Raw genomic sequence first — 144,179 nt, 5'->3', positions numbered from 1 at the left:
TCATTGATTTCTCTCAGGGATGCAGCAGAAATATAAAAGAAAGAAATGTCTTAACCATGAGTAAACACCGGTGGCAATATATGCAACCCCAAAATTGATTTCGACCGACACATTAATATTCAAACTGCTCCAGATAATCATAACAAGGTGTACGTGATTTTTTTCATTGATTAAGTGACATTGCTCCAGCGTCTCTCGGCATGGTTATTAATATAGTTTGCATTGATATTATTCCTGCGTTAACAACAATTTCAACTAAGTGCGGTAGATTACTGGGCTGATTCAAAAGAGTAGCATCTCTGTGGCATGTGGCTTTAATCAGAAACGCTTCTGATGTAAAATCTTTACAACTTTAATCAATCTATGGATGCGCTTTTCAAACTGTATGCAAGTTTGAATAGCATAGTTTTAAAGAGGCTGTGCCCTGCTGTCAGATACCTGATATGTTTTGCAAATTACAAATCCTTCTAGGAATATGAATTAGGCTGTGCGAACTGAGTCCTGCTTCCATTTGTGGTGCGCACAGTTCAGATTTCACATGGTTTACATGAATTCTAGGAGATAACATAATCAGGCCAGTAATGCAGTAGGATTTTTTTTTATTGTTAATGCACTTCTTTTGTCAAATTGGCCCATGAACAGAAATAGCTAAACAAAATAAATAAATAGATAAACAGTGGGTTGTCATTATAGCCTTTATGCAGTGAGATTTCTGAGCCAAGAACATTTCTGAAGTTAACAGTATTTATGTTCCGGTAGCGTTGGTCACAGTCTGTCATACATTATTTGCATCTGCATGTCCGATTAGCAAATGTGACATATTCCTGAGATCAGGCTCCTAGCACTCTAACCACCCACCATGGCAATTAACTGTCTACTAAGCTAACAAGCGTAACACACATGCCTGATGCAAGCCAGTAGAATATCAAGCTACTCTCCTAGATGCATGCCTGTTTACCCTGTAGAACCACTGCGAACACACTGTACACATCCATTTTCTACATGCACCGGCTAATTTCAGATGTTGATTAACCTGCGGCGCTGGACTGAGCGGCTCTCACCATCGTCGATATGGGTTTATGCTGGGTTGCAGCTGGCGTTGGAAATCCACGAGGGACTAGCGAGAAGTTGTCGGGGAGGAAAGGTGCTCTTTGAGCTTTCATCTTCATCATGAGCACTTTAGCTGTGAGCCGAATGAAATTATCAACTGTGATACCGGCCTTTCTTGTCTTCAACCCTCATGCTTAAATCACATTGCCCTTGACATTTTGAGTGTTGTTATAACTGCTTTGAAAGAGTACGGCATGAAAAAAATGCCTGAATACATACGAATAACTCAAAGAACAGTGTCAAAGAAAGACAGCGCATTATACGCTGAATCGTTCTTATTGTGTGTCAGGTTGGAGGGCAACTGATTTACAAGAGTACAAGCGGCCATTTATGACAGTGCATGCTGTAGGTCATCATCGGGAAAAGAAGTAATTTAAGTACCAATCCACTGATGCATTTATTCTTCGAATGGGGCCTAAGCATTATCAGCACTGCTGTAAATAGATTGACAATGTCGTTTCACTATGTGTTGGAGACTTTTATCTAGTGTAACATCTGAATGTAAAAGAAAGCGCGCACATGTGTGTGTGTGGTTTTTATACATATACATATATGTATATATATATATATATATATATATATATATATATATATATATATATATATATATATATATATATATATGTATATGACAACAAATGGCACCAAACGAAACTATCTGTTCTAAAAAAGCATTGACCGTCAGGGCATAGCCAATATGGAGGTTAATCCATTCTAGTGTCTATACTATGGGATGCTTGTGGAGCCATATTTGCTTAGGGCAGCCATGCAAATTATTACTTACTGCCCTGTAAGCTGATAACACAAATTAGATACCCATTAAAGTTGAACAATGTATATAGAATGAGAAAAGATTGCAAGTGATACCTGAAGGGATGCTTAAGTCATATGGCACTAAAATATGCCTCATGCTTGCAAACTTCAAAAGTGGAGAGATGTTTATCCGTGGGATTGGAAGATGCATAATAGTAATCTCATATGCACAGAGGCAGCTGCCAGGTGGAGGATAGCACACTGCATGTTTATGAATAGAAATCATTACAGGGACTGGGGAGCATACCGGCATGGACCAGTGACACAGAACTTTTTTTATCGTCTACCCAGTGCACAGTGCAGCACTTAAAAGTTCATGTTCCGAAATATTTAGTACAGTACCGCGTCACTTTATTTGTGGTCATTTGGAGCAGTGCTTGATTAGTGTTTTTAACTGAATGCTAATTACTTGAAGCCTTGACCTGAGTATGAGTCGTTCGTGCCATGCCGACACCTGAGGGGCCAGCTTTACCAGCAGTGCCACTGCTTCGCTCTTCCGCTCTACCTCTCAGCCTGTGCCTCTTATCAGATGAGCTACTTCAATTCATGTGTCAAACACCTCTTTGAGTGCAAATACAAATGTTCAGCAGCTTTTAAGAGGCAGAAGTGCTGTTTGTGGCTGTGTTTGACAAGGGAGGAAGTGTTTCTGGCCTGTTTGGGAACCCTAGCTAATTCTACCTTTGACTTGCCCGTTGTTGTCTTTGAGCCCCTTTCGCTCTCTGCTCCTCTGGCTGGCTGAGAGTTAGGGATTCATCTTAAAACCTCCCCTTTGTCTGACAGACCGTGGAGTCAGCAGTTATTCTTCAACTGGCGACTTTCAGTGCTTGGTGGTGAAAGAGATGAAGCTGAAACACAAAGGCAAATTAAGGGTACAAAAACACTCGCTATTGTTCCATTGTTGAGGGTCACAAATCGTCAAGTAAAAGCAACACAGCGTGGTTGAAATGTATTCGCCTTCATCCCTTTCCCCCCCTCCCTCCCATCTCCTCTCTTTATATTCATTAGATTCATTATAGGCCACAAAGGACTGCCAACAAAACAGCTTGTGATTTTAGTTGAATTCATCCCCCTCTGAGGCCTGCAGGGAAATTAAAGTAGGTGACTATCACTAGAGGGGGAGCAGGCTTGACACATCTGAAGCTTTCAGTGATGCTAATAGCCAAGCGTATCCAAAATACACAGGAGCTGACCTCAAACAGATTGTGGGGGTTTAAAATCATTAGTTTGCAAATGAAGCAAAAGTACATTGGATCTATGGAAGAATCAGCCCACTCTGAACCTTTGATTAGTGTTTGTCAACTCCCCTTTCTCTTCATACTCCCCCGCCCACTTGCAATCCAGAAATTAATAAAGGAGACATAGCGACACTTTGGAGAGAAGCGCTTGCATCTCCAGCACCTGTTAAACAAATGCACTTAAGGCAGGAATCAAATTCCAGGCAGGTTTAAATTGGTGTAAAATCTTCATTTAGATTATGTCCCCAGGGCCTGCTTATTACTTGAGATTTATATAGCATTAGTTCTGCCTCGCAAATGTGGTGCACCATTCCACCTCAGTGAAATATGAAGAGGTTTGATAAAAAGCTACAACAGCTTCTCTCATTAAAAAAACCTAAACCCTTTAAAGATTCATTAATTTAACTTGTGGCACGCAGCTCTGACATGCAGAGTTCTGTGCTTGTGCCCTTGAGCGCAGAATGTTATACAGTGTGCGAGATGCTGCTGTGGCTCATCGGCGTAGGTCTTTAAGAACAGGGCGCGCTGATAAAGTAGGCTACCTGCAACACGAAATACACCTCGCTGCATTTCAGCGGTTCATTTTGAACCGTGTTCCGTTGCTGGAAGAAAGCTAAATCTAAAGAATTCCTGTAAGATTCTTTGCACCTGTTGTCTTTTGGAAATCTGCAGTTGGTTCCGCTTGGTATCATGTCATGTTGCTGAGAGTGGCACACATCGTAGTGAAGGCTGGAACCTGGAAGGAAGCGACGACAAAGGCATTTCATTTGGAGCAGTACCCCTATTGAGTATGTCTGTTTCATTCAGCAATCTGTTTTGTTCTCCATCTCTTTCAATTTGTTTACATTTGGCCCCTACTGGAGAGGGACAGTCTATTGATTTATTGTCCCTGTTTCCTGAGAGTGGCGTTAAGAGTGCACAAGGCCCCCCGTCCTCAGGCCCTGCTCTCGCATTGTGTCGCCTCGTTGCTGGCTTCTGTTACCGAGACAGGCCAGCGAAAGGCCCTACCCAAGCATCACAAGGACCTCACAAGGAAAAAAAAAGCCTCAGCCGCACGAAGGCCTGAGAGACAGCGCTGCACAATGTAGCTTCGTCTGAATAGCAAGCGCTGTGGGGATGTTTGCCACCCACAGAGGGCTTTTTGTCATCCTCGGTTTTCACTTTTTAGGTGAGATCTCTTTTAAATATTTTTATATTTACACAATTTTATTAGCATGCAATTATTTTATGTATATATATATATATGAAGGAGAGATATAAATGGCACTTTCCCCCCATTTTTTTCTTCTATCAGTGTGCTTCGCAATCATGTCCTGTGACATCTCTCTTTTTTGTGCGCGGATGCTTTTCCATGAAAAGCACCTGTCTGAAATTCTACAGAACAATTTATACGAGTGAAAAGAATCATTCCAGATGAAAGTTGAAAACGCTTTTGTAAAAATGGCCTTTCACCGGTCTCGCTTGAAGATAAACAATTTCCCATGAATATATGGCTGGGCCCGCTATCTATCACAAAAATCAGACTGTGTCCCATACTGAGCCTATTGTAGTCTATTAAAAGGAATCCTTCCCTGTGGCAACCATTTTGCAGGTTTCAAGTAGATAAATGCCTTCCAAGAGGGATAAGAATGCATTTCTACAAAACTGCATTAAAGAGTAATGTTTGTCAACTACTCCGATAAAAACTTCACAGTCACAATTCTTTTTAGAGGCTGCAAATGCATTGGGAATGTGTAAAGCTGATTGGTCTGGGGAGGCTGCCTACAGGTTAGCAGGCCTCATTTCCAATCTCTGACAGCAATATGTGTCGCCGTGCGCTTCATCCCGATTGCTCATGTTGAACACAAACCATGGTCACTCTATATATGGAAATCTCTGTCTTCAGGGCGAAAAAAAATTAAAAAGGTGAGATTGGCACTTTAACCTCCATGCCCCCCTGAAAATATGTTTTAGTCTGATACATTATACTACTGCGAATTATTTATCAAGAAGATACAAGCTTGATATTTCAAAAAAAATAATGAGATGTTGAGGTGGCAGCTGGAATGTTCTGGTCCAGCGAGCAGCATCTATGAATCGGGGGAAATGAAGTAAATATGGCAGGCTGGGACACACCATGTGCTGAATGCGAAAGAGTGGAATGCGGTGTTTAGGTGGCAATGGCCCAAAACTTGAAATCTACCCTTTGTGGCTGCCTTCTCCAAGGAATAGTCATAGTTAATATTACGAATTCAGTGTTTTAAAAGAAATGCTCATATGAGGAATCGCCCATTAAAGCTCACTTCTCACCAAAATCAGATGTGTTAAGAAACGAAATTTTAATATCTGTTTCGTGAAGGTTTTTTTCCTTTTTGTGTTTATCAGACAGCTCGAAAGACGACGAGTCTAGAACCTATCAGGCAAGAAAAAAAAAGAAGCAAGTGTCGTGCTAAGTTGAATTGAAAGAGCTCACCTGTCGAAACGCTGCGTTCAGAGAACAAGTCATCCGATTATTGCAGTTCATAAAGCGCGATTCAAGGGAGGGGGGATCCATTCATTCACTTTGAATACAGTTGAAGTGTGTTTCTCCGCAGATGAATGTCATTTGACAGGACAAAACAGAGAAAGTCTGTGTGTGTTACTGTGAATCCTGACAGCCCCTTGTGCTTTGATGAACGCTGCAATCAAGGTGAACCATGACTTGACGGATTCTTTTAAGGCTCAGCAACATGTTTTTCTCGATAAGCTATTCGAGCCCAAACAATGACGTTTAAAGCTCAGGTATGAGTTTAGAGAGAGCATTTTGCTCAAAAATCATTTATAAAATCATTCTCCGTGATCTCCGTGGTGTAAGATTGTTAATAAAATGTGAACTAGCTGAATATTAAGATAAGATTTGAGTCACAGTCAAGACACACGTCACACTTGTAACGAGTGTTTGAACTTGCTAACTAAATCAAATCAAATCAAATCACAAGAAAGAAAGTGTTTTATTTCAGCGCTCTCCCCCATCTCTTCTGCTCCCCGCCCCAAACTCTTGTCTTTGTTTTGAATTATTTCATCCTCTCAGAACATCCCGTTGCTTTTCAGGGCCCCTTTTGTTCTTGGTGAAGGGGTCTTTTATTTGGGAGAAATCTCCCATCTCAGACCAGCGCTTTGCCTTGATGCAGATCTTCATTAATCTCCAGGGCCACTGCGGGCTCTACAGCAGCCAGCCGTTTTGATGGGAATTGAATTTGATACCGTATTGTGGCTTGTATGGAAGCTAACAATGGGCTGTGTTCCTTCCTGTGTCTGTGCACAATCAGAGAGACCCAATTAAATAATTTGGTACAATAAAAGGGGAACAAAAGGATACCCAGGCATAAAGTGAGGGCTCCAACATTTGCATTCTACCTATTTCTGTATCATGTTAATTAATTCGCTTTGAAACCACGAAGGGAGGCACAATGGAAAAACAGTGCTACAACAGTTATATTCAGGTGACATGCTAAATCAACATTGTACAATAGGAAAATTCACTTCTTTCTTATTCATTTATTTTCACAAAAAGGTTCTAGATTTGATCACTTGTGATATTTTGATATCGGAAATTTATTTTTTCACATGGCACTGCACATGTATATTTAATTTCCTACAATATACAATAAATTAGAAAAGGCTCTCCTCCGACTCAGATAAAAAACACAACTTTTGTTTAAATAGGATTATTTTGCATCTAAAATGCTCTTACCTGCTCTTAATTAACAACGTGTGAATTGTGCGATATATAACTGCTTTTGTTGATGGTAATATATCATATTCAATGAAGGGTAAATGAATTATCCACGAGTGGCCCCGTGATAAGGGGTGATGGGACCCATATGGAGCTGTCAGTGGACTGCTGGTGGGCTCTCCTAGCCCAGCCACTGTAATTGAAAGAAATGAGCCATGGAGCTGACACATTAGCAGTCTCCCCAGAGATGGACCACACAGTCCACGCACACACATGCACACACAAATGGACACACATACACTGGCTTACTTTTTATATATCATCTACACAGACTCTCCCTCCCTGGAAGTGTAACCCAGACAATGTCAGCCTAGTTGGCGCAGGGCAGTTGCCCTACTGTAACTGAGACAGGGTGTAAGATTGGGTAGGTCTCCGTCTGGGTTAAGGGGATAATGAGAAACTGCCCTGCAGTGAGTTAATCAGCTCATCGCTCTCCCAGCACTGCCATTTATTTGCTGTTTATTCCCCAGCACAGGGCCCCCAGGGGGAGGCCTGTCTGTGAGGCAGCACCTGCAGCTTCCCCGACGCTTGATTTAGTGCTGTAAATGCTGCTTGTGGGCCAGATTACGCTGGACAGTGATCAAACCCTATTTGCACTCTGATTAGACAAACTGCTCCCTGCACTGACCAGGCTGAAGCAATTCTCCTTTAGCAATTTTATATTGCTGCCCTGTGTAAAAATGATTAACACTGCCTGAATGAATGTGGCAGCACATTCACCACAGCCGTATTACTGCCCAGCCCTGATTCTGAACCGAGCATCTGCATTACTGCTAACCATCAGCCGACTGCTACAACAACATATCTGATATTTATCTGCTTAACCACACAAGTTTCACTGTTTTTGTATGATTAGGTGGGACTGGATTATTACCATCTCCTAATAGCTCTCAGATAATTACGGTATATATACATACATATCACATACTATTATAATTGTTATTAAATAGCAAACTGAGCGTGTATAATAAAATGACAGCTTTGTGAAATATACTTTATGTTTATGTTTTTATGGCTAATAAGAGAACAACAATGGAATTCTGAGGACATCAGCACACGCAAACACAGTATGCTTTGTAAGTGGTAATGATCATCACATGTTATTAGTGTTTTATTGTTGATAAATGATTTATTACTGCTCTCTGAGCCTGTCTTCTTTCATAGGCTGTCAAATTCTGCTCTTTCTTCGAAGTCGTCAGCATCTGAGAGACCTGCACAAGGTGTCCTTTAGTGTTATGGTGCAATGATGTGACCTGTCTCTCTCCCAGCTAGTTACATATCAACGTGTCATCAGGAACCTTTGGCTTCACGTTTTAAAGCACTTCCTAAACCTAAAAAAGACATTTTTGTGCCCAATTTTTTGAGTGCGTTAGGACACAGATTGCACCCCCTACCTGCCTACTAAGATCCTCTTTAGAATAAGTATTACATGCAGTTTCAGCTTTGCAAGAAAAAACAGTCAGATATTGCTCACAGTTGATTTCAAAACCAATTATCAATGAAGGCATATTAATAATTATAATTCCATTGTTTAACTACAAAATAGCTAATGACTAAAGTTTAGTTAACTATAAATTTAGCATCTGTTATCACTCATTTTAAACTGGTAATAAACTAAAATACCAGCCTAAGCCTAGAAAAAGCAGCATGTTCTGCTTTGGGTTATAAATAAACTTTGAAAAAAATTTAAATACAACTAATTAAAAAGAAGAGAAGTTGCTGTGAACCAATTGAGGCTATGCTCGTGTTGGTCAAGTTATATGAGTCATTATTTATGATATTTTTTATCATTCTTCCTACCCTCAATGTGTACATATGAGCACACATATGAACACATTCACATATGTGTGCACTTACTTCTAAGAACAGACAATACATCCTGTAACCTTCAAAGGTATTGTATAGAGAGAAGGTCTCCTATTCCTATTAGAATGGAAGGCACTCCACCTTGGTCATTGTACAGCATATTTTCATGCTTTAGTGCTGGACAAAGCCTGCTCTTTCCACCAAATGATCAGACCATCTTAAATGTTTACACAATGCACCTGAGACTGAATGGGAACCTGTGTAGTGCACTGGCAAGGTCTCATTCATTTCATTCTGTGCAGATGTCATTTTCTGATCTGCTCTTTTTACCCTGATCCTCCCTCAGACTTTTTCCTCGTCGTCTTTCGTATTTATTGTATTACCATAACCCAACGCAAGACCCATTTAGGACTGTGCTTGAGCGAGTGGCAAGCGCACTGAGGCAAAGGGGTATTATTGTGAAGGAAATGTACAGTATAAACAGCTGAAAAGAATAGATTGCAATGCTCATAATGGAATCTGAAAGCTTTCATTTTTCCCCTCATTGTCTCTCCTTCCTTCTCTAAACAACCTTCCTCTTTCCAGCTATCGGAGCAAAGTTCTCCTCGAGAAAATGAAGTGCATTCATGCATCGTGAAAGAGGCTTTTAAGGTTGAGTACAGCTCAAACAAAAAGGAAGGTGAGCTACGGCTGGCCCGGGTATGACTCAATCTTTGTAACCTTGCTGTGCATAATTTAAGAATCGTGATGAAATGAATGGAGCTGGCTATGAAGCGCATCCATCCCACAATGCTGGGAGTCTTATTGGTATTCATTAGCACTTTTTGTCTGGGTTGCTTAAGTGACACAAGATGTTGTACGTTTTGTGGAAATTTTCTACATAATTAAACTCGAGCATTCAAAGCTGCTGATAGATTTCAACTGGCGAACAAACCGAGGTAGAACCAACGCTGTGTATGTTTTATTTCTTTTTTCCAAAGACATCTTTCTTGAAAATAATCTCATTGTGCTTTTATTGATTTGGAATGCCAAACTGATATACATCTTAAAGATTAATGTATGCTTACGATAAGATACAAAGAGCATTTTTTCCCTTAGCTGTCAAGCTCCCTCCCATTGCTCCTGGGCCCTTTCTCTCTTCATTTTGCTAACTGGTGCTCAAAGCTTCTCCTCCGCTGACCAAGCATCAGCTTCCCCACGCTGATAAATGGGCTTCTTTGAATTGATGGCAGGCTGGAGGAAAAAGAGATAATCCTAGATAATGTGGACACAGTTTTCATTTCTTGTCACCCAATTAAACTGCAATTATCCCACTCGCAGGAGAGGAGAAAAGTGGAAAGAATGGCTAAAGAATGGGTAAGCGAGGCTCCCTGGGACACTTTCTACCAGACACATTAGCCCAGATTTGCTCCATTCTGATAAAAGAAACCCATTTCTTGCACTTGGCAGTGCGCAGTGAGTGGCAAACCAGCTGCAACCTGGGGTTTAGAAAAGAATGCCTGTATAATGTTTGTGCCATGCCTCAAAGTGGTTGAGAAGAAACAGATCAGAACATATACAGGTTGTTGCCACATTAAAGCAGCGTGGCGTTTGTGTGGCGCTACATGTGTCTTTAGCTGCAGACACCAAGGTTTTATCCCTCAACAGCCCATATGGAGTTTATATATTGTTATTATGCTAATGTACGAGACACATTGTCAAAAGGGACAAAAGTGTGCATTTCGTGAAACCTTTGTCATGGCTGACCAATGCAAGAACCCTGGAGTTGACTACACAGGGGTTCAAAAACCTTCAAACAGTCTTTCAACATATCCAAAAGTGCTTTAACCGAGAGCTTGTGTGCACCCACTGTTCCTGCAAGAATCGACCGCTGCTTTTAAAAAAGGGACGCTTCTTCTGTGAATTGTTTGCCTCCAGATGAATCGAGGCTGGGTGAAACTCTCCCCTGGCACAAAATCTAAGAAGTAAATGAATGTCTTTTGTAATTACTGTTCCTCTTAGTAATTATCACACAGGACAATTTATGGATTAACATATTGATTTCACTTGACCCTTGGCAAGGCTTAATTTGAGCAGAGAGGTTACTTTCGGCTTGTGCTGCCAAACGCAAACACCCCTGAGGGCCCCTGGTGGAGCTTTGCTCTTTAGGCATGTCACATCATCTTTAGCAAACATCCCAAAGGGACGATGATCTGACTCTCGCAGGGTCCCACTCTTTGGTTCTGGTATCTCACTTTATTTATTTTAGCCAAACATTTAAAAAGAAAAAAGAAAAAGGAAAAAAAGCACAAGTGAAAAACTAAGAGGAGCATTGGTAAGAGTAATTCATTAATCTTCATGCAGGCGATTAGCTGCTTTGAAGTCTTTGATTTTGAAAAGCCACGTTCCTTGCTTTACTATCCCTCCCTCACAGGCTGTTTAGATAAACATTGGAAATAAACAGATTAGTTAAAATCATTAGGCAAACATCTTAACACGCTAACACAGGCTGTCTGCTTTGGATTGCTGATAAGTGGAAGCCCTTCTGCAGTGGCATCGAATGATGCTGTCGCGTGCGCTGCGTGCGCTGGATCGGCGCTGTGGCGGCGGTGCGTTGCTGATTATGGAGAGGGGAGAATACTCTGTCAAAATATGATCAATATTTCCTATAAGTGCCTCCGCTGCTCTGCATGAGTAATGGCCTGATTAAGCGTGCAGCACGAGAGAGGCTAGTGTGAATGCAGCCTCTCCACTGCTGTGTCCATCAAATAATGAGATCACCTGAGACAGCCACTGTCACACACACACACACACACACTGAACAGAACATGCTGACGGGACACTTACCCTCTCATTGATCATACTGTCATTCAAGCCAGTGCTTAGGAAGAACACGTGCACACAGATGACTTTTGCACACACAGACACACGCACAAACATATTTGGAAACAAACAAACAAACAAAAAAACTGCGCAGGTATCGCTAATCTTTCCATGTGTTTTGTGTCTGGAACAAACGGGTCTTACTGCAGTTGCTCGAATGGCCACATGACAACACCTCTACAAAGTGCTCACCGAGAGAGAAAGAGATGCGATGTTCAGCCGCAACACTGAGCCATCTGCAGGAAGTTGGTTTCACTCTCGTGAAAAGTGGGACTCCTTTTTCTCTCTCAGTGACACGGTTATTATCTTGGTCACTTAATCTCCTCAAATAAGATTGATTTCTCCTTTCAAGCTGTGTTAGAGTGCCTCTGTCAGAAGGCGCTCGAGCCATGGGAACCATAGAGTTCCAGTGCATCCTCACAATATTCCCATTTGATGGAGGTCACAGTCACCCTGCCTGTTTCTTTGACGTAACGATGAGTCGACGCACAAAGGCTCTTTCTTTGTTACAAGTGATGGAGAAAGGCACGGCTATGTGCACAATACGCGACAGGAAAGGATGCAGCGCTTTGAGCGTGTCATACAAATGCAAACAGGCACTCTGAAACTGACAGCTAATTATATACAAAGATAATAATCACCAAACTGTCAGTAATGTGATCACAAAAGAAGGAAAAGAAAAACTTTTGCTACGTATTTCTCTCACATTAATGGGTAGTTTAGGGGTAATTAAGGTGTAGATCCAAAATGGAAGTAACATCAAGAATTTAGTTAGTGCTACAAATGTTTGGGTGATTGAGAATCCTCAAAAATTCTTATACATATATAATATATTTAACTCTTACATTCGCCAGAATATATATTCATTCACAGCACTGTTTGGTCTCTGTCAAGGTCAGTCTTCTGCTCAAGCTTAGTTAAGTCATCTGCTTTTGTTTTTTTCTCTCTTTGGGTTATTTTTACTTATTCTACCTTTCATAAATGACTTTTAGTGGGAATTTTCGAGTATAATGACGTATAGAAAAGGGTAAAAAAAATAAATCACAGAAGGTCATTTTTAATAGGCAACCTGTGAATACTTTGAACAGTTTCGCAGTTTGATGTGATCACATTTAACTTTCGCTTTTCTTCTTTACAGACCCGCGTGTAAAAAAGCATTTAAAAGTATACATAAATCTTGACCTTTGACTTTTCACAGTTTTTACCTTTTGTTTATTCAGTTCAGATGAGCACAAATCAATAGATTCATTCTTTGCATCCCATTCAGAACATCAAGCAAGGTGGTTCATCAAGTCAAAGGTAATTAATAAGCTGGACTCAATAAGCTGCCAACTTTTACGCGAGTGTCTTTGACACTGTGTGCGGTGTTAAAGATGAACGAGTCACCTTTTGGAATTTTTTTTTCTTTTCCTCCCTCTGAAGGACGATGGGGCACTAGAAAAGCCCAAATAGCATGATACTGCGCTGCCACGGGTTCAAGGAGATTGGATCTCTTATTGTTTGCGGAGTGGCCTCAATTCAGCTCGGACATAAAGAGCGAGAGACTAGGAGAGGACTGAGAGAGCGCAGTCTTTGTGGGGCTGAAGGAAAAGGGTGGATAAAAAATTGCCTTGGTGCATCAGTTTTCTCTGATCCCAATTGGAACTATACGTGTATCTGAGAGATGAGCTATCTGTGGTGGGCTGTGCCACAAGCAGGCCTTTTCTTCCCTCTGTCTCTATGATGAGTTAGCAGGACCTGGAGTGATAAAGCTGATAGAAGGGCTGCTATCAGGTGGCAGTCTGGGTAATTACAACTCTCTATTTGGGGCTTTGCAGCGATGCTGTGGCGATAAGGGGAATATAATAAGGAAGAAAGGCCAGTGATAATGTATCCGCTAAATGGTTCAAAATAGTCTATCATTGGAAAAGTCATCTCATAGCCCCGAGGTAAGCAAGTATCTTTGGATATGAACCACGGGGCTCTGCCATAGAGAATACGTGGCAGGTTTAAGCTAAACATATACCCTGCGGGTGGGTGGCAGCAATCGCAGTTCAAAAATCTGACTTTTCACAAACGGTTGGATCGGCCGTTTTCTTTTTAATGATCCAGGAAGTCATTTGATTGCCGCTGCTATTTTGTTTGCCCCTCGGGGTGTGGAGATATTCTGCAGTGTGAGATTACATATAATACTTTGACAAGCGGCGGTTTAAAGATGAAGGTCTTATCAGCCTGGCGGACTCCACATGCTTCTGTGTAGCCATTCTCCTTCCATAATGTGCTTTCAAAGTTTGTTGTAACTGTCAGTTGAGGTCCTCGAAGATTGAACTGACAATCACTCCCCGTTTTTCTTCCCTCTTTACCATCATTCAAGCTTTCACACACACACACACACACTCTTGCGCACACACTCTCGCTCAGTCCTCAGGGCCATTTTGCCTGTTCAAGTCCCCAGTCTTTAATTTGTGTTCTATCTTGTATGGCTTTTTTATTGTGAATCACAGATTCCCTCACCAGGGATCATGACCACTATCAATAGTATTTTCACTAATGTGATTAAGTTAATACTGTGCTCTATGAGGGGATTATTTCTCAATTCCTCTTGATATGCGTAATATTTAGGTTGTGGTTGAGTAAATATTTTGGTTCTTCACCAAAATAATTCCCACTGAGACAAAGACACAAAATTCTGCCCTAAGGAGCAATAAAGACTGTATAATTAGAATGATTAAAGAACTGCACAACTAATTTGGCACTTATTGAATATATTTTGAGAACACAACCTTCAAAATAGGTCACATTTTCAAACCACAAAAAAATATTAACTTTATATTCACATTAATTATGCATTTATTCAGACATTCTGCGTGTGACTCATTTGAGGTGATGCTGAAGTCGGCATTGTCTCTTTACCAATCCTGTCATTATGTTGCCTTGCACTTAAGCATGTTTTCTACGTATTGTAAACGCTGTAAAGGAACCTCATTAGACAAAATGACTTCTAATCTAAACGCAATCACCTTTAAATAGTAATCAATGGGATCACTTTCAGCACTAAACTGTTTGTCATTAACACTTTATCAAAGGCTCACTTGAGATAAGACTCTGCGGCTAATGGCGTGCGATAGTGACAAATTGACTTTCAATGCTCTCCACATCACGGGGAAAACACTTTTGTCCTTCGCTGTATGTCACATTTATGCCTTAAAATTTGGGATTTTGTTGTCCTGTTTTCTTTTAGCGAGTGATTAGCAAAAAATGTGCAAAAATTATGAAGCGAGTTAACTGAAAATATCCAGTAATTATGTGTGTAACAGAATTATATTTCTCCATCCTTAAAGCGCCGCTTTTATGATAGCTATCGCGCTTTTAAATAGGTTTTAGCTAAATTAATGAAATATTTGGATCCTGATTTGTGCTCTTTATCTGCACACTTAAATCCTTAATCTGAAAATCATCTGTAAAAAAAACCCCCAAAAGTGGAGCAGTTGTCATGAGCGTGTAGGGGTAAATAAAGATCATCTCAGCACAGTCGAAATGACTACCTTTCGCTGTGGAGGTGTACGCTTCTCTCTTGGCTCGGTCTGCATGAAGCAGCCACGGCGGCAAAAAAAGGAAGGGGAAGATCCAGGCAGAGCTGTGATCAGACAAGCAGAAAGAAACCACATCAGGTACACAATCAGGAACCCTCCCTCTCCCTTTCTACAAACCTCCCCGATAATGAGCAAACTTTCATGTGACAGTAAATACTCCCCACTCTGGGGTTTGAAGTGGCAAACAGAAGATATTGTTGTTTACCCTCGCTTTTTCTCCCCCCAGTCAAAGGAAAGCCATCAGATAGCAAGAGGTCAACTTGTGTTCCCTTGAAATCAATTTATTTTAAAGACCCGATTCCCCCTCCTTCCAGCTCCAATGGGAGAATAACAGTAAACACTTTGAAAAGTGGGAGGAGGTGAAGTGCACATCCTACAATATTCTTTATAGATGAGGGCTTTTTATGCAAACTGGGATTATCCAGGGATCCTCATCAAGTCTCTCCCCACAATTTGTTGTGCTTTCTCACAGACTTAGTGGAGTGTTGAGCAGAATAAACTGTTTGTCGCTATCGTGGAGATTCTTGCACCTCCAGGGGGTCCTATTTCAGAGTGATGGCTTTAGCACTTTAGAGTGAACTGTGCGCGATCTCCCAGGGTAGGAAAATGTCCCCATGGGCTTGTTGTTGCTGCTGTCTGCCTTCTATTTGCATGATATTTTTCTATTCACTCTTATCATCAATGTGCTGTGAGGTGGGAGTGCTGGCTCCGTCTCAGAGGCTGGACCCAGGCTTTATCGGCAGGTAATTCTCCCACTCTCACTAACTCATGTTGAATTATTTAAGTGTTCCTTCTAGGACCCAAGCAGAGGTTAAAAAAAAGAAGAAGAAGCAGGGGGGGAACACAGACTGGAGTGTTTACTGTTGTTGTTATATTATTATTATTATTATTATTTTAGATATGAATTCCATTACAAATTGAATAAATTAATGTTGTATCAGTCTACAATATAATAAGCTCTTCTTTCAAACAGATAAAACAAATCCTGACATTTTTTTCTGAGCACACAACCTCCTTGGTGGCTGTACCTGCCCCGTTAAAGCAGGCCTCAAATCCGCAATATACATCATTAAAACAGAGGCCATAATTTATATATTTCCATGCAGTCAAATAACCCTAACAATAAAAGAGAACAGCAATGAGAAATTCATATAAATAAGTAAATAAGAAATCTCGAGGGGCCCAGTGACAGCAAGCATGTGTGCACATACTTACCTCTGCACGTCTAGAACTCCCAGCGAGAACTTTCCACTCGGGCTTCTACGTACAGTTTATAGAAATGTTTGCACTTTGGTGTCACGAGAGGTTTACGCTCCTGTGGAGTGAGCGCGTGCAGCGCTTCGTTGCGGGAACGTTATCGAGGTGAATGACACGCGAACAAAAAAAAGGGGCGCGCGGTGCTGAGAGATGCTGCCAGCCAGCTTATAAGCAGCAGGTTTGTCTCTCATCTGGTCCCCGTTTCCGGCGCGGATCATCTTCACCTTGTCAGGTTTCGTACCTGAAACAAAAGAGCGATGCCTCAGTGAGCGTCTTCTCTCCGCGGTAATAAAACAACGCTAATCCTTGTAAAAAGAAATGTGAATAAGAAAAAAAAAATCCTCATCTTCACTTTGGGTCTTTACTGATAACTTTCAATAATTTCCCGACATAATAATAATAATAATAATAATAATAATAATAATAATAATAATAATAATAATAATAATAATAATAAAATAATAATAATTCCACATTCTATATTGTGTAACTGGAGATTAAGCTGAACCGTTAAAAAAGGACAACACTAAGGTGAATTGAATTAAACTTCCGTTTATATCCTCATTTAAACGCTCGACCTACAGCCTAATTCCTCATTTATAATATTGTTCGATGCCGCTCTTCTATTTCCTTTTTTTGTACACACACATACATATGTATATAATTATGTGCAACAGAGAAGGTGCCAGAACAAGCCACTTAAACCTACAATTTGCTCAACAGGTCCTGCAGATAGCTGTAATTGCTTAGTTGAATATTCGACAACCTAATTTCAGTTGTTGATTCGCTGCCCTTGGGAAAGTCCTTTGAAGTGAAAGTGAAAAGGGGGATTTCAGGAAAGTAATTAATTTTCACCAAGCGCGATTAGAAACACTTCAGACCTCCTCAACATTTGCTTATTTACCACAAATACCGCAATATCAGAAAATTAAAGAAGACATTCTTTAGCTCTCGTGTCGTCTTGTGCTCGCGCTACTTTTTTTTGTTTTGTTTGAATGGCATTGCCACCCAAGGGGAAAGAGGGAAGGGAAAAGGGACAGCAGACGGAGTCACCGGTGAGGACGAAAGGTGAGAAAGTGGAGTGAGCTGGTTTGATTTGTCAAACGCACACATGAAACTGAGAGGAAGTGTCTACTGATACCTTTTAAATCAGTGAAAGCACGCGAGTTGTTGTTTTTTTAACTATCTGATTTCAGAAATTCAATACAAAGTGAGAGTAAACGTCAACGAACATCTGTCTGCAGTCGCTTTCCACCCTAAACCTGACAGCATTATTAATTTTCACATGTGCTGCCGTCCTCAGGTATTTCAGGTACATCTCTTAAGTAGCCTACTTTTTCTTTAAAAAACTAAACACAAAGTTCTCATTAGAATAAAGCTGTTGGGATGAAAAGATGAAACTACTGACCTTTAACACCGAGGACACACAGTTCTCATATAATACATAAAGATGTAAATACGAGATGCGTATAACCTTTAAAATCAGGGTAGAATAAAAAAAAAGAAAAGAAAAAAAAAAACTGTCCAGCAGTCGTCTGCGTGATCGCTGCAAGTGCGCATGCGCTAGCAGCACTTTCACTACCTGCCGCACAACCCCTGTATTTCACATGGGGCAGGCGGGAGTTACCATTCACTTGCGTGTATGCTGCTGCTGAGTGCTGGTTGACAGTCTCAGGCGACAAGAGGAAAGCAAGGCACAGTTTTTCTTTTGCTTCATCTTCTTCATCTTTACCAACGCCGTACCACTGCTGGATGGAACCATGAAGCAGGAAACACTGGAGCACTCTTAAGGACGCTGCCGTTTGTACTTTTCGCATGATAATCACCGGGGAGATGAAGAACTGAAGTGTTAAGTAAGTAAGCAAACGTACGAGCTGCAGTCTAAGTGAATCTTCATTTTAATGTCGTCCTGCTGACGCTGTCTGAATAAGCTGCTCTTTATAAAGTGCGTTTTGTTTTTTCTGTACTTAACTTGGAAGTTATCTATACTTTGTTTGATTTTTGTGCAATATTTTGCTTTCAGAGACAGTTTGTGCCAACATGTCTAAACCGATGGATCACGTTAAACGTCCGATGAATGCTTTCATGGTTTGGTCCAGAGCCCAGCGCAGAAAAATGGCTCAGGAGAACCCTAAAATGCACAACTCCGAGATCAGCAAGAGACTGGGAGCGGAGTGGAAACTTCTCACCGAGTCTGAGAAAAGGCCATTCATCGACGAAGCCAAACGGCTGAGAGCGATGCACATGAAGGAACACCCAGACTATAAATACAGACCGAGGCGGAAGCCCAAGACTCTGATGAAAAAAGACAAGTTTTCTTTCCCCATGCCCTATAATCTCGGGGAGCACGACGCACTCAAAGTTAACGGGCTTTCCACTGGAGCACTTTCCGAGTCTATCATTGGGAACCCCGATAAGGCAGCAGCAGCTGCTGCGGCTGCGGCGGCCAGGGTATTCTTCAACCCCTCCATGTCCACGAACCCCTACTCATTTTTCGACCTGGGATCCAAGATGACCGAGCTTTCCCCACCTTCGTTTCCGTACGCTTCTCCTTTGGGTTACCCGCCGGGAGGCGCTACGGCTTTCACCGGGACTGGCAGTGTAGGTGGCGGGACGCACGCCCACACTCACTCACATCCGTCCCCGGGAAACCCAGGCTACATGATCCCGTGTAACTGTACGGCCTGGCCCTCAGCAGGACTCCAACCACCCTTAGCATACATTCTGCTCCCCGGGATGGGAAAATCTCAACTTGAACCGTACCCTGCATATGCTGCGGCATTATGATAGGCCCACTTTGGACATCTGAGAAAATGAAATGTGAAATCAAAACAAACAGAAAAAAAGCTATTCACGCAAGAGTTTTATTGTGCATGCACAAACCTGTACATGTGATGAAGTGCTCGTCGTCTCAGATATCACATGTGTATGTATATTGATTAATGCCTTTATCTAAGGTAATGCTTATTTAGAGAACTCTCTAATCTATTATTACCAAGCCATCACTTCACACAGCCACAAGGAAAAGGACTAAAAAGATGGCACACATGCACACAGTTGAGAGAGAGGTATAAAAGCAGTTTCCCCTTGTGAAAACTCATTTTTAAGGGTGTCCTGATCGATTTCTATCTTTTGCACCTGCCTGACTAACCAGTTTGGAATCAAGGGCAGCATATACAATGACCATGTTAAGGATCAAGGCATTTCCTCGCAAATAAGTTGCCGGAGGTTATAATTCACGGGTTAAGGGGAGTTGTTACAGCACTGTAAATGTGTACAGATAAAAATGACTTTAGTTTATTTGCCGTTATAGGCTTAGTGTTTGAGATAGGGCCAGGAAGCTACGTATTTCACTAGAAACCCGGTGTATATTTTGAGTTTTTAAACCGTTTTATAGATGTCTGTACTATTTATTGTTTAGTGGAATCTATGGTGAACCAGACGATTTTTTTTTAAAAAAAAAGTGAATGAGGCTAGTTCTGTATTATTTGCACATGAAACGTAGAGGATGTAATTTATTTTGAAGGTGATATTCAGTTTTAATGCTTTATAACTTTCGGGGTTTGATTCACCAAACCCCATTTTCTTTCTCTTGAAAAAAAAGTTCAGATTTGAAGATGCAGAAGAAGATTAAAAAAAGTTGCAGATGGAAGTTTATTTAGTGGGTTTATAATTTCCTGGATTCACCATTCTCCCACTCCTCGTATCATGTGCAGAAAAAAAAGACGTTTTTAACTAACTCTTATGGAATTTGTATGTTTTGTGTTTTCTTTAACCTCCGTTATGTACTTCAAACTATTGCTACTGTTCACTTGTTCAGCAAAGGACTACAATAAAGCGTATTCGGATTAAACGGAAGGGAATCGCGGCTGTAGTTCTTGATGAGATGAACAAGATTGTTATCTTTTCTTTTTCCTGCTCTTGCTCCTCAGTCCAGGTGAAGTGTAAGGTATCCTCCAAAGGCCGCTTTTGTCCGCGCATTGAATGGCATTACTAGGGGGGGGAATCTAAATCAGCCCATTGTTATCAAGAGCCAAAACCTTATTTATCACAATTTTAATCGTGAATAGGAAGGAAGATAAAACTGTGTGGTACTCTGAGCTTTCTTTTTCCCAAGGAGAAAGAAAGAAAAAAAGGAGAGAGCTGCTTTAAGGCTGCAGAACAAACACGTCTTTTATGCTCTAAATCAGCCTGAGCTGCGCGCTCTAAGGTAAAAAAAAAAAAAAAACTCCAAACAGCAATAGCAATTAATACAAATTAAAAGAACAATAACTTAAATTTTAAAGACAAATAAATGCTTATCACCCGATTTAAGGAGTGTGCAGTCACGTGTGCGCGTACACCTGCGTGCGTAAAACAGGTGTGTATGTGCGTTACCGCGCACGTAGTTTTTTTTTTTTTTTTTAAAGTAAAATGCGTAATTTAAGCAAAGCGCTTCTACCAGACTACACTAAGAGATTAATTCATAAGGATCAGAGCGATTATGCAAAACTAATTTGGACAGTCCAGGGATAATTATCTCTGTCACGGTTAATTAAACCCTTTCACCGCTATGTTCTCCATTGTAACACCTCGATCTCTCCTTTTTACGGAACTTCCTTCTTGGCCTCGAAAACAGCGCGTTGTGTTTAGTTCACAGTAGAAAAGCGCAGAGCGGAAAAAAAATGTGTACTTTTTGACACCGGAATTTGAAGCTTTCCTCCAGGTTAGGCCTCTTTTTTTAAAGAAAAAAAAAAACTCCCCGTTCTTTTTCATTTTGTAATGAGATATTTCTGAATGACGTGTCACGAACGACAAAGCGTATTTTTTGGAGGTGTCATAAAAGGGCAAAACTGTCGGATCAAAACAGAGATCGTCCCGGAGGCTGTGAAAGAATCCGCATTGCGAGTTCAGCGACCATTTCTTTCTCTTTCTTTGACCCTTTTTTATTATATTTTTTTTTCTTGAGCAAAAGAGGAAGAAAGCTGAAAGAACTTTTTTCCAACTCTGGGAGCGTTTAGACGGTCGAGGAGGTTTTGTCTGGGAACAAAACGTGGGTTGGGAGGTTTTGTGAGAGTGTTGTTTGTTGAAGTGGAGCTCAGCAAAAGCGGCTGCTTTCCCTCATTGTGATGAAAGCAATCAGTGGTATTTGGAAAACTGTTAGCATTGTGCACTTCTTCTGTGTCCATTGTGGAGGATTTCTTTTCACAAGGTTTTTTTTCAGTCGATCCAGCTGGCCGGAGTGAATAGCAGTGCAATGTGTACACGCTTTGTCCCTCCAAGCCCTTCAAGTAGCCCACATTGAATAGAGTGAGTTGACACTGCATGACAGTGAAACAACATAATAAAAAATACATGAGCGCATGAATAGAAGCAGGCGCATAAATAAATAAAATGGGTGGCCAAAACTGGATAAACTGAATGACAAAACGGTGAAAGGGGAACAAAAAGATATTTAACACGCTAGATTAGCATTAGAATGCAATCTACAAGCCAGAACAATTGATGAATAGGTTTACCGGCCAAGAAAGAAATGGACTAAATGCCTTTTGAATAGATAGCCTATGTTTTTTCTGACTAAGAGGGGAACTCAATGGGAAAGGTGGAGATATAACTATGGAACAAAAGTGGGAGAAAACTTTTTTTTCTCCCCCTATAAAATGTTGATTTTCTTGCAGGAAAACCAGGAGAAATAAAATCAGATTCTGGCGACATAATATATAGTTGGAATATTTTGGGGATGATTAAAAGTCTAAATACTTGGATATATAACCAAGCTAAACTGACAGACTTATTAGGGGTAATTCTTCCAGGTTCTCCTGACTTTTGATCCTTATCCTTAGTTTTGCAATTGCAATTAAGAGAGATCCTTTTTTTCAGTAGGTGAACTTTTCTCATTACACTTTTTCTCTGTCTGAAAAAAGTTAAATCTGGCCACAGAAAGAGCTGCATGATAAGCATATGATGTAATCAAAATGTAAAAAAATAAAAAAATTTGAAGGTGCTAATCATTGTGAGCAACTGTTAAAAAACACTGGGGGAATTCAAAGGGTTGTTCAGATTAAATAAAGATTAAATAACTCTTTTATCTAAACCGAAAGTAGTGCAAGTAGCAGCCCTCCGTCAGGTACAGTGCCTTTTGTTGGCATCAAGGGAGGGAGGCATAGAAAGCATTTATGTCTATTTGATATATCTGAAGTGTGTACATGAGATAAGGACTTCTCTTTCTAAAGAGCAGGTTGTAAATTAATTTTTGACTTCATTGATGTCTGTTAAACTCTGAGCAAAACTGGCAGCGGGGATCTGACATGACAAGTGCTTTTAGCTAAAGTGTTATTCATAGAAATTAATAGTCTAATATTCAGAGAACACTCAAAAAATTAATAAAATATTTTAAATTCAACCAAATTAAATAGACTTCTTTTTTTATTTAAACTGTAACTAGTTAAAGAATATTTTTTAATAGGAAAAAAATGGCAAAAACTGAAATTAATGTTTTCATTGAAAAAGAATATCCAGACAATACATGCCTTGGTATTTTACTCTAGCTATTGACAGTCAATACAAAGGTTTCTACATAAGATTTAAAGCCATGGCTGCCTTGTGTTTTCATAAGCCCCCGCCTGATGCCCTGATATCATTATGTCTTAGTGTTAAACCCTTTATGTGCCTGTAAGACATTTGTAGAAGTGAGATTAGGCAAATTAACATACATATGTATCACCAGTTCAGCCATGTTGACCTTAGAGGGATCTACAATGGTTTCCTCATCTCTAATTCGCCAAGGGCTGCCCCACAAGCAAGTGGATTATCACCTGGCTTCAATGGCCTGAGATGGATCATTTTAGTATTTCTTCTGACATGAATAATACATCAATATCATCTGTTTGAGGATATTTTCTCAATTTGTTTGCAGGAGTGTGCTTCTTGCTCACCTGGTTGTCATAGCATGTGTGTAATGCTGGGAGATATACAGCCAGTGCTGGCTTCTCCGCGAGGAACCTCAAAGAGTCTGATCACTGAGTTCTCCATCTCATTTTAGGCAAATCAAAGTGTGAAAAGTCTCTCCTGAAGCAATATCTCCATCATCAGGCTGGGTCAAGAATGTTTATGGAGGCTGTGTGCCATATTACCTGTAATCTCCAGAGTATGAACTGCTGTATTTCTTACTTCTCTATGCTCCCAGGAGGGGGAAAAAATGCCAAAATTATCTTGCATTGCACCTTTTCCGCAACACTTCAACATGGCAAATCAAAGCCTCAAAACCATACATGTTACTGTGCCCAAGGTCACTAAGAGAAATGAGAAATCTCTGTGTACTGTACAGTCCATCCCTATAAACATGGCACACAGCCTCTGAAGTCTGACTCTGCCTTTAAGAAGTCCAAGTTTGTTTAATAGTACATAATGCAATAAGTAGATGGACCCGTGCTGGAGTTCAGAGAGGGGATGCTTGAATTAGGTTGGGGGCAAATGGGTGCATGCAGGAGGGGTGCTGGTTGAGGTGATTGTGAGTTTTGCAGGTGAGATGAGTAACCTGCACTTACAGTCTGTACAGTCTTTAGCAGCAAAATCGTAACCCCACTTTATTTATTTCGGTTTGTTGGCATACATTTTAGTGCATCTTTTACATCGGTAAATTTTTATAATTGGAGAATCTTGAAAATAAATCTTGAACGCTTTTCTGTATGAAAACATTTCCGCCTCATATTGACAGGAAAAAATAAAAAAATGTGATCCTGCAGATTATTTAACTGTAATATTTCGAGGCTTTGTAACAGCTCAAACAAATTCATTTGCTTAATGCACAAATTTTATATTTGAAGAATTTATTTCAGGAAATAAAAAGTTAGTTGTATTCAGGGTCCTCAAATAACTCAAATAGTATTGTTTATTGTAAAGGGTTTCCATATGTTCCGTATCGGCTCTCCTTTTGCACCACTACTCTTCTCAAACCTTAAATGGGTGTAAACGTAAAAATAGTCCGTGTTATATTTTAATCTTGATTGTATAAGGAGTCTGCCACTGAGGCAAGCATGAGAATATAATATATGAATTAGATTAGTAAGTAGATGACTATAGAGGAGCACACCTTTAACAATAAATTCTCAAAACTGTACAAAATTAAAGAAATATTTTAGATGTATTATATCACACAAAGGTAAAAATGTTGCATTGACATTTATTTCTTCATGGCCCAAACAACATGTGAATTATTTTACATTTTTTTGTGCAAAACATATGCTTTAACACCAATTCTTATTCTGCTGCCTTCATGAAATATGCAGTTTGTGGTACAAGGAAAGGAAACATATATAAGGGAAAATTAGATTTTGTCATTTTTTTGAAATATAAAATAAAATATAAAGGATACAGCATAAAAAAAACCAAAACAACATCAGCTAAACACAAAGAATACCATTTCTTTTCAGACTGTAAATATAAGAATAAAATAAATGCACAATGAATAGATATTTCCCTCATCCCCTCTACTCCCACCCAGCTACCCAAATCCCTTAATAATTATTAGGTGAAACCTTCATTTTCAAATAGTCTGTAGACAGAGAACTGTGTTGTGCACGAGCTTGTAAAGGCAAACAAGAGTGTTCAGTTTATCCGGGGTAATTCCAAAACAGAGAGAAACATTCAAAGCGAAACAGACCCTCCTCTTAGCATTTTGTCTGACTCTAAAGCTCCCACTGCTGACTAAAGGAACTCATTGCACTAATGACTTTTTAACCATGCTGAGCATGAGGAGGAACATTATTTCAGAAATCATGTTCAGGCGTTACATAGGGTGGTATGCAAACATAAAATCTGAGAATACTGTACACAGGTATAACATTGAGAGAGAGAAAAAAAGAATTGCATATGTTTTCGTCGATAAAGTCGCAATTTCGAGAAGATTTAACTTTATATAAAGATCGTATAGCTTCAAGGTAGTCACTGAAATCATTAAGTTAATAGCCCAAAACATGAGGCATAGGATTATTCTATGAATCCATCAATAAATTAGAATAATGTCAGCGAGCAGCCTTAACAAATGTTCTTTAAACTGACATGACATTTTTTGTTCCATTTCCAAATGACCGCTGGCTGAGATTGCTGGGTCTCGTATTAATTCTCAGGTTTTCAAGGAAAAATATATCTATCTTAAGTAGAAATAATGAAGTTGAAGAGCTGATGCCCCGAGGAGCAGTCACAAAGAATTATATCTTTCTATAACACAGGACACAGGCAAAAGATAAGTACCTGTCAGTTGGCATACTCTCTTCTACATGTGCCTATCAATAAAAGAGATTATTTTTCCCAGTTATTACAACAAAGATCTGGGGGGCTCGAAGATTGCACCTTTAATGAGAAGGAATGATTTCCTCCTGCACACTCACAACCACACTTGAAGTGAGTGAGCTGTAATGCCATCACCCCCCCCCCCCCCTCGATTTTACAAGAACTTATTAAAATGAAATATTGCCAACATTAATGCACAGGGATTATTTATTACATTTTAACAGGATTATGGTGTGCAAAGCTTGATTTGGGATTCATACCCTGCATTGTGATATCATGGTTTAGCAGTCAAATTGTGCAGACTTGTTGTAATTAACAGTGGCAAAATAGATCATTGCCAAATGATATGTCGCTCCATGAACTAATCTTTGTGTACTGAAATGTCGGGAACCTGAAGAATGCATGCGCTGGATGAGAACTGGGATTTTGTCTTTTGGCTTGTGCTACTTTCCCCTTACTTTTCTCTCTGAAAGACATTGTCCTAAACTCCATTACTCTCATAGCTGTTTATTTTTTTATTGAATTTTATAGTGTCAGGTGCAGCGCTTTATTTCATAGACTTGACACTGATCTCATGACTGTGGCTGTCAGATTGTTTTTTCCGCACTCAGTTTCACAGCGAGCCATGGTGTAATGCGCTGGAACAACTTTATGGATGCCTTAGTAATGACGATATAAAGAACGCTAGTGTACGCACCTTGATGACAGTAAAGCAATAATTTGTTTGGGCACCTTATCATATTCGGCAGAAAATCCAACACATGCAAAACGCGTCTTTAATCTCGAAAACATGGCCGGTTCATGAAATGTGCTATTAGTTATGCTGATGAAGGAGCATGACTTCATACCTTAATTGTGAAGTAATGTGAAGGTCCTCAGAACAAATCTATTATGTATGGTCCTACCAGACATCACATGCAGGGGTCCTTCAGACATCCCATACTCTTTAGCCACACCATCACGCTGTGCCTAGTCAAATTGTGTTGTGGAAATTTTCCATGTTCTTTGTTACAGCAAAGGGGTTACATTGAAGGTAATGGCTTTTGAACATAGTATTTATACCGGCTTTGTTTGCTTGTGTGTGGGAAGAAAAGGGATCTATAAAAGGATGTGAATGGGGAAAGCAATCAAAAGTCTGGCCTTCACTTTCGCTGTGCTGCTAACAAAGATGATACAAGGGTAGGAGCTGCTGAAGTACCTGCATATAGAGGGACATCTCTCTCTCTCCTTTGAGCCACTGAGAGGTGCTCCTCTCTAAAGGTTTCTCAGTTTTTTTTAATATGTAAGATGTATAGTTTTATTCAAAGTAAATAGCCGCTAATAGCCATTAAAATCGTGGAGTAAATACACAGCCAGTCCCACAACATCCATGCAACTCTGCAACTTCCAGCATGCTAATTCGAGCACACTAAAGTTATTTGTATGAAAAATAAAATGGGTCAAGTGGAACAGTGCCCTTTGACAGTCCTTTTCAACATAGAAAGAAACCTTGGAATTATTCCCTTCCACATATAAACTGTCACAGGAGACCGAATGAACTTGAATGTCTAAAACCAAACCTCTACTTTGATATTGATGCAGACAGGTGTAAAAATATACATAGCGAACACAGAGCAATAATAAGAGATTTATGTATGTAGGGCGCAAAAGAAATGCCGAGCCGATGCCTGGTGCTGTCAGGTTCATTTTCCTGTTGCGTCATTCACCATGCCAGTGCACAGTGAAGCCAAATATGGCAGAATCCTACACTCCTCGTACCACGTGCCTCAGGATCTCTTGTCAGGCAAACAGATGTCTGAGCAATATGAATTGTTGGATGTTTGTGTGCGCATGTAAGAAATGAGTAAACAAGTTGAAATATTTCCCCCTTAATTTGATGCACAATGCTTCCTGACAGCTAATTCATTTCATGCAGATTCAAGACCCAGTGTCATATGTCAGGTCCTTTCTGCTCAGATAAATATGTGAGCTTGTAGCAAGTAGCTACTAATGCAAAATAACAAAATGAGGCAGGCATTGCTGTTTAGCCTGTAATATTATCAGTTCCTTCTGACCCTATCTAACCTTTTACCTATACAGTCAATACACCGAGAGGTGATAAAAGACCATGGGTGAATGGAGTGTGTGTAATGTTGCAGCCAGCAGCGATTACAGAGGTAACACGAAGACTTGGAAGCAACACTAAGACAAGGCTTTCTACGTGTACTAAATTGCTGGACAGCTCCAGGGCTGACATTTAAAACATAACATCACCAAACAAAAACACATTAAAAGAGAAAAGCTGAGCAGGGGGCTTTGAGGAAAACCTGAAATTCAAGTTTTGGCGAAGGCAACTGACCCAAATTTCCTGGCCCTTCTTTTCCTTAACATGCTTCTGCAAGCCTGGGCCCTGGGGTGACGTTTCCCTTATACAGGGATTGCCAGTGCATTTACATAGCATGGTTAATGAGAGATCAACACCAGGAAAGCGCCTTGAATATAAAGCTTTCTTGTAAAAATAATGAGCGAGCGATTGATCCATACTCAAACAAGCCGGTTTGCTGAGTTAATACCAAAGGCAGATTATAGCCAGTGCCAAAAGTGCCCTGGCGTGCGACGCCTTTTGCTTAGAGGGTCCCCAAACTTGTCATCACATTAGCACATGGTCAAGGAGTACATCCTACCACTCTCATAATCTGCTTTCCTGCACAATTAGCCTTCTATAATAAGGCGGCTGTCTGACAGCCAGTAGGGAGAAAAGAGGGAAATCACTGAGTTTTACATAGGACGGATGGATCATTTACAGCCACTGAAATATAGACTCTGAGGTGATTCTCTTTCTAAGTCATCAGTGGTCCTCACACCGAGTCTAAACATTATGGAAACATAGAGGTTTGCTCTTCTTTATTGTGCCAAGCATCTATTACACTTTGATGAAGCCAAACAAAGGAGGGCAAGGGAGGGGGTTGAGAGAAATAAAGAGGGAGTAAGTGAAAGAGAGAGAGCACCCGTGGCCAGGGCAGATGTGTTTTAGCCCAAATTCTGACAGAATCAGATGCTGAAGAGGGTGGAATGGTAGGGAAAGGCAAGTTTTCTGAATAAAATAATAGATAATTTCAGCCTGACAAAGGCGAGGAAACTATGGGCAAAAGAACAAAATAGCAGGAAGGGATGGAGAAGGGAAGGGGCTTGAAAAGAATAAGAAGAATTCAGTGCTGCTGCTTGCAAGGGAAAAGAAAAAAAAACATTGATGACACCCGGTTCCATTCTTCCGCTCTCCCCTTTCTCTGCTCCTCGCCTCGCAGCACGGCGGGCTAAGCTGGGAGCTGTAATGTCATTAAATTGCAAATGCTTTTTTTTTTCATTTCCGACACACACTGTTTACTTATCTGGCAAAAACATATGTTGGAAGGAATCCGTTAAATTCTGCCCATTGCCTTGGGTGAAAGTGCAATAGAAACGGGCCCACTGAGCTCCTTCTGTTGTCTCCTTTTAGCACTTTGCCTTATCTACAAGGCTGCTTAGCAGCAAACTGGCGAGTTCAATGAAAAATGAAGATACAGAGCAAGATTAGGGAAGAACAGTGAGGGGAGAAATGCTTGGAGAGAGGGTCATCCCATTGCAAATGATTTCACTCCTCTCCATCTGCATAAATGACTATTTTTAAGGCATCTCCAGCGTCTGTATATTTTTCTCACTCTGCCACACATTTAATTTCACGCCCCGTGTTCTGAATATGCTTAAATGCATATCTCTGATGCACCTTTAAGCCAGAGGAAAGAGGATGGGGGGGTGAGTGGGGAGGGTACGAAAGCAAAATTAAAGATAAAATGGTGTGATTTGCACTACAAGTCTATTACTTTATGGCATTTACATATAGTTTACCTCTGCAATTCCAAGATTTTTTTTTCTACCACCTTCCTATCAGTATTTGGGCATGTATAAATATGTATAAATCTTTGTTGAGAAAAAATAGAATTCCTAGAACTGCACTGGAAAGTTTGAAGGGTGCACTTTTTTGCTTTAACTTCTTCTCTTGCTCCCATGAGACTGTCAGCATATCTGCTGGGGGTGTTCTCTACCGGCTTGCCCCAACAAAGGCGCAGGCTTCAAGCACTTTGTGCCCCATGATCCCCAGATACTCCTCCCCTCGGTGAAATGAGTGGGGAGAGCGAGGTTCCAGGGTCAGGACTTGGCCATGGCTTTAGAGCTCGGGCCTGGCAGAGCCGGATGATGTGAGGAGCTGCATCCTTGTCAAACAAGTGGCTGAACAGCTTGGTTAAAGCACAACATCAACTCCCAGTATGTCATGTAGATTGTCATAGATGATATTTCCGCACAGTTGCAGACTCCCACACAGGTCTCACATAATGACACAATGAATAGCACCTACATGTGTGCCACTGTTGTGCTATCAAGTGGATGTGTTGTTCTACCATTAGGGCTAGGAAGTTTGAGCTGTGAGTAGAAAGCCCACCACTGACAGCAGAGAAGACGAAGGCTGTGGATTGGCCTGGGAATGAAAAGGAGAGAGAGAGAGGCTATTCAGAGCACGATTCCTTTCCCTCATTGTCTGCCCGCTTAGATTTGAATACGCTCACTCAAAGAAGATGAGAAAAATGCTTCAGCCTCTTGCATTGTTGGCTTTCTCTCTCGTCTTTCTATTTGCAATTAAATGCATTTCAAATGGAACAACTGTACAGAAAGCATTTCTGATAAAAAAGGAATTCCATTGCCTTTAACCTCCTTTGTAATGGCTTTGCAATTTTTTAGTACTCTTATTATGAGAATTGCACAATCAAAAACATATCTTTGAATAGAAAACGCCACACAAGTAGGAAGTATTGCTTCATTGAAAATTAAATTGCATTTAAAAATCATTTTCAGTCTTCTGTGTTCCTCAGTTCTTAAGCCAATCTTAGTGTTTCTGTTTTGCTGCTTTGTGTGTAACATTGTGCCTTGACAGGACCCTTGTGTCCTGTGCAGTATCATACATAGTGGTCCTAAGCATGGGATGAGATCAGTTAATTAGAATTAATGTCATCTGGTCATTTACAGCTAAACACCCTCCGTGTGCATTGTGTTTGCTTTGTGTGCAAAGCATCAACTGCAAAACCAATCTCATCCTCCAGACATGAATTTTTGAAGGATTTGAACGCTGTAAATAACTCCAAACCCTCTCTTACGAGGTTTACCCCTGGAGCACTTTGTAACTTATCAGGGCTGCCTTGTGCCTCCTCTAATGCTTGCATTATGCTCAAATGTAAATCGGTAAGCTGCCAGAGAGGTGGGCGGGAATCACTGAAGAAAGAATCACTGAAGGGTCTAGCCAATATTCTGATTGGGGCATAGCAAAATAAACAGTATAGTTTTGTTTTTTTAGAAGCTATTTGAACAAAAATATATCACACTACTCTCTTATGTTCACAAACAATTGCTCCTCAGTGTTACACACCACCAGATTTTAGCTTAAGTAATAAAACGTGAGAGTCGTGTCTTTGACACCACATTGAGCAAAGTTTGGAGAGTTGTAGGCTTTCTTCTGCACAATGCCAACTCCTGGATAAAAGAAAACTCTAATATATTCTGAGTGAATGATGCCCAGGGGTCTGTTTTGTATTTCTAATTTCCATCTCTAATGGTACAAGAGGCTGATTAGTAATTAGGACAGACCCATTTAAATGCATGTAATGAGCATTATATATTTCCCATATACTATGCACTTGCTACTGATGAAAATTGGATAGTATCTTCATCAATTTGAACGCATGTTGACCTTTAAAGGCAATTAATCTACGATACAGCTCTTCATGCTGCTTGCCCTTGAATTGGCTTTATAATGTAATGAGTATATCACTGGAATCTCCCAAATAATGGACCTGAAGCATGCTTTGCAGCCTAACTATTAATCTTATTTTCCAGTGAATCATTTGATCAGTTTTCTAGAGAAGTGGGTTATACAAGTACAAACTAGTGCAGAGGGGTATGTGGCCCCTAGATATTAATTTGGAGATGGATAGCAGTCTTAAAGAGGATTAAAACTCTATACAGGCTACTCATTTCACATGACTGCATACCTCCCAATCCACTGTATATACTGTCAGTCACTGCTTGGCATGGTTGAGATTTGAAATGGTGACAGTTAAAGTACAAAGATGTCCAATCCTAGACTATTTCATGGCATATTTGGTGGAGCATCCCGAAGAAATGCAAACTGTTAGGACCAGTCGTTCCAGTGATCCAAGGCCACCACATACAGCAACACTGCCCCCATGCTATTGTCTACAGACACTGCATCCACCTCATCTTTTTTTTCCTCATTCTTATATGCACTGTCCGTATGAACATAAAGATGAAATACCACCAAATGCCAGATACCACAAGGGCTGATATTTGCACTGCATCTTTGCAATTTTTAGGCATTTGTGATCAATCGTGGACAAAAAACAAAAAAATTGTACTTGAGATAGTAGAAAAGAAATATTATGTGTTGATGATATTCTTTAAGAATGTGAAGATGAAGCTCATAGAAATGTAAAAACAAGATTTTATTTAAAGCAAACATATGTGATTCAGTCAGAGGGTGCATTTTTGCCAAATTCTTAAGAACTAAACTAAACATAACAGTACTAAAATGTTATCATAAAAGATAGGAGTTTTATCTCAATATAAGAAAAAAAGAGAGTAAAGATTTAACTTGAAATGAACCTCAGAGAGCATTTCATTTCTTAAGTGACCATAATTTTAATTTAGTTCCATTTTTGTTTTCATAAGAATTAAATTTGCATTTGTGAAAGAGATGTCTGAACCACAGCAAGGGTTACATGATTGTTTCTTTTCTGCTCTCTTTGAGTTTTCATGTTTGTGTGCATTTGTACAGAGTGTGGGCTCATTTAAAAGACCGATATGAATATGGAGGAGAAATCCAAAAAGACTGTAGAAAGGGTTGTAGAGAGACGCCTCACGTTACGTAAAGCATAAAACAATAAAAAACTTTTGAATGAGTTGTTTTTCACTAGTTTCTATGATCCTGAGCCGTCCTCTCTGTAAATCTAACTGAAGAGGCCTCAGTTTAACATCTAATAGGCTTTCTATTGTGTAGTCAGCACATATTCCTGTGACGCACGTCCAAAGTGGCACGGTGATAAGAAAATGGTGCTGGATTTCTGCATCCACATGCTAACAATTCAGCTCCATGTGTAATTATCTTGGTACTTGCCAGAATGGATACATTTGTCCTGGTGTGTTTTGAAGATGCATCATGGAGTATTAAGCAGACGTTGAGCCTGAGAGAAGAGTTGAAACCTGCGTAGGAAAAGACAATTGAGGGTCATTAGATGCAAATCACTGTTTCTTTCTTGTCACGTTCTCCTTAAAATCTTCTTCTCACAGGATGAATATATCTTGGTGGAGAGCTGCTACCTGCTGTTGAAGTATCTGAAAACACTGATCATAGGTTGAGTTTTATTTTGTAAATTATTAAGCTCTACTGTAATTTGATATAAAATAATTTTAAAAAAAAAATCTTTAAAAGATTTTGAGCTGAATGTGATTATATGCACTGCCTTGTTTTTCCATGGCTCTCTGGCACCATCCTGTGTTTCAGCAGGAATAATGTATTCCTGTTGATGTACACATTTTTAAGAAGGTAAATGATTTCAAAGTAATAACTTGATCAAAAAACAGGAATATAATATTAAGTTTACTATAAGAACTCATCACTTTATACATACTTGGGTATCAGAGTTCATTTTAAATCAGGGTTAGTCTGATGGTTAGTTCAGATCAGTATTACTGGAATTTTTCTCATTGTGTTATTTTAAATATGTGACTGAAATGAAATTTTACTATGATTATCATAGCGCATGTAAGTATCTATGTTCCCTATCACGTTGGCATCTCTGTGCAGGGGGGTTTGCTAGTATATATAAATATAATAAATGTGCTAAAAATGAAACAAATAAATCATATTTTGTTTTTCAAAAATAATTTACTTATGTAATTTATATCTTCGTATAATTTTATCTTGGCTGCATAGCCTATTTTTGAATTTGCTGGCTGCTGCTTTCTATGCAGAGTCTGTATCTTGTCTATAAGCTTGTATGAGCGCTCTCTGGGCACTCCAGCTTTTTCACACTATTCAAAGACATGTATATTAGGTTGACTGGTTATCCTACATTTTCTGTATGTTAGTATGACTGACTGTCTGTCTGTGTTAGCTTCGTGTTTGACTTGCGACATGGTCAGTGTGTACCCCACGTCTTGTTCCTATGACAGCTGGGTATTACTAAGTATTTCTTTAAGTATTTTTTCTATTACTTTGTGATCTTCATTCCACTGTTCATTTTATAATAATAATGTGCCTCATTGTTAGCTTTCATATGAAGCTTTTCCCATCATGTGAATTCAGATTCAGATTCAGAAGACTTTATTCATCCCCAAGGGGCAATTGAGAGACTGACCTTGCCAACCATACATACAATACACAACATCACATTGGGGAGACAGGTCAGGCTAGGTAGCTGGCCGGTCAGCCACACGAGCAGCGACCCCTCTCTCAATTAAGAGGGGAGAACAGACTCTTCTTAACCTTAATTATTACATGGACTTTAACTGCCAGCTGTCACATGAAAGGCCACAGCTATAGTGCATTAGGAGTGTGGGTCAGATTTATTTTATATGTTGGTTTCACTCAATATACAGCAGCAGATCTCTGCCTCTAGATAAAGGTACTTTGAAGAAGTTTGGGGGTAGAACACATTAATATGATGTGCGATAATATTCTGTATTGTGGGAGCATGGTGGCATGGTGGTTATCACTGTTGCCCCACAGCAAAAGGTTGCTGCATTCAAATCCACTTTTTAGCTGAAGCAGACTGGGTTGTTTGTGGATTACTTGTACTCCAGATACTCGGGTTTCCTCCCACAGTCCAAAGACATATGGTTGTAGAGTTGGGTCAAATGATGATTGTAAATTGCTCATGAGTGTGAATGTGAGTGCAAATGATTGTTAGTCTTTCCATGTTTGCTGTGTAACAGCTGGCAACCAGTCCGTGGTGTACGCTACCCCTCACCCTATGGCAGCTGCGACAGGCTCCAGAACTCCCAACAAACTTGAATTAGATATTATTATCATACACTTAAAGCTTTATTTCAGAATTTGAAAAAATTAAGAATGTGATTTGATTGGCTGGCTGAAAGAAGATATGACGATGATATAGATGGTACAATGACCTGTATTAACTTAAAGCGAACCCCAGACAGTTTTTCATCTGTAAAACAGTGAGTATAATTTTAATTGATTTATAGAAATTTCATATTTGTTAGGTTTCATGTCTGAGCCACAGCAAGGGTTACATGATTGTTTCTTTTCTGCTCTCTTTGAGTTTTCATGTTTGTGTGCATTTGTACAGAGTGTGGGCTCATTTAAAAGACCGATATGAATATGGAGGAGAAATCCAAAAAGACTGTAGAAAGGGTTGTAGAGAGACGCCTCACGTTGCGTAAAACATTAAACAGTGTTTGTTTTTCACTAGTTTCTGTAAATCTAACTGAAGAGGCCTCAGTTTAACATCTAATAGGCCTTCTATTGTGTGGTCTGCACATATTCCTATGATGCACGTCCAAAGTGGCACGGTGATAAGAAAATGGTGCTGGATTTCTGCATCCACATGCTAACAATTAGTTCGTTTCATCTCCATGTGTAATTATCTTGGTACTTGCCAGAATGGATACATTTGTCCTGGTGTGTTTTGAAGATGCATCATGGAGTATTAAGCAGACGTTGAGCCTGAGAGAAGAGTTGAAACCTGCGTAGGAAAAGACAATTGAGGGTCATTAGATGCAAATCACTGTTTCTTTCTTGTCACGTTCTCCTCAAAATCTTCTCACAGGATGAATATATCTTGGTGGAGAGCTGCTACCTGCTGTTGAAGTATCTGAAAACACTGATCAAAGGTTGGGTTTTCTTTTGTAAATATCAATTATTAAGCTCCACTCTCATTTGAAATAAAATGTCCATTCATTCTCAAAATTAGTGCTAGAGTGCAATATATTCATCCTGTTTTTGCTGTGTATTACTCTTTGGCTCTTGATGAAGGTGGTCGCACTTTTCTCCTCTCCCATATCTTCCCTGCTTAGCCTCTTGTGTCCTTGTCTAGTCTCGTGTTTTTATTACTTTTCCCTGGAACACTCTCTCACAGTCTGTTCTCTAAAACCTAAAAGAAGAATTGTGGATTTGATCAACTGGTCCCTGAATGCTATTGACACCCTTCTCTCAATGAGAAGTCTGGGCTCGGGTGAGCCTGCCGGATACACGATGAACGGGTGGCATAACTGGAGGGTTTTGAGCCTGGCGGGACTGTCGATCGAAGACGCTGAAGATATCTACCTATTCGGAACCATGATAACAGGGTTCTTGCTGATCGGAGCTGGCTTGGCCCTGTTTTATCGAAGAATTAAGAAAGCGATATTGGCTCTTCAACCCCCCACAAGGCTGCCCGCTGGGATTGAAACGATGGGACGAGTCGTGAGTTCTCAAAATGTGCTCATTGAGTGCAGCACAGCTAAGATCTTGGAGAAGCTTGCGTCTGTCGTGAACACTCAGAATAACACCACTGAGTGCAAATTGGATGACATCTTGGAGAAGCTCACTGCGGTAGTGAGTTCTCAGAATCTGCTCTTTGAGCACAATAACGACAACATCACGGAGCGAAAGGTTGATAACATCATGGAGAAGCTCACGGCTCTCCAACGGGAGATTGAGAGACCAGTGTCGGACTATTAGAACAGCTTTGAAATTCCTATGAGTTGTTCGCACTAAAGTAAAAACCACCATCACTTCATGCGGCTACCACTTTGGCGCCAACTCTGGTCTCAAGGCTGGAGCTGGAGCCACCTGGGTTGGCTGGAAGACTGTTTACTTAGCCTGGCAGGGCGAAGGACACTGTCTCAGCTGAACTCTGGACACACACACACACACACACACACACACACACACACACACACACACACACACACACACACACACACACACAGACATATATATACACATGCAGATATACACTCATCCCCCTCCCCCTCCAAACGCCTTCGACGCTTATTTCCTTCTGATGCAGACGGCGGATCAAGGAGACCAGCGCATATGCTGCAGGCCTGGATGCACTGTCTACACTGGCTGTCTCTTACCCTGTACCCATCCCTGTTGCTTGTCATGTGTTTCTATGGTGTATTAAGAGTTTTTTCATGTGCTATGTGCAGAGGTGTTTTTTTTCTGTTCTCAAACTGATCTCCCTGTTGGAGCTCAGTCTGGGGGGAGTTATTATTTTCTCCTTGTCTTTCCTCATGTTGTGCATTTTCCATTGTTATACCTCTCTGACCCGTCTTCCCCATGTGATGTTTTGTGTAATGTATGTATGGTCAGAGGGTAAGATGGCGCTGGCCAGGCAATGGACGGCAGCCTTAACATGAAATTTCCCACTCGTGGGACTAATAAAGGTATCTTAATCTTAATCTTAATAAGTTTACTATAAGAACTCAACACTTTGTTGATAATTGGGTATCAGAGTTCATTTTAAATAAGGGTCAGTTTGATGGCTGGTTTAAATCAATAATGTTTTCTATAAACTCTGCACCATACAGATCTTTGTTTGTCTTAAGTTTAAATCAGAATAAAAAAAATGAAATAAAATGTCTTAGTACTAGAAAATTCACTCATGTCTTTTCAGGTTAACAGGTAACTGTAAATTTGGGAATAGACTATGAATAACTGTCTTTATCTCTGTGTTTTATTTAACCTATTGTGGGAGTACACTGCCTGTCACCCAATGACAGACAGAATAGGCTCCAGCCTCACTGCCACCCTGATTAAATGGTTTAAAAAAGGATTGATGGATGAATGTAATTCATAATGTTAATAAGCCACCATTATCTGCTTTTAACTTAGGCCTAAAGCTATTTTCTATAACATATCAGTATGCATAAATGAATAACTCAAATTACATATTATATAATTTTATAGTTTATAAAATTGTATATACAATCATTTATATAACTATATATTGACTCTGAAATGTTGAAATTAAAGGAAAAAAATATACTGTGACTTCAGGCTTTTAAAGCCTCCACCGAGACCAAGTTAAGTGGATGCTCACCAGCTTTGACAGAAAGGGGGATTTGGTTTAGGTCACTCTGCTTTTCCATTTTTTAAAAAGACAAAGAACCTAAAAACAATCTACCAAGTACAAATATTTGTAGCTGATCTTGTTACCAGAAATTAAGCAGGGTCATGCTTTTAAAACTAACTGCACAAGCTGATGAATACGGAGCCCCGCAAGGGACATGGGAGAAAAAAAAATTCTTCCGAGATCTCACAAAAGTTTTGCGATATTATCTGGATATCTGGATATTAAACAGACTTTAAACTGTAAGCTTTCTAGTACACAGTCATTTATGAGAATATCTTATATAGAAATATTTATTGTTGTGTTCCAGGAGGGTCAGTGAACTAAAGTATAAAGGGGAGCCTCTGCCTGTTAATGATATTCTGAGTGTTCTTTAGCACAAAAACACTGTAATGTTCTGTCAAATGTTATCAAGTTCTATGTCTATGTGTATTACTTCGAATTACTTTAACTGTCTATTTGGCTTGATACATGGATCAAAACATAAGACACAAGTCTTAATTTAATGTGTTAGGAGTTTTAATGTACAGTGTTTACTCAGATAATGGTGGTTTATGTTGAGTATTTTGTAATAATTTTTAAATGGTGAGTTTATTTACACCATCTGTATTTGTTAATGACGGGAATATTTAGTTGTTGATGTTGGCTAGAATAGTTTAAAATCGAAGAGATATTCTATTATGCCTTGTTGCTTCATATATACTATAACGCCAACTGTCACACTGGCAGGGTACACGAAATGGTACTAAGGGGCATCATAATCTGAGGGGGGGCACCTTGCATTTTTCTAAACTCAAGTTTCTCAGTCTAAAAATATAATTATTTCATGTCATTTTTGCTATTGTTTTTTAAATATTTATTCTGATTCCAGACGAGCTTTCCTTTTTTAATGTTGGTTAAACAAAACTGAAAAAATAAAGAACTAAATAAAGACCTTTTGAACTCTTAGAATTTCAAATAGACATAAACATTCTTTTTTGGTCACTGAATTTATCTGAAGCTTATTTTATCAGCTGAATAATAAATTCTTTGCACCCACCTGTCCTGTTGATGAACAGCAATTTCATTTGAATGCTATTTTGGCAAAACTCGCCACTTCTGAAAGGATGATATGTGTTGTTGAACTACCGGACAAATAAACTGAAATCTAATCAATTTCTATTTTTTTTTTTTGACTATGTAGTACAGACAACTAAAAAATTGCAAATGACAAAAGCATAATGACAACATCTGTGTATGGACCTCCTGTGTTCCCTGGCACTTTAATTTCAGAGAAGGGTAGACAGAAGTGCATAATCTGTCAAAAATGTAGCAATAATTTATAATTAACCATATATACTATTTAATCCAATTTGAAATCCTGGCCTACAATCTTGATTATTCAAGAAATCTGTTAAATCTGATAATCATGAGCCTGCTCCTGGAGGAGGTTTCTACCTTTTAAAAGCGAGCTTTCCTTCCAACTGTCGCCAAAGGGCTTGCTCATAGGGGGTCGCATGACTGTTGGAGTTTTCTGTTTTCTTTGTATTATTGTAGGGTCTTTACCTTATAATGTAAAGTTCCTCAAGGCAGCTGTTGTCATGATTTCCCACTATATAAATAAAATTGAATTAAACTGAACTTAAAATGAACCCCAGACAGTTTTTCATCTGTAAAACAGTGAGTATAATTTTAATTGATTTATAGAAATTTCATATTTGTTAGGTTTCACGTCTGAGTCACAGCAAGGGTTACATGATCGTTTCTTTTCTGCTCTCTTTGAGTTTTCATGTTTGTGTGCATTTGTACAGAGTGTGGGCTCATTTAAAAGACCGATATGAATATGGAGGAGAAATCGTACGTACTTGCGTTCTCGTGTACTCGTGATACGTCTCGCAAAAGTTTTGCGAGATCTCGCAAAAGTTCATCTTATTTTTTTTTCTCCCACGTCCCTTGCGGGGCTCCGTAGATGAATGACCTTCTTTTAGATTCAAAATATGACCTGCACAGACCTACTCACTCAGCGTCTCCCTTATTCGTGCTGTTTGTTGCCCAATGAAGTAATTATTCTAAAACATTGTCTTTATTGTGACTCTCTTTAGCAAACTTCTCTTTTCCTTTATTTGACTTTCTGTGCTTCCAACTCAATCAGCTGACCCAGGTTGTTCATGCTTACAGATAAACCAAACACATTTTGCTACAGCCTCTTCGAGCCATTCATTTCATTGGTGTCAAACTTCAAAACCGTTTCTTTCTCTGTTGCTCTCTGATCGCTGCAAACCAAATCCACGTCTCCACCTCTTTCCCTGAATTGTTATCAGAAGCAGGATGCTTCAACTATGACTCATGAGAAGTTCTGCACCACATCAAATCCATCTGCAGCTATCGCTCTGCATTCTTTACCAAGACCCCCACTACCACCACCGAGGGATGTAAAGTCCTTCTAGAGCTCCACTCCTTATAACATTTATCTTTATACTCCATTATATGGATGATGCCATGTTAGGATTTACTTGCAAAAGACTCCTCCCATAAGTTTTCCTAATTTGCACACTATGTTTAACAAATTAATTAAATACATTTAATTTACTTACTTTTTAAGGATGTTTTATTTTAGTCTTTTCTAACTCAAACTGATTTGTTTGTGTTCACTTCTGTTTTTCCCCCACGTCTCTAATTTTGTTTGCTTAACCATTAAAACATGTTTTTCTTGTTAGTGTTTGATTGATTGTATCTTGTCTGTGATGCGATTTACACTTCTTTATTGGTTTGCGTGAGCTATCCCGCCATTCAGTGGCAACAGATCTCATTTAGTACACATGGCAAGCCATGACTGTGATGAACCACAATCAAACGGCCTGTGAGTCTGCATCTTCACAAGTAGGTACACTTATTTACTGAAACTGATGTGAAATAATTTAAACAGAGAAATTCCAGGGAGTTCTGCTTCTTAATCCTTTTGAGTGCAGTGAACCTCACATGGCCTGCTGCATAAAGAAAGCAGTGGTCACACATGACTTTTCTCATGGAGCCGCGATTACATTTGCTTTAGAAATCTTGTGTTTATTTTTACTTTACCTCTGTTAAGCTATTTTCAATTCAGTTTTCAGTTCATTTTAGCACTGAATCATAACAACAGCTAAAGTTGTTAAGTTAAATATACTTTGACTTGAATACTTACTGACTTTTCTTTATGAATGCCATCCCATTATGAAAAGGGGGGAATTGTATGACTGAGCTGCACTTAAAACAGGTTTTCTTCGTGTTCAAATTATGGCTATTTAAAATTTTGTGTTGGTTAATGGGTTTTGAGCACAGTCTATTATGTTATGATGAAAAATGCTAATGAAATAAAAGCATAGTTCCACATGTTATTCTTGTTACATGTAACACAACCATGGGCTACCACTGGTACAGACCGTGGGCCTAACATTAAAAAGCCCTGTGTTATAGCACATAGTTTTTATCAATTTAATTTACATTTACTATTAATGATATGAGTAAAGGAAGTCTTCCCCAGTAGGGGAAAACTGCCTATTCATGACATTAATTAGTACATGTACATAGGCTCTCATCAGCCATATGGAAGGCCACTGCTGGAAGTACCGTAATAGTATGGGTCTGTTAAATGTAAGGATTAGTGGTTTCACTCAGAAAGTACTTCTAGTTGTTCTGCCTCTGAAAACAGGCTGGGTAAAACAGATTTATTTCTTAAGGGCAGTGAGAAACAAACTGTATCAAAACTCAAACCCACAAAGAGAAAGAACTCATACTTTTCAGTCACAAGTACAACCGCGTGCGTGGTTAGTGACTAATTCAATCTTCTTTAACCCTTTAAGACCTACCATAGAACCAAGTTCGCCAGAGCTTATATTATATTTTTACATGCTGTGGAGCCATTTTTGGGAGCATTTCAAGTTGCTATACATCAATACAACCATTATAGCCCAAACTTTAATAATATGTCTGCATTAGGTGCATAGTAATTACATAAATTGCAAAAAAGTGCAATAAACTACAAAAAAATTGAAAATCGTTTTTGTTTTTTTAACATATATTTCTAGTTAGAGAAATTTAAGAGGCTTATCCCTCAAAACTGTAAATACAAAAAAGTTACACAAACTAGTTTCCCACCACAGGAAATTTATTTTGAGTGTCTTCATAGTTTTATTTTTGAAATACACCAATTTTTATATACTGCAGGAAAAACGAAAATAAATATTATAGTGCAAATTTGCAAAATAACAGCATATGCATCAAAATAAACTATTTCCAGCAGTGCAATATGAGTCTTAAGCATCCCAGAAACGACACAGAAAGTCATAAAGTCAAACATAACTTTTTAAAACACATAACAAGTAAAACACAAGCTCATAAGGCCCCGATCGTAAAAAACTACATTTCCGCAAAATGACGTCACTTCCGGTTTCGGGCAGGTCATGCGGTCATGTGATAGTTCGCGCTGATGGACGTAGGAAGTGTTACAAACAGCTGATGGATCGGCGAAGCGTGTTTCTGGAATATCATGTTTTTGTTGCTGCAAGTGATTTTTATGCAGTTTTTGCAAAGCTATATGTGGAAGGAAACTGTGACCTAGGACAAGCTGATGGCATAAGATGTAAGTACAACTCCTCCAGTTTCATATGCAAAAAAAATTATTGCGCTAGCTTACTTGGTTGCAGAGCTACCGGGATTTAAAAATAGTTACGCAAAACAGAGCGTGCCCGCTCTGATCGGCTGTAAAGGGTTAAGTGTTGAAAATAAACTAAGTTTATTAGTTTACTATTATTTGTTTTTCATTTGTATCCCAGAAGACAGTGCGACCCATTCTTAAAACTCCAGGAATTTCATTGCACAATGACAATAAAGGGCTATTCTGTTCCATTTCATTCAGCACTGATTGCTAATAATACAATTTGTCACATGGAATCCAGTGAAATCTAAACAGCATCATTAACACCACTCTTTAAAAGTCTTTTGGACACAGTAGAGTTATTCAGCTATTATCAGAACAAGTTGATCTGTCTTCCAGAGGTGTGGACTCGAGTCACATGACTTGGACTCGAGTCAGACTCGAGTCATTAATTTTATGACTTTAGACTTGACTTGAAAAAATGTTCTAAGACTTGTGACTTGACTTGGACTTTTACACCAATGACTTGGGACTTGAATTGGACTTGAACCGGTTTACTTGAAAAGACTTGATATTTTACCCCAAATATAAAATTTAACATGCATATTATATAGAGATTGAAAATGTGACGTCATTCACGGGTAGAACCGCAAAGGATTCTGGGAACTCGTGGCAAGCGGTACTAGCGCACGCAGGCTTTCAATTAAAATCAGTCACACAGCGATAAAAAGAAACACAAAAATGTCAAGAAGCTGTTGTATTATTAACTGCAATAGCCGGTCGCATGACAGCCACGGGAAGCCGACGGGTAAAGAGATCGGTTGTTATCGGATTGCGTCGTGGAAGAGAAATTGTTCGAGCCATGTTTCCGAAGTAACAAAGATGCGACTGGATTGCAGCCATTCAAAGATCAAATATAACGTCCTAGAACACTCCAGCTCACAGGTTAGTCTGCTCCAAGCATTTACACAAAGGTCAGTCTGCTGTTGTAGTTAATACGTCATTTTTCTTAACATAATTGGTGATATAGGTTACAAGCAAGTCTGGCGCTGAACAGAAATTGTCGCGCTATGCTCCTTTATTTATTGTGCATAAATAGTGAATTGTCCTGACACAATATTGTGTTTCACTTCTGTTATTATGGTACATTGACAAAAACATATACTTTTATTCACAGGATAAAACAGGTTTTTTGTATCACTAATTGCCCAGTACGATTACAGCATACAGTATTATTGTCACTGCTACATTTCTGTAACGCTACCAGAAATTATTTCCACTACTAATTAATTACCGTTGAGCTCAAAGGTCCTATTAATAAACGGTTAACGAATGTGTATTTATGAAGACGATTTGTGAGACTGGTAAACTTATGATACGTACGATGGTCTTTCGTTCTACACGGTGCATTTCAAGGTCCTGCACCCATCCGTCGGTAAACTGTACCTGGGCTTGTTGCAGTGACCTGAAGTTACTAAACTTCATGAGTGTATGCACTCACTCCAAGAACCGTATGATTATAAATATGCATATAAATATGCTAAGATGAGATAGCTGACTTCATCTAACTAGCAAATGTTTTCCAGGCTACGTTGGTGATACAGTTTTTTTTAATGTGTATGATATTTTTGTCATGCGATTTTAAAGCTGGTCCTACAACCGCATCCAAGAATAACATGCAGCGTATCTCAGAACTGTCGGTGAAAATTATTCTTGGAGCTAGGTTTAATTGAGCTGCATTTTAAAGAGGTGCAATTTCACAATTTGTGTATATTTTCTAAGTTCACTATTTTGTATGTGTTGAGAAAAACACAGATTTTAAAATTACATGGTCTAATATTTACATTTAGCATATAACTGCAACATTATTTTTTCGTTTGTTTTTTTTAAAGACTCGAAAGGACTTGAAATTCAAAGTTTCAGACTTGTGACTTGACTCGGACTTTTACACCAGTGACTTGAGACTCGACTCTGACTTGCCTGACATTACTTGAGACTTGACTTGAGACTTGAGGATAAAGACTTGAGACTTACTTGAGACTTGCAAAACAATGACTTGGTCCCACCTCTGCTGTCTTCAGATAGGACTTTCAAGGAACTCTTGAAAGGAAACTTTGACCGCTATTGTACTGTTATGATAATATCTTGATCAGATTACCGTCCCTTCTGACACAGTACACATCATGTAACTTCGCCAAAAAAAAGTTTGCCACCGATTAAATACAGATATGGTGATGATGGTGTGATGGTCTGGGGCTGCTTTAGTGCTTCAGGACTTGGAGGACTTGACTGGATCTTGAAGTTTGCTCTATATCAGAATATAATGAAGGAGAATGCTTGACCATGCCCCAAAGCTTGGGTTGGCCAGCAGAACAATGATCCAAAAGACACCAGCAAGTCCACCTCTGAATGGCTAAAAAAACAACAACCCCAAAATGAATGCTTTGGAGTGGCCTAGTCAAAGTCTGGACTTGAATCAGAATGTGATGTTTTGGCATGGCCTTAAACAGACCGCTCATACCCAAAAAGCCTCCGGTGTGCCTGAATTAAAAAAAATTCGGCGAAAAAGAGGGGGTTCTCTTCTGCTTGTTTTCTTTTTTCTTTCTCAGCAGGTGATCCAGGTGATTGATATATGTATTTTTTTTTCTTTTTCTTTTTTTTTTCTGCCCGTTCTGTTGGTTTTTGTCTTTTGCCCTTCTCCCCCGTCCCTCTTCTCAGCTGTTTCTCTTTCCCTCTTTCTTTCCCCCAGTCAAGTCTGTCCCGTATTCAGTAAGTGAAAATAAAATAAACAATAAAAGGTGAATCAAATGGACCATTACGGCAAGGCTGGGATGGTCAATTTGGTAAAGTAAATCCGTTGGGCATCTTTCTTTTCCTTTAGACAATAATTCTGATGGCAAAAGAGCCAAACGGGACAGGCAAAAAAAAAAAGAAAAAAAAAGAGAGGGACAAAAGTCCTCCACAGCGATGTGAAATATGCTTTGCCAGTTATCACAAATGCTTGATTGCAGTTGTTACTACTAAAGGTGGCACAACCAGGTATTAAGTTTAGGCAACAATTAATGTCGATGCATTTTGATTGTAGGGTTTTCTGCTGTGTGTATTTAAAATATCATAGTTCTTCTGCCACTGGTTATGTGACTGATATCAAATATGCACAAATTATCAACCCTGCAAAAGGATAAGTGGAAGTGAATGGATGGATATCAAACCTTTTCCAGTAGTTTCATACTGTCACGTGCCATTTTGCTCTTTATTTGTTAGGAATCACACAGACAGTGACACTGTATGTATAGTGTGTGAAAGATAAAAGAGTTCTTTGAAACAACGTCGTAATACCTCTACTGCTGTTCTTCCCGCAGATCACATGGATAACAGAAGATGTCAGCTGAGACCTGCGGTGAAAATGTGGAGGGCAAAAAGCTCAAAACCAACCTGTACTAACAAGCTCCAAAACTTTCAGAAAACGTCTGGCAGGATTAAAGTGATTAGTCTCTTATTTAGATTTACTAGGCATGCAGTTGGGGAACTGATTTGAAAACTATTTTTGTTCTATTTGGATAGCTGAATATGACTCAACCACAGCTAACAAAGTCTCTATACATATCCTTAATAGTTCCTTCAGGCAGTTGCTTGGTTAATTCATCCGGATCTTAGTGTGGCTCACAGCTCTGCTGTCAGGTGATCATCACAAGACCAGTGGCTTAATCCTCCTCTACAAAAGCAAGAACAGAAATCAGAGGCTTTCTTAATGTGCATGGAGGCAACTGGAACACAACATGATTTAGCTGCAGGAGTTGTTTCTGTAGATATTAAACCTATCACTGAATCTAATTCAAAGATACACAGCAAGGAACCATAGCAGAGTGAGATTCCACACTCTTCTGGGGTAACTAATTGAGCGTATTACAGCTGAGATTTGATCTACAAACTGATTTGTCACTGCTGACTGAAAGAAACAGGTGATATATCATGATTGCTCTGGGTCTTGGTCTTCTTTGTTTACTCTTTGGCCCTGACCTGTCAGAGGCTCAGTTTCCTCGAGTGTGCTGCACAGTGGAGGGGATTTTGTCCAAGCAGTGCTGCCCTGCTGTGGGCTCAGACCCTGCCAATGTGTGTGGCTCACTGTCGGGAAGAGGAAGCTGCACTGCTGTTCGAGTCGACACCAAACCCTGGGGAGGACCGTACAGACTAAGGAATGTTGATGACAGAGAGAGGTGGCCGACCAAATTCTTCAATCAGACTTGCAGATGTACTGGTGGGTGCTGACCAGCTTATTTAGATAAATAAGAAAAGTTAAATCCGTAAATGGTTAAAGTAGACTTAGATTTAACTAGGTAAAGGGTTGTGTTAAACCTTGTCTGTTGTCTGCTTTTTATTTAATGAGGCCTTCTGAGATTCTTAGCAGTAGTAACTGTTTTTCTTTTGCATTTAAACTGCATTTTTAGGTTTTATTATTTTGTTGTACAGTGTTTTGTGACTACATGTTTGTGCACAATTTGACAATTAATTTGCTCTTTATGTTGCAGGTAACTTTGCAGGTTATGATTGCGGCCAGTGCAAGTTTGGCTGGATCGGACCAAACTGTGACCAGAGGAAAGCTCCCGTTGTGCGGAAGAATATCCACTCCTTGACCCCTGAAGAGCTCCAAGAGTTCCTGGACGCTCTGGAACTGGCCAAGAGCAGCATCCACCCAGACTACGTCATCGCCACTCAGCACTGGCTCGGACTCCTCGGACCAAATGGAACCAAGCCACAGATTGCCAACATCTCCGTTTATGACTTCTTTGTCTGGCAGCATTACTACTCTGTTAGAGACACTCTGCTTGGTAAACCATCATGGTCATATTTACACAAAACCACTACAACCATTAAATGTGTGGGTTTTTTTTCAGGAATATAACAATAATAAAAATATCAAATAAGACAAATACTATACCTACAAAGCAGATTCCCCCCCTTTTTTAATGAAATTTTATGAAGCCTGACAAATTCCAAGTATAGACCTTTTTTACTGTAACTACAAAAATTCTGTAACATATAAACTGATAAGAGGAATGCTTTTACTTAACTTTTTGTTTTACGTTCTCATATGTTTGTTATAAAATTCATATTTTTAGGCATTAGATATAGTGTTTATTAAGCTCAGAACTGCTGTGAGACTAAAGAGGAGCTAATGAAACAATTCATTTTCCTCCAGGTCCAGGTCGTCCCTTCAAAGCCATTGATTTCTCACACAAAGGGCCAGCATTCATTACTTGGCACAGGTATCACCTCCTGAGTTTGGAAAGAGAACTCCAGGTATTTGGAATTTTGTATTATTTTTGTATTTTTTTAAACATCTCTTAAAATATTATATTTTTTGTGGTGGAGAGTAGAGGAGTGTATCCTTTGCACAACAATTTGCATTTTTTTTTAAATTTGGGCTCATCAGATTTTTAAATTGCGTGCACAATTCTTGTTTAAATTCACTGATGAAACATAAATGACCTGTCAAAGGGACATCTGTTTAAAGCTCAGATTATTGCATGTTATATTCAATAAGCTTACTGATGACTAACATTTTGGTGAAAAATTGACAGACAAATCATTCTTACAATATTTCACAAAGACATTTTAAACTTGCATTAAAAAAAAGACAATAAAAAAATGGTATACCTAAAAATTATATATATAAAATATAAACGAGAGAGAGTTGGCCCTATAAAACATCCCTATAGAGCCATGTTGCTGATTTAGCAATACTTTTTCATAGAAACACGAGTGTTTCCTTTTCTTCTGCAGAGACTTACTGGCAATGAGAATTTTGCAATCCCATATTGGAACTTTGCCACAGGGCAGAGTGAGTGTGATGTGTGTACTGACACTCTGCTGGGAGGCAGAAACCCAGACAACCCCTTCCTCATCAGTAACCAGTCCAGGTTCTCCAGATGGGGGGTGGTGTGTAACAGGTCAGAAGAAAATACTGATTGGAGGGAAACAATTGTCAGTAATTGTATTAAAAATGTGTAACCAATTAACGAATGTTCATGGTACATGTTGGTGAAACATTTAAATTCTTTACGTGTATCTAATTTATTTCCAGTCTCGACGACTACAATCGTCTCGTGACCCTTTGTAATGGAACCAGTGAAGGTTTCATACAGAGAGGGATGATCCGGCAAGGCAACAGGACTCTGCCTACAATGACTGACGTCAGAAGCTGTCTTGGAATTCGGGACTTTGACAGCCCTCCCTATTTCACCAACTCCTCCTTTAGCTTTAGGTAAAAGTGGAGTGTTCACCATTGTTAATGATGTTACATTTATGCCACCTCTTTCACAGAACAAATGAATTAATGCTGTTGTTTGTACCTCACAGAAATGCTCTCGAAGGGTACGACAAACCTGATGGAGAACTGGACGAAACCGTTGACAACCTTCACAATCTTGTCCACTCAATGCTCAATGGAACCAGCTCGTTGGCTCACTCTGCAGCCAATGACCCCATCTTTCTGGTGAAAACCTAATTCAATGGTTTCCTCTGATAAAAAAAATCTCTGACACACTTTGTTTTCATTTTTATAAAAATGATATTTGTCATTCGTACCTTGCAGGTGCTCCATGCTTTCACTGATGCTATTTTTGATGAATGGATGAGAAGGTTTGTTCCATCCAACGCCACTTTCCCAGATGAGATGGCCCCCATTGGACACAACAGAGACTACAACATGGTTCCCTTCTTCCCTTCCATTACTAATGAGGAAGTCTATGTTCCATCTGAGCAGCTGGGATATTCTTATGCCATTTCCCTGGATGGTGAGCAAATAGTGAAAGAAAAACTTTGATCGGTGGGATAGGTGGACATTTTTGGAAAATTGATGTAATTTCTTACTGGTGAGAGTAAAGATTGATTTCACTCAAGTGTGTACAGTGTGCGTGGAGCAAAGAGTTGGCCTGGGTTTGCATGAAGAGTAGACATACCTAACCCATACAATTATTAAAGAAAAAAAATAAACAGAATTTTCTAAATTAGACTGCCAACATGATCGGTTCAAGACCAAAGTCTGAAAATGACAGATTATGGTTTTAATGGATAGTTTTTTGGCAAAATTTCTCAATTATATATACGCCACTGACACGTGTGGCCTTTCAGTGAACACTAATAAAACAGGGCAACATTGCATGTTTCAAAACAAATATCAACTCACTGCCGACCACTTTCAAATCCATGGCGCTGGCTCATCAACATAAAAAAAAAAACCCTCTTTTTGTTATGTTGGAATAAATATCTTCTTATTTACAGATTTCATTCACATTCAATGAACCTGCAACTGCAAAGGTTTCAGCAATCCATCTCCTGTTTCATCTATACAGATGCAGATGGAGGACCGGCTGTTTTTGTGCTGGGCTCCACTCTGGGAGGAATCTTCATCGGTCTCCTGGTACTTCTCCTTATCTTTGTGCTCTACCTGCGTCAGCGGAGAAACAGAGGCTTTGAACCTCTGATAAAAGCAGATTTCACAAATAGAAAGTACACAGAAGAAGCCTAGATTTCACCTGTTGTTCTGAAATTCGCTTGAGTGCTCAAACATACCTCATAGTAATGGAGCACCCTGTCTGCTATCACGACTGTGAAGAAGAGCAGAATAATAATCTTCTCTTTGAATAGCATGTTGTTTTTTAGCTGTTGCATCTAATTTCATGTTAGCAAATGAATCACACGATTGTTCTACCAAGTACCTCGCACTCTTAAATCAGTCTTCAATTAAATGCATTTCTACTTTAACCAGTTTTAACCTGATTTACCATCTCAATCATCAATATATATAAAACATATATGATTACAAATTGTTTTTGGGTTTTTTTAAAATAAGAATTTATTCTCAAGAACAGCAATAAAACAAAAATGCAATCATCTTAATTGCACCAAAAACAGTAAGGCATATTTGCTCAACTAGTTCTTCAAACCTCAGTTTGAAATTATTTTAAAACCCCATAGAAACCTTTCCTCATTAGTTTTGAAATCAAACAGCAATGCATTAATTCTGAAAAACAAACAAAGAGATAACAAAAAACCCAAACTGAGCATTTTTGTGAGTCATAATTTGTCTGACCATACATCCATTTTCAATATTTTATTGCAAAAATATTAAAGGTTCAGTGATACAAAACAATAAAAAGGGCATCTTATGAGATCAAAATGTAGAATAATGGGTCCTTTTAAATGAAACTTTGACATATTTCCTCTATATTCTTGAAATAAATGTGGGTTAAAAAAGTGACTCGTATGAAATAAAGAAAAAGCTCAACAAATATTCAGTGATATGCCGCAAAGGACTTAATACAGGCTAATTCCTTGGAAATGTAAGCTTAGCAGGCCTGTTGGTTATGAACCTGTCGGGCTCTCAGAGAACAGTGGACGTACATACAGGCTGGTTTTGTCCGCCCCCCTCAGCACGGCCAGGCCTCTCACATTCTCCGTAAGTACGCTCTAGTGAGGAACTTCACTGAAGCATTCAGCTCTGTCCAGTCTCCACAGATTCTCATTTCACAGGTGACTGTGGCCGGCTTCAAGCCTGTCTGTGCTGCAGATGCAACCATTCAAGCTTTCCAGATAAATTTAGAGACCCTTTCTTTACATTTCCAGTAACCACTATGTGCTGTTGCTGCTTCTTCTCCTAATATTTCCATAACCTTTTGCAACTATTATATATAGATGTATATAGATATAGATCTATATATCTATCTGTCTATGTATATATAATTTTCTTTCTTTTTTTAAATTTGTAATTTCAACTTGTTAATACTGTCACAAAGTATTTTAGTTTTGGTCCTACAGTGTTCATTTACACACAGAATATGCTTTGGTTACTGAACCTTAAAAATAAGAGGGAAAACAACATTTACAGTATTAATGAATCATCTCAAAATCCTGTAAATATTTCTAGAGTATTTTTTGAAAATGCTAAAAGCCCTAGTTACTGTAAATTAACATCGAGGTTACAGCAGCCCAAGAACTGATAGTAATCGTCTTCGAGTGCAAAATGGTAAACGTCCATTTACACAGTTAAAGAAGATAATCCTGCTTTTCAGTGACTTCACATGACCTCCTCTGTGCTGTGAGAAGAACACTTGTATGCAGCACTTAAACACCTCTTTGTATTTGATTAGTTTTACTGACAAGTTTGCATTTTAGTGGTTGCATGAGACCCATTGTGCAACCCTTAACTTACTAATTATATTATCAATCACAATATTTGACATGGTATAAATATATTTTATATCAGGACATGCACACCACAACGCTGCAGAGGCAGCATCTACCTTGACAGCATAACCCATATATTAGCGGCACCTTCTCTAAATGTGAGTAACTGCTCCATAATAAATCTGTCCAGGCTATCTACTCTTGAAGCCTAAGGATCCAGTTTGATATGAGAATATTTTTGCACATAATGAATTTGCTGCAAGGCAAATTAGTATATAAAATGTCAATCTTAACCCTAACAGTGACTTTAAGCACAATGCAGCTGCTGAAAGGTTTTTAAGAGAATAGCTAAAAGCTGTGCAGATGCATAACCAACCCATGACATAGTTTAACTACAATCTTTCCATATGACACAGTTAAAATGATTGTGAAACACAATTTAGAAGCTGCATTTGATCTAAAAATAAACATGACAGCATTACGCTTCTCATCAGAAATGAATAGTTGGCACATAAGTTCATGACAATGGAATAAGGTGTCAGTTAAAACCACATGTTCCATTCAGATCAAATCAAAGGATCCTTTGCTTTAAAAAAATAACACGTGTATAAAATGACCACATTCTCAACATTTTTTCCAACACACAATAAACTATTTTTTTTGCAATAAAAAAAAAATCAAAACAATCAAAGTGCGTGTTATATTTTTCCACATTAAGACCTACAATAATACCTTTACTAAAATCTCAGAAGCAGAGTTAGTAGGGGTGGCATCGCTGTTAGATGGTGAAGTGATGCCAAAACATATCAAGTCTAAGGATGGCACTGCACAATCTTTGGGAAAGTGGGAACTCATGATGCTTGACTGCTCTCTTTTTCAGAGCAGACTCTTCTTGCCTTGAAGCTGGCAGTCTGAATGCTGTCTGCTCCAATCTGCCTGAATACAAAAAACTGCAAAAAAAAAGGGGAAAAAAGGAAAAAAAACAAACCCCTGCTGTCCATGTTTAGCCTGTTCCTCTAGCATTATCTCCACTGTCGCTGAAGTGCCAAGGCTGAAAGGGCCAGCATGGTTGGCAGTGCTACAGACGGTGCACAGAGCGGGGCAGAGTTATCCACAGGCCCGCTCCGGTCGGCTCTCACCACGGGGATTTCAGTCGCAGCCGTACCGTCCATGTATGTGGGGCAGACCTCTGTGCAGCCGCTGCCACTGCCTGAGCCACTGCCTTCATCGCCTGCAATACCGTAACACAAGCCAGAATGAGCACAGCACTGCAATAGCAGTGTAACATTGCTCAAAATCTCCAGCAGACACTGTGGAACTTTCTCATGTATAAATTAAAGGGTTTAAATATCACATGATTATCACCCACCTGGTGGGAAATGTGTCATTCTCTGTTTTCCTTTAGTCTCTTAAATTGTCTTAATTTTACGGTCAGCACATTGTATCACAAACTCAGTGTTGTTCAGATATGCTAATATATACACACACTACACGCATGCTAAACAGTAAATAATAAACAGACACTGCCTGGTTAACACAGTCAAGCATTCAGCTTCAAATATATTTCTCATCAACTTATGGGAGACTTAAAACAATTCTTAAATTAGACTCAATGCTAAACTTTTATTCATCAAGTAGACATTAAGTAAAAATCTGCAAAGATGTTTAAAAAATGTGTCTCCCTATTTCTACTGCCCCCAAGTGGCTAAAATGAACTTAGCAGTGAGTATTTACTTGTGATTCTTTACTTTTTGTTTATTAGTGTAATTGTGTCATTTGTCTGTGAAGGTTCTCAGTCATCCAGGTCAACGTAGTCAAAGGAGCTTACAAAGAAAAGCGTCTGGACTTCTTTAAGTTACTTGAAGATGTTTCACCTCTCATCCGAGAAGCTTCTTCAGTTCTGAGGTCAAATGGTGGAGAGTCCCAGATTTAAACCTAGTGGGAGTAACCCCCCAAAGAGGGACAAAAGGACCCCCTCACATCCTGGGTCATCTGACCTCAGGAATTTGCATGATAAGGTGGGGCCAGGTTTCACAATGAGCTCACCCGAATCCCTGGCTGATTGGGACCCACACCCATTTTCACACCTTGGCTCAGGCGATTAGAGGATCATCAGGAGGTCCTTTGTCCCTCTGTGGGGGGTCACTCCCACTAGGTTTAAATCTGGGACTCCCCACTATTTGACCTTAGAACTGAAGAAGCTTCTCGGATGAGAGGTGAAACGTCTTCAAGCAACTTAAAGAAGTCCAGACGCTTTTCTTTGTAAGCTCCTTTGACAATGGTGTCATTTGTACAGTTAAACAGAACGTGATTTTGCACACTCAGTGTGACGTCTCAAAATTTCATAAACCTGGCAGAAGATACGTTTTTTTTTGTTGTTGTTTTTGTTTATTATCATTATTATTATTATTATTATTATCATTATCATTATTATTATTATTATTATTATTATTATTATTATTATACAATTTTTGTTATTTGCACCTTTAGTTCTGCTTGCAGTTTTACTGACGCTGATCACCTTTGCCTTAGGGTTAGGCAGACAGCTTATTAGTAGTGAGTTGTTCTATTTGTGTGTATGACAGAAGTGGCAAATGGCTTACTTGAGTCTTGAAAGTAGATATCATTGCCATTGTAGGCATTTTTCAGCTTGTTAGTCATCACCCTCAGAGCCATGATCTGCTGACGGATGAGTGTGTCTGGGCGTGTGATGTCAACACCCACTTCAGGGTTATTCACCTGGTTGGTAAGGCCATCCTTTTGGACCTCAGGAAAGTACCTTGATGGAAAAAGAAAAGAAAAAAAAACAGTTTTCATTGATACTGTTTAGTTGCTAAACAAAGAAAACCTTTACTTTGTTTAGTTGTTATAGACTGCTTTCTCTGAAATCTCATCACAAGCATTCACTCAACAAAAACAGAGACAGGCTAAACACGGTCGAATTCCATAAATGTTTTGAGTCATGGGTCCAGTACAGCACTTGGGAATTGCTCTTTGAGGTAACAACAATGTTGGCAAAATGAACATTTGACCCAGTCGTGTAGGGTAATGTTCTGACATTCTTTTGACATATTTCTCTCGGGAAAACGTGTCAGCTGAATGCACTCCTGCTCGATAAATAAGCGGCAGGTCGTCATGTGATGGAATTCCACAGATCATCTGACACAGCAGCAATTGTTCTCCATAAGTCCAGATCACTCTGGAAAATACACACGTCTGAAATGTTGCTGAGGTGAAAGAGGCAAAATTTCACTTCTTTAATTGATGTTGTTTTTTTCTACCACTGAAAATAGCATTGAATATCAATTAAAACAATTAAAGAAGTTTAAAATATTCAAAATCATATAGCTGATATAACGATTAAAAGCAAAAATCGATTTCTCAGTTAGATCAGTAACGGCCAGGGAATCTGGAGCCCTAATGCAAATGTTAGCTTTTTAAAATGAAACCAAAATAACAGATGGATCTAGATGCTGGTTGAACATTTAAAAACAAAAGAAGAAGAAGAAGAAAAACACAATTTCACAAATATGCCACCAAATTCAAAACGCATGGAAGCAAATGATATTTTACACGAGATGAATTGAAACCACATAGAAAAGTTTTTTTTATAATGTTTAAGACAACAGCTTACTTTAGTTCAAATCAAAACGCATGCTAAGCTCTTGCAGAGCAGGTGAAAGCACATAATCTGATTCTTAATTCTAGGCTTAGACTTCTTAATATGAAGCAGGTTGAACAGACTTTGGACTTCTACCCTTTTGTGTTAGCTGGCATTAGCTTCAGGCTCTGTTGCCCTTACCTGCCCTTGGTGTGTCCGTTCCAGCACTCCTCTTCGCTGGCATTTCCAGCGGTCACTCTGTCTTCTACACACATCGCCTCAGGTAGGTTGGACCAAAATTTCTTGAAGTCCTTTAGTTTCTCTTTTATGTCAACCACCTACACAAGGACAGGGGTCATTGTGAGATAGGAAAAAAGCCTCCTGTATAAGTACATGAAGTCTGATTTCCAATCAAGGATGATACATATCATAAATACAGTTTCAGGGATGTTATTGATGTTTTTATATGCTTACAATGTAACATTAATACAGAAAAATCAGTTTCACTTCAGTTCCTCACATCACAGCCCCAAATATTAAACAAAATATGAGTCCAGCAGTACCTACAAGAATAGATGGTCAGAAATATTTACTGAATTACATTTTTATTGCACATTAATATGGCGTTTATTAACAGCTATAAGCTATTCATTATGTTTCAAAACAGTCTTTTTGTATCTAAAAACTCTGCAGAGTTAATGTAATAAAAAAATAGCAGCTAAAGAGAAAATGTCTACAAAGTCAAACTGATTGAAGTAATTACACAAATTGAAGTCAATAAGGCATTATGTCTCCTAATATATGTATGACATATGAAAAAGACAATGTGCTGTTTTTCTAAAAAGTACATGTCAAATGCTCCTATTTCTTATTTCTATAGCATCAAATCATAACAACAATTGCCTCAAGGTGGTTTATATTGTAAGGTAAAGCTCCTATAACATTACTATTACTGACAGTCATGATTAGTCATTAAAAAACCAAATCCCACAGTGTTACTAACAACAGTATGTGGCTGTAAAATCATTTGAGAGAAAATACAAACACTAAATTAAACTAAGACATTTCTGACACACAGTGGATGAGAAATGGCAGGTTGAAAACTTGCATTTGAGTGAGATGAATAAAGCTTACTGTTACTCTGGATGCATCTCGTGTGAAAAAGGTAGAGAAGCACTTCACTTTTGCTCACTAACACACCTTAACAAGCTGATTATAAACCTCAGGAAGACATCTTCGCACTTGAACTCGTACCAAACGATTTGGGTTTAATTTTTCCTTCTCTGTTGACTATCAAATGTTTGCATCATGGAAAGGAAGACTATGCAGGCTTGCAGCAATCATTTCAAACTGAATGCCAGACATAAATGCTCCTTTGCATCCCAGCCATGTGACAAAGTCAGATATCGTTTCCTGACTTGAGCCTGTTGAACTCCAATCTTTCATCAAACACACAGAATTTGACATATTTCACTGAAGCTGAGGGAAAGCCTGATAGCAGCAGGTTGGCCCCATTATCTTTTTCCGTCTGACTTGCTGTTGGCTTACGTGAAATTGTAGAGAACCTGAGCAGAACATGAAAGGTGCTGTACTGACTGTGTGACGCTGCTGTAGGCCTTGACACTGCTTTTGATGTGTTAATCCTGTCACACTGATGCCAAAGCACTTGAGCAGCTCTGATACTGCCCAGAGGGTCGAGGCTACACTCAATACAAGAGATTGACTGGCAATGTTTGACTAAACCTCATACATTAAGTTAAGTCTAACAAGTGAGATTCACAGTTTTCCTCAGGATCTGCTGGCAAAAAACAGAACCTGTGAAAGTGGGAACTGAACTAGGAATGACACATATGAAAACATTCGATTAATACCTCTATCAAGTATTGTGTGGCCATTATTTCACGTGGATGCAAGTGAAAAGGTATTTTAAGCAGCAGCTAATTTATTATCCTATTTGAAACAGAATTTAAAAAATCTGAAAGATTCATGAACTGAAAAAAAACCCCTAAAAAGTCTGTGTTAAGTTTGCAAAAGAGAAAGGTTTTGCAAACTTAACACAATTATAAACAAGCCTCTGAGAAAAGTCTGCCTCTCGTCTAACTGGACGTTGCCTATGAACAAATACTACCACTCCAACAAATAACCCTCAAATGCAACCAACTGCAAAGGCCACTAGATGGCAGTATGTCTTTGAGATCTGGTGAGATGAAAGTGAGTAGACGAAAAATCCAGGGAGGAAATGAAAGTGACAAAATAACCTTGCAAATTGAAACTAATTATGTTTGCTAATGAAGCTTCTTTAACATCAAAGTTCAGCTCCATGTGGCCAAACATAGATGGAAGACATGACATCCAAACAGATGTCAGCAGAAAGCCTAATGGAAGACAAAATTACACACACACAAAAAACGCACACACGCAGACACATACACACAAAAGACGGTGTAGAAGAAACGCATGTCCCCATGGTATGTGAGGAAGCAGAGCGGAGATATGCGATTCTTTTTATAATCTGCTACCTATTACTGACAGCACTGACATTCTCATTAAAATCACAATGACGATCACAGACACAGCACCTCCCCGGCGCCTCACATCAGGATATTACATAGCATTTGTTTTCAGTGACATCCTAACAAATGACTATTATCATGCTATGTGATAGCTGCTCCAATTCCTAATGACACTAAAGGTGGCATTAGTGTGAGATATCTACAATCTATAATAAGGGCTGATGAGGGAGTTGATAGAAGCATTTACTCAATAGAAGTGCAAGCTGTATTCATTTTTAGATTATTATTCAGTCCCAGGACTTCAATAACTTCTAAATTTAAGGACCATATAAAACACCGACAACACAAGGACCTTAAGATATTAGAAGTGCTGCTAAAAAGACTTATCTTCAAACGCTGCTAACTGTACAGATGTTTTCCACTGAATGATGTCTTCTGAATAATTTCTAAATGGTTTAAATATGACAGATCAGCGCAGAAACGTAGCTCTTGATTTTCATTAAAAATATTTTAAATAATTATTTAAATAAACAGAGCTAAATGAGCCATTTGAAAACCCATTAAACCATCTTCTCCTGCAATGATATATATTTGCTATGTATTCTATAATTTTAAATATACAGTGTATATACTGTCTGCACTGAAAAAAAAAGTGGTATATATAGATATATAGGCATATATTTCCTATTCTTTATAGGCACTATAAAGGTCTTTGAGGCCAATCCTGCAGGGATGTATGTAGCCTTGCTCTTGTCCTGTTTTATGCATCATATCATCTATATTATATATTACTTACAGGAACAGTGCTGTATCTTTATTCACTGATCTACCAGTGATACAGTGTGCAAATGCATGTCTTTAAATGTTTCTTTAACAACTGTAACAGTTTATTAATTCCAATATTGAATTAAGATAAATCCTTTAACTTTGGCAAAAAAAATACACAAATGTGAACTATACAGCAGTGTTATTATTAATGTAGTAAAGCTTATTATTATATACCGGTAACAGCTGACATGACAGCTTATATATTTGGAATATATAAATACGTTGTGCATAATAAATGCATAATACATTTAATGCATATTGCTTCTTGTTGATGAATTCCATGAACGGCGCAAAACCAAACAGGTGCTACTTAGTCCCTCACTCTCTGAGTACTTCCCAACTTCCCAGCTGTGCATGTGGCATTTATCCTCTCCCCTGCTGGTTACTCAGGAGACGTAAATGCATGTAGTTTAACTTTTAAAAGAGGCTTATGAATTTCTTACAGCAACTGGGCACCGGGAAGTTACAAATGTTTCCCAAGCAGGAGTTTATTTGCTGAGCACAATTTAAAGTGGCTGATTAATCCACGTTTGGTGCACGAACGGGTACTTGCGCCCGCAGGATGCAGTATATATACAGCCACAACAAATGGGCCCTGTTTATTGCTCTTAAGATACATGTTGCCCAGTGCAATTGTATGGGGAGGTAATATGTCTTTATTAAAATAGAAACAAACAAACGAAAAATACAATGGAGCTACGTTGCACAAGTGAATAAGCTAAATCAGGATTTGGCTTCAAGATCAATATTCATAACCTTTTTGTAGGTTATGATTTTTTTATGAATTTGATGACAATAATAAAGTAAAGAGCATGACCAGGTTTATCTTTTAAACATCTTCTCCTTAGCTTAAACAAAAAAAATATATAATTATATTTACCTTGAAGCTTAATCATGTATGCAGCACCACTGCAGCACCACTGTCAACTCTCCACTTCCCTCCTCAGACATTTTTTTTTTCTTCTTTTACCCCATTGCCCTGTTTCCTGTCATGAACCATATATTTCTTCACTGCGTTGTTCTCTCTCTCTGCCTACTCGCTGTGACTCTGCAAGGTCCCCACTCTTTTTGGTCTTTTTCTGTCTTGCTTTAGTTCTAAATGTAAGTGAAACTTTCATGCCTAGCTGACCCGTGATCTTACAACAGAGCTCCCATTCAAAGGAGATTTGTGGGTAAAGCCTCTGGTGTCTTCCGACTTTGATACACAGAATAAGCTCAGTCTTCTCTATCCTTTCTGTATTGAATCATTTTATCCAAGCTTTCATTTTAATTATTTTGAATTTTAACGAGCACTGTGTGTGTGTGTGTGTGTGTGTGCAATGCAGTTAATCATGCATTTATTTAATTGTCCAGTTCTTTTTTGTCTCTTTATAGCTCTTATTTCCACAAGAAAAGATAAGCAGAGATTTTTTTTTAACAGCACCAAACCACAGAAAATAAATTCAGCAACAGCAATGGAAAGTAGCCTGTAATGTATTACAGCTCACACACCTTAGCGTGCTATGATCCAAACATAACCTCACCTTTAAACTTGCTTTTTTCACCTCAAATGAAATCTGCCCAAACAGCCCGGATATGCGATACAGTGTTTACTCGCTGTAAAAAGCTGTTGGCAAGCTCACGTGGACAAACATGAGGAAATGCTTACAGAGAGTAATTATTTCCAAAAATCAGCCATATGAGCATATGAGATTCCGGTGTTAACGGGCTTAAAGTCTTTGTGTTTGCACACACTTAAAGTGTTTCTTACAATATTTATCACCCATGCTGTTTTTCTGTGCACACAGCTGAGTGTGCAGGCAGACAGATCATAAGTTCTCGTGGCTCTCTAACAGTGTGGCAGCTGTGTGCCATCTTTCAGCTCAGAACAGAAATGTGAGTGAACTATACTTTGACCAGTGGTTTTCAGACGCCCTTGCCTATTCTCAGATCAAAAGCTGACGTGTCGCTGGCTTTGAAGTTGCAGTCACACTCCCAGTGACGGCACAATGTCAGTGCCCTAAGCTCTTATCTGGCCGTAGAATGATGTCTGTACGTGCTATGTGCCTTTCGGTAAAAAAGAAATATGCGGCCAGACTACATAACTTTTGCTCTCAGCACACACACTGCATTTGCAGTGCTCCCCAAGCTGACCTGTGCAGAGTGTGTCCCCTGGCTTTTCAGTCAGCTGGTACATCTCCTTTCCTCTCTCTCTCTGTAATAAGCACCTATCTTGCTTAATTAACAACCAGTCCTTTTCATAAGCACATATCTGGGGTTGTCGTCACTGTTTGACACGGCACACATCCATCTGCTGCAAGTCTGTACTAAATTAGTGCACGTCCAATCTAATCATAGACTCGACAGCAGGTCTTCCCACTAAACCACAAGGGGCAGACAACTCCTCGATCAACTTATTTTCCCTGGCAACTGCTCCTCCTGTCTGCGTTAAAATAGTTTTTCATTTGATACGAATGCAGTATTCTTCCTGCATCTCAATTACAGGGGTCAGGGAGTCGGTTCTGCTCATACCAAGTCCTTGGCCATGCCACAAGTCTCTTTCCCTGACCAGTGACCAATTTGAGGACAGACCAAATAGTTTCTCACAAGGAGGAAGGCCACAGTAAGAATAACTTTGCATGTTCATCACAACTGTGATCAAGTTAGATTTTTTACCCAGTCACACTGAGGAACTAATGCAGTCTCTTGTGGTAAGGCTGTTGACAAATCAGCCGTCATGGTGTCAAGTCACAGGGGACTGAATCCCTGTGGGTATAAGTCCCTAGACATGACTATTAAGTCTGGTGTCCAACATGTCATAAAATCCTCCTCATCAGTTCAAGTCAACTCATAAACAGCAGATTCTTTCAACCAAGGCTTGCCATCTGGCTTTAAAGTACTTTTAGCATATTATTAAAATGATTCAGTAGAAATAACATTGGTTAGCCTAAAGCACATCAAGCAAATGACCTCTGCGATGATGTTTCGAGTAGCAGTTGTCTCCACATCGTTGTGTCTGCTTTGTCCTTGTCTGGAAACATTTGCCTCAAAGGTGACTGGCAGTGTTGCTTGGAGCAGGTAACTACCAGACTGCATATAGATGTGGGCTGTTTTCATCCAATCAATATCCATCAACAGAGGGCAAAAGCAAACAATGTTTCCCCTTTGTGACTTCACAATAGATGAGATCAGAAAGACATCACTCCGCTGTTAATCTTGCAGTGCTAACACAAATGAAAATGGTACACCAAAAGCAAATCATGGTTAGAAAACATCACAACCACTTACAAGCTATGTGGCTTGATATGACATTGGAGTGATGTCATATCATCACCCCACCCCACAGACTGCTGGGCTACATGCCACGTGCTCATGATAAATCCATTTTTTAAGGATCAGTCTGCAGGCTGCAGCACTTTCTTTAACTTCCTCCTCGTTTAACTTGATTACAACTGATTATGTCCTGGTAGAAATCTGCCACAGCAGGATTCCAAAACATGATTTGACATGAACAGCCCAAGAAAGCCTCAACCAGAGCAGCGCGTCTCCTGGTGACAGCGCTGTCACGCCGTTACTATGCTGCTTCCTTAGAGCGAATGCACGAAGTAAAGTAAAACTGTATTGTTACACAAATCTGGCTATTATTTTGCATTTGTTTCGATTTGCAACCTGGCATTCACACAATAGTGTAAATGCTGTGTGATCCATTTTAATTATATACCTGACAGAAATTGTGGGGAAGATATGGGGGCAATAAACAAAGCTAATGAATATTTATCACTTATTACTGCGGCCGAAACACCGATTTTAAAACGTCTGCCTTAATTTAATACTGTACATTGCATTGATGCAATCGCATAAGTGCGTCAAACCAGATTTGCTATCACGCTGTCTTACTATGTTGTAAAATTAAGTTTTGAAAGTTGAACTGAATTTGTGCGCTCGCTTCTGCAGCACCCTGGAGGCATAACTTTATTTTCAACATTATACAGACTTCATAAGTGTTGTAGAGGAAACAATTCATCATGCCTTTAATTCAATGTGACAGTGAATCTCTGTGTACCTTGAAAAACTTGTGGGAAAAAAAACCTGTCTCCAAAAATAAAAGTGTAAGATGCATAATTACAAACCAACATCTTTAGACTTTTAAGGCTATATTTATCAGATTTGATCACTTTGTAAAGTGGATTATATTAAATTGTGAATAGCAACAGAAAAAAGGATGTCTTACAAAATGATGCTGGTATCCGTTGTGATCATAGGGGCATTTGAAGACTTCATTAGTCATAAGTCAATACACAGGTGTTGTTAAAGCCCAACCTTATCTAGGTTTGTGTATACTGGATTCTGCACATAAAGCACACACACACACACACACACACATGAAGATCAAGTATTTCCCTTATAAATGACTTTATTGATGTAGCTCATGTTGTACTTACATCCTGTCACTGAACGGGACTGTCATGGCCCATTTTAAGTCTTTTTGCCTCAAACCATTTGCTCAGTCCCATGGTAACTACACAGTTAGGCAATATGGTTTATCATAGTGAGCAAAATGTATCACACAAAGATCCCGTGGTGAGGAAAAAATGACAGAATATTGATGAAGCGGCGTTGAGTTTGTGCATGTGACTCGCCCAAGGCTACGACAGGCGAACTTTGAAAAAGGGAGATGATTAAAGGGAAGCTATGCACTATGGAAAACAGAGCAATCATTGGCAAGCCTGCTTTCCCCTGCTACCCCTGTTCCCCAGAGATGCAAGCAGCGTACAGTGTAATGGGGCCAGTGCGCCTCATTAATGAATTGACACATATAAAATGTAGCAGAGCCTTTATGGCACCAGCATTAGTCGATGAGGGGGAAAATGGACAATGTATGGAAGGAATAAAATAAAATCAGTGTTTGTGGAAAAAATACTGTTTTGGCATTATAGCGGCTGGCTGACCTTTGATTTTAACTTAAAAAAGTGACGAACTGTAAAACAGAGTTATTGGGGCAATTTGATTATCAGCATGATAACATCCAAAAAAGTATATAAACCCCCCCACATGATTTTAGCTCAGTTATTATGCGCCCATTTTTATTATACTATGCATTTTCCAATATCTGCGGTTTTTACTGACTTCCCTTCCTGTGCCTCTCTTCGTTTAATAAACCACGTTTATGGTTTCGTAAATTTCATTTGCAGCTACAAAAAAAATTCCACAGCAGATTCAGCCACTGTAACATTCAGCTGTCTGTAACAGCAGAAACTCATGACATATCTATCATTGCAACTATCTTATACCCATCTGGTAGTATAAAGTATGTGATCTTTGTAAGCTAAACCACAAATGTAATGGAATTTGTACATCTCCACGCCAGAGGGTGGGTCATGTTTGGATCTTTGCCATATATAGGCCGATTTGAGACTGCAGGAAAATGGAGCATAATGTGACCTTTTACTTGTATACAGCATATACTTGTGGACAAGCTGTGCTTTTGCGTCTGGCCAAGATCCCTGAAACAATTATCCAACTGGATTGCAGATGTAAGGCATTACATGGATCCTTTATATGCTGGTTTTGTGTATTTTCTCAGAAAACCATAATAAGGATATGTGGGATATTAAAAGCATAGTGAGATATAATGGTCACAAAATTGACTTCATAGAAAGTCAAGCCGTTAATAATGGATTGCTGAGACCTGCAAATTATCAGGGGATTTGGATTTGTTTGGCATTTCGGACGGCAAAAATCTCAGAGGTGGTGAAAAACAAGGTTTGGAGAACTTATTGTGCCAGTATTCATTTCCTCTCTGTATCTACGTTCAAAAATGAAGACTAATATGACAAAATAGGATCACGGTATATCACTTAAAGCTTAGTAAAATGATAAATTATTAAGTGGTCTGAATGTCTTTTTATTGATATTTATATTTTGCCTTTACTCTTAAAAGATGGATGCATCTGGGCCATCGTGGCATGACCAGCAAGCCAAACAGAGTCAGGTCCCACATTTATCAAAATGAATGACTGCACAAGAGGACAGCATGCTGTTTTAAGACGCTCAAAAAGCAAATAAAAAAAATACAATTTTGACTGGAGATTTTCTTGTCACATAAAATGTTCTCATACAACACCGCGGCACTCTGTGGCTTTAGCCAACGCAGTATCTTAATACCGTAATACCTATAATCCAGGACAGAGTATTTTTATCTTGCTAGCTGTAATTGCTGCTTTTTGTAAGCCGTTTTCTCTAAATGTCCTTTTGATATTTTTTTAAGTATTGCATGGTAAAAAGAGGACAAACTGGACTAGCACTGATCATGTTTGCATAGTTTCTGTATAGATTTTCTTTGCTCTTCTAATTTTGTATTCTCATTTACACACATATCTATATCTATCTATCTATCTATATATATATATATATATATCTATATATCTATCTTTTCTGAATTGAGTTTGTATTTTTTGAGTTTGTTTATCAAATTATTTATTATTTATGTTTTCTCTTAAGCCGGCTCCTGAAAAACCTTCTAAATTGTACTTTTCTGAACTTTGATAAGCCCCGTACTCACATTGTGATACACATCACAGTTTTGTCGTTTTGGGAATTTAATTTGAACCACCTCAGGCTTTGGAGAAAGTAAAACAAAATAAAATATCTATACCTCTTGTCCTACACCCACAGGCACTTACGTATGCAATAAGATTGTTATGAAATTGTCTTGAAGAATAAATCCCTCTGCTGAAACGGCTTCTTCATCTTATATTTTTAGCTTAAAAGTTTTGTTCAACCCAGCTGACAGTGAGACACAGGATTGTTATTCTTTCCACCCTGTTGACAACCTTACTAGTGTTGCCTTGTGAATGACAACAGTAACAAATGGATGATAAGTATTCTATGGTTGTTGCACCTTTTGCCCTGATACAGCATGTGCAATGTCTCTTTTATCACTATAGGATCAAGGTCATAAAGCATTGGATTACTGTCAGCTGCAGTTGCCTGATAACCTGATTGAGATGTGTCACTATGGGAAATGTCTCTGTATGCTCATCTTACATATAATTTAGTCATAGGAAGTGATGGTGATGTGCTCAAAGCAGCCTCTACTTCCTACACATTTACATAAACAACTTCCTTTTTTTTCCTCAAAAGCTGTATTGTTTGCCCCATGCAATCAGAACCACACTCCCACTCACAACAGTGTCAGATTCTTGCTATTATGAGCAACAAACTTGTTGCTTGTCGTTAAACTTGGGATTTGTGGTTACTGGTCATCTGAAATGTGTCATCTTGACCTAAAATGTGGCATCGAGAGTAAACCATGGATGAGGAAAAACTCATTTACAACGTAACACAACCCACACAGACTGGGTTAAAAAAAAAACCTTCATATAGATCCAAAAGCACTAAATGCTCTTTTCAAGGAATAAATATGTCCACAGTGGTGCCACAAGCCAGATATCAGCAATGTGTCATTCCTCTGCCTTCCCACGCAAATTTATATTGTCAGCCTGAGAATCAACCGAGTGACTGAGGGCAAACTAAGTGCTTCATCTTTAAATCAATGAAGGCGCCACAAGCTTCTTCATTATTTTTTTTCAACATTCACAACTCCTGACAAACAAATTCACATAATTGACAAAGAATATAAATAATGTAAAGTCATCCCACAGCTCTACTAAATGTCACTGCTCCCCCCCCCCCCCGACATTAGCATTAAGATAATGCAGCCGAGTCTCTGAGTTGAAATCTGTTTACTTTTGTAGCCCTCTTTTTCTTTCAGAACTGCCTTCATTCTTTGTGATATTAGTAACAATGGTTAGTAACAATACTCAGGTAGGCTTTGGCGTTGAAACTATGTTCAGCTGTTAGTAAGAGGCACTAAGAAAAAATACCCCAAATCATTACAGCACCACCAGCCAGAACCATTAAAGGCAGGATGGATCCATGCTTTTATGTGTTTTATGCCAAATTCTGACCCTACCATGTAAATGCTGCAAGAGAAGTTGAGACTCATCAGACCACGAAACATTTTCTTAATCTTCTACTCTACAATTTTGGCGAGTCCACGCAGCCTTAGTTTGTCAGCAATCCTTTGAGCAACAGCAGAAGACCACATGGCGTGGTCTGCTGTAATCCATCTGCTTCACGCTTTGATGTATTGTGCATTCAGAGATGCTCGTACGCATACTTTGGTTGTAACGAGTGGTTATTTGAGTGGCTGTTGCCTTCCCATCATCTCAAAGCAGTTTGGTCATTTCCCCCTAACTTCTAGCATCAACAAACCATTTCCACCAAACTGCTGCGCACTGGATGTTTTCTCCTTTTTGGACAAATCTCTCTGTAAACTCTAGAGGTGGGAAAATCCCAGTAGATCAGCAGTTTCTCAACAACTCAGTACCACTCATGCTCAGTTTAAACTTCAACAAGTCATCTTGTCCATGTCTATAACCTTAATGTGCTGAGGTGATGACATGTGATTGCCTGATTAGACATTTGGTTTAAGAAGCAGTTAAACATATGTACGTAATAAAGTGACCAGTAAGTGCAAATAACATATTGTTCTCTCTTTCTTCTACAGAAATGTTTTTTCTGGGAAAAGGGAGGAGATTTCACTGAATAAAAAAAAAATAAATCACAGGATCTCATAGCAGATCCACCCAAGTTAGTCAGGTTTGGTTGGATCTGCTATGCTTTTTTTCTCCTTTGACAACTAATACCAAGCTTAAAAATGTACTTTTTAGGACTGTGGTTTTACCATATAAGTAAAAAAAAAAGTTTCTTAAAGCACATGCACAGCATACAGTGCAATGCACATCTACCAGTGGCTCTAAAGGTTTCTGCCCATCGTAAATTTTAGAATATGTCCACGCCGTGCAACTCCACATGTTTACACTTTGTAAGCTAACCAGAGTCCCATGCTTCTAAATGAAAGTTACATCCTCTTTTAGCTTACCAACTGTAAACACAGCTGTTTTATGAAGAAAGAGTCGACTTGACATGTTGTCTGCTTTGGTTCTTTTTGGTTTGCTCCTTTGTTTTCTAAACAAACAGCCACCACTGCACAGCAACTGTCAACTGTACAGGTAATTAGTTGGAAAAAGGAACTTGTGAACTTGTTAAGGTGGTCTTCCAAAACAGCCATCAAGGAGTCACTAATGAAGCACATTTTCACATAATGAGCGTCACAGTTTGTTAGACCAAATCTGTGTCAGGCGGTGCCGATGTGGTGACTTGGATTTACAAGCTATAGTTTTTGGTGGGCTTTAATTTAAGCACTCAAACATTCATGCATGAGTGCCACCCCTTGCCTAGAAAATCGTTGCGTTTATGGTCAAACAGTGTCCTGAAGTATCATGCCACATATGCACTGCCAGACTATTTATTTTTGTGTGGTCTCAGAGAAAGTATCAGTTATGCTAGAATCTGTGGAATCTACATAATTGCATGGTTTTGGTAAGAGTCAGTAAATAAAACAACTCAGAGAAAGGAGCTGTGGATAGGCCCACTTTACTTCCATTAGGCTGTATCCAAAACAAGAATGTTTCAGTGGCTTGTCATATCCCTGGATGGCAGAAATATAATGCTAGGGTCAAGATTTTTTTAAAAGGAGTGGTTATGTTTTTTTATTTCCCTGTCAAGTGACTTCACAAACCACACATGTATGTTACTCAGTGTTTGCCGCTGAACATGGTAAGGAATGCAAAGAACAAAGATCATGCACATGAATACACAGTTTTGCTTTCCAAGTTATTCATGTACTAACTGATCATTTGTCTACATATGAAAGCAAAAAAAAAAGAAGCTAAATCACCATTTCCACTTCACATAAAAGAGATTTAGTATGCAAGTTGGCAGTTCAGACAAATCATCAGAATCTAGCTGAACAGCTGCCTTTTGAATTTTTTATTCAGTCATTCACATTCCTCATATGCTCCTAATTCAAATCATGCAGGGATACAGCCCGTGCATTTTGCTAAATGCACAAAGAAGAGCCCAGACAGATCACTTGTCACACAGTCAACAAACAGAGACAATCACACTGTCACACCTAATAGCTATTTATTGACCTGCATGCTTTAGCGGGAGGAAACTTAAACATCTAAAGTAAACAAAATCACAAGTGCAAAACCTTCTAGACAGCCATCGATCCACCGTGCTACCATCTTTTCTTTTTGGGAGACCTAACCAAGAATTTAGAAGAATTTTTAACTTGATGTCCTCCCACCTACTGTAAAGCACAGGGGACAAAAAAGAAACAAACTAACGCTGGAGTGAGGGCAGTGTGTTGCTTACTGTCATTTCACTGGAATGTTTGACCTTCACTGTGCAGAATGATTATTTGTCATAGTTCCCTCCTATCTTTCAGGTTCATGGAGGACAGGGGGGGACCCGGACCTAGACCTCTTAGTGAATCATGCCATTTCAATGTTTATGGGTGCTCACCTTAAATTTAAGGTGTGAAACTTAAGTTTATTAAGACATGTATGCATGAACCGCATATGATTTTAAAAACATAGTTAGTCTGAAAGGCAATCAGCATTATACAACTTTCATAGATGTAAAAAATTTAAAGCCTTTCACAGAAAAGAGTCATTTTTTTCACATCCAAGTAGCCCTTGTTGTCCTATCACTTAACACTGATCAGATAGATTGGTTTCAGTGGTTGCATTAATCCAGAAATAACAAGAAATCCTAGTGTATAAATGCTAAGTTGGGATGCTGTGTAAAACGTAAATACAATGCAAAGATTTGCATGTCTCATAAATACATATTTATTTCACTATAGGCCATAGAAAAACATGTCATAAACATAAAGGACTGCATTAAGACAATTCACCATTAAAAAACTGCAATTTTGAATTTGATGGTAAATGTCTAAAAGAAGTTGGTACAGGGCCAATGTGGACCACTGTGTATCATCCCCTCTTGTTTTAACAACAGTCTGTAAACATCTGGGAAGTGAGGAGACAAGTGTTTGGACTTCTGGGATAGGAATGTTGTCCCACTCTTGTCTAATATAGGATTCTAGCTGCTCAACAGTTCTGGGTTGTGTTTGCCATATTTTTCCATTTCATGGTCCACCAAATGTTTTTAAACTGGTCAAAGATCTGGACTGCAGACAGACCAGTTCATTGCTCAGACTTTTGTAATAGATGCAGTAAATACTACGTAGTTTAGTCTTAGTTTGTCTTGCTGAAATATGCAGGGTCTTCCCTAGAAAACTATATAAGAGTATATGCTGCTGAAAAACCTCTTTAAATCTTTCAGCACTGCGAATGTGGATGGCACAGTTAACTGAGTTCACAGACAGTGATTACTGGAAGTGTTCCTAAGCCCATGCTGAGATTTCCACAATAGAATCACTCCCGGTTTTAATGCAGTGATGCCTGAGGGCCCAAAGGTCATGGCCATGATATTGATTTTCAGCCTTCCCTTTTGAACACAAAGATTTCTCCCAATTCCCTGAATCTTTTGATGAAATTACATACTCTAGAGGACAGAATTTTCAGATTGTTTACTGTCATTATGCAGTCACATAACAAAATTCTGTGTGGTAATTAGCTTATAACCAGACACGATTAAAAAGACAGAGAATGACAATGAACAAATATACACAATAGGGAAACAATTATAATGTAGCGTTGGCGTTACAAAGTGTCTAGCACATGTATCGGCCCTTTAAAGCGTGAGGTGTGTATGTGTGTCTGTATGCGTGGTAGGGTGGGGTGATAGAGTTCAGAGCTCCGGGAAAGAAGCTGTTCCTCAGTCTGTTGGTTCTTGTTTTTATGGTCCTATACCTTCTTCCAAAAGGCAAACAGTTTATTACTTGGGTGGGTGGGGTCTGCAGCAATGCAGCTGGCCTTCTTTTGGACACGGTCAGCATACACTGAGTCCATGTCTGTGAGAGGATTTCCCACAATCCCCTGTGCTGTTCTCACTGCCCAAGCCAAGTGCTTTCTGTCTTGTTTCGTGCAGCTGCCATACTATACTGACATACTGAGACAGAGGATGCTTTCTGCTGTGGTTCTGCAGAAGTTTGCAGCAGGCTCAAGGGGAGCCCATCCCATTTATGGCTCCTGAGGAAAAGCAGCCTTTGCTGGACCTTCTTTACCAGGTGACATGTATTCAAGCTGTGATGTGAATGCCCACGAACATAAGGTTGTTTATCTATTCTACCTCCTCCCCGTGTACAAGGAGGGGAGCATGTTATGTGTTGTCGACCCCTTGCAGTCACCCCACAATGAGTCTTCTGGTCATGCTGGTGTTCAGGACCAGGTTGTTTGGACATCCTCTCCGTAATGAGCCTCATCATCATCTGATATGAGACCCAGTACAATGGTGTTGTCTGCAAAACTCACAAAGTTATTTGTAGAGTGGGTGGCAGTGTAGTCAAAAGTGCCAAGAGGTCTGGGCTGAGTGCACAACTCTGCTGTGCACCTGTAATCAGGGCCAGTGTGGATGATGTACTGTCCTCTATTCTCACTACCTGAGGCTTGTTGGAGAGAAAGTCCTTGATCCAACAGCACAGTGAATAGTAACCAGGCTGTGAAGCTTCAGTGCTAGTTCATCTGTGATTACTGTATTAAACGCAGAGCTGAAGTCAACGAATAGCATCATCAACATCCGTTAATATGCTGCAGGTGAGACAGAGCTCCCCGCATAGGTGGACCGATGACTGTCCAGAACAGTAGTTTAGGATGATCCTCTCAAAGCACATTATAATTACCCGGGAGTCAGTCTCAACAATTTTATTTTATCGAACATTATTCTGAATTTGTTTGACACTTTGTGGAGCCTGTTTTTTTTTTTTTTTTTGCAGATTGGTAAACTGCTTCTCTGAGATGCTCTTTTTTATAACCAATCATGTTACTGACCTCCTCCAGCTGTTTAGCTTTCCTACCTTTTGCTACCTCCATCCCAATTATGTTAGATATGTTGCAGCCATCACTTCAAACGATAACACACGAGTTAGCCGTTTTCATGAAAAAGCAAAATGCCTTTTTAAATGTGACATGTTTTCTATAATATGGGCTTGTGAGATTTCCAAATCATTGCAATCTGTTTTTACACTTTTTACATTTAACCAAGCTTTTGGGGAATTTAGTTTGGAGATTTCAGCTAATCACAGTGAAACCATTATACAACTTATGCAGGAGTTCTGACAAGTATATTTTTGCAGAACCACAGGCTCATAGCTTGCGGTGTTGCTGCCCAAGTGCTATGTTCCCTAACCACTCGGTCATCGGGTCACCTGCCGCAGTTGATTGTTGACTTTGGCTTTCAAAAACATTTGCTCTATGCAGCGGTGGAAAAAGAGGAAAGAAAAAGAGGAGCTATAATTTATTTACAATTATAGCTTTTCCATTTGACGTGTGCACTCATCAAGCGATTTTGTTTGTGTGCAGGGGAAAAAACAAAAAAGTAATTGCTGATTTTGAATATTAAGGAATGTTGAAGAAACAAACATATTGGTGGAGGCATGATTTTACAAGTGCCATTTGTAATGCAAAATAGGGAGCGCTCAAGTTCAGAACAGGGTATTTTGTTCCCCCCTTTTTTCTGTCTGTTGCTACTCTGCGATTTACTTTCCGTTTGTAAGATTCTTGTGGCAAAATACCCTTGTCTAATGTGAAATGAACCAGCTCAAACAAATCTCAGAGTTGTGGTAAATAAACCAAGTAAATGATGTTTGTGTTTTTAAAATTCAACAAATTCCAGGATGGGAAGGAGGGGGAGGACTTCTTTTGCCAAATTATTTCATTTATTAATAATCAGTCATTATGTGCATGGATTAATTTTTTTAATATAAAAATATAATCTCTAATATTTCCAAAACATCTTCTGAAACCTATGCAAAAAGAGGGTCCAGTACTATGTGCACAAACTCATGGATCAAAGGCTTTATTTTATTTTTTAGTGTTCCCTACTGGCTCTTTCCACAGTCTAGCCTTGTTTGTGCCCTGCACTCACTGTTGTGCTATATTGCCATACATATAAATTGCGAACCATGCATTACACAAGGGGACAAAAAAGGACCTATAAAACTACACTAAATTGAACTGCACAAAAACTTGTTACAAATGTCAAATTAAAAGCTCCACTTCTTATCTTTAATGCACCTCTGGGCCTGACAGTGTGCTGTGCCTTTATCCCCTCTTTTGACTTTAAAATCTCCATTTCTCTCCGAGCTTTGAGGGTGTGTGCTCTGACAGAATGTCAGGCAATTAAACAGTCATGGCTCATTGAGCTGGAGGTGGGCCTGCTCCTCCAGGCTCCTCTATAGGCAACAGAAGAAATGAACACAAGCACTCCCTGCCATCCCTTCCTCATTCTTTGACTTGCAAACTTAGCAGTGAATCTAAACAAGAAGTTGTTATCAAAGGACACTTTAAACTGCTGTCAACTTTCACTGGGCTGAGCAGTGTCACTGTCGTGGGTAATTATCTCGTGCCAGAATGTAAACGAGAACAGTGTGTGGGACAACAAAGATGTGTTCTCGCAGGGTACCCAGTCATGTCCCTGCTGCGAGATGAACACATAAACGCAGCCACAGTAATGATGGCAGGAGACAGCTGCTAGCTGTACCTTTACACCACTAAGCACTAAGGTAACAAGGCAGCAGTTTCAGTTTATATATACAGCACATACTGTAAAAATCTTGGAGTAAGACCAAAGTGCTTTACAACTCTACCAAGCTACAGAAGGCTGCTATCGTTTGACGTTTGTGCTTGTGTATTCTTTTTCTTTTCTTGCTTTGATGTGAAGAGAATTGTGACCAAACTTTCAGTGAGGAAAAGTTGTACTGTGATACAAACGTATTTTGGTACAGCACTGCAGCATTACAGCATACAGTGTAGGGTAAGAGATTATTTCATAAACACTACTGGACAGTTGATTTTCATAAATCCATTTGCACTAGAACCTACTCAACTCGATGTGATTTTTAGTGTTTTCCATTAGGTAGCAGTGCCTGGTACAAGGTACTTTTTTCGTATCTGACTGGCCAGTCATCACTCGATGAGTCATGAGAGCGACTCCTTCACAAAAATCAGACCTTTTCCTTTTCTGAAACCTGACGATGAGGAAAATGGCTGCACAAAAACCAACACTGCGGTCCCCGAGAGTGACAAAAAGCCACAGACTGAACAGCTAGTTTACCATCGCCTGTGTTGTATTTGTGTCACATAAAAACGACGTCACAGGACCTTTTGCTGTGTTGCTATAATGACCAATGATTCTCAACTGTAATGGAAAATAATAATACCAAGTAGAGTCGAGTCGAGCTGAGTCAAATCGAGCAGATATTAGTGGAAAAGAGGCTATAAAGAAGTCCTGGTAACTTAAGTTCAATGGACTTTGTTTAACTTTTGTACTATGTGTTCAGTCAAGTTTTCAGAATTAACTATTTACATATATTTATAAATGTATTATACCTAACCTCAGCAGTGACACATATCTAACAAACCAGGAGTACTGTAACATATACCTGCAGGCGGTTACGGTTATAGGCTGTTACCTCAACTGCAGAACTTTGACAGAATCATCAGACTTCTCAGGAGGTAGAAATGTACAAATAAACAAACACTTTGTCACAGATCCACTCGTGCATTTTAGGACAATTTTTTTTCACATGGTCTCGCTTGCCAACATTAGATTACTGGCTGGATGCTAACAACCAGTTTTACACAGTTAGAGGTTTGACAGCTGGAGGTAAAATGCAGGACTTCACAGCAGATGAATGAGACATCTAAAACACATTCACTCGTCCAAGGTACACCACTGCACACTAAATCAGGTATCAAAAGTATATTGTGTCAATATTGTGTCATTGTCCAAAGGTATTTGGACAATGACACAATATTTGTAGCTTTGCTTATGCACACCTCCTCAGTAGATTTCAAATCCACCAATCAAGATGTCATTTAAGAGCAGACTTTAATCCTTATTGCAACATTTTTTATAAATCTTCTGAAATTTTTAAATGCTCAAAAGTAATTGAACAAAGACAATTTTAAAGATAAGGACTGTTAGTAATACTTGAATGAAGGTCTAGAGCTCATGGACATCACAACTCATTTTTTCCTTCCTTGAGATGCAAGGACTTTACTGCTTTTACCTTCTGTTTCTGAAAGTTCTAGACTTCAATCAGATCCTGATATTTAATATACAGCCAGGTATTATTATAGATTTTTCCCCCATTGTACTGTAAATAAGTGAACTGCATCAACACACTTTGATTCTGTATGTGAATTTGCTTCCACTTGTTATTTGTCCAGCATTTCTCTTGCTTCATGTTTTCCAAATTGTCTATCAATGTTTTGCCAAAACCAAACAGATTCACAAGACTAAAGATGGGAAAGATCACAACAGCATCAATAGGCTTCTGAACATAAGGGTATATGGGTACAAAAGAGAGCCATTCTACTAACAGCAGTAGGTGCAGTGGCTGTCTTTTGCTTGCTTTTTGTGCAACACAGCATTGAAAAACTGAAGCAAAACTTCACACAAGGATCTTTCCAGAGAATGTTTTAGTTTAAAATGGGATTATGTATAAATAGCTCCTGACTTCATGTCTGTGCATTTTAAGGTTTTTGCATTTTATTTTGTGAGATGAAATGACACATGAAAAAAACTGAAAGTTTAGATGTCACTTCTGCTGTGAAAAGACACAAAAGGAAAAAAAATTGCAGTGATAATTCCTAAAATGACATTTTAGGAATCTCATATTTTATGAGATCAGACTGCACAGCTGACCGCTCAATATATATGTCTGGTGTCCAAGAACAAACAATACCCCAGGAAGAACAAAAAACTGCAAGATGAAATAAGCCTGATGAATAATGGCATCACATTCTAGGTTGGGCAGATTAAAATACATTTCTTTGGATCATTTTGGAACCTGGATGTCTAAAACCAGATTAGGAGTACTACAGTGATGACAAAACATGGAAAAAGGAGTATACTGATATGATGTTCTTGAGTATATACCAAATGAAGACATAATTCTCAGTCTCAAGAAGCATCGCATTCCAGACATAACTCGAAATTCCTCATCTATTTTAAAATGGAAAGCAGACCAACACAAGTTAAAAAGAATGATCTTGAATTACTTGGGTTATAGCCCACGCCTTTATAGATGAATTTTTAGTGTTTTTAGTGAAAACATTGTCTGTCTGGTCAGCATCAAGCACGAGGCAGACAAAGTCTCCTTAAACAACTGACTGAAGCAGCTATGTGGTAAAGAGACAGCTATTCCCAACTGGGAATTAGTGGAGATCTAAAATAAAGCTAAAAGGACAGGATATGCCCATCAAATTGGTTGAATTATGCAAATGTTGCTCGATATCTGCTCGAAGTGTTTGTTAACAAATTCACAATAATATTGAAAATGTCAGAGTTAATTTGAGGGCTTGTTTTGGTTCCCTCAAGTTGCCACGAAAATCTGACCAGCATTTTATTGCACAGTATGAGTCAATATAGCTCAGTAGGCATATTTCATATTATGCACATTTGAATCGGAGGATACCAACAGCAAACATATGGTAAATTGACTGGTTCCTTTATTTATTTATATATATATATATATATATATATATATATATATATATATATATATATATATATATATATATATAAAAAACTTAATACAACGCTTTATACAACATATCTTATTCACCCACAAGCACTATTTTCTAGACTTATGTTCTTTCTATCTAACAGTCATACACATTCATACTCCAGTGAGTGCATTGCGAGTTCAGTTGGCAGACTGGAGCAACGAGAGATCGAACCACCAAGTTCCCGATGAGCTACTCTAACTCGTGAGGTAGCGCCCCCACCTCACCCAGCCACACATATCTGTGGCAAGTATAGTTTTGATTTTGAACTGGAACAGTGGACATGAGTTGGACAAAACTAAAAGATAAGTCAAGAATCTTTCTTTATTTTTCATAAGCCAAACATCACATGGTACAGCCTATTATAGAAAACCCACAATTTGCAGCATTCTGTGGCCAGATCAGCATGGATTCCTCAGGCATGTTGATAATAGAATTTTCTGCTCATGTAAACTGGTTTAGTAATAGTATGTCAAAAAATAAGCCCTTGCCAATGAGCTCCATTTTGCGAGAAGCTCTAAGGAGGCTTATTGCCTAGTTATTCGGGAGCAGTCTGGTGCCCCCGTATCACTGTACCATTATAGCTGCTGCTGCTCGTAACACTCCCCCACCAAGACTTCACAGCTCTCCCTTCTGTCAGCTGTGACGGAGCAGGTCATTTGCTGACTGGTTGGGATCCTTGTGGAGTTGACTCTATTAGCTACAGAAATGAGAGTTTTGGACTAGGATGTGTCTCGAATAGATGCGGCGGTTGATGAACGTTTGTGTTGGATCTCGGAGAGGCATCTTGACTAGCTGAGAACACCGTGGCATGTGTTCAACAATCCCTGCGGTGTTAGCCACTCAACTGTAAAACGCTGTGCTTAACAGCTGACACTTCTGATGCCACGATATACCACATTATCAAGCTTCGAAGAGTTTTGCATTAGAGCACCTTATAAATCACAGGAAACATTTTAATGAGAGTATTTGACATTGAATCCCTTGGGAGATGAAAATGAGAGTATGACACTTAGCACACCAAGTGCTGCATACCACTGGGATTTACAAGTCCCAATGCTTGCTTGCTAGAAATCTCTAATGGTTTGAATACAGCATTAGAGGAGTGTGTGTGCATCCCCATCCACACAATAAAAAAAAAAAAACACAATTTCTCCTTGCAGTTAATGCATAAAACAGTGCAAGATAACGGTCCCAGCAAAAACATAAGTATAAAATGTTGAACCTTACACTGTGTTGCATCGCATTCCAAACAATCCTCTGGTTTGCAGCATAAAGGCAGGGAAACAGAAAGTCTTAATTAATTCAGCGTAGGTGGGAGAAATCACTGACGGACATATAACGCTTAAAAGCCAACTGCTGTATATAAGACATCAAAAATGCATCGAGAATGAATTAGATAAAGTGCAAAAACATAATTAGGACTGAATAAAACAAATAGCTCATTTGTTGTTGTGGGATTTCAAGAGCCAGATGGCAAAAAAAGGCTGCTTTTCAAATTATGTACCCATTAACTAAATAACCTATTATTAACCTCACACAGAGAACTAAGACATTCGATTTGGCAGGTTTTAAAAACTATGAGAAATGAGGCTGCCATTCACCAAAACAGACTGAATAATTTTCTCCTTTTCAAGGTTAAATATTACAAGCATAGCGGAAACATTTTGAAAAGATTCAATGCGAAAGGCCAGGTATAAGAGAGGAAGGGTAAAAGGAAGTAATGCTGTAGGAGTAATACACAATCAGAGCTGTCTCTCAGCCAAATTGGACTGCCACCCCCATGTTAACCTTTACCCCGATGCAGCATTTTAGGTCTCAAGGTTCTTTGAGATGGAAATTCATGTATCAAGATCCTATTGAACAAACATACAGATTATCTGACAGAAAATAAAGGTGCGCCTTCAAGAAGGAATTGATATGGTCAGCCTCACAAAAATCTATCCATCTCCCTTCTTCCCCTTCTCTGTTTGCCAAGTGCACGGGGATGAGAAGGGCAGTGAATGCAGTACATCACACCTTCCCATGCCGTCTTTGGGTAAAGCTGTTGATTCGTTAACAAACACAAATCGATAGAAAGGTCTGAATGGAGGACAAGTACAAAGAATTAATTTCCGGCTCCGGGGGCTTACCATGGCAAATCACCAGCTTTAATCAACAGTGTCAAGTCAAAAAGATAAATGATGTTTACACTGAAGCAGTGTCTTGTCTGAAAACAGAAAGCATTGGCTTTTGTCTTCTTACCAGTCTGTCTAGGCTTGTGCCAGTTGCAGTGGTAGGCCTCTCCTCTGGGCTGTAGGGCCTGAAGCGGGCGTTGAACACATCCGAAACACCACGAGCAGACCTAGTGATTCCTGCGGGTTTTGGCTGACCACAGCCTTGAAAAACCTACAATTACAAGAACATGGGTACCCAACTGTCAACAGTTTAAATTACTTGGGATGCAGAAAATAGGTAAAATACACTGTTTGGATAAGGTCTTGTGAATGATTCACCCCTGACTACCGGTGTGACAGTGCTTTACGTCAAGTTGAGGCAACCATGTTGATAGGTGATCCGACTAGGAGCTGTGACCAGTGCTATTTAAGTTTGTTGAGTTAAATTTTTACGGGCTTCTGGTAAAACACCACATATACTTAAGCCATAAACAAAACGGCATCTGGTGCATGGGAAAGGCAACTGAGCATTTAGTTTTGAATTGGAACGGGCATCTAATTCAGTGTAGGCAGAAAAATATTCTTCCTCCTTTCTGTCTACAATTTTGTGGGCAAAGAAAAATGCAGTAAAACACAGGAAACACATTAACTACTGTTAGTTGAACTAAGATTATCTGACCAACTTGAAACATATAATTCAAATACAAGACCTAAATTTGGACTTAATTAGAATGTGTTGTAATCCACACCTTAGTCACAGCCCAGTATGACTTCCAGCAAAGCTTATTCCTCATTTTGTGATGAAGTTGGACTTCGTCAGCCTGTCTGAAGTGTTACTTTGGTTCTTAGAGAAATGTACCTAATTGACATACCCTGTAGGAGACCTGGGCACTGTTATCTTGCATAATCATGATGGCCTCTGAAATCTTGACATCAATAGGCTCCATGACAGATTCAATGTTGAAAGGTCCCTCTAGCCTCTGCGCCACCAGCAGCATGGCATCTGTTATATAAAAAAAAGGTGTGGTGTTGGAGGAAGAAGAGCAAAGGTGCAAACACACAGTTGGTAAAGTGCTCACAGACAAAAATAACTGTCAGTACAGCAACTATTAAAAAAAAATGACTGCACTGCAAGGTCCATCTCAAATTACAAAGGCCTGTTTACATGCTTGGTAAACGTAGCAGTCCAATAATAGTAAAGAACACACTGCAAGAAAAATACTGTATGATTGACACAATGCCAGAAATTCATTGTGAAAACAGAAACCACAATCATCAAGTACAAAGAAAAGTCTCCACTCATGTCCCTGAATTCATTTACATTGCGGTGCTGCTCAATTCAGTGGTGTGCAATTGCAATGGGTCTTTATTTAGGTGCCAGCTATAACTGCTCACATTTTGTTTATGTGGGTTTGTGTTTCCAAACGCAGTGCATAGTTTTATCTAACTGGTAAATTAAAAAATGCTTTTGAATATTTTTCTCTTTATTTTGAAGCTGCTTTCAGTTGATTGTGTTTTGGGCTCTTTTGGTTTTCACAGAAGGTGAAAAACAACAGAAAAAGTAATAAAATGGTAGGGGAGACCGGGGATAGTTGTAACATTTTTCACATTTCTGTCTGTAAATTGGAGCTCTTTTAAGGTAGTGGATTCAAAATGTAATGCAAAGTATTTACATGTCTCGGCTATTAAATAGTGCAGCTATTTTCTCTGCAGCACAATTACCCATTGCATGGTATGGTCTCAAACACAAAGAGTGAAATGTTACAATTAACCCCATAGTCTGGGTTAGTTGTAACATATCCCGGGGTGAAATGTAACACAATGAAATAAGGGTACTGACAAAATATTAACATGTAATCTTTGTTTATTCAACACATGAATGCACTTAGAGCCATTTATGTAGCTGTGTGTGTGTGTGTGTGTGTGTGTGTGTGTGTGTGTGTGTGTGTGTGTGTGTGTGTGTGTGTGTGTGTGTGTGACAGAATGCAGAAATCTAGCTTTTGAACATATTCCAACCCCCCAAAAAAGACAAATTATAGAATTTTCTGCAACTGAATATTTCATTAATTTTGGTTGGTCTTCCTTGAGTTTGGCCTCATTGGCTCAGTGGGCATTATAACCTACAACTCTTGCACCAATTTTGAACATAACAATGAAGCTGAAAAAATGTAGTTGTTCACCAGCATCGCAATTCCATTACTTTTTTTCATGGCTTACCTTGGTGTGGTTTGCAAAGTGCTTCAGAAAGATGAGGAAATCTGTTTCTTGCACCCATCCTGATTTATTTCCACTACCAGTACTTCCTACTGGTCCATCTCTGACACAGTGTGGGAATGTGTATGTGTGGGAACACAAACAGTGGAGGAATTGTGTTGCCAATGGCATTAACCGCATATACAAATGCGACCAGTGAACCTCTCTCTGCTGATGTCGTTGCCCCAACTTGTTTAATATAAGTTAAAGTAATAGTGTGGTAAGTTGTAACATCTGCATTATTGTTACAACTGACCCAGACTGTTGCTGTTACAACTGACCCAGACTCCTATAGCCATGAACTAGCTAACATTACAGCCAACGGCTAAAACATTAGCACTAAAGACCTACACAGAATATATCCCCATAGACATACAAATAACACAATTTAAGTTTGATGAGTTTAACTGAAAAGCAGATAATGCTATTAGAAATTGAAATGAAGTAGAAAAACTTACTTTTTGGCATACAAATTACTTTTTTTCGTGTTAAATTGTCTGTGTTTGACAAAATGTGCTGATTTTTCACATGTGATAGCAGAACTGAATTGGGCATGCACAGGATGAGTCACATCATTTGAAACTTAGCCCTGATTAGAGAAATTGGAAGTGTTACAACTGACCCACGTTACAACTATCCCCGGTCTCCCCTACTAATTGTACTAATGGTGCAATGCTATGCCTACCTCTGATTAATATTGAAGCAATTAATTGACTGGAAAAAATATGTCAACCTCCCTAGGAATTTTTAATTCATTATTTATGAAAACACACACACACACACACACACACACACACACACACACACACACACACACACACACACACACACACACACACACACACACACACACACACACACACTTCCGTTCAGGTTTAAAAGTGCAGATATGTTTCCTCTCTTTGGCTTACATCTCTGCAGATGAGCACATAAACAAACATGACAATATTTGCTATATTGTCATGGAGCTTTTTACAAAAAGGACACAAACGGTTTACAATTTGCAAACTACTACATCTTCTTTTCTGATTGCTGCACAGTATTGTCATTTACCACCTTCCCATCTCAGACTGCAAGCACACTTACGGAGCATGAATGCTTCTTGAGGCAAATTCAATTTTTATGTAGATCAACTCAATCAAATCTACAAAATGCTGTTAGGCTCCATGTAGTGAATAGTGCTGATGAGTAATTGATTTAATAGAACTTTTGAAAGCCAAGCACTTATTTACATATGCTGTGAAAAAGGTCAATGGCTCATTAATATTGTGTGGACACAAGCCAGAGGGCCTTGTTGAACATGATACACTTAACATATCATCTGCACTTGTTTTCATCGTTTTTAATGAACATATTTGCAAGCTTTTCAAAAGGATGTTGCATTCACATGATCTAATATGTACAACTCTGTATGGTTCACATTGCACAGTACCTCAGACTAATTAGGCAAACTGCTGTTGCCCTTTAAAGGCTCACTGAGTAAACTGAAACACTGCTAATGTTGATTTATATCGATGTGCTAGAGTCTGTACGGTGGCAGCTCTGAGTTTGACTGCCGTGCCACAGGTAACTGGACATCACCAAACCACTCATTCATAGCTAAAGGCCCATTTCTGCAGACAGTACAGAACATGCATCTCCATCCACAAACCAGAAGGCTGGTTTGTGGATAAGTACTCCACAATTACTTTGTACCTAAATATAATAATCCTGTCATTTGGAGACTTCAGAAACAATGATGTCTCACTGTACATGCTCCATGACTCCCTTAACAGTTTATTTTATCTGTATCAAAATTCCAAAAGTAGCTTGTTGGTTTTTGAAGAATAAATTATGTATTTCTTTTGGCTTGCTACTCCAACCGCCCCACCCATCATAGGAAAATAAAATAATGTATTCCCAAACTGTGAAGGAATAGATAACATTCCATGGGGAACAGACCAAAAATGGCGACTGAAAAGAAAACATTAAAAAAAATAATTGACCTTACACAAAAAGCCAGCTGCAGACATGAGAAAACACACTGTAGTGCAAATATTGTACATACACCCCCCCCCCCCCCCCCGGACACACACAAAACAAACAAATGAAAAAAAGAATATCTAAATTACACTTTAGTGCTTTGATAGCAGACCTGTCCAGCTTTTCATTCTTCTGGGACCTTAGATCACTAATGGCAGGGGAAAAAAGCTGAGAAACATTAGCTCAGCTCTGCTTCCATTTCCTTTCCAATTATGTCAAAGTCAGAGCCTTTGAAGAGCCCCTCTGTTTGTTTACACTGTGAATTGCAAATGGCCTGTGATTCTTGCTGAGATCTTAATATACAGATTACATCAGTGCCAAATGGTTTTCTACAGCAGCACTTCAAGTGCACAACTGTGTAACCATATGGTCTAAGTGTAAAAAAAAACACCTGCAATGGCCAAAGAAAAAATATTTTTGCTGTTTGTCTATTAGCAGCCATGGCAATCATTTTTAGAAAAGTATTTTTTAACAGCGTACTGCAGTTTAGTTTGACTGCTTTCTTTTTGTGTCCTTATATTCCTTTAAAAAAAAAATCTGAACGTAGCATTTCCATATTGTTTGTTATTTAATGTGATTATAATGCAAATTCATTCAACTGCCCCAGGTATGTCTGCTCACAAAAACAAACACAGGTAAAAGTATATCTAAATTCAAGCTTAAAAGCTCTCAGTTGCAAATACTGAAAATTTAGGTCAGCAGCGCCAACTGGGAGCAACTTGTATTTCATCACAGGAGAAAAGAAGAGTGCCTCCAGGATCAAAAACGATGGCAATCTTTCCCAGCAGTGGTGACTTATCTGCAACTTATCAGATGGGCTCAACAAACAGAGAGCTAGCCCGGGAACTTTGTCTTTATACACAGCTGAGGGAAAGCAGAGAGTGTCACGGGGGGAGGCAGGGAAAGAAGAAAGCCGGAGAATAAGATGTGGTTCTGGGTTGAGTGAGGCTAGGACTATAGCTGTGTCCTATAGAGAGATGGGCTCCTGCGCTACATGTGAAAAACTCTGCCTACATGGAGAATTAATGACTCTCATTTATGAGGAGTGCAGGAAGTCCAGTCCACTGTGGCACAGCTGCCACTCTGAGCCAAATTTTCCCTGCATCACTTTTGCGCCACTGAGATAGGCTACTGGCCAGCCAGAGGAAATCTTGTTATCAACACGACACAGCCATGCAAATAGACATATCTTGTCCTATTCTGAGCAGGGGTTTTTACAGCTGTGACTTACTGGATAGAGACACAGAAATCTAAAAGACACCATGCCTCGAAACCACAGCACGAGCCAATTATTTTTACTTCAAATTGGAGGTTAATATTTCAGTTTGTGATATGAAACATGCTTATTTGCCCCGCCTTACTCTTGCCTCTGCCTCTTTATCGAGATTGATGTCCACTTAAATTCAGGCTATGTCAGCCAGCAGCAACCTCCAGCAGACAAGGACAAATAAGGAAAGTGAACAAGCCCATCTATGGCTCTTTGCCTGTGAAGAGTTCCACAGGATGAAAAATGGCTCTAGTGTGATTTGGATTCTGTAAAGCATACCTCATCTGTGGTTCAGTCAACCAACTAATAGTGCTATGAAACAGTATAAAAATGGAAAGGAAGAAAAAAAAAAAGAGGCATATTGTCCCTTGGACACATAGTCATGATCAAGAAAAGGAGTCCTTGAACATAGACATATGTGCACAGCCCAGGGTTTAATAGCCATAAAGAAAAAAAATGTATCAAGTATTATGATTTATTTTATTTTGTTTGTTTGTTTGCTTTTTATATCAAATGTTAAATGTCTTTAACGGGCTACTTAAAAAAAACAAAAACTGACCCCTCTTTTCCCAAAAGAGTAGTCTACTTTACCAACTTTTAGACGTTTGGTTCATTAATCATTTGATAAAGACTATAAAGGCACACAAGGCAATATTTAGAAAAGCTGGGGCCTAAATCTTAACCCTAAATAAAAAAATCTTTTACTAGAGATCATTTCCTCTGCTGCTAACATGAGGCAAAACCCCCCCCAAAAACAATCTTGTACACATCTAGTGCAAGATTAGATAAGACAGTCAAGATTAACAATATCCTGACTTTTTCCTTAGCGTCCTTAGGAGATTGACAAATCTATGCACACAATTTGGAGTAAAATGTAGAGGATGTAAAATTTCGATGCAGGAGACAGGCAGGATTCACGGGAAGGAAGCCTTTTTATGAGGCTGAGTGCAAAAAGTACACACAAAACAAAACAATATCCAAAAAAAGGCGACACAAAATTAAAACCACAAGTCACATGATGAAAGACAGGACAGAATTACAGTCACTGAGACAGAGACCAAAGGTAACGCAGTACTTTTTATGCCCAACAGGGTAATCAAGAATCGGAAGCAGGATGCTAACGAGACACAGCTGAAGACAATCAAGATGATGACACAAGTGGGGAGATGTAAGCGAGAAACGGTAACTACAGCGGGAAACAGATACATGCATGAACTTCACATATTGAGATTGATACACGAGGAACAAAAAGCAAATGGTTTTGTACCCTTTTAATTGATTTTGTACAGTTTTTTCACTCCTCTAAGGATTTAGTTTAATGATTTATTGGTGTTTTTTATGCACTATAACTAAAAAAAAAGTGAAATTCTTTATCTGAACCTTGTTTGTTTATTTGGTGATTACAAAAATTTGCCTTTTAACCGCTATAGAAAAGCAGTTAGCAGGCAACACAGAGAACTGCCTTCTAATCCGCAGCATTTTTGCCATGTCATTGTGACATATGTTAGCATTTCAGTGTTAGCCCCAGTGGTCTTTTGATCTAAACGCTAACAGAGAGTCAGTCAAATAGCTCAGTCTTGTACAAAAACAAAGCCTGAATCATTTAGCATAATTCATGTTCAGTGATGATGGCAGCAATCTAAAACAGTAGGCAAGACATAAGATGCAAAACCCAAGAGCAACATTGACAATGTACTGCATGGCTAATCAAACTAAGAGACACAATCCGATAACGAGCTATTCACAATCAGATCGTGTTACTAATGGGGCTGGAGATATCATGAAATTTTGTGTATGGTTTGCTGACTGGACTGTTTCTAGTATTTTGCCCACAATTATGTTGAAGCCAGCCTTTCCTGTTCTCACTTTGTAGCCTCATGTTGCAGGGTGCATCACAATGCTCAGATGTGATCTGGACAGGCCATGCAGCTCAGACAATAATAGACCTTGCTGGTTATAAACACACTGGAGAGTATAATTTCTCTCTCTTAACAAAATTCCTGTCTTTCTGCAGGTTTCTAATTACACAGGTGGGAAGAGAATATGTAATTAGATCCACTCAACCACATCTTCATGTAACTGTGAGTGATTAGACAAGCAAATAACTATAAAACAGAATGTAAATTAATGTCCCTACAGATGCCAGTGCACACAAACCTCCAAATGTTCACCCGGTGCTGCCTTGAGAAAAGCACAGTATGTTCTACATTATTTGACTTCTGCAGGCAAATGACACACAAGGGTGGTACAGGCTGTCAATACTCGGTCAGAAGAAAGTCCTGTGTAAGGAAGTTATTATGTAATATAGTGTCTTCAGCTCTTAGTTTTAAAGGTTTTCTCACAGCTAGGTTTCTACATTTTATACACACAGACACTAAAATTCACAAATGTCATTTTAGATTAATATTAAAGATAACTGCAATTTCTGGTAAGCTAAAGTAAAAATCTATCTTTAGCAACTTTAAATAGGAAAACAAAGCTATTTCTGTTTAGCTGGTAAATATAAAGAATTATTTAGATTTAATCTGGAAACATGCAATTTTAGAGGAAAAGGTCATAAAGGTTTATTTGTTAAACTCTTTCAAGGCAACTGTTCTATAATTAATTATGTTTAATTTTTTAATCACCTTTTACGTGGCAGTGGTACTCAAATAAGCCATTTTTATGTACTTTAACGCTCGGTTACATTGTTATTCCTGAAATGAAAACCTTTAACACTATTTGTTTTTAATAGTAAAAAGCAGAAATCAATAAGTTTGCTTTTTTTGTAAATCTCTGCGCTAACCCCAAGAACTTATTCGATGACCTCCAAGAAAAAAGGAGACAGAAAACTACCTTTAATATGATGTGTGCCTAATAACACATCTGACTGTGCAATCAGTGCTACTGGTGATTGAAAATCAGAATGTGAAACTCAGCCACGGGTATTTATATTTAGCTGACATTTCAGATCCCGGAGAGCTGAAGTTTAATTGAATATGTAGAGATCTCATATATAACAGGCTATCAATGTCTTCACTTTTCACAAGGCCCAATTTGTAAAAAAATAAAATTATTATCAGTGTGTCAGATGAGTGGCATGCTCTGGTGCTGTTTTTCCTTCGTCCTGTGTGGTCTTAATTTCCATCCCTGAACAGCAGTGATATAGAACTGCTGTGCCTGAAAGCCATTTACCTACACCTGTGGAGTTAAATGGATGTATAATGGCTGTCTGCTCTGTCTAATCGTTGTGGCTTGTCTTAGAACCATTTGGCAAAAGGTTAATAAAAGCCCAGAGCTATATGAATTTTTTTTTTCCATTTGAAAAATGCAGAATACTCTAAGTCTGCAACGATTATTATCACGCAAAAATAACCTGACCATTTATTTAAATGCTTTTAATCACATGTTCTGTAAAGTTCCAGGAAAAGCGTAGCTGTTTGCTTTGTTTCCAGTCTTTGAGTTGATAAGCAGTTATGATTTAACAATATATTAAAACATTCATTTTTCTTTACATACACTTTTGCATGGATGGAACCGTTCAAGTGTGGCATAAGTGGAAATACTTTTCCTCAAGTAAAGACTCCTAATATTAAGATATTATTTCTTGGGAGATTGCAGTCACAGGTTATTTCTTGGCTGTCACGACCATTCACAGAGTTCCATTTGCAATAGTGCATCCACACATAGACAATTTTCATTACTCGAGATGAGTTTTAGCTTTTTCAGTGCAGCTCGCCCACTCAAACGCTCAGTTTTCTTTTCCTTTGTCACATGAGATGAAGAGTTGCTTCAATCTATTTTTAAAAAAGTAATACCATTAAATTAAATTCCAATGAGTAACAGAAATATCGAATCACTAAAGGTGACCATGTCTAAAATGCTTTCAATGGTCACCAAACCGGGTCGGATTTGTGTTTGACCCATTCGGTTTGGCTGCCAACTTGCATCACCCAGTTGGCCTAAAATAGAATAGCTTAATTTTAGTGAAATGGAAGCGTGTGATTTCTATCAGTGTTTCGAATTTCTGCTGGTTAGACCATAAAATTCTAATCTTTTCAGTGTCCTTGTGTGTAGAAACTTTTTGTGTGGTCTGAGTTTCAGCCATGGGCTGTCCACTCTCAGTGAGTACAGATTTTATTTTCCCTTTTCTGTCAATATTTTATTCATGAGGATTTTTTTTTAAAACAAAAAGAAAGGGTTTGTTGCTGTCTTGAATTTCAATAAACAATTTGTAGCTGGATACAGTTACCAAGTGAAACAAATCACCTAATTAAAAAGAAATGAGCAGATAGAATCGATAGAGATCACTTCCAATGTGGAGACATTTCTCTCTCAAGAGGGAAAGTGAGCGAGCAACAGAAGCCAGTAAACATCGAGGCAACTAGATTAGGGAAAGAAAAAAATACAGAACGAAAAACAAAAACCTGGCACTGATAAGCAGTTCACGTTGGACTGACTTTAGTCCAGTGGCAAGTCGCTGTAAGTATCTCAATATGCGGGAGACTAGGTTCCATCACAGGTATAATACAATGTGATAATGGCACATATTGCATGATGTAAATCACAGAGCACAATATTTATCTCCAGGGCATGCGATTGTGTGACTGATATTTAAAACATCTGAGAAGTAGGAGACATCAATTTGTGCAGACAGCCTGATTAAAAAATAGTTAAAAACATCAAAGCATTATTCAACAGAAAGAATATCTGAAGAGTTAAAAAATGCACAAAGACAAATAAACGCTGTCAAAGCAATGCTAAATAGGCAATCTATCTAAAAAGCAGCATGATCTATGCATCCTACGTGCATCCTGACTGTATTCAGTGCAGCCTTTGATTGTGGTGAACAGCCTGACAGCTGTTCCTCAGTCGCTCCATGCTTCAGCTAATTCGTGTAATTAAAATCTAATCCTACCTTTAATCTCATCAAATTGCTCGCAGACTGCTTTTGAAAAAGGCGTGTTTATTATGATAAATGGTGTATAGAAAGCAACTACAAATTATTTGACAAAATAAACTGTTTTTTCATTACATTTATCATAACAATAAGGTTTTGTGTGGATACAGTAGCTGGCATCTTTTTTCCCATATTGGATGCAGTGAGCAAGTCTTGTCTGTAGGAGTGGAATTGTGAGAAATCAGCAAGGATTTGTTCTCCAGTGGGAACAAACGGATTAGAGACTGGCTACTCAGCAGCAGAGTCCATTTAATCTACTGAATGATTTATTTTGATTTGATTTATTCAGCGTAACATTAAAGAAGAAATAGATATCGCAGCATGGCATTAAAAACGATATTTATTAAAACCATAACTATCCATTTAGTTCCTACATGAAAAATATTATGTTGTATTCACAGTAGAAGCATGGCTGATTGATTCATATGAATGCTATTGTTCATGTTCTGTCAAGTGAAGTTCTAAGAACAGCATCTTTCCAAATTAATGTGAAATGACAACATGATATCAACATATTTAAATCGGATATTAGCGGAGCTTGTGAGAAGCTCTAGCCTCTAAATTAAGTCTCTTGGTCAGATTTTAGTTACTTGTCTAATTAATCTCTTGCTTAGAGGCAAACACAGCAAGCACACGTTCAATGCTATTTGTGTAAAGGAGAGAAAACTTTCAAGATCTCCTCACTGGGATGCATCTGCATTCCTCTGTCTCATGAACAGAAATATAAAGGAAAAATATGATTGTGGAGGGCAATTTTTCCTGTCACTTTTTTATTACTCTAGCCTTAACAGCAAATAATTGTTTTCGAACATAACATCAAAGAAAACATCCAAAAGCGAGGAAGTTGAACCAGTTATTTTTTCTCTCTCCTCCTGTGAAAGTGCGGTACAAAAGTAGCGCTTTCTAAACATTTCACATTTCCGAGGAGCAGTGCGGCTGCTCTTCGTACACACATCTGTTTTAGTTTGCTTCTGGCGATGCCATAACAGTCACTCTCAGCCTCACACTCATATTGTAGATAAATGGAGGTAAGGCTGTGAACTGGCCTTTTTTTCCCTCTCTCTCTCTCTCTCTCTCTCTCAACTTCTGTCACGAGTTTGAATTTATTTAATCAGAGGGTGTTATTTCCTGCAGTGTTGTGAGGAAAATTGTCACTATCAAGGGCACAGCCTCCAGGTGTAAAGGATTTCTCCCTCTTTGGTTGGATTAGTTCTCACCTCCCCAGTATCTTGAACATAAAGCTGGTCTGAATAGATGCCACAAGAATCAAGATGAATATCGCAGCTTGAAGTCCGCAACAGTATGTGATAGCAGAAGGTGATCTGAGTTCATTCAAACCAAAGCTTCTTATTTCTAAGTAATAGCATAGTTGTGATCTACATGGGATTACATATTACAGTAATTTGTCTGCATGTGTAGAACATGAAATAACCTTCCTGACAATTTAACACCGAGAGACGAGTCAATACCGTTTTTTGTGGTTAGACTTCAAGCTAATTGAAAATCTTTCATCCCATAATGAGCATGAAATGTCAGAGCCAAAAGATATAGAACTGGCATTTAATCTGCACCAGGGAACAATAACCCAATTGACAAGTGCTCTAATAAAGACAAAATGAACATTGCTACAAAATTAATGGCAGAAATGTAAAACTGTGGCGCCATGTTAGAAATTAATTTTTTTAGTGAAGTAAATGTAGACATTCTATTGGATTTAGGAGTCCAACAGACTTGTTTGTTTTAAGAAAGCAGTCTTACTGGCAACTAACAATAGATAACATTCATGTTGTAATTTATTAGTAAAATTCGATAAACCAGACAGTGCAAATGCAACACAAACATCATTTTTTTTAAAAAAAATGTATATATTATTTTTACAATTCTCCCTGTTTTTGGCTGATAAGAAATTCAGGTAAAGTGAAATAGTGTCTATATTATCAGTGGGGGTGGGTATATTTATTTGTGAAATCTCTCTGTTACACTCCAAGGCTTCATTTTGGCAACTTCCTGTGACCCTGAACAGGATGCATGGTTTTGAAAATACACTGATTGAGATTAACAAGAGATTGACAGCTAGGATAAATAATATATGTGGCATTCTGAAATTGTGATGCTGTTACAGCTTGTGATGGTGCCCTGTTCTGTCGACTATAAAATGTGACAGATGTTTCTTACCAAACAATTTCACACGTTACTAAGCTTCAATGGCTGCAGCAACAGCAGGAGCAAAGGTACCAATAGGCAACCTGCAGTGTTTAATTTTTGATCATTCAATACTGGATCCTCAGTCAAAAATCCCACAAGCTGTAGGCAAAAGTTATTTTTGTTGCTTGAAAATTGCGAACAATCCTCAGTAAAGTATATTTAAGATGCAAGTCATGATTCCTAAACAATATTTTGGTTTGAACCTCAAAATAATCAGTTTCGTTATTTTGATTAAGTAAAAGCAACGAGTTTGAAATTATAAAATTTTTTTCTATTAGTTGATAAACAGCAGTGCTTTCAATAACATAAATAAAATTACCGTGTTTTTTGGACTATAAGGTGCATCGGATTATAAGGCACACTGTCAATTTTGTCGATTCTGGGGGTAAAGCCCGGTCTGTTAAAGTAGGAAGGCTGAGGCATTTTCTCTGAGGCATTTGCCTTTTTACCAAAGGCGATAACAAGTTCCAGCATCTCCACCACCCCCTGTGAAAGGTCACAGGCTTGTTTTTGCAACAAATCAAAAGTGTGGACGATGCTCAGTCTAGAATCTTCTGCTGACAGATAGCGTAAGCTTTAAAAGATTTAAAAATAAACTAATAATTAAGTCAAAGTTGATCTAAAAAGGTTGGCAAAAATAATGATGTTAAAAAAATCCCATTACATACCCATAGGTGCAAGTGTGAATGTGATTTGATGTGGATTTGAAAGTGTTTGGATTGTTTGGTATTTGCAAAACCCATATTGCTGGACACTGCAAGGTGCAAAAAATGTCAATAAATCCAAATTTATTTATTTTTTGCACATGAATGACTGATGCCACAGAACATTTTTTCATGTGCACTGAGAGGTCCCTGATATGATGCTTTTGCATCATATCAGGGACCTCTCAATCGGAGTGTTATAAGAGTGCTTCCTTGAATTATAGCTATTCTTAAACAGTTCATGCGATACTTTTGTAAAAATCCATTGATTTAAAGATTAAAGTCTGCACTTCAATCATCTCTTAAATGCTTGATTTTGAAACTACTGTGGTGATTAACAAAGATTTACAAAATAATCCTAATAATCATTGTGGAATCCTTTTGTAGATTAAGCAATTTTTCAGCAACATTTAAATTACTGCTAAATTAAACTATCATCTTCAATATCTACTGCTTAATATACTTTCTTGAATAAAACGACTTTCTGTAACGTAGCACTGAAGGACTTACTGTGAATCAGCACTGAAGCTTTTACTCGTGCAGCTTTCAGTCTGTTTGAGCTGCTCATTGCTTTGATTTGCTGCTCCATACAGTCCCAGTAGATCTCACAAAGACTGGCAAACTTTGTGTAGATAAATCAAGGTCACAACTTAGACCAGATGGTTGTGCACTACAATGTCAGTACAATACTTCTAAGTGTCAAGATATGAGGAGCTGCTCACAAGAACTGAAGTGAACTGGAAAAAAAGAAAAACTTTTACAAGAATGACCTAAGTGTTAGGGCTCAAAATCTGTAATGGATTTATTTATTAGTGCAGATGAAAAAAAATATGCTCATGTTTTTTACTAAATATATTGTTCATATATCAATTCATCAACCAGCCCTATCATAAGAGGATTTGATTATTTTCATTTTTTTAAAGCAAGACAATTACCCAAACCTAAAATACAGAGATATTTTTCAGTAAAAACAGAAAGAATATGATTATTTTTAAATATTAATCTCCAGAAATAGATAGGAGTCATGTATAGTATGCACCAAGATGAAAACAGAAAACTTAATAGCTTGTACTAAAAAAAAGGCAATACAAACTTCTGAATCCATCTCCTGCTCACAACAGTCACATTTTCGCCATCATACTGTAGCTTTTGTTCAGGCCAATGGGCTGAGCCTATCTAGCTGACAGCAGGAACCATCATGCTGGGCATTCTATCAAATACCAAAATAAATATATAAATATTATATTTCTATTTGTATTCGTTGACTCTGAGTTGAACAATTTTCTATGGAACATAACTTCACAAAACTTGGCACTTCCTGCGGAGCATGTCTGCCCCATTACAAGTCACCATTTAGCCCAGCAGGAGAGCAGAATCCCATGAATAAAATCTTTTCACACAGGAATCATGATAGAAGAATGACAAATAGAGCACTTTCTTATCCAAAGGCCCAGCGAGTGTCAATGAAAGTGATGTTGTCAAAATATGATAATGACACGGCACCAGCTGCAGCCTCTCTAAAAATAGAAAGTCCAATTCTGCAATGCAACACAAGGATTTGTATATCCCCGCATACTGATGCAGTCAGCATTTTGACCTAAGCTGCCTTTCAATATTTTATTTATTAATTAATAATATTTCAATGAAATTATGGTGCTACTCAAGAGTTCAATGCTGTGAAAGCACAGAAAAAACACCAAGACAGAAACATGTAATGTCTAATTTCATTTCAATGACTTTAACTGTGTGGAACTCTAATTCACACACAGTACTGTGCAAAAAATTTTGAGTCATACCTCATTTCTCTGTATTGAGCCAGACTTTGTTGTCATTTTCAAGTAGTTCTACAGGCCCTCTAAACATCTTTCAGACTTTATCTAAAGATGCTGGAATTTTCAGTCCAGCATGTCCACAGCTATCTGTAAAACATGGTGGAGGCTCTATGATGGTTTGGAGCTGCATTGTATCCAGCTGTGTTTAATTCCATCTAAACTGATGGAATTATTAATGCAAGAAATGCACTTTCAGATTAACCTGGGATGTAATACCATCTGGAAAGTGTCTGTTTAGCTTTATTTTTTAGCATGACAATGATAAACGCATTGCCAATTGACTAAAATCACACCTGGATAGAAAAAACACACAAGGTCAGTCTATGACATTCAGCCATAGACTGACCTCCCCAGAGCACTGACCTGAACATTGCTGAAGGAGTTTGGGATCATCTTGACAGATAATGGAAAGAAAAGGCAGCCAACATCCAAAGAAGAGCTTTGAATGTCCTCCAAGAAGCCTCAAGAACTATTTCTGTAGACTACTTAAAGAAATTACAATACAGGTTGCCTCAGAGAGTTCAGACTGTGTTGAAGAATGAAGGTGGTGATACAAAGCGTTGACTTTCAAGCTCATTAAAACTGTACAAACTTAAACTTATGCTTCATATACTGTATTTTTCTGGATGTTTGCATGTTTCAATATGCAGCTGCACCTATTTTCCATTTTCCTAGTAATGAAAAGAAATGATGACTGATTCAAGACTTGTGCAGTACTGTGGATTCAAACATTTTAGTGCTATGAATTTTGTTATATTTAAATATTCAGTATTGGAAGTGCTCCTTACAATGGGTCTATTATGCTTATTGCCATAGTAATCCGTAGACTCTTGTGGAAAAAAAATGTTTTGAGCACCCCTCCCTATGCCCACACTTCCTTAAAGCTAACTTTCTTCTAATTGGCTGCTCACTGGAATCAGAAGGTTTGAACAGCAGGTGGTACTCTGCAGAGTAACCCTGCCATTAGTGAGATCCAGTAGCCAAAAGAGCCAAAAAACCTATGTGCAAACAGTCTTGTTTTACACTACATATTGGCCTATACTATACACTATATATTACTTACATATATGCTGACCTCATTATGTGAAACTTTGGCCATGTTTAATATAAGCATCCACTACCAGGCCACTTCACATAATTCCAATTATTCCGCCCTTTTCCTCTTGCTTCCTGAACACATAGGTCTCACCGTGCCTAAAGCATCTTTGCTTTATGATTAAGGTTTGAGCAAAACAAAGCAATATTTGTAATATTAACATTTAATCCAGTTACTCTCTGTAATTTAAAAGGTTTACAGCTTTTGCCTACGTCACCCAAAACAACACCCCAGTGTGCAGCTTTCAGCTTACTTTTTTAACTGCTTTCAAAGCACAGTTACAGTTCTCTGGTCTACACCAGGGAGCTTAAAAGATTATTCAACTCATACTATTATCTGTCCAGCTAGCAATTCGTGTCACTTTTTGGTATGCAATTAAAATATAACCCTGTGTATAGCAGCAAAAAGGAAAAGCTAAAAGTGATGATGTAAGTGAAAATTTCAATCTGCTTTACTGTGAGTGCTCATGTGATGTAACATGCTTTCTCTGCTTTTCTCCCACATCCATTAGTTCAATTCAGTCATATTATAAAACCATATGCCCAGACATGAATTTATAGCAACACATTTAATTGGTATGTTACTTTAGAAATAATAGAACAGCAGAGTCGAGGTTAAAATAAAAATGGCTGGGGAAGTGGTTGAAAAAACTCACCGATGTACTGGTTCCACTCTGGGTCCAAATCAGCTTGATTGGCCAGGCAGCCCTTCATGACATTCAGGCAGTAATTCTTACAAGGCTTTACTCCTGGCATACTCTGACAAAAGGGGCAATACAGCATCTTTGTCACTGCTCGAATACATGCTGGAGTGCTGCTAACCTGCAAGGACACAGAATGTGACAGCGGTCATTAGTATCTAGTAGCACCTACGAAATATATGGTAATTATAAATCTATTTTATTAAAGTAACTGTGCCAGTTAAAGAATTTTGAGTAATTTATAACAAGAAAACTGTCCAGTAGAAAACTTTTGCAAAGTTTTACCATAATGCTATTGTCCTATTGTCAAAAAAAGTTTCAGTTATTAATCAGCAAAGGCCCTAGAGAGAGACCGTTTTTGCTGACTGAAGACTTAAAGAACGTTCTTATGCAATCAGTCACTGCCGATGAACACTTCACATAGGATAATTTGGCTTGCAATTAAACCACAAGTCTTTAAATAAAGTCAAATATCTATTTCCCCACTCTATGGAATATAATTTCTATTTTAAAATGTAGGGTTATGTCACTAATGAAAAAGTAAAAATCCAAGCTAATAAAGAAGACAAAAGTGGCAAAGTAGAAAAATCTGCTTTCATAGATAACCTGATAAACTGTCTCCATGTATGAAAACACATACAAGCATTGATAGTAATAGGCTAACAGCTGCAGGAAACAGACAATTAAACACCTCTGAAATGCATTATGTTACAGTGACTGCATGTATAGATATTGAAGATGATAAACAGTGAAGCAAGAGATAAGATGCACCTTTGTTTGTTTCAGCTTTTCACTACAGTTTGTTTAACAGATAACCGATGCGACTCAAAAACAGGGTTATTTTAATAAGTTAATAGGACAAATTATGACATACAACTAGTGACCACTTTGTTAGGTACGTCTATTCAGTCGCTTCTTAATGCAAATATCTAATCAGCCAATCACATGGCAGCAACTTTTTGGTTATTGTTGGCAGTGTAATGGTATGGAGGGTTCCTTAGTACAAGCTGAGAATGGTTTAAATATCATAGACTCTCTGAGTTCTGTTCTTGATCATGTTTAACCCTTCATGACCACAGTGTACCACAGTGCACCAGTGTATCTTCTGATAGCTGCCGCCAGCAGGATAACTCACGATACCATGGAATGGCATCATGTGTTTTTTTTTCCCCCAGACAAAACCACACATCCCTGCCAGATGAAGTGAATTCAACCCTTCATTACCACAACCTCTCATGTTCCAAATGTTAATTTGATTTGATTGTAAATTACTAATCCTTCCAGATGCCCATTGGAAGCTGCAGAAGTACCCTCTAGGGTACAAAAACCCCTGGTTGATAATTAACCTTTAGGCTACTTTGACAAACAGCGGGAAGTTAGCTACAATGAAAAATGCTCTCATTCACAGGATCCTGAAGTAATACTCACAATAAAAAAACTACAGAAGACAGCTGACCATCAGCTGGATCATCAGCTGCTATATTCTATTCAAGTCATTTATCAGACTGTGGGAGTACCAAAGTGCAAAATGTCATTAGTGTGTGTTTTTTGAAATCATAGTGAGGAAATCGATCTCATAGCAAATACAAACTCCACTATGCGATCTGCTAAAAAACATTTGATGACATTATTTATAATATGGAGCATTCATTATTCCTACTCTCAGTATGCAGTTACTTGCACTCTGAAGACCTGTTAAGATGTTTAAAATTAAATGAGCTATTTTCATGAACTAACAAGACTCTTAAATCTTAAACACCTTTTAGTCTGGAAAAAGTGCCTTTTTACACTACACTAACACTTATTATTGTCTCACTGCATTAAAAATACAAGAAAAGCAGCTATAATGCAGCATCACAGCTCTTTTTGTTTTAAAGAAGCGATGCACAGCGACGTCTTCACCAAAATTAGCTGTTGTTTTGTGTAAAATGAGTGCACTTATTGTAAATTGATTTGGACAAAAGCCTGTGCTAAGAACATGAAAGGATTGGGAAGTGAAGGTGTTCATACCACAATAGTACCTTATGTTTTATGTAACAAGATTTGACAACATAAGCAACATGCCAGCGACAAACTGAAAATTTAGAACTACTGTACTACAAAGTCCACGGCAAATGATTTCAAGCAAAAAGTAAGGCTTCTGAGGAACTGGCAGATCAGAGGTGTAAGCAGGACCCTGACAAAAAATATCTTAAAAATTAAGGTTTACCCATTCATTTTCTTTTTCATATATATTTTTTATTATTTACTTTTTTTTTGTGAAGACAGCTAAGTGCAGTGAATCAAAAAATGGTATTTGTGGTCAGCTCTCTTGCAATTTTGCCATTTTGCCTTTGAACATTCACTCAAGCCAAGTAAGTACAAGTCAAGCCTGGACTAGACAAAAAACATGGCTGACCTTTTCAAAGTCTACAAATTAGAGAAGCTCTCAGTGATATGTCTTAACAGCTGATGTGCTTCAAAGCCCTGCTTCTTTCATACCCCCTTCTTTCACAGTGCAGTGCTAAGAATCACCAAGAGAGGAAGGCACGTAAGAAAAACACGTTATACATAGACATACTTGCCCTCACTAGCAGACAACCCCCACACATCAACTCGCAGACAACTGGCGTCAAATACAAAACTTGACACTGAATATTCTAAAAATGCTTCTGCAAGCATCTGTATCACCTGACACAGGTGTAAGGCAGCAGCTCAGGGCAGTCAACAAAGGTTTCTTGTAGATCACAAGGCCGTGAGGAGAAATAATCACTGTTAGTAATGTTTGAATTAGCAGTATTTATGGGTGCTCACTTATCAATTTCATTGAAAAAAACATTTTAAAAGTTAAATTTTTCACAATTTCAGAAAAATACAGTGGTGCCTCATCATTCCACAAATTTAGATTTGGAGCAATTAAGAGAAAGGTGCATTTTCTCTTTCTCTATAACCATTAAACAATTCATGCAGAAAACACATCAATATTGCTTTGAATGACAATCAAAATATTGTTGTTAATCAAATAATACATATTCAGAATGCACCCATCCTTACACTTTGCTGCGTATAAGAGTTCCAACGTGACTTCCTTTAACAATAACTATAATATTGTGACTTAAAATAAAAAAACAGAGATCATTTTCTTTTTCTTTTTTGTTTTTTTCCAGAACAAAAGAGCAAATTGTTTCTGTAGAGTTTATTACTACAGAGACTGTTTTCAGATAATGGAAGTATTCTTTTTAGTTACCTGCATGACATTTCAGATATTCTAAAAACTGTCAACTAGGAAAATGATTATTAAATTGTATTCACTACAAATAGCACAAGTCTGAGCTGTGCTGATGAGATCTAGACACAGGTTTGCGCTTCCTCAAAGCTGTGAAAAGCAATAAAATGCTACATCACCTACTTTAATTCAATATATTGTATATCCCAGGAGCAATAAGCATGGATGTCACATCTTAGCAGCGCTGAGAAACAGACACCTCTGGCATGGTGTCTGTTTTTATTATGCTTACACCCAATCTCTCGTGATGACTTTATACCCTGAGGATCAAAGGGCTGCAGTCCCAGACAGATGACCTGGATCTCAGGTCCCACTGAAATGTCAAGAGGTGAAGCTAGGACACGCTGGGCTCTAAGGACTGCAGGGTACAACTCTAAATGAATACTAACAACACATCTTCTGTGGCTAAATGCTCCTCACTGCCACTACTGTTAGGGAGGGTGGGACCTCAGGGGAAAGGAAGGGAACGTGGTTAATGCTCAAGTATGGTGGGATTTAACAGACCAAATGAATGGTGGATTTATAAGAGTACAGCAGTGTCTTCTCCATTTGCCCTCTGTTTCTCATTATTCAAGGCTTCTATATTTTCATTAGCTTTTAGTTATATAGCCTACTGGGAAGTGGCTCTATAAATATTCATAATAGACATGATAATCAAATCTAGCTGATAGACTGTATTGAAAAAACAAAAAGCAAAGAAGCCAAAGAGGATGGCTGTGGATTCGCAATGTTGTGAATCAGTGCTTCTCTGAACCCAAATGACAGTGTAGAAACAACATTGTTGTTAAGCGTGACTAAATCCAAGGCTTAGCCTTTTGCTTTCCCTTTAATCTCACTTTGTACATGATCAGCCCTACATACACTCCCAGGGCAGTATGGTATTGCAGGAACTGCATACAGATTGCTTTGCATCAAACTGAATACACAGGCAACAGTGTGATTAATGACTTCTATATACTGGATGAACAAATATAAGGCAAGAGAGCAATAAACAGCGATAGCAGACATTTCTTTTCTCGCCTTTTTTGTTGTCTGGGAATTTCTCCTGAGCAATCCACACACCCTTCAACAATGTTTTCTAGACAGCTCCATGAACGAGCCACCTTGAGGACTAAATTTTCTGAAGACATACCCTGAGAGAATCCGAATTACTCTGAAAGTATATCTGGGAAAAACTTGATCATGTGAAAACTAGGGCAAATGTGTGCTTTTTAAAGAATTTAAAGGGTTAAGAACATTTACCTTAGACACTCTCTGGGCTACCTCCCGGCCAACGGAGAGCCCCTGGACAAATGTGCGTGCAGCGATGAATGCGCGGGTAACCTGAGCCTTGAGCTTCCTGGGCACGTCTCCAAAGGGCTTCAGCTGGTCGGTGTACTTACTGATACACTCCAGATAGTCCTCAGTGATGACATACTGGGAGTTGAGCAGTGTGAACATACGCTCCAGCAGCCGTGACCAAAAGTCATTAAGCATTTCCTCTAGGTTAACATTCCCTCCAGTGTAATAGCGCTTCAGTTCAGCAAACAGGTTCTCAAAGACCTCTGCATTCTGCATGTAAGGCTTGCCGTAAGTCCTCATAAACATGTCATTCAGGGACCTCTCCGTGTTCTCCAGCAGCTCCAGGAAAAATTCTGGATTAGAAGAAAACAGAAAAAGCCTTTATTACTGTCCAATTTTATTTCATGTGTGACGGTGGTCTCAGTTTATTCTGTACGGTGGTGTCAGTTTATTCTGTACATGTCATACATAGACATGGTTTGACAAGATGCACTGGGAACCTTCACTGCATTTACAATTAAACAGAAACACAGCAAAATGACATTAAATGTGTCTGATTGCAATCTAGAACGCTGCTTAAAAAGGAAGCCTGCTTGATTGCAATGCAAATATGACAACAGCCAGAAAACACTAAAATAAAACAAACAAAGAAATCAATTATAGCGTTTGATGCCGTTTTCATTTTGAACTGAGATCACAGCTCTGTTGACTTTTATTTGCAGTAAACTCGTTTTTTGATGACAAAGGGAAGTTCCCCTATATATTTCTGGAAAATAATAAACTCTGTATTCGCTTTATTGTCCATATCACTCATGTAAACCCAAAACACCTTCCTGTACTGTTCATTGACAGAAAGAATCTACAGTTCAGATAAAACACTTTGCATATATGAATATTTCTCTATATGGTGAAAAGCATACCACTGTGAAATGCAATAAACTTTCCATCATCATGATTATGACAGCACAATGCAGTTCAACTGCAGCATTTGCATGAGTCTGCACTCTCCTTTTTAGACTTCACTTGTTGTTTGTCTCATGACCTCTGTGACATGCCAGAAAGTGGGATTAGATGATATTTCTGACCATCTGCTACAAATAACAATAAAATTGGCATAGAAGGGCCAGAATGAAAATTTAAATAACCTGTACATTTAACTGCAAAGAGAGTCAAAAGAGGATTCAGTACAGACTCCAATTCAATAAAACTGAAAGCTTTTTATATTCCTAAGTGGGCTTTATGGTTACAACCCAAAGCTTTAAAGAAGCGTGAACTCTTAAGTGTATCAGCTGATATATTTTGCTCCTTGGAGGCAGCAGAAAGAGCTGTATGAAGAATATTACCATATTATCACCAAGTTATAACATGGCAAAATGTGAGCAACGAGTCTTGCACTTGGATTTCTTTGGAGCCATGTGCCAGACAAAATGCATAACTCTTCTGGTGGGCTGTATACTGTCTTATGTGGTACTTTTGTGATTTGTCAGTGAAAGTAGCAGCTGCATCCTGCATCTGGAGTAGGGTTGATGGGAGGACACAGACTGAATCAAAATGTAAAATAAAAAGAGACAAAAAAATCCCCCCCCCCCCCCCCCCCCACACACACACACACACACACCTTTCATTTTACACATTTATCAGTTAATTTATTGTTCATATAAAAATACTGATTAAAAGTACTTTTAGATCTTAGATTTTAGATGGTAGGAAGCGAGGTGTGGACAAAGCCAGCAGCAAAACTACACGTTTGGGATACTTCAGGATAAAGAAAGAAAATAATGTTGTCCTAATATTGTCACACCAGCTACTGATTCCAGGAAATTTTACTATTTGTGTTTTATTTTAAACAGTATTGTGGACTATTATGAACATGTAGACTACTACAGTGGGGCAAAAAAGTATTTAGTCAGCCACCGATTGTGCAAGTTCCCCCACTTAAAATGATGACAGAGGTCAGTAATTTGCACCAGAGGTACACTTCAACTGTGAGAGACAGAATGTGAAAAAAAAATCCATGAATCCACATGGTAGGATTTGTAAAGAATTTATTCCTAAATCAGGGTGGAAAATAAGTATTTGGTCACCTCAAACATGGAAAACCTCTGGCTCTCACAGACCTGTAACGTCTTCTGTAAGACGCTTTTCTGTCCCCCACTCATTACCTGTATGAATGGCACCTGTTTGAACTCATCATCTGTATAAAAGACACCTGTCCACAGCCTCAAACAGTCAGACTCCAAACTCCGCCATGGCCAAGACCAAAGAGCTTTCGAATGACACCAGGAAAAGTATTGTAGACCTGCACCAGACTGGGAAGAGTGAATCTACAATAGGCAAGCAGCTTGGTGTGAAAAAATCAACTGTGGGAGCAATCATCAGAAAATGGAAGACATACAAGACCACTGATAATCTCCCTCGATCTGGGGCTCCACGCAAGATCTCATCCCGTGGGGTCAAAATGATCATGAGAACGGTGAGCAAAGATCCCAGAACCACACGGGGGGACCTGGTGAATGACCTGCAGAGAGCTGGGACCAAAGTAACAAAGGTCACCATCAGTAACACACTACAACGGCAGGGAATCAAATCCCGCAGTGCCAGACGTGTTCCGCTGCTGAAGCCAGTGCATGTCCAGGCCCGTCTGAAGTTTGCCAGAGAGCACATGGATGATACAGCAGAGGATTGGGAGAATGTCATGTGGTCAGATGAAACCAAAGTAGAACTTTTTGGTATAAACTCAACTCGTCGTGTTTGGAGGAAGAAGAATACTGAGTTGCATCCCAAGAACACCATACCTACTGTGAAGCATGGGGGTGGAAACATCATGCTATGGGGCTGTTTTTCTGCCAAGGGGACAGGACGACTGATCCGTGTTAAGGACAGAATGAATGGGGCCATGTATGGTGGGATTTTGAGCCAAAACCTCCTTCCATCAGTGAGAACTTTGAAGATGAAACGAGGCTGGGTCTTCCAACATGACAATGATCCAAAACACACCGCCCGGGCAACAAAGGAGTGGCTCCGTAAGAAGCATTTGAAAGTCCTGGAGTGGCCTAGCCAGTCTCCAGACCTCAACCCCATAGAAAATCTGTGGCGGGAGTTGAAAGTCCGTGTTGCTCGGCGACAGCCCCAAAACATCACTGCTCTCGAGAAGATCTGCATGGAGGAATGGGCCAAAATACCAGCTACTGTGTGTGCAAACCTGGTAAAGACCTATAGTAAACGTTTGACCTCTGTTATTGCCAACAAAGGTTATGTTGCAAAGTATTGAGTTGTATTTTTGTTATTGACCAAATACTTATTTTCCACCCTGATTTAGGAATAAATTCTTTACAAATCCTACCATGTGGATTCATGGATTTTTTTTTCACATTCTGTCTCTCACAGTTGAAGTGTACCTCTGGTGCAAATTACTGACCTCTGTCATCATTTTAAGTGGGGGAACTTGCACAATCGGTGGCTGACTAAATACTTTTTTGCCCCACTGTAAATCTGTATGTTCTCGAGCTATCATAAAAGCTAGGTTACACCTCTCCCCCCAAGCCATGCACATTAGAGTCACTTATCACAATGGCCCAGACAAAAGCGTAATGGATTTGAAGTGGTCATTAGCTTCCAGCAATGCAGGTAAAATTACAGATTACAGCAGCAGAGAAACCAAATGACCCGACTCTCCATAATGCCACACCAAGTCACATCTGATTAGTTACATCAAGAGGTACCCGAGATGCACACTGACAGAAAGTAAAATATGGAAAACACGCGTCATTTGCAAGGTTTTTAGAAAATAAAATGTTATTTTATGATATTATTTCATCGTTTAAAGACTAATGTATGGTGGCTTAAAAAGGCAGGGTTTTGGTGTGTATCATTTGAACTTGAAGAGCAGAGGTTTTTTTTTTTTTATCTTACATTAATGTATTCACAAAAAAAAACTGTCTTTCATTTAGTGCATGCTCACAAAATACTTGCTTTCTTTATTCTCATCAGATTTAATTATTGTTCATTAGCACATCTTATGAGGCACCAGTGAGTATTAACTGTCATACTCCCCCTGGAATCTGACAACATTAGCTTACTTTCACACACGTTTGGTGCCTAAGGAGATATCATTTCTTTTTTTAATTTACTTAACACATCTTATATTAGAACTTACAGTAGGCAGGACTCATGACGTTAGCCAAAGTCTGGTTATTTTTCAGTATACTTGAGAATATGTAATAAATGTCCACAGTTAGCAGTCATTTAAATATGGTAATCTTTAAGCATGATTTTTGCTTCAGTAATGTGTTTGTGGTAATGAGAACAGTCAGTGATGCTGAGCGATGTGCACATAGATTAATGACAGTGCCAAAACAAATTCTACTTAAAATCATGAAAATGAGAAAAACAAACCTTTATACAGCCATGTTCTGCTGAGAGACTAATTAAACATAACCAATTTAATTAAAACAGTGTTTATAATCAATATGACATTATATTTGATATAATTCTAAGCTCTGCAATGGAGTGATTACGATGAATAATTTCATTATGAATGGCCTTGGTATAAATCACCAGCAGAAATATTAGGCAATCTCTGCCCCCCTCTCACGGACAATAACCATATCCAACTTCTTAATAGCAATGAACTGGTCTGCATTGGTGCATCATATCTTTATTCTCTTCCCCCTCCTGCCCCCCCCCCCCCCCCTCTTTCTTAAATAGATAACTATCATATCTGATATCATATCTCACAGTACAATAATATTGAATGGGTTGCATTGTTGTATTTTGTCATGTTTCTCAGGTCTTTGTCTGAATTTCTACGAACATTATTGCTAAGGATTGTCTTATTGCATTGGAGTCACACTGGGTTAAATATGTACACTTGGGTTTTAAGGGGTATTTATTATTTTCTTCTTTTTTTTGGGTTGTATGGAAGCCCCAAACGCAATTTCATTGTTCTTGACAATGACAATAAATAAATAAATACTAAATACTAAAAAGGACATCATAATGTAATTAGTGAAAACTCTTGAGGGGATCCATATTTCATGACAGAAAATGAAAACCATAGTGAAATGTCAAAGAGTAAAAATTACCTGGAGAATTTACATAAATCCTAAACATATATTACTAAGACGTTTGTCCAAATAATCATTTGCATTAGCTGCAAACAGAGAATAATGATGCTGAAATGCTGGACAGCAGTGATTCAAATACTCCCAGCTTACACAGAGTTCATTACATTTCGCTGATAAAGCTCCGTTTGGCTCCAGCTCCTCAGTATATGCACAGAGCTGTGCAGAGGTTACACACAGCCATTCTCTTTGTGATAAAAAGAAAGCATCTGTTTCTGTGCTTCTGCAGAAACCTACTGATGGATGGCCTCCTAGATGTCAGCAGTCTATTTCAGCAATCTTGAAACACAGCATCCCTGTTTCAGATTTCTGAACTAAATGGTGGAAAAGGCAAGTTTTGTGAATTTTATTTCTAAGCAGACCACAGCTTTTTGGAGACAACAGAGACTCTGAAGTCGGCTTCATTTGGTCTTTACACATAACCAAAGGAGTTTGCTGTGGATCGGATGACATCTACTGTGAGAACCCTCAGGGGAAGTGGCCTGCAGAATTAATTACTACAGTCTTCTGAACTGTGACCAGCCAGCTGAGGAGGGAAAAGGGGTTGGCTTTCCAAAACATTTCAGCCTTCTTCAATTGGGTACATGCAATATATTGTATTGGAGTCTACATACATAAACCAACTTTTTATTTTTTAACTGGGCCACATTCAGCGTCATGTTTATTTGAGCACAATAACTTTAACCAAAAGTAATTGGGATTTAACTGATATGTTAAATAATATAAACCAGTACACATCCATGCTACAATACTGTTTGGCCTGTTTGCGCTGTTGGCAAAAGTGAAATAAACAAATGAATAAATAAATAAATATCAATGATAAAAAAAAAAAAACAGGGTTGGTAGATTTTGCTTACTGGCTAAAAATGGGTCATTTTAACCTGTTGCTAAGTGGTTGCTAGGCATGTATAATTCAAATTTTGTGGAAAATTAAATTAGTTGTTACTATCATGAAATAAAAACATTATGCTTTTATAAGGTCTCATAGGTACAAAAAGGAACGAAAAAAGACTTATTTTGGCGCATTGCTATGGAACGCCAGGACTGCCATAATGAATTAATTAAATACACCATTAAATAATTAATTAAATGTGGCAATAATTAATTAAAATTGGAATTAATTAATTAAATAAATAGTTATGACACATGTAATTAATTAATTATTGCCACATTTAATTAATTATTTAATGGTGTATTTAATTAATTCATTATGGCAGTCCTGGCGTTCCATACATTGCTAGGTGGTTACAATGCATGGTTAATTAAATTTTTGTGGCTATAAATGAGATGTTATTGTTGTAACTAAACTGATGTGGTCCTTTTACAATGTGTTACAGGTGCATAAAGCCAAAGAAAGGTCATTTTAGTCTGTTGCTAAGTGGTTGCCAGGCAATCTGATGCTGTCATATTATTATTATTATTATTATTATTATCGGTGTGAAATAAAACAATGTGATGCTTATAGGTGTTACAGGTGCATAAATGCTGAAAAAAGTCTTTTAAGCCCATTGGTAGTAGTTGCTAGGAAGCATGACGACATGGTAACATCTGATATAGATAAGAACCTTCAGGGGCCTAAGTTTTACCGGCAGGGTGTACCTGCAGTGTTATGGCAGACAACTTTAATACTTTTTTACCACAGTGATTCTAATTGGTTTGGTGCTTTTTGAGAATCTGGGAAGTATATCTCAAAATGTGGACTCATCTGTCATCTGTCAAAAAGAAATTAGAGATATTTAGACATAACTAGATAAAGGCATAAACAAGGTCTCAGAGTAGAGTGCAATTTAAGATGGATGTTTTTTTTTGTTTTTGTTTTTCCCCCACTCAGAATTTTGTAATTTCAACAAAAAAACCACAACCACTCACAAAAAACAGTTTCTGCAGAGAACATGTGGAGCTGCTTAAAATTATATGGAAATTACAAGATTTCATAAATGCATTCACTCTGGCAAGGCAGGAATTGAATAAACACTAAACAATACAGTGGGGCATTGGCTTTCAAAGTCACATACCAATAAAAAAGAAAGCAAGAAAGAAATTAGCTACATCACTTTAGAACTGGGAATATTTTCTGATTGTCACATTACTGCAAGCAACACTTTGCCACAACTCTATGTCATTTTTTAGCAAAGATACACACTATAAACTACACAAATATACACGATTTCTTGACCCTCACACAGCAGGGCAAATAGCTGTTATCTCCCACAGTTCACCTAGCATCTTTCACGGCAATATAGGTAGTCAGAGAAGGAGCCCGGTTCTCACTTTGTGATTGTTGAAACAGCATAATATAACACAAGCAGTATGATATTCAGCCTCCTCGAGCTCCAATGATTGTACATGAAACTAGCAATTTTGCTGCATTTCAGATTCTCCATGTCTGTCAAAAGCTGGGTCATTGATCGGCCTGACAGGAAGTGCCAGTCTATAGAGTGCTGCTCTGAGTGCTATGCTGCTGTAGAGAACATGACAGGTTGATCGTTTATGTCTCCATTTCTCTACGTTAATTTTTATGGCCAGTCTTTTATGGTCACCCTGTGCTCTTATTAATAAAATAAGAAAAAGGTAAATGATAACCCGATTGAAGACAAATATATCATCTAAGGTCTAATGTTATTAAATGTCAGGGGATTATTCTTCATTTTTTAAGTTACTGTATCAAACCCTTTAGTTAGTGTGCTAGCTCATAGACGTTAACAGGGATTTGACATATGGACTCTAACATAAGGTGCATGATTTAAATGCATTAAAGAGCAATTTCTTTTTTTTCTTTTTCTTTTTTTGTATTTCTAAATTGACTAGAAACTTTGCTGATCAAAACTGCACTTGAAGACATTTCCATGTAAAAGACATATTTTCTTGCCTGACAAAACAGAGACATCTGAATTCAGATGCCAAAAGCAAACACCAAGGGATGACTTTAAATTATGACAAAGTCAAAGGGTCCAAAGACTTATAAATCTAACAGAGGATCAGCATAGTTTTCTCAAATATACTTACCAGCCTAGGAGCAGTATTGTCTTTCAATTTAACCTTCACCCAAAAAGAATTAGGTTGAAGGTTAAATTGTCTTTATTAATAGTAAACATAAGGAGTATACTTAATGCCTGATTGGGAGGGACATCACATGGGGGGTGGGGAGTTGTCTAGCTGGCAAAAATGGATGATGTCATAGAAGCATCCACAACAGAATATAAGTAATGAAGACGTTATTGAGCAATTTCCTACAAAGAAGTATCCTAAGTTAAATGTCAATACCAAAAAAGTTTGCCAGGCAGAGAATGGACTATTGATGCTTTAAAATATCAGTGTCTGGAGAACTATAGGAGTCCTGGGGTTGTGGTGTGTATTGAGTTTTTAAAGCTTAATTAAAGGTGTGCTATTAAAAAAGGGCTACTAAAAAGCTGTATGGGGTTAGAATAACAATTTTTATTTATTTATTTTTATAACCTAAAATAACAAATACTCATCACTTAGACACCAGAAACTTTCATAGTACTTTCAGAAGATGGATACGTCATAACTTAAGAAGCAGACATACTGCAGTATTTTCATGTTATTTAATTTAATTTATATAGTGTCAGTTCACAATTCATCTGTACACTCATGTCATGTCATCTATACTCTTTGTACTGTAGTAGGACCCTACAATATTACAGAAATGAGATCAAAAATTCCCTATTAGAAATAAACAGAAAGGGGCCTCTGGCAGAATCTCAGGTACAGAGAAGATCTAGTCATCTAGTCACATAACCACACCTGTTTGCTGCCCACACAGTACTGTTTTATATGGCTGGCACTTTCTCAGGAGTCTTTTTGGGTTAAGTGCTTTGGTCAAGGGCACCTCAACATTGACTGCATAAAAATACAGTTTACATTTTTATATATAACGGTAAAAATTTAACAATGCTGTGACAATGCAACTGATATCAATGGGTACCACACACAGTGTGCGAGGCCGTTCATATTGGATAAATTGCAGAGGATGGACCACATTAATATTCTGCTAGGATGCTCAGCACCATGGTGTTTGTGGTCAGCAGGGCCAAGAATTGATTAACAATTACAAACCCTGACGTTGGACTTTAATGAGTGAGATAAAAAAGAACTCTCTGTGCTAGCATTTGCTTTGTCTGGTTTCTTAGACCAGTTATTTTCTCTGGTCTTATTTTATGGATTATAGTGAATATTATAATATTATAATAATAGCATTTATTACTAAATTACAGGAATTCTGCTGCACGTTTGGTACCGATGATATTGTTTCTCTTTTAGATACAAGTGTACCGTGCCCCTGAGCTCTTGCAGACATTTCAGAGTGGATGAGTCTTGGCATAGTTGAGACCGTACCCTCTTATTGTGACACATAGGCTGTGGTGTCAGGAATGTGTGGGCTGCCCAACTACTATCTGCTACAGTAACCATCATCACAGTCTGCATAAAATGAAAAAAATATTCAAATACACCGACTCTCTGTAGGCGGAAACCTAAAGCAAAACTCTGAAAAGATAGAAAAAGGGCATTCAAGTGAACTAAAAGCTCTTTATTGTTTGGATCTTTAACTATATTCTTTGGTTCAGTATCTTGTTATTTAGGTAATACTGCTTCATAATGAATAAGCGCACCTCTGGGAACACGGAGGAATTATACAATCGTTATAAAACAACTTTTTATGTGCCTGAGCAGCTGATCTGCTAGTTAAATCATCTAGTTAAATTGATTACATAAACAGTAAGGGAAAATTTTTAATTTAGCAAACAATATCTCAGATTTCCTAAACAGTTTATCAGTAAAGACCCTCATCCGACACACAGTCTCCTTCAAAAACCTGCAAACAGCATTTGCTTTGACTCTAATGAAATTATGGAGAGTGGCCGCAAACCCCACGAGAACAAGGGGTGCCCGGAGTCATGCATCTAAGTGCTGCTGGACAAACCCCATTTCCCTTCCTCATGATATTCACCATCTTGACAGGGGATGATCAAAATAACACTTATTTATTTATGCATGCTTCCAGGAATCACATGTGGGCTCAAGAAGTGTATTCCTGGAAAAAAAATAAAAAAATAAACAGACATCATTGTGACATTGACTTTCTGGGCACCAGTGGAATCATCTGAGAGTAGCATGCTGTAACCCAATAGCATTAGTTTCATATAATATGTTGAATATTTTGAATAGAATGAAGACAGAACGACATGACATTGACTGCTGAATATTAAATTGCACACTTAAATCACTCAACCAATATCCATTGTTGACTTTGAATACATTCCAGTCGCAAAATATTACAATGCATGCTTTCAATCTTTACTTGAATAAACTTTTTTAGATAATTACTCTCTCTCTTTTGAGAAATTAGGCTTTACCCATGTTGTAATTTACATGCATTTAGTGGACATTAACATATTATACAGCAAGTAATTAATAGTGATGTCGGTGACTTTAGTTTAGCATATATTTTAAGTCCATTAGGATGCATAGTTGTTAAAATTGTCCTTATTATCAATGTTGTGCTTAGTCTGTTTTCTAGCTGTTTCCTGTGCATCTATGGCAGGCATGACAACAAACACAAGTTGTGTAGCATCAGTTCGATGGCTGCACTCATGGTAGTAAAATAAATACTCAACAACAAATTTTAATTCTGAGACTAATTCTGACTTTGTGATCCCTGGACATTCAAATTTCAAAGAGACTGCTGCTTTACAGTTAAATTCATATATTAAGACAAATAGTCAAGTAGTGCTGTCAAGAACAGAGGAACGCACCTAAAAAAATGCTCGACCTGAACATAAAACTCAAAATTAACTTGGAGTTTTGCCATTTACGTTGAAGACCCAGGCCCTGTGCATGTAGTCCTACATGCACGGTAGCAGATCATTTATGTCAAAGTTATTTAAGAGGCATACTGAATGGGCTTTTACTAAAGATTGCTTAACCCTTGTATGGTGTTCGGGTCTGTGAGACCCGTGTTCAGTTTTTTTCAAAAGAAAAATTAAACAATTAATTATTTTTTCACGTGTAAATGTGTTGTGTCTTTCCACTCACTCCACTTGATTATAACTGATTTATTTATAACATTTTATATAAAAGAAAAACGAGAAGCACATTAATTCATAAATGTGATCTAACAAAGGTAAAGGGAAAAAATTAACCATGTTCGCTGTTCATATGTCTTGTAATTGGGATGAAGTAAACATCTGTTGAGTAATTTAACATAAAATTGTTTGATAGTGTTAATTTGGAAAGCCAAAACTCTAGCGGGTCCACCAGACCCATGAACACTGGCTGAGTAACAAAAATACGAACACCACACAAGGGTTAAGCCTTAATTTGTTATGCCTTTAATGGCAAAAAAAATTTATTTGTATATATTTATTTTTTGTTATTTTTATATTATTATTTTGCACCTTTTAGTTTCTGCATTTATTTTAAGTCTCTTTTTATGCAGTTTTTACCCCTATGGGGAAGTTTGCTTGTACTACTACCAAAGACACTTCCTTTATTTTAGTCAAGGTTGCCAGACGTGGCTGCAAGCAGCTTTAATTATTCATCACAGTAACAGACACAATATATTAACATCCTTAACTGCAACAAGAATCATCTGCTGTTTTAGATACAGTGGTGTGAAACAAATGATTCAATGGAATATCACTGGAGCACTAAGTGGTTACACTCCACATGATGAGAAGAGTTAACTGTGGATGGAAAATACTGTGGTGGTTAGATTTTTTTGTTGTATTATGTTACAATGTTCTGCACGCTTCTGTACTCGCTGGAAAAGAAGGATAAAAAGGTAATGCCTGCAGGCATCAGTCACATATTTTTAGTATTTGTCTGCATATCATCATAAATATCATTATTTCTTTAAATATCTTGAAATCATTTTAAGGCTATGTTGCACACTCCTATTTGGGGATGTAGACATGATCAAGACTGCTGAATTTCAAATAAGCATCAGAATGAGGTGGAAAGGTGAATCAATTCAATTCAATTTCTCAACAGTGCTATTTATGAATAGTGCCAAATCAAGTTATATCTTAAGATAAAGACCCTACAATAATACAAAGAAAACAGAAAACCCCAACAATCAATGACCCCCTTTGAGCACTGATGAGTGACAGTGGGAAGGAGAAACTCCCTAAACCCAAAACCATTCCCAAGGAAGGGCACCATCTGCCACCACCAGCTGGGGTCAGAGATAGCACCTTAAAGCAAATAGCAGCAGAAGACCACACCGGGTGACACTATTGTCAACTAAGTAAAGGACAATGAAGCTAATACCCATTAGCTCATTAAAATTGGTCAATAAAAGAAAATGCTGCCTTGTCTAATGAGTCTAGATCAGAACATGAAGCCAATAACATGAAAATCTGGATCCATCCTGCCCTGTATCAATGGATCAGGCTAATGGCAGTGGTGTAATGGTGTGTTGAATGCCATTTTGGTACACTTTGGGCCATTAATTACCAACTTAGCATCCTTTAAACCACAGATTCCCATGCTGGAAGCACAGCCAACAAATCTGCAGCGACTGAGTGATGTTATTATGTCAATATGAACCAAAAACTCTGAGGATCGTTTCCAGCACCTTGTAGGCAGTTCTGAAGATAAACGGAGGTCAAGCCCAGTACTGACAAAGTGTACCTAATAACATGTTTTTGTATAGTGTGAGCATATACTGTATTTGCTAAGGTTTAAGTACTACCAATAACCATTACAATCTAATATTCTTAGATATTCTTTAATCAACTTTAATACATGGAAATTTTTGGCCCATCAATTCTTTGGATGTCATGATAGCTGTGTGGCAGGCAGGATGAGGAGCCAAAATGCAAACTCACGGACTCAGGGGATAAACTCAAAATCACAGCTTTAATGCTGGAAGGCAGATCACAAGAAATACAAAACTTAAACCGGGAACAATAACTAATACTTGCAGAGAGACACAGGGAAATCCACGCAGCTATGAGGGAGACTACGACACAGAACTGAGGGAGACGCAGACATAAATACACAGAGGGTTAACGAGGGAAGTGGGAGCACACGGGGAACACAGCTGACACAGATAATCATAACGAGACAGGGCAGGAGTGAACACAACATGACGCATACTGACGAGAGACTGTCAAAGTAAAACAGGAAGTACAGAGGTTCAGACAGGAGGAGAGAGCACGGGGAGAACACAGACATAACAGGCTGGGGAAAACATGGAATAAAACACGAAAGGGGACAAGGGCTCATGAATACATAGAGGGGCACACAGGGGGTGAGAGTCACAAAGGGAAAGCACACAGGGAACCACATAACAGGGCAACTCAGGAAACAGAACCTAAACAGGGAACTGAATACAAAAATACAAGAGAACTAAGAATACTGGGCCAACACGGCCCAGGACCATGACATCACCCCCCCCTTAAGGGCTGGCTCCAGACAGCCCAAACACAGGAAAACAAAAAACCAAACAGAAAACGACCCAGGGCGGGCGGCGGGGGCCCAGGACGGAGGGCACGGAACAGAAAACAAAGGAGCACAGCAAACACCGGAGCCCAAGAAAAACAACCCAAAACACAGTGCAGTTCAGGGGGCCGACCATGCGGACGGGAACGGTGGAGACGTGGAAACAGTTCAGGGGGCCGGCCGTGCGGAAGGCAACGGCGAAGGAGACGACGGAGCAGTCCAGGAGGCCGGCCGCGCGGAAGGCAGCGGCGGCGGCGAAGGAGACGACGGAGCAGTTCAGGAGGCCGGCCGCGCGGAAGGCAGCGGCGGCGGCGAAGGAGACGGAGCCGTTCAGGGGGCCGGCTGCATGGAATGCAGCGGCGGCTCTCCAGTGTTAGGCATGCTGGCCATGGCCTGGTGGGCACAGGACCAGACGAGGCAGGACCAGACGAGGCAGGACCAGACGAGGCAGGACCAGGCGTAGCAGAAGCACAGGCCGGCCCAGGCGTAGCAGAAGCACAGGCGGATGCAGCCGGACCAGGCGACGACAAGGCGGTCGCAGGTGGCGGCTGGACAGGCTCCTCGGGCCCTCCAGCTGATGCGGCGTGAGGCTGAACGGGCCCCTCAGACCCTCCAGCGGAGACAGGAGGCTGAACGGGCCCCTCGGACCCTCCAGCGGAGACAGGAGGCTGAACGGGCCCCTCGGACCCTCCAGCTGACGAGGCGTGAGGCTGGACAGGCCCCTCGGACCCTCCAGCGGAGACAGGTGGCTGAACGGACGCTAACTGTAGCTGCACAGGGCACGCAGTCTGCTTAGGATGCAACGGCTGGGGCTGTGCAGGGCAAACAGTCTGTCCAAAGTTTGTCAGCACCACGCAGTCCTCAGCTGGCGGCGAAAGCTCACAAAGGCTTCCAGCTGAGGTTGGCAGTGTCTGAGCGGGTTGCTGTGCTATGAACTGAGCTGGTGACAGAGGTAATGACAGAGCTAACAATGACTGAGCCGTTAACTGAACAGGCAATGGAGTAAGACACTGCGGTGTAACAGAGCGGATGACTGAGTGGGTAATGGAGCCGTTAACTGTGCTAAAGACTGAACTGGTGACAAAACAGGAAACTGTGCTAATAACTGAGCCACTGACTGAGTTATGGACAGCAATGCCAGTTGTAGTGGGAGTTGCGCTTGTGGTAGATTAGGTGTCTGGCTCTGGGCTGCTCTCCTCCGGGGAACAGGAATGGGTGCTGGGCCTGGCCGAACACCAGCCATCCCCACCCGAGGAACAGATACGGGTGCAGGGACGAGCTGGGCTCTGGCTGCCTCTACCCTGGGGGCTGGTGTAGGTGCAGGAGCTAGCTGGACCTCTGTCGCTCCCACCCGAGGAACTGAGACGGGTGCAGGAGTCGGCAGGGTCACGGCTGACCTCACCCGGGGAACCGGAACAGGAGCAGGCAAAGTCTGGGTGTCCATCAACCCCACCCGAGGAGCAGGTACGGGTGCCGGGATGATAGGAGCCTCTGCCAGTCTGAGAACAGAAGCAGGGACCAGCTGGACCTCAGCTACCCTCTCCCGAAGAACTGATACGGGAGCTAGGGAAGGCTGGGCCCACGCTGCCTTGGTTACAGAAACTGAAGCGGGAGAGCTGAGCTCAGGAGCAGAAACAGACACAGGGAAAACAGAGTTAGTGGAGCTAGAAACAGTGTTAGCGAACAGAGATTCATGGCGGGCCACTCCTAGCGACTCTGTAGGCCTTAAGCTGTCCATCTTAGGAGTAGCAGTCTCTAAAACAGTCATTGCACAGGAAGATCCAGGTTTAGCAGAGTCAGAGTCTGTAATACCGGGCACAAAGGGATCCGTTATGGACACAGGAGCATTCACACAGACCGTTTCTAAATATACAGGTTGGGGAGCAGCATAGTCCAGGAGTGGAGACACACCACTCACAGTCTCACACTCAGCAGGTACAGAGACCGCAGAACTGTTAACTTCACAGTGCTGTTCACAAGTATGCGGCTCAAAAACGGTCTTTTGCTTCTCTACGGTGAAATAATCTGTCTGTGAGTTAATTGCTGCTGACCTGGGAGGAGCACAGGAAACATAGTCGCTCTCAAACACGGGCGTGAGGGTAGGCACTGCAGGACCAGAATTAACAGACCCAGAGTTAATGGCCTCAGGGATGACGCGCACGGGGCTTATAGTGCCAGGATTCTTTAATTTAGCATGAACAGCAGTCTCTAGAGTGGTGATGAAGTCAGTCTCGTGCGTAATAGAAGCGGAGGCGAACGTAGAAACAGTATGAGGCCTAGAAACAGTCATATTCAACCTTTTTGTTCTTCTCTGGTGAGTTACGGACGTGAAAAACAGCGGACTCAGAAAACGAATACTGTCCGAGACGGTCGGGCTTGGAACTCGCATGGAAAAAGCAGTCAGATTCACTCACCACCGGAGCTTGCTCAGTAGCTTTAGCGTGGCGACGGCGTGAGCGTCGTGTTTTCCCGGGAACTGTGCCGTGAGTTCCCGAGGCAGTGGGCGCAGGCACTTCGGTGATGTCGGCTGGCTGAGCCGATGACGAACCAGGCTGCGCCGGAGAGACAGGGAGCTTGTGCAGCTCTGAGCGCGGAAGTCCCAGGTAGAGCGCAAAAGCCTGCAGCGGGGTAAGGCCGTTTGTCGTCGGCTCGAAACCACTCCCCGACCGCCGAGTAACCCTCTTCTTTGCGCGGGACGTGGGCGGCGACCGGAGAGGCGAACCAGAAGTCGAAAATGCCGGAGGAGTTGTGGCAGGCGATAGGCTGACTCCTCCAACTCTTCTTACCGTGGGGCGGTGTGGGGAAAAAGCAGCAGCCTTTGCCATTTGGACGCTGCGCGGCCCACCTAGCGCCCATAGAGTCCCATGAAAGGCAGACTCGTGCTCCCGGGCGTGCCGAGCCTCCTGCCTTCTCCTCTCGTTAGGGAAGGCGGAGTTTGCACGCTGCCGGTTCCGAACGGAGTTTGCTGGGTCCATTACTGGTCGTAGTCTTCTGTCACAGTACGGCTGTGTGCAGGCAAAAGTAGGACCCAAAATGCAAACTCACGGACTCAGGGGATAAACTCAAAATCACAGCTTTAATGCTGGAAGGCAGATCACAAGAAATACAAAACTTAAACCGGGAACAATAACTAATACTTGCAGAGAGACACAGGGAAATCCACGCAGCTATGAGGGAGACTACGACACAGAACTGAGGGAGACGCAGACATAAATACACAGAGGGTTAACGAGGGAAGTGGGAGCACACGGGGAACACAGCTGACACAGATAATCATAACGAGACAGGGCAGGAGTGAACACAACATGACGCATACTGACGAGAGACTGTCAAAGTAAAACAGGAAGTACAGAGGTTCAGACAGGAGGAGAGAGCACGGGGAGAACACAGACATAACAGGCTGGGGAAAACATGGAATAAAACACGAAAGGGGACAAGGGCTCATGAATACATAGAGGGGCACACAGGGGGTGAGAGTCACAAAGGGAAAGCACACAAGGAACCACATAACAGGGCAACTCAGGAAACAGAACCTAAACAGGGAACTGAATACAAAAATACAAGAGAACTAAGAATACTGGGCCAACACGGCCCAGGACCATGACATTGGAGATAAAAAGAAGTCTTTAATCTTTAAAGATATCTATGTAATGAAAGGCATTTTGTTGGATTTCTAAATAATAACAACTATTTTACTAATATTAGCATTTTGATAATAATAATAATAATAATAATGATAATAATTATTATTATTTTAATGACAGTGTTGACAGGTGGCTACACTTCTCCACCTCTTCTACCTGTCACCATTGTCCACAGTGATAAGCTGTTGCTAACCACATGGTCTTGTGAGAGTTGAAAGGATTATTATTTCTCATTAAATTGTAACTAGAAGGAGCTGACCCCATAGAGAAGAACACCAACAGGGACATGTAGAGAGGCAGAGTGAGGCTTGGTTCAGTAATGAGCACATCTCGTCCCATACAAAAACTTATTAAACGTGTAGTGGTCAAGAAAGTCACAATGGGACTAGGACAAGATCACATACAGCACAAGACCACCAAACAACCTTAATAATGCAGAAGCTGGCTTTGTGCTGCTGTTGAAGTTGTCAATCTTCAGCACAAGTAGCCATGTTTGTCTAATCCAGCAAGAGGTTTCTCCACTCCAAGGCATATTAATGAGATTTTCACATCTCGTCTCCTCTTCAGGGAGGAGAGCTAAAGAACTGGAGTAAACCCTTTCAAATTAACACGTACAGTCCCAAGCCTTTTCGCAGCACTTGTTCTCTAGTGACTGACCATTAAAACAAATTTTAAAAGAAAAGAAAATAAGAAAAAAATAATTAAATTAAAGCATTAAGCAAAGAGGACTTACCATCAAATCTTTTATGTCTCGAAACAAAGGTGCTTCTCAGTGTGTGACTCATTTCATCAACCAGATTCTCAAAGTCTTGTTTACTCTGTTGGCCAAATCTGTCCTCCATTTCCTCGGTGCAACATGTGTTTCCCTGAAGACATACACGAAGATGTGTCCCTGCAAAAAATGACACACAAAAAGCTATATTTTTCTCTCCAAACCAAAACGTAGGCTACATATAGGCACTGTAAACCAATGTAATGACCAAAGCTTAAACCTTTAAAGCCTGAACCATGAAATAATTGCCTGCAAATTATTATTATTACTAGCATTATTATTATTATTTGTATTTTGTAAATATTGTTATTTTGTTTGGGTTTTTTTTTTTTGTAATTTATTGCTTAAAAATGTATTGTGCAATTTAGTTAGTTACAAAAAAATTACATTGATGCTGTAGAAGTCTGAGAAATTCAAGAAAACTCATGTATCACATATGATAAACTCGGCGTTACTAGGTTAAATAATGTTGGAGCATTTTTTTATGTATCTTCTGAAGCCATATTTTTAAAAACTCAATGACCAAAACATCATTGGCTTAGTTAAATGTTAAAAACAGGACAACTGAAGCACATGAATAAAAAATCATGGTGGTTGGAACAATGTTCCTCTCTAACATGTTACATCTTACCCCTAAAAATCAGATGAGGAGCTACAGGGTATCAAATTCTCTGAAGGGCTACCTGGACAATCTTCTGTCTCCACAAACTAGCCAAGAAAGCAGTAAGGCTAAAGTGGTTCAACTTTTGAAGCAAAGCCACACCTTTGCATCAAAAACTATTAAGTAAAAATAAGCTTTTTTGGTTACCAGAGTAACAAGTCCCATCTAATTAAAAGGACCAACAATGAGAAAACTTTAGACTTCACATGCTCTAATGCGAAATTTCCCCTGCTTAAACATTAGTTGTTTTTTAACCTATTTAAAGGATAAACCAGTACTATTGTTACTATGTTTTGTCATTGCTGGCGAGGTCTGACTGGTTGGTTATGGGGTTTCTCATTTGTCTGAGAGACACTAAGTGCTTTAATTGACAAGGGCTAATTAAAGTTAAATCAGATACTCCATAGTTTTAAAATATTCCTTTGCACATTACATAATTGTAAAAATTCTGAGTGGAATATCACGTTAATGACCTACATCACTTCATTTCCCCAAGCAGCCATATTAAGACAGACACAGATAATGAAAGATTCAGTCTAGAACAGAACGTGTTTCATAGAAACATTCATAACTAGGATTTTAAGCATACTTTAAGACCAGATATGTCTGACAGCAAGAGCTTCGTCTCAGCCTCCAACCACGATTTTCATTAGCTCATTTGACATTAGCTCATTGGAAAAGAAGGATTGAAAAGGGTATTCATTTTGTTTGCACTTGTATCGATACAGGGGAAAACAAGTATTGCACCTATTTTATCAAATAAACTGAAATACTTGGGGAACACTACAAACAAGAGGACAACATTAGCTTAGCTTGACAAAGCTACCTCCTAATTCGGAACTTTTACTTGTGTAGCTCAGTCACATCAGTAAAATTACGACAGAACCTACTTTCATCAAAAAGACAAAAAAGAAAAGAAAAAGAATTGGTGGCTTCTGGTGTTTGTCCAACAATGTCGTAACCATTCACATTAAATGCTATAACAATGTAAACCGGTCATGATTCAATAATGAAACATCACAACCACAGGTTATCCCAAATTTTCTTGAAAGATTGTGATATCATTTTAAGGCCCACTCCCGCATCTAGTGAGAACAGAGTGTGACAAAGTAAGAATCAACAAAAGCTGCATTTTTCTGGCGCTTTCACAGCGTTTCACAGCCACTATTTTTGAAAGTAGATACAGTATTATTACAATGTAATTCACTGTAGCTGCTATCACAACAGAGGCAGTTTCTTTTTAAAGCATACACATGGAGATGTAGTTACAAGCTGTATACATTGCTACACATATGACCTCAAGGTTAAGAATAAACATCCATGCTCAAGAAACCAACATTACTTTACTTAGTTTGTATGAAATAGCCACACAAGAAACATAGTGTAAAGAGAAACTATCTACAGGGTATGAGAATTCACTTTTAAGTGTTTCATCAGTTTCACCATGGGTGTGTGTTTTTTTGTGGGCATGTATTTGCTAAAGCAAGGAGTAGCTTTGTAACCTCCCAGAACTCAGCTCCCACGTAAAATATAACCACCACGGTGAATATTTAACTTCCATGTAATTATTACATCAGCAACTGAATTGCTCCATTTTAAGATCATTTTATTTTATGGTACTGATAAAAAAAAGAACACGTTGTGAACATGTTGTGAAAATAACAGAACAGCACCGATAAATGCCAGAATGTAAATATTTGAACACGGTGTAATCAAACAACAGTCTAAGAGCTGCAAGGAAAGAGACTTATGCAAACCTTACTTGTGAAATTCATTCTTAGCTTTGCATGCCTCACTCACTTTACTTGTTTCATTCAGTTGTCAGGCCTGTATTGACTAAATAGCAGGTGATATCAACAAATAACCAAAAGATGGATCAAAAGTCTTCATTACTACACACCATTGTTAAAAAGACCCTGGAAGATAGATGGTAATAGCATCATACAACCGAGTCCTGTGTTTCCAGTGCAGCCTTCTTATCAGATATGTCAAGAAGAGGGAAAAAATACATCTTGACACAACAACCCTACTGTGTGCTCCAGCAGTCTCAACAGAGTGAAACATCACTTAAAAATAAACCTGTCGTACATCAACATATGGGAAGGAGCTTTCAAGGGACTTCACCACTCAGCAAAGTGCCATGACCTTCCTAGTCAAGGTTAAAACAGCCCTGTAGCTTCACAGATAATCTATCTACAGGAGCACAGACCACACACACATTAGCCACACAAAGGATGGAGTATGGGCCAGAAAGTTCTTTTACAACAGAAAAAAACCCACTCTTGTGTGATGTAAACATGCGTTATTATTTTTTAAGATACGTTGTCAACAGCATCAAAGTACTTAAAACATCAGCTCGATTTCCACATTAAATTTACCAATACAGCAGTTTTTTTCTCCATTCCTTCCCTAAATCAAATAAAAGGGCCAGTTAGCAGAACACAGCTATCACTGTGAACACAAATACCAGAGATTATTGTAAGAATTCAGTTCCGGAGCCTAGTGGTTAGATTTTCATTTGAGCCCATTATCCATTTTATATCTGCAAACTCAAAAAGTTTTAGGCACTGCAGCTAAAATTAGGATGCTTTCCAAAATGATATACAAAATACTGGTTTTTTTTTTTAAATAAACTTCATTCCATCTGCAGTGAACAAACCAGGATAAAATAAAAATTTCAGCATCACAAGATCTTTACAAAAGAAAGATGTCCCCTTTGACATTGTAATTGGATTTCACTATGCTCTGCTGGACTTTTAAAATCTGTGTTTAAAGAAAAAAAGATGTTAACTTAATATCTTGTTAGATTCTAGCAGATGTGTTGGTCTCTGGTTAGAAAAATAGAATCCTGTCCTCAGCTGAAATCATTACAGTAGATGTGAGTTGACAGTTCTGTCTTTCAGACAGTGGCATGTACAGTAAACTTACTGCAAGATTACTTTGAATGGTAATTTGCATTAATGTGTGAAAAATCACTCAGCTTTTTTCAAATAGCGGAGCTCCTCTTGCAGTCACAGCCATTTGCCCAAGAGATACTACAAATGAACAAATGTTACGAAGTAACTGTTATTGGGAAAATCTTTTTCTTTCTTTGTCACCCATCAAAATCAGATCAGTCAGAAACTTACATCATGCATGCCAGTGACTCTCATGTCGTGTTACAGATGAGGCGGGTGCTGGTCTGCAGTCTGCTGCGAGACATTAATTGACTAAATGAAGCAAATTTTATCCAGTTAAAATGTAAATGGGTAAATTACATTGTATTGCATTTTATATTAGCCTTTCTATTCACATTATGATAACAGAACTTGATGTTATATTTACTGCATTACAGGACTTGAAATTTGAAATAAAACTTTTAGGTTTTGTTCTCTTTTGAGTTTTCTGTGCCAACCTTTGCCCCGTGTTTCTGTTGCGCTGTGTACAACTGTGTCATTTACTTTCTGCTGCTAACATAACAGACTTTTGAATCTTAAGGTACTACTTGCTGTCCTTTCAGTTTCACTTGTAAATGCATTTTAAGGCATACTTCCCTTATTTCACTTTAGGTGACACAAAATAACCTACTTAAAACTGCTTGCATTAACTATGGATTATAAAAAATTAAGTATTTATAAAACCTCTATTAACACATTTACACAATTAAGCATACTTTAACCAATACATATTTATAAATGTAAAATAGTGTCATTAAACATGTTCTATGTGAACTTATAGATCAAGACTGAAACATTCTTATCTGTGTTTATGAATTACATGCTAATGTCTATTAATATAGGATTTATCCTTTATAAGTGATGAATTAACACTTTACTAATGTAAATGTTTACTAATATTATATGGTGTTACTAGTATGAGGCGGTGAGGTGGAAGCCACTCACTGACTTCGTATTGTTATATTTTGTGTTAAATCTATGGTTCTCCGAGTCCCTCACACACATATACAGAAACATGCAGAAACTTGCCATTAAATTCATTTTTGTAACATCGCTGTCCTTCAGATTTAGATGTGTGCTGTAATGGAGTTTCACATTCTTTGTCCGCTTTTCTATCAATCCTTGTCCCTTATTTCACAGAGAAAAATAGAATATTATTGTGACCCATGAGGGCTGTTTTTGGAAACAGCAGTGAAAATGAAAATGTTCTTCCAGTAAACATGTTAGCACAGCTTCGGGACAGCCTCTGCACTGAGCCAAATCTTATGCAGATGGGGGGTTTTGTTTACTTTTGGCTGGTAAGGTAACAAGTATGAATTCCAAATAAAGCTGTGTACAATTTTGAAGAAGCCATCCTTCAGCAGCTGAAGGAGAATTATTGCCCTCTAATAGCCAAAGCTGGTCTTTGGCAAGTCAGTTAATATTAAGTGGACAGGGTGGGTGAACCAAAGAGGCTTGTCCCTGACTAACCTCGCTGTACAAGCTCAACACCTAACCTCTGTTTTTCTGGAGCTAACGGGAGGATGCAGTACTTCACTTTGTATCTAGCCATGGGACCAGACTGTATTTAGCGTGCAGACAAGAAGAACAATTCTTGCTAATTAACAAGAAGCAGATCCTAATCACACGAACATAAGAACAGCAGAAAATACAAGACATACATACAGTGCCATGAAAAAGTATTTCCCCATTCCTGATTTCTCACTTCTATGCATATTTATTTGAGTTTAAGACTCCAGTGAACCACGCTGAGAGCCATTATACACAAATGGAGAATATTTGGAACAGTTGTGGCTCGCTTACAGAAATCACTCCAATTAATACAAGAGTGCAATGGCAACCCATCCAGGAGATAACAAAAAACCCCTCAAACACCACCCAAAGGAATGCAGGCCTCACTTATCTTACTTAAGGTCAGCATCCCCCCAACCCCTCCCCCAAACGGCTCATCTCACATTTCCCAAAAAACATCTCCAAGACTTTTGGAGAAATATTCTGAGACTAATGAGACAAGTGAGACAATGACGAAGGTTGAACTTTTTGGAAGGTTTGAGTGTCGTTACACCATATAAAAGGGCATAAAACTAACACAGTATTTCATTAAAAGAACATCACACCAATCGAACATGTTGGTGGTAGTGTGATGGTCTGGGGCTGCTTTGGTGTTTCGAGACCTGGAAGACCGGACCTAATTGATGAATCCATGAATTCTGCTTTCTACCAGAAAATCCCGTAGGAGAATGTCCCACCATCAATTTCTAACCTGAAGCTCAAGCACACTCTAGCTATGTGGCAGGACAATGATTGAACATGGCAGTAAGTCCACCTCTGAATGGCTAAATACATAAAATAAAATAATAATTTAAGTTTTTGGAGTGGATTAGTCAAAGTTCAGTATCAAACAAGATTGTGTTGCTTTGGTATAACCTTAAAAAGGCTGTTTATTCTCAAAAACCCTCCAATATGGCAAAGATAGTGCACCAAAATTCCTCCACACTGATGTGAAAGACTCACTGTCAGCTATTGCAAATGCTTGATTGCAGTTCTTACTGCCAAGGGTGACCCAACCAGTTATTCGGTTTAGGGGAGGAGTACTGAATTTATATAGGTAAGTTTGAATTGTTTTTTTATCCTTAATAAATGTAATCATCAAAAATGGCATTTTGTATTTATTCAGGTTATCTTTGTCTAATATTAAAATCCACTTGATGATCTGAAACATTTAAGATGAACAAATACTGAAAACGTAAGTTATCAGAAAGGGGGCAAATCCTTTTTCACAGCACTGTACATGGCTGTCAGTTGTGCTGCGCCACACATCAAACCTGGTAAAAATATACAGCTGAGTTATAATGAGATAGGTTTATTCATGCACACAGATTTATTAACACCTACTCAAGCTGTCATCATAAGTCATAATTATATCATGTCACTCAGTGTCTGTAACCAAATGGGGTGTCAGTCAATTTAGCTACCTTATTATCAGTGCTAATGAAGCTCTATGAAGATATTCAAATTCTACATTCGTCCTGCTGAGATGGGTTCCCATTTTACAAAACTTCTCTGCCAGGCACGTACAACATGTTTATGATATATTTTGCAGTCTTTAGCAGGTTTAATGTGTGATAATCCTACATGACAGAAGTGCAGTTGTTTATCTAAATCTGTTTTACATATTTACACGTTGTATGCTTACTTACTTTCTGCTGGTAAGCAAAGCGATACCTTAAGGCACCTGTTGTCCTTGTTTACTGTTCAGAACACCTCCACAGGTGCCTGTCAAAAACCATCATTGCTGCTCAAGTCACACCTACGTAAGCTCTATGTCTCTGATAAAGACCAATTTTATGTAGTGTTCAGATCAAAAGTCCAAAATGGTTCCCCTTACAATGACTAGTGATGCAGCAAATTATCATTTTAACACATTACTCTTCATACTGAAGATCTGTTTCAACTCACTTCAACCTTGTACCAAATATAGCTCACTAGCATCTCACACAATTAAACTTTGCCTGCAAATATTTAGTTTTTTTTTTCCTTGTACAAACATATACAATGACATTGTTTACTTCCTTTATCATTTATCTAAGAAGGGCACAGGCAAGAGAAGATATAAAGAAGATGCAATTATCACACAATTACACTTTGACATGGCTTTAAGCAAAAAGAGAACGTGCTTTTAGAAAAGTTAGACATCACAAACTGAAATGCCGCAATTCAACGCATGACTCATGTTGTTTTAAAGTGTCTAAGTTCCTGTTACACAAGCAAAGGTAGGCCAACTCTCTGAAGTATTCCTCAGTGTACCTGGCCAAAGAGACCCAGAGCATATGTGCTCTGCCATCTGCTGTGTCCCATGGTTCCCCCTGACAAACTTTTAATGGATTCACACTCAAAGACACGCTCAGCCCTAATGAGATCAGGAATGCTTGTGTCACTGCAACTTCTTCTTCTTTGTCAAATCAAAACATCCAGCAGGAATTAAGAGTTAAAACAAGTTTGAATTTCTGGCAAGTTATCTTTAAATGTTTAGTTCTTTTAAAACAATTGTTGCTAATATAAAATCCTATCTGATATTTGCTATTCCCCCATGTTAAGCAAGTTTTCATTAAAAAAAAAAAAAAAGGAGTTAATATACTTCGTTATTGCAGATACAGGACACAGTAGCTAATCTGGCTCACAGTCCATCATAATTCACAGGTTAGTTTAATGACTGAAATACAGAGAGAAGCAATAGATATTCTTGTCATTTGTTGGATGTTTTGCAAAGTGTGAATTAAAATCCACTGAGAAGTTAAGGAGGCTTATATATCCACAGCAAATTAATCTTGTTCATCAATGAAACTGCTTGAGTTCACGAGTATATGATCAGTAGCAGCCAGCCATTAGACAAATGAAATTCTGTATGTCACACCATTGACCAGATGATAGCATAATAGTGAAACGAAGTCCATATTTCAGATGTGGGACCAACAGTGGTGACGATCATAACCAATAAGATAATGATCATTTCCATCTAACAGAATGCAAGTGATATGCAGCATATGTGGCAGAGCTAAATCACATTGATTCCGTCATTTGGTATTTAACAAAGTTTTTCATCATTTTGTGCAAAATTTATCAACACTGAGAATCCTATGTTAACAACTTTGCCAAACAATTAAAATTAAATATTGTTTAATACATCAGAAATTAAATTTTGTAAAACTGCCAATTGTGGCCATGAGTTTATGTTAAAAAAACAAAACAGTTATGGTGAAGAAGCTTCTGGTGAACATTGCTTGCAAGATTTGCTGAAATCTGACCAATGCTCTGAGAGTAACGATTTTTATGAAAACAGAAAAAAGCATCAGTAAAACAACAAATATGACCTCGATCACCATTTGGGTAAAAACCCATTAGGTGATCATTGTGTGTAAGTTTGTTTAAATTCAGGCAAATACAACTCACCAGGGCATAAGACAAATGGAATAAAGCAAATTCTTTTCAATTTCATAAATTTCTGCTCCACTTACTGTGATCTGACATTTCCTTGCGTGGTTTAATCCAAGCAAAAATCTATCCAAGACTGGAAAAGCTGTCAACTATTCAATTCTGCACTAAAATATTGAAGACATTTAAAATCCAAAATCCCTCCTAATCTAAATAAACTGCTTCTTCACACCTCCGAGCCTAAGCAATTCTGTTTTATCTGAGGTATTTTTTTTTGCAAATTTAGACCAAAGATTTTGACTGCCCATGTGGTCATTTTTTATTACAATCATGTTAAGTGCAAAGTACAAACTCAATGCACAAGATGCTGCAAATTAATAACCCTGATTACTGTGATGTCTCAGGAGGTATGAATCAACAATGAGTTAAAAAAAAAAGAATAAAAAGAAAAAAGTAAGTGAGTGGGTGGATAACATATGAATACATGAATGTGATATGTTATCTTCTTGTCTCATGAGCATCATATATGGAAGAGATATGTTGTAAGGGGCTCATTAGATGTGATCCCAACCAAATCTAGTTAGCTCACTTGTTTCACCTTCTTATTAAAAGTAAATCAATAGGTTAGACTTAAAGGTTGCTGTAAATCACCATTCTAACAATGAAGCAGAAACCAAATGCCTCTTACACTCAAACTATGTATGTTAAGTGCCTTGGATGTCTGAAAGAATAGGACATTAGCTAAATGTCAGCAAATGTTAGCTGATGGCCTATGCTTCTAGACACCCAAGGCATGCATACTGGTAATTTCAATGTAATATGCATTCTGCTTCATCCCACTTTCTCTACAGCACACCGAAACAGGCCCCTTAACCAATGGGTAATCAGACTTTGACAAGACAAGATCATATCGTCAGGAACTATACAACAAGAGATATTCATTGAATATGAACATCATCATGGATCTTTAAATCGCTGTATTCCACACACCTTCACACTTTTAATAACGTCTCTAGAGGGTTTTGTGTACACAATAGCCAAGTTTCTTGCTCAAGTTGGAACTTGCATCAATCAAAAATTGAATGAAATTATTCCTATCACATTTTGGGTCATGTCAGAAGTTATTATGAAAGGCATGTTCATGTTTTAAATAACTGGGGGATGCTGATACAGAGGGGTATATGTCCTTGGGTGAATGAGGACAGGTTCAAGAGGAAATGAATTCTCACTGACATAAAACAGTCTACAATAAAAGCAGCACAGTACAATGGTATGATGGTATTCTTCATCCTCAGGAGAGTCAGCGTGAAGGGAAAAAGGACAGGAATAAAGATGTTGGAGCGGTTTCATACTCCTAGCAAATGTGTCAGTATATATATATATATATATTTTTGAATATGTCAAACTATTCCTCTGCAACATGCCATGTGCAAGGCTGCGTGCGTGATAAAACAGTCAAACGTTGACTCAAAGGTATAGCTTTTCATATTGAAATGTTTTTAAATGTACTATAAAAAATATTTTTCAGGAAAGAAATATAGGAGTGGAGAAAAAACAACCTGTTTCTTTAAAGGCTTTGGAAAACTTGTGAAGAGATGAGTTTTCCACATTTATATAAATATTTTTTTCTAACAGATTGTTTGCATCTTAACATAAAACTCCTGCTCATCAGGTTTCTGGGAAGATTGGAGATGACTACAGTTTCAGATTAACAATTGAACTGTTGCCTACTAAAGGTTTTTTCAGTAAATTTTAGTGAATGAAGCAAAAGTGCCTCCAGCTTTTTAGACATGAGAATTTCTCAAATATAATTCAAAACTGTACCGACTTTTCAGTGGGGAATGTAGTGTGCATTTTTTAACCACTTTATGAAATTTTACAAAATAATAATAATTTTAAAAAACAAAAAAAACACAAGCATTAATAAGGAAATTCGATACAAGTAAATCATGACAAGGACTAGACTCATCTTTACAAAAATCTTTGACAAGAATACATATATACATATGCAATAAAAAAATATGTTTGACCTTGAGGGTAATAGCTGGGGGATATTTATGTACCATATACCCTTCAGCAAAGTACACCAATATCATTACAGTTAAAATTAATGTATGGATTTCCCTAATACCGTGTACGGCACATTTAGGAATGACAAGTGCAGAAATAATCAGCATATGTAGCACTATGTCTAGCTTTGACATTTATTGAGGAGTGCATAATAAAAAGCCTAGTGGAGGAATCCAGTGTGGATATTCGATCTATGCATGCCTAGAAGCCCCTGAGAATGAGAAGTGAGGAGGCAAGCCTCTCTCATCTGCATCAGTTTGCTAAGTGGAGCATGGCACATAAACACACTACAGGTAGCAGCTGGTGGCTGTTTAGAGACCCTCAAGGCCCTGAGACCTGCACTGATCGTTACCTTTCACTCAGTTTACAGTTTAGAATACAGGCACCGGTCATTATACCTTGCTACAGTGTAAGTGTCCTCAAGCCAGTGGCCTTGTTGCCTGAGAGGGAAAGGATACAGCTCTGCTGCACAAGTACATAGCTTCCATTGGTGGCTTGCTACACACCACACTGAACTATCCTCAAGAGCAGTGTAAAGGCAAGTATAGACTCCAGTTACGCATCATGTCTAGTCAGACGCTGTCAACAAGACAGAAGTTGCTAAAGATAGATCCAACAGCAGCAACAAGGCATTCGAGTTAGCTTTGTTTCATGATGGCTAAGTTTTGACTGTTAGATGTGATGTTGGGAAAAAGTACTGGGTATATGCCGCAGTCCAACGCCAGAATTTTGATACTAATGTCAGTGAAAAACACACTGATCCAGAGGATTGTTTTTGTGAATGTCTTAAAAAAGAGACAATGAAATATTGTCAACTACAGGAAACAGTGTAAACAGATCTCCAAAATGGTAGCCTATAATGGTCAAAAAGAACAAAACAGCATGAGTGACAAGCGAAAATGTGTTTATGTCAGTTTCTTAAAACAGAAATGAAAAGGCTCTTTCATTGTGGCTCCAGGTTAGAATTTAATTGGACAGTTGTTGACAGGAACTAATAGATCAAAATAACATCCATTCATTTCTTGCAGGAGAACTCATTTGTCCACATTTCAAATGATTCTGAAACCATTAAACGATGATTGCAATGCCATTTCACGAGAATCTGTGTATGGTTTTTCACATATTTATTGTAAATAAGTTTAGAAAATGTTAATTCCCCGAGGCAGCAGCATATTCCTTTAGTAATGTATAGCTGTGTGTCAGCAATATAAACCAGGCATGCCAGCCTTACAGCATTTGGACAAGCTTCAATAACCCAGTACATTTTACTAAAACTAAATTTTTGCAACAAAAAAAAAAAAATAGGGATAGGTTAATTGGATAATCCAAATTGCCACTAGGTATGAATGTGCGAGTGAATGTGAGTATGAATGGTTGTCTGTCCTTGTGTGTTAGCCCTGCGACAGACTGGCGACCTGTCCAGGGTGTACCCCGCCTAGAAGCTCGCCCTATGACAGCTGGGATTGGCTCCAGCGCCCCCCGTGACCCTGAAAAGGATAAGCGGTAGCGAATGGATGGATGGAAAAAAAACAAAAACAAATGGAAAAAAAATGAACAGGTTTCTGCTACATAGTAATAAAAAGTGACTTGTACCTGGAAATATCTCAATAATTTACTTATTCACATAATATGGACTGTGAATTAGTCAAACAAACAGCATTGTTAATATCTGCCACCTGAACCCCGTTTGGTTTTTAAATGTGTAGGATGTATTAAAATTTCAACAACTGGAGTTATGAGCAGCAGAAAGTTGGACATAAACCCTGCTGGAGGCCACAAACAAAATAAACAGAAAGTTTGGGTCACAAACAGGATTAGGGTTTAGAAATATTATCCAAAGAGTACTTTTGCTGTTAAAAAAAATATCAGTAACCCTGAAGACATCAGTTCCCCTCCTTCCTGAAGAAACACAAACACATCAAAATTCATCAAAATCTGAGAGGAGTGCATTGTTGCATAAACTGTAGGTTCCAGACAGGCAGAATAAAATAACTTGGTCTTGGACTGCTGGTCAGATACAATAAACTCAGTGCATGGCTTTATGAGGGTGATTGTGCAAGCAGCCCTCTTGAATAGTGCATATGAAGAAAAAAAATGGCTTGCACACAACTAAATAAATATTGTGTATATCAAACGATGATGGTGCTAAAACAAAGACTATATGCATGAAAACAAAACTGTTCAATAAAACATGCAGTACCAATTTAAATCCAAATAGTTCCATTTAAATAAGCAATACACAAATAGATAAACCACGCAAGCACAAACAAATAATCCTTATCAATTTTACAAGACATAAGCTACAAGAATACTCATCAAAAGCATATACAGAAATGTGCTATAAATACTCACAAGGCAAGCAAACAGAGAAACATGTGACAAGAAGCACAGACACCAAAGATTTTTTTTTTCAATGGGACACCTGGTTGGGACTTGCTTGTGCACATGCAAGAAACAAGTCTTTCTGCCAGAAGTTCTTTCTCGTATCCGACTGAAATGATTTATGAAATGTAGGCAAACCTGTGAAAGGATCTATTTAACTAATAAAATATTATTGCCCTAAATTCAACTAAGTTAGCTCTTGGAGAACAAAAATCAGTCCATCAAGTTTCTTAGTATAAATGCATTGGGGGATGCATCAGGAAGGACATCCAGTGTAAAAATCTACGAAATCAAATATGCAGAGCTGCCCAGTGTGGCAACCCCTTGTGAATAAGGGAGCAGCTGAAAGTAGCTTCTTAATGGCTTATCCAAATTAATGTTGTGGAGGGGCTGAAACTTATCCCAGCTGTCATGGGACAAGCGACAGTATGCAACCTGGACAGCACACAAGTCTAGTCCATGACAGTAAACTAAAACAACCAAGTTTAAATGGTAAATGGTCTGTATTTGTATAGTGCTTTACTAGTCCCTAAGGACGCCAAACCGCTTTACACATCCAGTCATCCACACATTCACACACTGGTGATGGCAAGCTACATTGTAGCCACAGCCACCCTGGGGCGCACTGACAGAGGCGAGGCTGCCGGACACTGGCGCCACCGGGCCCTCTGACCACCACCAGTAGGCAACGGGTGAAGTGTCTTGCCCAAGGACACAATGACCAAGACTGTCCAAGCCGGGGCTCGAACCGGCAACCTTCCGATTACAAGGCGAACTCCCAACTCTTGAGCCACGATCGCCAAAATCGATAGGTCGGTGCTGATTTATGAGTGATCATTCCAGGTTAGGTTGGGGCCTCATCATGGAGAGACTCCACCTGTCAGTTAGCTTGGAAACAACTTAATGTGTCTCTGGAAGAGCTGAAGGAAGTGGCTGAAAGTTCTAGGTGACTCTGTTTAGGCTACTGCTCTCACAGTCTGGACCCAAATAAGCAACAGAAATGGATGGATGGATGGATGGATGGATGGATGGGGACACAAACCCTTTTAAATAAAAGTCCTTTTTTTGACCCGTGCATCCACAGCAACCTCAGCCTCATAACTGGTACGGTCATCTGACATTTCTGAGTATTTCTCCTAGAAATGTTTTCCGGCAGAAAATGTTGAAGTAATTTTTTGCGCTACTTGCTGTTGTTCAGTGCTTTATGAATTTTGAAGTTGCTGTGGAAAATAAGCAGAAACATTTTTAGTCTACTGCAACATTGCTCATCACTTTTTTTTGTCTCCACATTTACATTTACAGCACATTTGTGTAACCGATTAAGTTGCACTTGGAGTATGTTTTGTCTGTTTTAAGTGTTAAGCTTATAAAGTATTAAAACTTATGTATAAGGCTAACACTTAAAAACAACAACAACTGTGTGTTAATCCACTTCAGGGCCAGGAGTTTGTACTTTTGTGCATTCTGCATAAAAAACTTTTAGAAATTTCCATTTCTTAAATTTATTTTGATGTACTTTGATTCTGGTGGTGTTATGCTTTTAGCGCTGCAACCCTAAAAGACTTGCAGGACACAGTTTCTTGCAGCTCTCACAGGAAACACCCGCAGAGAGAGCCCATCATGAGGCCATTTTGGCATCCATAAGTATGATTGATGACATAGGGATGCAGACAGCGAGAATTCCCCTCTGCCATGAGAAAAATGATGATTGTTTGGATTTTTTTTTATTTATTTATTTCCCTGTTAGTGCCCCCCTCTGCTTCTCAGTGGGACACATTTACATTACGTTAGCAACATATACACTCAAAGCCTGGGGCTACCAAATACAAACAAAACAACTCCCGTGGATCTCAAAAGTCCATTTATCCACAATTTTTATCACAAATACTTCGATGTTTGTAGAGTAAAATGTAAAAAAGGTAAAACATGCCATCGGAAGCCATTATCCCTTTCAGGACCTCACCCCCAAATCTATTTCAACATGTGTGACTGGCAGGAAGGTCGCAATAATTTCACAATACATCACAGCAACAGTGGAGTGTGCTGCAGGGGCTAACAAAGTCACCTGGCCATTCCCTTTGCAGGCACTGCCATTTAGCCCTTTTTAATCCCCTCCATCCCATTACATGACAGTAGAAGACCTGTGCACATTACATGCTTCAGTAGAGATCATTTGCCTCGCGCAGGCAGCCAAAGATCACATAAAATATTACCACCCGTTATTTCTGTCCCACCTCCATCTCCTGACTGGCAGTAAACAGAGCTGGACGTCAAATGATAGCATAGTATATGACAGAGGTGGGACCAAGTCATTGTTTTGCAAGTCTCAAGTAAGTCTCAAGTCTTTATCCTCAAGTCTCAAGTCAAGTCTCAAGTAATGTCAGGCAAGTCAGAGTCGAGTCTCAAGTCACTGGTGTAAAAGTCCGAGTCAAGTCACAAGTCTGAAACTTTGAATTTCAAGTCCTTTCGAGTCTTTAAAAAAAAAAAAAAATCTGTGTTTTTCTCAACACATGACAAAATAGTGAACTTAGAAAATATACACAAATTGTGAAATTGCACCTCTTTAAAATGCAGCTCAATTAAACCTAGCTCCAAGAATAATTTTCACCGACAGTTCTGAGATAAGCTGCATGTTATTCTTGGATGCGGTTGTAGGACCAGCTTTAAAATCGCATGACAAAAATATCATACACATTTAAAAAAAAAAACTGCATCACCAACGTAGCCTGGACAACATTTGCTAGTTAGATGAAGTCAGCTATCTCATCGTAGCATATTTATATGCATATTTATAATCATACGGTTGTTGGAGTGAGTGCATACACTCATGAAGTTTAGTAACTTCAGGTCACTGCAACAAGCCCAGGTACAGTTTACCGACGGATGGGTACAGGACCTTGAAATGCACCGTGTAGAACGAAAGACCATCGTACGTATCATAAGTTTACCAGTCTCACAAATTGTCGTCATAAATACACATTCGTTAACCGTTTATTAATAGGACCTTTGAGCTCAACGGTAATTAATTAGTAGTGGAAATAATTTCTGGTACCCATCACAGAAATGTAGCAGTGACAACAATATTGTATGCTGTAATCGTACTGGACAATTAGTGATACAAAAAACCTGTTTTATCCTGTGAATAAAAGTATATGTTTTTGTCAATGTACCATAATAACAGAAGCGAAACGCAATATTGTGTCAGGACAATTCACTATTTATGCACAATAAATAAAGGAGCATAGCGCGACAATTTCTGTTCAGCGCCAGACTTGCTTGTAACCTATATCACTAATTATGTTATGAAAATGACGTATTAACTACTAAAAAACACTGACCTTCGTGTAAATGCTTGGAGCAGACTAACCTGTGAGCTGGAGGGTTCTGGGACGTTATATTTGATCTTTGAATGGCTGCTATCCAGTCCATCCGTCACCTCTTTGTTACTTCGGAAACATGGCTTGAACAATTTCTCTTCAACGACGTAATCCGATAACAACCGATCTCTTTACCCGTCGGCTTCCCGTGGCTGTCATGCGACCGGCTATCGCAGTTAATAATACAACAGCTTCTTGACATTTTTGTGTTTCTTTTTATCGCTGTATAACTGATTTTAATTGAAAGCCTGCGTGCGCTAGTACCGCTTGCCACGAGTTCCCAGAATCCTTTGCGGTTCTACCCGTGAATGACGTCACATTTTCAATCTCTATATAATATGCATGTTAAATTTTATATTTGGGGTAAAATATCAAGTCTTTTCAAATAAACCGGTTCAAGTCCAATTCAAGTCCCAAGTCATTGGTGTAAAAGTCCAAGTCAAGTCACAAGTCTTAGAACATTTTTTCAAGTCAAGTCTAAAGTCATAAAATTAATGACTCGAGTCTGACTCGAGTCCAAGTCATGTGACTCGAGTCCACACCTCTGGTATATGACATCCTAAGAAGTTCCATTGAATCCCGCAGTCTGCCATATGACTCACTCTCCACGTCTCAGACATCGGGTAATCGACTGAGTGGAAACGGAGACAGCAGATAAGACTGAGTGCAGGTCTTAACTTTAACAAGCAATAAAAAAGTGGATTTTAGAGGCAAAATATAATTAATTTTCTTACAATTAAATTAAACAGATATAATTAAAGTCTTCTGAGAGGGTGGTTCATATTTTAAGATGTGCAAACACTCCAAAGACTTTGCAATTCATAAGTTCATTCCTATTTTAAATATCTTCACAGTATACGAGCTTCCAGCCCGGTCTGGTCAGCAGAAAGAATCATCAGTTAAGTCTTGTGGAATTACTGTACTCGCTGAGCCTTCAGGCTTTGGATCATAACAACATTTTTGTCAATAACACCATCTCCAGTGCTGTCATTCCCCCTGACCTGGTTCCTCTATTGAGCCCAAACACAAACACACACATACGAAAACACACACACAGAAAATCTGGGGTACTAAGCTTTTCATTTCAACTCCAGGAGAAGACGTGGTAGTTATTTCAACATTTTAAGTAGTACAGAAATACTCTCACAATAGCACCCTGATGTTTCACGGTTATTATTTTCACTCTATTAAAATTGCAGTGGTTGCAGTGAATTACTCATATTGGCCAATCTTATAGAAAAAGTTTGGGTAATATAAAAAAGTAATAGATATATATTTCAATAGTATTCTAATTTGATTCATTTAAATATAAGTACAATCTAATTTAATAAAAACACAACTTTACAAATACAGAGTTTCCCAAATATGTTTTCCAGTCTCTAACGGCATCACATCAAAAGCAGCAAAACCACACACACATCCGTCTGTCACAGACTTCAAGAAATCAAACCGCCAAGTGAGACCATTCAACAAAAAATGCACAGCATGCAGCAGCAGTGAAAGCACCATTTGTGGAGGTGGACCAGTAATAAGTTTGAGATTTCCCCTAAATCGTCAGTGATTTTAATAGAGTGTGATGGCAGTTGTGAGACTGGCACAAACAGCAAAACAGGAAGCTTTTGAAGCTCTAAAGTAACTTAAAATTTTTTGTAACTTTAATGATCAAGTCGTCCGTCCTAAACAGCTCTTCAAGTCATCACGAACTGCACAAAAACAGTATTTAAGTTCGCATTAATCTGTGAATTGGTGTTAATGTCATTTGCAATCTGTCTGTAAACTCCACAAATCATAAAATGTGAACAGTAACGTGCCCATGACACACTCATTGACTACACCACTACCTCTACATCATGTGTGTAATATAAATGAATGACATTTCAGTGAAAAAACTAAATAACTAAAAAGGGGCCGAAGCTAAAAGCAGATAATGCTGCATTATTAACAACATCTGCCAAGTGAATTTCATAAAAATATATCCATCCATCCATTTTCTTAACCCCAGGGAAGCTGGGATCTATCCCAGCTGTCATTAGAGCTAAAGGAAGGGTACACCCTGGACAGATCGGTAGTCTGTCGTGAGGCTGACACGCAGGGAGACAGAAAACCATTAACACTCATATTCATGGAGTGCGAGAGGAAGCCGGAGTTCCCGGAGACAGCCCATACATAGGCAGGGAGAACATGCAACCTTCCCAAAGTAGCTTAGTAAAGTAAAGTAAAGTAAGCTTGTGGATTCAAACCCAGTACACCCTAGATGTGAGGCAACAGTGCACAGCACCACCACTGTCTATAATGTTAAAAAAAATACACATATTTTAATAAGCTATATTACTCAATTATAGTCCAAATGATGTCATTTATCCCCAAATCAGCTATTAAACCAAAGGCTCTATTTTCAGGAGATTAAGTAAAATAGTGCAAACAAGTCGTGTGCCAGCCACGAGATTAAATTTTAAATCAGTTCAGACTAATATAAACTTACATAGCGAAAAAGAAAGCTCTCTGCATTTACTACATTTCTGCTAAGAAGCAACTTGAATGTTTTTTCATTTATTTATTTATTGATAGGACAATGTTACGATTTTAATCAACTTTTAATCAAAAGGAATTTGCAAATTTATTTTAGGCAAGATCTGGCTTGGCTTGAAAGTTGTTTGCATGAGTAAGAGGCAATGAGCTTTGAGCCCAGAGGACATGTCTATCACTGTGCGAATTTGCTGAGTTGTTGATAAAGCGTTTCTCCCGAAGACATGTAAGGTTGTGACTCATTCAAAGAGAAGATCAAAAGACTTTTATTCAGGGTGACATAATTCAGGAAAGAGACAGATTGGATTTTTTCCACTCATTCCAGAGATTAGTTGTGATGTCAGAGACACAGATCCAACGGATTTAATCAGTTAGTTATTCAACCCGTCTCTGAACAGGTGTGCCTGTTATCAAATATGCAGCCTTTTACTTGTGCCAGATTCCCTGATTTATAGAAAGAATAATTGATTGGCCTTGAAGCATAACAATGACGACCTGGAGAGACAATTCAATGAAAGAGGCGGAAAGGGGAGACTGCCTCTCATCCATACTCCTGTTCTGATGACATAATGATATTTATATCCAAACTATGCCTGAAAAACAGACCAATTTAATTTAAGTATCGCTGCAGCGAAACACTGACGCTGTAACCTTAAGTCATTTTTCAAATCATGTGTGTAATGTGTAATCAAGGCCAGAGAACACCAAGAAAGATTTCAACAAAACATCATAAAATCTGGTTTTACATGCCAGTAGGGATGCATCGGGCCTGCCTTATTTCACACAAGGTATATTTAAGATAATTACTTATTAGGCTTGTGGCAGAAACCATGCAATGCCAAATGAAGTGAGCAGCGGTTGTGGTCTACTGCTTGAGCATTGCATGAGCCTCATTTTATCTAATCACCCAATTTTCACAGGACAGGAGTTAATCTGTACAGCTGTCCACTCACTGGGCTCCCTTACTTGGTTTTCACCGTCAGAAACCTCTACTGGAGACATGCAGACACATTTCACACTCGGCATTGATAGGGCAGGATAGCCGGTATGACACACACACACACACACACACACACACACACACATATATATATATACTAAATAAGCCTGTAGTTATGCGTTCAGGCAGTTTACATGCGTGGGTTCCCGATTAGAGCAGATCTCTCCAAGCAGCTGTGGGAAGCTCACTACCCCCAGGTAGTCAGTCAGGAGCGTTTTGGAAATCAAGTAGCTCACATTTGTATAAAGTTAACTTCAGTGAGTGAAAATCACAGCAGGTACTTTGTGAGTGACAGGTGGTTGAAAAGCTGGAACCGATTAGTTGGACGTGGTGCAGTCGCAGTAGCGTACCCCTGCAGCATTAAAACGATTTAGCGTCTTAAATCAGTTGCAATAGGACTGCTGAGTATTTTTAACTTTTCCTCTCAGATATAAACACTTAACACAGACGCGTTTACTATTATTATTTTATTTTGTAAAAGTCGCTGCATATTCCCGATCATTTCGGATGCTGTAACCGGCAGGTCGTGAGCCAGTAACTCAGTCCACCCTTACCTGGGATCTCCTGATGGGGAACATGTGAGAAGCCAAAGCCTTTCGCGATGGAAGCCTCCCTCACCTCGCTGCAATTCCTCGCTTTAAATTCGGCTCTTGCCGCAACAGACAGCACAGAAAAAGTGCAAATGATGGTCTCCAGTCTGAGCATCGTTCACTTCTGTACAGATCCCTCACTGTTTAGGTACTCTGCAGTGTCCCGCTTGCTGGCAAAACTCCCCCCTCCTGCAGCAGATTCGCAGGTAGACTATTTAATGACTGGTCGTTTTTAGTGGTTGAAACTCAACTATAGTCTCTTAACACATCCCCCAAAGCACAACGGGTTTGTATCGCCACCGAGTTCAGTTGAAAGTCCCTCGGCGCAGTAGAAAAGAAAGCTGTGAGCGTAAAGGTGCCACATGAATCCAAGGAGCGCGTTTCCCGGCTTGTTGACTCAACTTCGCTCAGCAAAGAAAGCCCATTGTAGCTGCGTTGAAGTGGAAATGCTCTGTGGAGGAGAGCGCTGTGTGTTCAGATGCACCGGCAGGGCAAAAGCGGGACACAAAACGTGGAGTGGAATCGAGCCTCATCCAGTGTAGCAGGTCGGCACCTGCATATGAGATACAACCTGGTAGAAAGTAACAAATACATAAAACATCCTGTAGGTGTTATTGGATTAAAAATGGGAAGATATGGAGCCGACTTTAAAATTGAATCGCTGCCATAAATGCCTGTGGGTATATCCCATTGTTTTTCGTGAGTGTGAATTATAGAATGCAGTCTGTTACACTTGGATTTTTTTTCCTAATATCTGCAATTTAACAAACCTTTACTTGGCCTGCACGTTTATGCTCCACTGGGGAGGTGGCAATTCTGCTGAGCTTAGAAAATGCAAATGTTGATATTTTTTCACTACATTCATCTGATACAGAAGCAAATTATCAGGTTCTGTAGTATCAAACTGTATAAGTCACGAATGTAAAGGATTTGATTAAGACCAGAAGGCAAGCTTTCACAGTTTTATTGATTTTGGAAGAGCTTAATCCCTGGGTAGATCAACAGTGGATTAACATGGCTCCCATCACTATGCAAAGGATTCCAGTGGGATGGGTTACCACATTTCGAAAGTTCTTTAAAAGTGACACCGGCTTGTTTCAGATGGTAGCACTGGAAGATCTTCAATTAAATATCCAAATCCAAGGGGTTCAGGTCTAAGGGCAACACTGAGGCATGTTCTGCTTTACTGATTAAAGTGCCTGTATTCTGGCTTTATGAGGCCACATTCAGTTCCCCACATGAAAGACGGTCATTATTTTTTAGAATTCTTAATGTATGTTCATGTCGATCGTGTCCTTTGAGAGGTTCCGAGAAATTGCATAATAAAAACACTGCTAATCACAGCATCAACATATACTTGTACTCCCTTTTATGTTTGCAACTGGTCAAACACTATTCCCCAAAAACAAATGTAGTCCCCCTGTTTTGACATTCAGTAAAGGGATGATAGAATTAGTCGTTAGTCTCTTCATCCTTTAGTGGTTCCTTTCATGAATTCTGTGCTCTACTTTTATAGTGAGACATTTTGACCTGGACATGTCACACTTTAATGTATCCAACTTTGAAACCCAGGGGATGATTTCATCCAGATGAATAATTTTAATACAATAAAGAATTAATCGCAGCCAAGATGGCTTTCAAGTTTCCTAACTACATAGTAATATGCTGCTCTAACTTACCACAGTTATTCTGGGATTTCAAGGCATTCCCAAACCAGCCAGTGATGTAGAGTAGTAAACATGATGTCATAGAAGCATTAAAATGTGGACCCAAAAGCTTGGACATGGGACGAGGCAGACTGCAAGTAAAAAGTGAGCCATTTATTCTGGCTAATCAGAGTTCATACGTAAAAACAAAGTGAAACACTGTCTGGGGAAACAACAAAGCATAAAGTTAGCCAAAGTTCTGCTTTAAATAGAAACATGAGGTAATCCAGAATATGGGAAACACCCAGGTACAGAGCTGAATCTAATCAGACATTATCAAGACAAGGGAAGCAAAAGTAAATACAAGGCACATGGGACAAGAGCTACCAAAACAAACAGGAAGTACCGACACAGAAAAACGCCTACCACAGAGACTAAGACTTGATAACAGTAAACGGGGATACAGGAGAGGTCAGATGAACTGAAAACTCATGGACATACTCATGGAAAACCCCCCCACAAAAGCTAACCTAAAATACAACTTTAAAAAACTCCAAACACTAGGTCAGAGACTCAAGAACATGAAGTGCAGTAGCATTTAACTTTATTATCTTGTCAAAATCACAGAACCTACTTGTCGAAACAATAAACACTTCAGCCGTCAAGGTGACAAAAGTATAACTTTGGCATACTGTCACACAAACGGTTCAGAACAAAACAAACAGAACTTAATAGAAGAGAAACACTGAGTGCTGTGACACCGACAGTGCTTATTATGAGAACATTAGAAGGTGAAGAAAGGCATAGTAACAACCTCTTAAGTCTCGCAACCAAGAGACAAAAACACACATCACACATACACAGGTGAGTTCAGTGTTTGAACTGCAGCTAAGATATTGTCTCATAAGCTGCTGCTAATAAGTAACACTAACACCTGGTGCAAGCTAAAGTGAGAGGCTTAGACATTTTCTCTGCCACTGACAGCTGCACGTACAGCACCTTGGAGAGCACCACATATTCACCTCTTACCTTGGCCATCACATTTGTTTGCCTTTTAATATGGCGATTACACAACATTATTACAGGACTTTTCATCGTGTCCTATCCCACCTCCAAATTAAAGCTTTTATTTAAAAGCATTAACTTTTATTTATTTATTTTAAGGCAGCGTTCATAAACAATTAACTAACAAATGAAGAGATTGTGCACCTGTCTCCATCTGTTCCACCAGTACACATTCATTCTAACCTGCACAGTGTGAATCAACTGATGATCAATCTTTCAGTTAAAATGGTAAGTAATAAAGATGCTCTTGTAACCAGTGGGGACTGGCTGGGATGATGATGGTTTTTGTGAGTTTGTGTATTGTTTAATTATGTTTTGTGTACTTTTCTGTTCACTTTATGGTAGCTGGGATAGTATTGCTAAGACCTGTGAATTGACTTTTTATTTTCACTTGCTACAATCTTTAATTAGCTCTGTCAATACTGCACAGTTTCTAAGATAAGAAAACTGAAATAAATCAACACCATTAGGTAAAGAAGATAAGCTAAGGTAAGACTGGAACAAAAAGGGTCTGACTGTAATAAAAGTTTAGAAACTGACAAGTGATTTTTTTCCCCCTAGAGAAGCACTGAGGGGTTTATGTTTTTGAATGGAAATTGATATGGAGAATGCAGATAAACTATCCAATGCACATTACATAATATTTGACCTAACTGCAAGTCATGACAACAAAAAAATATGTATTTTAATATGAATTAAATTGTTCTACCTGCCCTACATCCTAATGCACTCGGATTTCTCCCCAATATCGACTCAGGCTCTGTTCACATTCCTCATACAGATGAAAAAATCCATGTTTATTCTCTGTAAAAAACAAAAAACAAAAAAACAAGGCGGTACAATAAGAAGTGCTGGGATCTCAGAGCTGATGCCTTGAATCAAAACAGCCTGACTGTTGTTTTTGGCTGTGTCCACAAATTTTCACAAACGTGAAAGGGGGTAAGGAACAGCTTATATGGATTTGATATCAAATATGTGGCAAGCAAAGCGAACGCTTCACTTAATCTCAGGAAGATGAATGCAGATTTCTGTCAGTGTGTCGGACTAAATGACTCATTGGCACGACCACAATGTACAAGCTAGATGTACATCTTCTCCAAATCCTCAATACATGAGGAAAAACAACAATATCGCCATGATCCCTCAATTATTCTAGTTGGATAAAAACACTGCATTGTGCTGAAATTTGCTGTCGTGTCCAAGGTTCAACCAATATAAATCTTCTTTCATGCATGTTTAGTGTAGGCTTTCCTGATAGGCTGTGTAGTGTAATTCAGAAACCTTTTTTTATTCTGGCAATATAAAGACTTTGTTCCAAAATCATCTCAAAACACAGCAAAGAAATATGTTAATTGCTACATCCCTAAAATCTCTGGTACAGGATTTTGTGTCATAAATAAATGTGTTTATGTTTTAAAATTCTGGGACAAATATCCACAAATTACATAACAGCAAGAAGTCACTTTACAACATAATGCAATCAGGAAATATGAAATGCATGTTCAAGGATTTCAGAACTATTTACCATCCTTCTGTTTGATGTGAATAAGCTTACAATCAGTTTCTGTAGAAGACCTAAAAATATGGCCTCAGATTTGAATCAAACACAAAGTAGAAAACTACCAGACAAAGCTTTTAAAAATACAATCATGTGTCTCATCTGTCCTTATTCTGAAAAGAGTATACTCAAATATTTGTTTAAATCATGTAATTTAAATTTCCATCAGTGGTAGAAAGTCTAAAAATGATTAAGAAATATTAATGTACAGGGCCATGATTCAGTTGTCTGAAGTTAAAGAAGCACTTTTAGCTTCACTAACAAGAAGCAGTCGTTTTCTGTATGACTGCATTAGTCTCTCAGCTTTACAATGTTGCTTCAGTTTGTGTACATTCATTTATGCGCAGCACTCCTTAGGTCTTGCCACAGCATTTCAATTGGATTGAGGTCTGGACTTGGTCATTTGGACCATTCAGGTGTGAGTTATCATCTCCCGATCAGAGGGCATCCCAGCAAATTCACCTCAAGGTCAGAACATGCAGTGCTGAGAGAAACTGCAAAAACTGCCAAGAGCTACATCTCAGACTATACAGGCCTCAGTTAGCATGTTAAATGTTTAAGTTCATGACATTCTGAAACAATGTTCACTGGAAAGTGCCTTGTTTGAGTTGAGCTTTTGGACCGGGCTACTTCGACACCTTAATTCTTTGCTTTTTTAATCATTCTCTCGTTGACTTTTTCACATGCCTTTATAGTTAGGTCACATTTTCCACAATTTTGTGTACAAGAAGTGTATTTCAAACTTAAAAAAAATGCATAGTGGCTAAAATGAATATTTTCTCTCTTTCTTTCAGTACCACTGTTGATTTGAACACGGACTGAATTAAAATAGTAAGCATTACACTGGTGACAATTTGCCACAAGCCATTTTTTTATGAAAATTTAAAAGAAAGACCAGAACTTGCTAATTGAATAATAACGCTGTCATGGGTTAATACCAAATAGCCAACTAATTATACTCTTTTCTACATGTCATTTAGCCAGAGAAAAAACATCATCAGAAACAGTAGTCAAAGCAAAGTCAAACTCGCGATGTTTGTACAGGTTACATAAACGACTGTTTATGCTGTAATGCATAGCATGGTTAATGGCTGACAACTCTCATTCACATTTCAAACTCAGAGTTTCTGTTCAGCATTCAGTTTAATATAATCATACTGCCATGTGGCTGCTATAGCAGTATAATCATCTTGTAGCTAATACAGTGCAAATATTGAGATAAATTGCTCTTATCATACACAGCAGACAATAGAGCATAAACAGAGATGGTTTCCAGATAAAGATTTACAGCTTGGTTGCATAGCCAAGACATGAAGCTTAATTGTAGCCTATAATAACTAAAAACAAACAAGCAAACAAACAAAAAAACCCAACTAAGGAAAAAAAATACCAGTATAATTTTTGGCACATTTCTGATTAGCAGACACTAGTAGCACAATATGTCCTGCAGTAATACTGAAATAAAGGGGTGTTTTTCAGTGCTGAATTTCAACCTTATGACATTTTATCAGTGAATCACAATGGCATTGTGAAATTG

The 144,179-nt window shown here is 38.9% G+C and overlaps 3 protein-coding genes across 3 annotated transcripts; 2 read left to right on the top strand and 1 right to left on the bottom strand.

Annotated features, from left to right (window-relative positions):
• The first annotated feature begins 18,449 nt into the window (after positions 1–18,449).
• Positions 18,450–19,963, top strand: sox21b (SRY-box transcription factor 21b). The gene has a single exon (XM_085373829.1). The coding sequence runs from the start codon at positions 18,450–18,452 to the stop codon at positions 19,194–19,196; it is 747 nt and encodes a 248-aa protein (XP_085229955.1). The 3' UTR covers positions 19,197–19,963.
• Positions 19,964–46,424: 26,461 nt separating this feature from the next.
• dct (dopachrome tautomerase) lies at positions 46,425–49,983 on the top strand. The gene is made up of 8 exons (XM_085375246.1): positions 46,425–46,710; positions 46,982–47,281; positions 47,653–47,753; positions 48,237–48,403; positions 48,538–48,717; positions 48,813–48,948; positions 49,048–49,249; positions 49,808–49,983. The coding sequence occupies exons 1-8, from the start codon at positions 46,425–46,427 to the stop codon at positions 49,981–49,983; spliced, it is 1,548 nt and encodes a 515-aa protein (XP_085231372.1).
• Positions 49,984–50,561: 578 nt separating this feature from the next.
• Positions 50,562–138,834, bottom strand: LOC146616162 (glypican-6-like). Its single transcript, XM_085374903.1, has 9 exons — positions 138,338–138,834; positions 117,861–118,019; positions 99,856–100,247; positions 95,304–95,469; positions 79,203–79,333; positions 78,419–78,562; positions 55,444–55,580; positions 54,245–54,420; positions 50,562–52,872 (listed from the first exon to the last, which is right to left on the bottom strand). The coding sequence occupies exons 1-9, from the start codon at positions 138,486–138,488 to the stop codon at positions 52,664–52,666; spliced, it is 1,665 nt and encodes a 554-aa protein (XP_085231029.1). The 5' UTR covers positions 138,489–138,834; the 3' UTR covers positions 50,562–52,663.
• Between the last annotated feature and the right edge of the window lie 5,345 nt (positions 138,835–144,179).

This window comes from Diplotaxodon limnothrissa, linkage group LG16 (assembly GCF_057381915.1).
Source record: "Diplotaxodon limnothrissa isolate DT_005_m linkage group LG16, D_limnothrissa_male_GT1.1, whole genome shotgun sequence".
NCBI classification, from domain to species: Eukaryota; Metazoa; Chordata; class Actinopteri; order Cichliformes; family Cichlidae; genus Diplotaxodon; species Diplotaxodon limnothrissa.
The sequence above is the reverse complement of the archived record's forward strand: the minus strand, read 5'-3'. Positions and strand labels throughout refer to the sequence as shown.

What these genes read in the sequence shown, in the direction of transcription:
- sox21b (XM_085373829.1), top strand. Translation starts at nt 18,450, where the DNA reads ATGTCTAAACCGATGGATCACGTTAAACGTCCGATGAATGCTTTCATG.
- dct (XM_085375246.1), top strand. Translation starts at nt 46,425, where the DNA reads ATGATTGCTCTGGGTCTTGGTCTTCTTTGTTTACTCTTTGGCCCTGAC. An exon ending in GTTTGGAAAGAGAACTCCAG is followed by an intron (nt 47,754 to 48,236) that starts GTATTTGGAATT and finishes TTTCTTCTGCAG; the next exon opens with AGACTTACTGGCAATGAGAA. An exon ending in AACTCCTCCTTTAGCTTTAG is followed by an intron (nt 48,718 to 48,812) that starts GTAAAAGTGGAG and finishes TGTACCTCACAG; the next exon opens with AAATGCTCTCGAAGGGTACG.
- LOC146616162 (XM_085374903.1), bottom strand. Translation starts at nt 138,488, where the DNA reads ATGCTCAGACTGGAGACCATCATTTGCACTTTTTCTGTGCTGTCTGTT. An exon ending in AGAGTGGAACCAGTACATCG is followed by an intron (nt 79,334 to 95,303) that starts GTGAGTTTTTTC and finishes TTTATATAACAG; the next exon opens with ATGCCATGCTGCTGGTGGCG. An exon ending in GCACAAGCCTAGACAGACTG is followed by an intron (nt 55,581 to 78,418) that starts GTAAGAAGACAA and finishes GTCCTTGTGTAG; the next exon opens with GTGGTTGACATAAAAGAGAA.